This window comes from Hyla sarda, chromosome 6 (assembly GCF_029499605.1).
Source record: "Hyla sarda isolate aHylSar1 chromosome 6, aHylSar1.hap1, whole genome shotgun sequence".
Taxonomy (NCBI): Eukaryota; Metazoa; Chordata; class Amphibia; order Anura; family Hylidae; genus Hyla; species Hyla sarda.
The window spans coordinates 305009302-305153480 of NC_079194.1; the positions used below are offsets into that span (position 1 = coordinate 305009302).

General features: G+C 41.9%; 2 protein-coding genes across 2 annotated transcripts in view; both read right to left on the reverse strand.

The window, feature by feature from the left end:
- The window catches only part of LOC130277531 (vomeronasal type-2 receptor 26-like), a 29476-nt gene extending 22084 nt beyond the window's left edge, over positions 1-7392 (reverse strand). Inside the window, exons 1-3 of the mRNA XM_056528208.1 lie at positions 7142-7392; positions 3502-3793; positions 407-1198 (exon numbers count right to left, since the gene is read on the reverse strand). Of these exons, the coding sequence (XP_056384183.1) occupies positions 407-1198; positions 3502-3793; positions 7142-7392 (1335 nt within the window). The remainder of the gene's footprint in view (positions 1-406; positions 1199-3501; positions 3794-7141) is intronic.
- A 24957-nt stretch (positions 7393-32349) lies between these two features.
- On the reverse strand, positions 32350-73479 carry LOC130277532 (vomeronasal type-2 receptor 26-like). Its single transcript, XM_056528210.1, has 6 exons — positions 73142-73479; positions 67726-68014; positions 48800-49624; positions 44154-44384; positions 36269-36392; positions 32350-33269 (listed from the first exon to the last, which is right to left on the reverse strand). Exons 1-6 carry the CDS (start codon positions 73477-73479, stop codon positions 32350-32352), a joined length of 2727 nt encoding a protein of 908 aa, XP_056384185.1.
- Positions 73480-144179: the final 70700 nt, after the last annotated feature.

Below are 144179 nucleotides of genomic sequence, written 5' to 3' on the forward strand. Positions count from 1 at the left end.
ATAAGTAGGGGATCATTTTAATCGTATGGACCTACAAAATAAACATAAGGTGTCATTTTTACCGAAAAATGTACTTTGTAGAAATGGAAGCCCCCAAAAGTTACAAAATTGCATTTTTTCATCAATTTTGTTGCGTAATGATTTTTTTTCCCATTTCACCATAGATTTTGGGGTAAAATGATTAATGTCATTACAAAGTAGAATTGTTGGCGCAAAAAAAATAAACCATCATATGGATTTTTAGCTGCAAAATTGAAAGTGTTATCATTTTTGGAAGGTGATGAGGTAAAAATGAAAATGCAAAAACGGAAAAACCCTCCGTCACTCCAAGGGGTTAAAGGTTTAATGTAAAAAATGGGTCCATCCTTAAGGGGTTGAAAGAGTATAAGGTTGAACTTTCATTCACCTGGAATTGATAAGATGAATCGGTACTGGACCGATTCCTCTGCAAAAAGTGGATTTTGTGTAGGGCAATGACCATAATGTAGACGGCATTATACACTGGATCAGAAACCTCCTCATCCAAGTAATTCCACGCGTCCCTGATACGTTCCCTCCCTGTGCAGTTGTGAAGGGAAATTCCATAAAACATTTCGCACAATTTGTCCTTTTCTTCTTTTCCCGAGGCGCAGTGATGTATCGTCATCCACAGATTTTCCAGCAACAAGTCATCCGGATAATTTAAAGGATGGAAGCCATCGATGAAATGCTTTAGTTTTGTATCGTATCTCGAGAACGGATTCAGGGACAAGCTTCCATGGAAGATCTCCGGATACTTCTCAATGAGAACAATGTTTGGTCCCCACGAAGGGGTTAAGATCATCGTGACATTACGGAGCCATTTACCGATCGGGGGCTCAAATATCAGATCATGGTAGGTCCCACAGAGTATGATGACCTGGACCGGTATTGTTTTGATAAACTGATAAAGAGCACTTGTAGCATAAACATTTTTTACCACATTTTGGACTACAAAAGCGATGCAAATCTGATAGTACGTTAGAAATCGAGTTAGTAAACTGGATTCCTTCTCTCCGCTCTCATCGTAAGATGTGATGATTCCAATCCAATTCCATCCAAAGTGTCTCAAGAGTTTACATAAGTTATGATAGATTTCGAAATCTTTTTGAATTGTTCGGAAAAAATGTGGATAAAGATGTCTGTCACCCAAGAAGAAGTCTGTTGCTCCATAACTGATCTATAAAAGGGAAATGTGTCAATATGTTATGGATAAGAAACATAAAAGAATGAGGAGGAGCGCAGGTTCACATGGCGGAATTCTGCACGAACATTCCGCAGCAGCAGAGTTCCGCTGAAGTCAATGGGATTCTGCCGCACTGTTCACATGGTGGAATATCTGTGGCAGAAACAGGTTTCTGCCATGGAAATCCCGATTCCAGCGTCTGCAAAAAGAATAGGTATGTCTATTTTTTTTTTTTTGCGGTTTCATAGATGGCAATGCATTTTCAAGCGCTCCTGGTGCCTGTCGGATTCTTCAAATGTGTAGAATGTCTGCACATGTTACTGTTGCCGACATTATGCACAAATTTTTTCCTTTGTGATGACAATTAATTTTACCATAAAATGTATGGCAAAACAAAAAAAAATAATCTGTGTGGGGAAAGGGAAAAGGGTATGTATGTTTAAAATTGCCCTATTTTAACTACCCGTAACTTTCTCATTTTATCATATACAGGGGTGTAAATTTTTTTTAGGGGGGGGGGGGGGCATTTTCACATTTTTTTTTCAACTTTTTTTTATTTTTTTTTTACACTTTTCATGTTTCCATAGCAATCATTATATCTCTCATACTGTTCAGTGCTATGCATAGGCATAGCACTGATCAGTATTATCGGCAATTTTTTTCTCTAGTTTGCTAGAAGGCAGACCAGAAAAGAAGACCCGGGTGAGTGGCCATCTTGGATGATCGGATCCCCGCGGCCACATTCTGATCATCCATTTGCCGCATTTCTGCAGATGCCATGATCAGTATTGATCGTGGCATCTGAGGGGTTAATGGCAGACATTAACGTGATCGCTGAGGTCTACCATTACCGCCGGACCTGCCATTACCAGCCAGACCTGCCATGCATGATGCGAGCGCTGCTCCAGTGCTCCCTTCATGTATAGGATGTAAATGTACCAGGGCACCAGGACGAACATTTACATCCTATGTTGTTAAGGGGTTAAAATACTGTAATGAAATAATGGCTGGAGCAAGAATGTCACTCTTGGGGAAATGAGTTAAAAACTCTTTACTTCGCTCTAGCCCATAACAAAGCACTAATCCACGATTCTCTTCACTGAGTAGGATACTACTACTGGAAGTTAATGGGGTACTTCAGCCCTGAGACATCTTATCCCCTATCCAAAGGATCAGGGATAAAATGTCTCACCGCGGGGGTCCAGCCGCTGGGGACCCCCACAATCTTGTATTCGCCACCCACCTGTTTAAGCTGCACGCCGCGGTGCCAGCTCACAAACAGCCGGGTGGCAACCACGGGGCCAGAGTATCGTGACATCACGACTCCGCCCCCGTGTGATGTCACACTCCGCCCCCGCTATGCAAGTCTATGGGAGGGGGCATGACGGTCCTCAGGATGTGGGGTAAGAAATGTCCCCAGGATGTCTTAAGCTGTTTAACAAGAAGCAATACAGAATTTTAGGCCTAACTCTGTTCTAAGGAAGAAAGGACACTGTGTTTTCCTCAGTTTACTGAATATCCTCTCTCTTTTTGATGACAAATGAACACAACAAAAAACAATCAGTTATATATTAAAGTTTCACATAAAAATACAAAATTATTGAAGGGTTTTTGAAAGAGACCAAAGGGTTTATTTATACCCCCTTGTATTGTTTTGTCTTGAAAAACCTGTTAATAAAAAGATGAATTAATATAAAGGGACCAATGACTCTTTTGTTATAGGAGAATACAACAGGAAATTTAGCAAGTGACAATTTTTTGTTGACCTAAAAATTAGATGAAAAACAATGCAACAAGGCTGAAATTGTCACTTGAATTGTCACAACACAGTATAAATGCTTGCATGACATTTTTGCAAACACCAGCAGGATTTAAATTAACACTTGGACATAGGCTGAAGTATAATGGTGCTGTACAAATGCTGGATGTAGCGGCATGCTGTCAGTATTAGGATTTATATATTGGTGATTTACAAATTGTATGCACAGCTATTTAGGCACATCACTATAAGACACTCAATCACTCCTATAGTCTCTAATGAATGGGTGTGATCCAGGGAGGCAACTTACAATCCATTATGGAGCAGTTTGCCAGGCCACAACCCAAGGTCATTTAATCCTTCTTCTCCTTATCTGCAAAATTTTGGCTACAATATTGATCTATTTGAAATTAATCAGAAAATGTGAATATTTTGTGAAGCTATAAAGTAGACCTACAAAATAGGGCCAATCATGAACAAATGGAGTCGCCCTTTAAAATGATCCTTGTTAAATGTAAATCTAGGTCTCTTTACTCACCACCGGATATCTATAGACTGACAGCAATTGGGATATAGGTAAAGTTGTGGTTGAACTCTGGTCCCCAATAAACCCAGCTAATCTCCAGTTCTTTCTACAGGAGTAATTTGGGGCGGTCTCACCGGGTCCTGACAACATCTGTAATACATTTTTGATAGCTTTTTGTGGATTAAAACATGAGTCATAAATGTGATATCCCAGAGTCATGTTGGGTAACAGTGTTGGGTCTTTGTTCAGTTGATCAATGGCGAAAAGAAAAATTTGAAGGTTCCTGTAGAACTGATGCAGCGGCCTGTGAAAAGAATATGACCAGCTGTGTAAAATATTTTTATATGAATTATGTCTAATAACGTACAGTAGTCCTATTATCTAAATGGCATTTAGTCTGTATTAAAGTTGTAACTTATGTTACGTACATACCTTGCTCTGCTGCAGCATCTTCCTCTCAGCATGTCCGGTTGCAAAGCTGTTCATCAGTGATGGAAATTTTAGCCGGCCCACCAGCAGGTGAAAGCACCGTGTAAATCAGCTGTGGTGTTGGCACTCACACCTCCCTGCAGGGGAGATTTAAACTGACTTGTATCTCAGTACTATGCCTTTGATTGAGGTTTTCCCCATCACTAGCACTCCTAGTTCCCTGTTTTCCTTTATTTGTTCTGACCTCCTATGATTTGACCTTTTGCCATTACCCTGACTTTGCTCCTGCCTGCTGACTTTGTACTCCACTGCTCTCTAGGTTTCACTGTTGCCTGTGGTGACTTTGTTTTGTCTCTGATTTTGTACTACGCTGCCCTCTTGGTTCTGACCCACCGATTTGTTGCTGTTTGCTGCTTGTCTTCTGATTAAGTAAAATTTTTGCTCATGTGTCATTGACCTGGTCTGTGTGATGCTTCTTGATGCCCTGTTCAGTGTAGGGATAGTTGCGGGCCACCATTTAGGGCATACCATTCAAGTAGGTAGGGAGAATGGTTGGGTTTAGATCCAGTTCTGCACTGATCATGGCAACTTTTTAATTTTTTGGCTTCCAATGCAAAATCTCTCACTGGACACTTCACAGGTTAATAATATTGGTGTCTTTTTTTGTGCCAGAGGGACCTCCACAACCACTCTACCTATGCTTCCATTCATTACCATTATTGTTGCAGAGTGATAGCTGTAGTGGGTGGAGGAGTACAACTGTTTGTGGGTGGTCACATAATAAGGCAGATTTCATTTGTATAATATAGGAAGTAAAGTATCATGTAAAAATATATTATAAATACAGTCAGGTTATTTACTACGAGGACTCTCCATTGTGCTCCTAGATAGAGGCCGTGAGTGGAAAACAGCCCCTCTATAATAATCATTTCCTCAAAAAAAAAAAAAAATAAAATAAAAAAAACCTTGGTTTTCTGCTGGTAAAAAAAAATCTTAAAAAAAAATCAAGAAATTGGACTTTTTCTTGGAGTTTTTTTAAAAAGAGAAACTAATTAAAAGTTTGCATATAGAGTTTAGGTCAATGGGCTTACTAGATTATAGGGCATTAAATTTACCTTGTGTAAATTTACCTTAACACATGTCTCATGTACAATGACCTTAACCCCTTGGGGACAGAGGTGTACCAATACGCCCTCAGGCCACTCCCTTTCTAAAACATGTGGCCACGGCACCATAGTGGGTCGGGCCCAGCCTTTAACAATGGCCGGGACCCATGGCTAATAGCACGCAGCACTGATCGCGGTGCCGCACGCTATTAACCCTTTAGAGGCGGTTGAACGCCGTGTCTAAAGTGAAAGGAAAGCACTGCCGGTTAGCTCAGGGGGCTGTTCGGGATCGCTGCGATGAAATCGCGGCATCCCGAACAGCTGTAAAGACAGCAAGAGGGTCCCTGCCTTCCTCATGCTGTCCAATCGCCGAATGACTGCTCAGTTCCTGAGATCCAGGCAGGAGCAGTCAAGCGGCAGAATCATTGATCAATGGTTTCCTATGAGAAACCAGTGATTAATGTAAAAGATCAGTGTTTGCAGTGTTATAGCTCCCTATGGGATAACAATGATCAACAAAAAAATGAAAGTGTGTGCAGTGTTATAGCCCCCTATGGGAGCTATAAAATTGCAAAAAAAAGTGGGAAAAAAAATGTGAATAAAGATCATTTAACAGCTTCCCTAATAAAAGTTTGAATCATCCCCCTTTTCCCAATAAAAAAAATTAAAAAAAACTGTGTAAATACAAATAAACATATGTGATATTGCCGTGTGCGGAAATGTCCGAATTATAAAAATATATCGTTAATTAAACCGCACGGTCAATGGCGTACTTCAAACAAATTCCAAAGTCCAAAATAGCGTATTTTTGGTGACTTTTTATATCATGGAAAAATTTATAAAAAGTGATCAAAAAGTCCGATCAATACAAAAATGGTACTGTTAAAAACTTCAGATCACGTTGCAAAAAATGAGTCCTCGTGCAACCCCATACGCAGAAAAATAAAAAAGTTATAGGGGTCAGAAGATGACAATTTTAAACGCATAAATTTTCCTGCATGTAGTTAGGATTTTTTCCAGAAGTCTGACAAAATCAAACTTATATAAGTAGGGGATCATTTTAACCGTATGGACCTACAGAATAAAGAGAAGGTGTCATTTTTACCGAAATATGCACTGTGTAGAAACGGAAGCCCCCAAAAGTTACAAAATGGCATTTTTTCTTCAATTTTGTCACACAATGATTTTTTTTCTGTTTTGCCGTAGATTTTTGGGTAACATGACTGATGTCATCACAAAGTAGAATTGGTGGCGCAAACAATAACCCATCATATGGATTTTTAGCTGCAAAATTGAAAGGGTTATGATTTTTAAAAGGTAAGGAGGAAAAAACGAAAATGCAAAAACTGGAAAACCCTCCATCCACAAGGGGTTAAAGGGGAACTCCGGTGGAAACAAGTGGAAAACAAATGTTTTCAAATCAACTGATGCCAGCTAATTAAACAGATTAGTAAATGATTTCTATTTAAAAATCTGAAGCCTTCCGGTTCCAGCTGCTGTATATTCCAGAGAAAATTGTGAAGTTCTTTCCAGTCTGACAACACTGCTCTCTGCTGACACCTCTGTCCGTGTCAGGAACTATCCAGAGTAGAATTCAATCCCCAGAGACAACCTCTCCTGCTCCTGACAGTTCCTGACACGGACAGAGGTGTCAGGAGAGAGCAGTGTTGTCAGACTGGAAAGAACTTCACAAATTTCTCTGTAGTATACAGCAGCTGATATGTACTGGAAGTGTTAAGATTTTTAAATAGACTTATATTACAAATCTGTTTAACTTTCTGGCACCAGTTGATTTGAAAAAAAAAAAATTCTCCACCGGAGTTCCCCTTTAAGACTAGCAAGACTTATCTTGATCCCTGGTGCATTAGGATAACCTGCTCCAACTTGGGAAATGCAGTACACTCTCACAACACATTACACAAACCTGACTTTAACATGACTGCTGAATGACTGGCCTTATTCTGGTCCCTTATGAATTATGATATTGCAACACGACACATTACAGGCAAGGGTTAACCCATTCATCGGGACATTCGTATGCCTAACATACCTTTAGTGTTTTACAAACAAAAGAATGTTTCCCACATGCACCATTTTAAAAAACTTTTCGTACCTACCTAAAGCAAATCATAGACTTGACATATGGGTTTTCTGGTATTGATTTTTGACCAAACAAACAGTGGACCGAGAATAACCCTCCGAGGATAATATCCCCATCTTGCACATATTCGTAATCCTCGTAGGCTGGGACAATACGCAGGTTACAAGATGATGATGGTCTCTCGGTTGTGCAGCCACAAGGTGTCGCACACAGCAGCACGAGGAAAAGAATTTTCCGGGAAAGAAAAGGTTCCATAACGTTGAGCATCCTCTCAGCAGAGGAGAAGTGTCACAGGCTGTGTAGGATCTGAGGTGTGTGTCAGTATAAGGAGCCTCAATCGTGTCTTATATAGAGATCAGGAACAAAGAGATCCGAGTTTAGATTCTGCTGTCTACTCCCTGCTTTATCTATTCTTATGATTTGTAAATCTGGAGAAATAAAGACTCTTAAAGAACATATTTATTTTTTCCTTCTCATTCTATTTTTTAAGGAGAAGATAATGAAAAGAAATAGACCAAGTGTTTGCACTCGTAATGCAGCCTTAGCTTTGTAGATGGGGTTGTTGTTCATTGAATGGTTGTGATCACCAGCACCTCATTTGGCCAGCCTTGGTATTACAATTAATATCAGGAGCACAGTGTGTATTATAATTAATATCAGCGGCACAGTGTGTATTATAATTAATATCAGAGGCACTGGGTGTATTATTATAAATATCAGGGGCACAGTGTGTATTATAATTAATATCAGGAGCACAGTGTGTATTATAATTAATATCAGGAGCACAGTGTGTATTATAATTAATATCAGGAGCACAGTGTGTATTATAAATAATATCAGGAGCACAGTGTGTATTATAATTAATATCAGGAGCACAGTGTGTTTTATAATTAATATCAGGAGCACAGTGTGTATTATAATTAATATAAGGGGCACAGTGTGTATTATAATTAATATCAGGAGCGCAGTGTGTATTATAATTAATATCAGGAGCATAGTGTGTATTTATAATTAATATCAGGAGCACAGTGTGTATTATAAATAATATCAGGAGCACAGTGTGTATTATAATTAATATCAGGAGCACAGTGTGTTTTATAATTAATATCAGAGGCACTGGGTGTATTATTATAAATATCAGGGGCACAGTGTGTATTATAATTAATATCAGAGGCACTGGGTGTATTATTATAAATATCAGGGGCACAGTGTGTATTATAATTAATATCAGGAGCACAGTGTGTATTATAATTAATATCAGGAGCACAGTGTGTATTATAATTAATATCAGGAGCACAGTGTGTATTATAAATAATATCAGGAGCACAGTGTGTATTATAATTAATATCAGGAGCACAGTGTGTTTTATAATTAATATCAGGAGCACAGTGTGTATTATAATTAATATAAGGGGCACAGTGTGTATTATAATTAATATCAGGAGCGCAGTGTGTATTATAATTAATATCAGGAGCATAGTGTGTATTTATAATTAATATCAGGAGCACAGTGTGTATTATAAATAATATCAGGAGCACAGTGTGTATTATAATTAATATCAGGAGCACAGTGTGTTTTATAATTAATATCAGGAGCACAGTGTGTATTATAAATGATATCAGGAGCACAGTGTGTATTATAATTAATATCAGGAGCACAGTGTATATTATAATTAATATCGGGAGCACAGTGTGTATTATAATAAATATCAGGAGCACAGTGTGTATTATAATTAATATCAGGAGCACAGTGTATATTATAATTAATATCAGGAGCACAGTGTGTATTATAATTAATATCAGGAGCACAGTGTGTATTATAATTAATATAAGGGGCACAGTGTGTATTGTAATTAATATCAGGAGCACAGTGTGTATTATAATTAATATCAGGAGCATAGTGTGTATTTATAATTAATATCAGGAGCACAGTGTGTATTATAATTGATATCAGGAGCACAGTGTATATTATAATTAATATCAGGAGCACAGTGTGTACTATAATTAATATCAGGAGCACAGTGTGTATTATAATTAATATCAGGAGCACAGTGTGTATTATAATTAATATCAGGAGCACAATGTGTATTATAATTAATATCAGGAGCACAGTGTATATTACAATTAATATCAGGAGCACAGTGTGTATTATAAATAATATCAGGAGCACAGTGTGTATTATAAATAATATCAGGAGCACAGTGTGTATTATAATTAATATCAGAGGCACAGTGTATATTATACATTATATCAGGAGCACAGTGTGTATTATAATTAATATCAGGAGCACAGTGTGTATTATAATTAATATCAGGAGCACAGTGTGTATTATAATTAATATCAGGAGCACAGTGTGTTATAATTAATATCAGGAGCACAGTGTGTATTATAATTAATATCCGGAGCACAGTGTGTATTATAATTAATATCAGGAGCACAGTGTGTATTATAATTAATATCAGGAGCACAGTGTGTATTACAATTAATATCAGGAGCACAGTGTGTATTATAATTAATATCAGGAGCACAGTGTGTATTATAATTAATATCAGGAGCACAGTGTGTATTATAATTAATATCAGGAGCACAGTGTGTATTATAAATAATATCAGGAGCACAGTGTGTATTATAATTAATATCAGGAGCACAGTGTGTATTATAATTAATATCAGGAGCACAGTGTGTATTATACATAATATCAGGAGCCCACTGTGTATTATAATTAATATCAGGAGCACAGTGTGTATTATAATTAATATCAGGAGCACAGTGTGTATTATAATTAATATAAGGGGCACAGTGTATATTATAATTAATATCAGGAGCACAGTGTGTATTATAATTAATATCAGGAGAACAGTGTGTATTACAATTAATATCAGGAGCACAGTGTGTATTATAATTAATATCAGAGGCACAGTGTATATTATAATTAATATCAGGAGCACAGTGTATATTATAATTAATATCAGGAGAACAGTGTGTATTATAATTAATATCAGGAGCATAGTGTGTATTATAATTAATATCAGGAGCACAGTGTGTATTATAATTAATATCAGGAGCAGTGTGTATTATACATAATATCAGGAGCCCACTGTGTATTATAATTAATATCAGGAGCACAGTGTGTATTATAATTAATATCAGGAGCACAGTGTGTATTATAATTAATATCAGGAGCACAGTGTGTATTATACATAATATCAGGAGCCCACTGTGTATTATAATAAATATCAGGAGCACAGTGTGTATTATAATTAATATCAGGAGCACAGTGTGTATTATAACTAATATCAGGAGCACAGTGTGTAATATAAATAATATCAGGAGCACAGTGTGTATTATAAATAATATCAGGAGCACAGTGTGTATTATAATTAATATCAGGAGCACAGTGTGTATTATAATTAATATCAGGAGCACAGTGTGTATTATAATTAATATCAGGAGCACAGTGTGGATTATAAATAATATCAGGAGCACAGTGTGGATTATAATTAATATCAGGAGCACAGTGTGTACTATAATTAATATCAGGAGCACAGTGTGTATTATAATTAATATCAGGAGCACAGTGTGTACTATAATTAATATCAGGAGCACAGTGTGTATTATAATTAATATCAGGAGCACAGTGTGTATTATAAATAATATCAGGAGCACAGTGTGTATTATAATTAATATAAGGGGCACAGTGTGTATTATAATTAATATCAGGAGCACAGTGTGTATTATAATTAATATCAGGAGCACAGTGTGTATTATAATTAATATCAGGAGCACAGTGTGTATTATAATTAATATCAGGAGCACAGTGTGTATTATAATTAATATCAGGAGCACAGTGTGTATTATAATTAATATCAGGAGCACAGTGTATATTATAATTAATATCAGGAGCACAGTGTGTATTATAATTAATATCAGGAGCACAGTGTATATTATAATTAATATCAGGAGCACAGTGTGTATTATAATTAATATCAGGAGCACAGTGTGTACTATAATTAATATCAGGAGCACAGTGTGTATTATAATTAATATCAGGAGCACAGTGTGTATTATAATTAATATCAGGAGCACAGTGTGTATTATAAATAATATCAGGAGCACAGTGTGTATTATAATTAATATCAGGAGCACAGTGTGTATTATAATTAATATCAGGAGCACAGTGTGTATTATAATTAATATCAGGAGCACAGTGTGTATTATAAATAATATCAGGAGCACAGTGTGTATTATAATTAATATCAGGAGCACAGTGTGTATTATAATTAATATCAGGAGCACAGTGTGTATTATAATTAATATAAGGGGCACAGTGTGTATTGTAATTAATATCAGGAGCACAGTGTGTATTATAATTAATATCAGGAGCATAGTGTGTATTTATAATTAATATCAGGAGCACAGTGTGTATTATAATTGATATCAGGAGCACAGTGTATATTATAATTAATATCAGGAGCACAGTGTGTACTATAATTAATATCAGGAGCACAGTGTGTATTATAATTAATATCAGGAGCACAGTGTGTATTATAATTAATATCAGGAGCACAATGTGTATTATAATTAATATCAGGAGCACAGTGTATATTACAATTAATATCAGGAGCACAGTGTGTATTATAAATAATATCAGGAGCACAGTGTGTATTATAAATAATATCAGGAGCACAGTGTGTATTATAATTAATATCAGAGGCACAGTGTATATTATACATTATATCAGGAGCACAGTGTGTATTATAATTAATATCAGGAGCACAGTGTGTATTATAATTAATATCAGGAGCACAGTGTGTATTATAATTAATATCAGGAGCACAGTGTGTTATAATTAATATCAGGAGCACAGTGTGTATTATAATTAATATCCGGAGCACAGTGTGTATTATAATTAATATCAGGAGCACAGTGTGTATTATAATTAATATCAGGAGCACAGTGTGTATTACAATTAATATCAGGAGCACAGTGTGTATTATAATTAATATCAGGAGCACAGTGTGTATTATAATTAATATCAGGAGCACAGTGTGTATTATAATTAATATCAGGAGCACAGTGTGTATTATAAATAATATCAGGAGCACAGTGTGTATTATAATTAATATCAGGAGCACAGTGTGTATTATAATTAATATCAGGAGCACAGTGTGTATTATACATAATATCAGGAGCCCACTGTGTATTATAATTAATATCAGGAGCACAGTGTGTATTATAATTAATATCAGGAGCACAGTGTGTATTATAATTAATATAAGGGGCACAGTGTATATTATAATTAATATCAGGAGCACAGTGTGTATTATAATTAATATCAGGAGAACAGTGTGTATTACAATTAATATCAGGAGCACAGTGTGTATTATAATTAATATCAGAGGCACAGTGTATATTATAATTAATATCAGGAGCACAGTGTATATTATAATTAATATCAGGAGAACAGTGTGTATTATAATTAATATCAGGAGCATAGTGTGTATTATAATTAATATCAGGAGCACAGTGTGTATTATACATAATATCAGGAGCCCACTGTGTATTATAATAAATATCAGGAGCACAGTGTGTATTATAATTAATATCAGGAGCACAGTGTGTATTATAAATAATATCAGGAGCACAGTGTGTAATATAAATAATATCAGGAGCACAGTGTGTATTATAAATAATATCAGGAGCACAGTGTGTATTATAATTAATATCAGGAGCACAGTGTGTATTATAATTAATATCAGGAGCACAGTGTGTATTATAATTAATATCAGGAGCACAGTGTGTATTATAATTAATATCAGGAGCACAGTGTGTATTATAATTAATATCAGGAGCACAGTGTGTATTATAATTAATATCAGGAGCACAGTGTATATTATAATTAATATCAGGAGCACAGTGTGTATTATAATTAATATCAGGAGCACAGTGTATATTATAATTAATATCAGGAGCACAGTGTGTATTATAATTAATATCAGGAGCACAGTGTGTACTATAATTAATATCAGGAGCACAGTGTGTATTATAATTAATATCAGGAGCACAGTGTGTATTATAATTAATATCAGGAGCACAGTGTGTATTATAAATAATATCAGGAGCACAGTGTGTATTATAATTAATATCAGGAGCACAGTGTGTATTATAATTAATATCAGGAGCACAGTGTGTATTATAATTAATATCAGGAGCACAGTGTGTATTATAAATAATATCAGGAGCACAGTGTGTATTATAATTAATATCAGGAGCACAGTGTGTATTATAATTAATATCAGGAGCACAGTGTGTATTTTAATTAATATCAGGAGCACAGTGTGTATTATAAATAATATCAGGAGCACAGTGTGTATTATAATTAATATAAGGGGCACAGTGTGTATTATAATTAATATCAGGAGCACAGTGTGTATTATAATTAATATCAGGAGCACAGTGTGTATTATAATTAATATCAGGAGCACAGTGTGTATTCTAATTAATATCAGGAGCACAGTGTGTATTATAATTAATATCAGGAGCACAGTGTATATTATAATTAATATCAGGAGCACAGTGTGTATTATAATTAATATCAGGAGCACAGTGTATATTATAATTAATATCAGGAGCACAGTGTGTAATATAATTAATATCAGGAGCACAGTGTGTATTATAATTAATATCAGGAGCACAGTGTGTATTATAATTAATATCAGGAGCACAGTGTGTATTATAATTAATATCAGGAGCACAGTGTGTATTATAATTAATATAAGGGGCACAGTGTGTATTATAATTAATATCAGTAGCACAGTGTGTATTATAATTAATATCAGGAGCACAGTGTGTATTTATAATTAATATCAGGAGCACAGTGTGTATTATAAATAATATCAGGAGCACAGTGTGTATTATAATTAATATCAGGAGAACAGTGTGTATTATAATTAATATCAGGAGCATAGTGTGTATTATAATTAATATCAGGAGCACAGTGTGTATTATAATTAATATCAGGAGCACAGTGTGTATTATAATTAATATCAGGAGCACAGTGTGTATTATAAATAATATCAGGAGCACAGTGTGTATTATAATTAATATCAGGAGCACAGTGTGTATTATAATTAATATAAGGGGCACAGTGTGTATTATAATTAATATCAGGACCACAGTGTGTATTATAATTAATATCAGGAGCACAGTGTGTATTATAATTAATATCAGGAGCACAGTGTGTATTATAATTAATATCAGGAGCACAGTGTGAATTTTTATTAATATCAGGAGCACAGTGTGTATTATAAATAATATCAGGAGCACAGTGTGTATTATAATTAATATAAGGGGCACAGTGTGTATTATAATTAATATCAGGACCACAGTGTGTATTATAATTAATATCAGGAGCACAGTGTGTATTATAATTAATATCAGGAGCACAGTGTGTATTATAATTAATATCAGGAGCACAGTGTGTATTATAATTAATATCAGGAGCACAGTGTGTATTATAATTAATATCAGGAGCACAGTGTGTATTGTAATTAATATTAGGAGCACAGTGTGTATTATAATTAATATCAGGAGAACAGTGTGTATTATAATTAATATCAGGAGCATAGTGTGTATTATAATTAATATCAGGAGCACAGTGTGTATTATAATTAATATCAGGAGCACAGTGTGTATTATAATTAATATCAGGAGCACAGTGTGTATTATAATTAATATCAGGAGCACAGTGTATATTATAAATAATATCAGGAGCACAGTGTGTATTATAATTAATATCAGGAGCACAGTGTGTATTATAATTAATATCAGGAGCACAGTGTGTATTATAATTAATATCAGGAGCACAGTGTGTATTATAAATAATATCAGGAGCACAGTGTGTATTATAATTAATATCAGGAGCACAGTGTGTATTATAATTAATATCAGGAGCACAGTGTGTATTTTAATTAATATCAGGAGCACAGTGTGTATTATAAATAATATCAGGAGCACAGTGTGTATTATAATTAATGTAAGGGGCACAGTGTGTATTATAATTAATATCAGGAGCACAGTGTGTATTATAATTAATATCAGGAGCACAGTGTGTATTATAATTAATATAAGGGGCACAGTGTGTATTGTAATTAATATCAGGAGCACAGTGTGTATTATAATTAATATCAGGAGCATAGTGTGTATTTATAATTAATATCAGGAGCACAGTGTGTATTATAATTGATATCAGGAGCACAGTGTATATTATAATTAATATCAGGAGCACAGTGTGTACTATAATTAATATCAGGAGCACAGTGTGTATTATAATTAATATCAGGAGCACAGTGTGTATTATAATTAATATCAGGAGCACAATGTGTATTATAATTAATATCAGGAGCACAGTGTATATTACAATTAATATCAGGAGCACAGTGTGTATTATAAATAATATCAGGAGCACAGTGTGTATTATAAATAATATCAGGAGCACAGTGTGTATTATAATTAATATCAGAGGCACAGTGTATATTATACATTATATCAGGAGCACAGTGTGTATTATAATTAATATCAGGAGCACAGTGTGTATTATAATTAATATCAGGAGCACAGTGTGTATTATAATTAATATCAGGAGCACAGTGTGTTATAATTAATATCAGGAGCACAGTGTGTATTATAATTAATATCCGGAGCACAGTGTGTATTATAATTAATATCAGGAGCACAGTGTGTATTATAATTAATATCAGGAGCACAGTGTGTATTACAATTAATATCAGGAGCACAGTGTGTATTATAATTAATATCAGGAGCACAGTGTGTATTATAATTAATATCAGGAGCACAGTGTGTATTATAATTAATATCAGGAGCACAGTGTGTATTATAAATAATATCAGGAGCACAGTGTGTATTATAATTAATATCAGGAGCACAGTGTGTATTATAATTAATATCAGGAGCACAGTGTGTATTATACATAATATCAGGAGCCCACTGTGTATTATAATTAATATCAGGAGCACAGTGTGTATTATAATTAATATCAGGAGCACAGTGTGTATTATAATTAATATAAGGGGCACAGTGTATATTATAATTAATATCAGGAGCACAGTGTGTATTATAATTAATATCAGGAGAACAGTGTGTATTACAATTAATATCAGGAGCACAGTGTGTATTATAATTAATATCAGAGGCACAGTGTATATTATAATTAATATCAGGAGCAGAGTGTATATTATAATTAATATCAGGAGAACAGTGTGTATTATAATTAATATCAGGAGCATAGTGTGTATTATAATTAATATCAGGAGCACAGTGTGTATTATAATTAATATCAGGAGCAGTGTGTATTATACATAATATCAGGAGCCCACTGTGTATTATAATTAATATCAGGAGCACAGTGTGTATTATAATTAATATCAGGAGCACAGTGTGTATTATAATTAATATCAGGAGCACAGTGTGTATTATACATAATATCAGGAGCCCACTGTGTATTATAATAAATATCAGGAGCACAGTGTGTATTATAATTAATATCAGGAGCACAGTGTGTATTATAAATAATATCAGGAGCACAGTGTGTAATATAAATAATATCAGGAGCACAGTGTGTATTATAAATAATATCAGGAGCACAGTGTGTATTATAATTAATATCAGGAGCACAGTGTGTATTATAATTAATATCAGGAGCACAGTGTGTATTATAATTAATATCAGGAGCACAGTGTGTATTATAATTAATATCAGGAGCACAGTGTGTATTATAATTAATATCAGGAGCACAGTGTGTATTATAATTAATATCAGGAGCACAGTGTATATTATAATTAATATCAGGAGCACAGTGTGTATTATAATTAATATCAGGAGCACAGTGTATATTATAATTAATATCAGGAGCACAGTGTGTATTATAATTAATATCAGGAGCACAGTGTGTACTATAATTAATATCAGGAGCACAGTGTGTATTATAATTAATATCAGGAGCACAGTGTGTATTATAATTAATATCAGGAGCACAGTGTGTATTATAAATAATATCAGGAGCACAGTGTGTATTATAATTAATATCAGGAGCACAGTGTGTATTATAATTAATATCAGGAGCACAGTGTGTATTATAATTAATATCAGGAGCACAGTGTGTATTATAAATAATATCAGGAGCACAGTGTGTATTATAATTAATATCAGGAGCACAGTGTGTATTATAATTAATATCAGGAGCACAGTGTGTATTTTAATTAATATCAGGAGCACAGTGTGTATTATAAATAATATCAGGAGCACAGTGTGTATTATAATTAATATAAGGGGCACAGTGTGTATTATAATTAATATCAGGAGCACAGTGTGTATTATAATTAATATCAGGAGCACAGTGTGTATTATAATTAATATCAGGAGCACAGTGTGTATTATAATTAATATCAGGAGCACAGTGTGTATTATAATTAATATCAGGAGCACAGTGTATATTATAATTAATATCAGGAGCACAGTGTGTATTATAATTAATATCAGGAGCACAGTGTATATTATAATTAATATCAGGAGCACAGTGTGTAATATAATTAATATCAGGAGCACAGTGTGTATTATAATTAATATCAGGAGCACAGTGTGTATTATAATTAATATCAGGAGCACAGTGTGTATTATAATTAATATCAGGAGCACAGTGTGTATTATAATTAATATAAGGGGCACAGTGTGTATTATAATTAATATCAGTAGCACAGTGTGTATTATAATTAATATCAGGAGCACAGTGTGTATTTATAATTAATATCAGGAGCACAGTGTGTATTATAAATAATATCAGGAGCACAGTGTGTATTATAATTAATATCAGGAGAACAGTGTGTATTATAATTAATATCAGGAGCATAGTGTGTATTATAATTAATATCAGGAGCACAGTGTGTATTATAATTAATATCAGGAGCACAGTGTGTATTATAATTAATATCAGGAGCACAGTGTGTATTATAAATAATATCAGGAGCACAGTGTGTATTATAATTAATATCAGGAGCACAGTGTGTATTATAATTAATATAAGGGGCACAGTGTGTATTATAATTAATATCAGGACCACAGTGTGTATTATAATTAATATCAGGAGCACAGTGTGTATTATAATTAATATCAGGAGCACAGTGTGTATTATAATTAATATCAGGAGCACAGTGTGAATTTTTATTAATATCAGGAGCACAGTGTGTATTATAAATAATATCAGGAGCACAGTGTGTATTATAATTAATATAAGGGGCACAGTGTGTATTATAATTAATATCAGGACCACAGTGTGTATTATAATTAATATCAGGAGCACAGTGTGTATTATAATTAATATCAGGAGCACAGTGTGTATTATAATTAATATCAGGAGCACAGTGTGTATTATAATTAATATCAGGAGCACAGTGTGTATTATAATTAATATCAGGAGCACAGTGTGTATTGTAATTAATATTAGGAGCACAGTGTGTATTATAATTAATATCAGGAGAACAGTGTGTATTATAATTAATATCAGGAGCATAGTGTGTATTATAATTAATATCAGGAGCACAGTGTGTATTATAATTAATATCAGGAGCACAGTGTGTATTATAATTAATATCAGGAGCACAGTGTGTATTATAATTAATATCAGGAGCACAGTGTATATTATAAATAATATCAGGAGCACAGTGTGTATTATAATTAATATCAGGAGCACAGTGTGTATTATAATTAATATCAGGAGCACAGTGTGTATTATAATTAATATCAGGAGCACAGTGTGTATTATAAATAATATCAGGAGCACAGTGTGTATTATAATTAATATCAGGAGCACAGTGTGTATTATAATTAATATCAGGAGCACAGTGTGTATTTTAATTAATATCAGGAGCACAGTGTGTATTATAAATAATATCAGGAGCACAGTGTGTATTATAATTAATGTAAGGGGCACAGTGTGTATTATAATTAATATCAGGAGCACAGTGTGTATTATAATTAATATCAGGAGCACAGTGTGTATTATAATTAATATAAGGGGCACAGTGTGTATTGTAATTAATATCAGGAGCACAGTGTGTATTATAATTAATATCAGGAGCATAGTGTGTATTTATAATTAATATCAGGAGCACAGTGTGTATTATAATTGATATCAGGAGCACAGTGTATATTATAATTAATATCAGGAGCACAGTGTGTACTATAATTAATATCAGGAGCACAGTGTGTATTATAATTAATATCAGGAGCACAGTGTGTATTATAATTAATATCAGGAGCACAATGTGTATTATAATTAATATCAGGAGCACAGTGTATATTACAATTAATATCAGGAGCACAGTGTGTATTATAAATAATATCAGGAGCACAGTGTGTATTATAAATAATATCAGGAGCACAGTGTGTATTATAATTAATATCAGAGGCACAGTGTATATTATACATTATATCAGGAGCACAGTGTGTATTATAATTAATATCAGGAGCACAGTGTGTATTATAATTAATATCAGGAGCACAGTGTGTATTATAATTAATATCAGGAGCACAGTGTGTTATAATTAATATCAGGAGCACAGTGTGTATTATAATTAATATCCGGAGCACAGTGTGTATTATAATTAATATCAGGAGCACAGTGTGTATTATAATTAATATCAGGAGCACAGTGTGTATTACAATTAATATCAGGAGCACAGTGTGTATTATAATTAATATCAGGAGCACAGTGTGTATTATAATTAATATCAGGAGCACAGTGTGTATTATAATTAATATCAGGAGCACAGTGTGTATTATAAATAATATCAGGAGCACAGTGTGTATTATAATTAATATCAGGAGCACAGTGTGTATTATAATTAATATCAGGAGCACAGTGTGTATTATACATAATATCAGGAGCCCACTGTGTATTATAATTAATATCAGGAGCACAGTGTGTATTATAATTAATATCAGGAGCACAGTGTGTATTATAATTAATATAAGGGGCACAGTGTATATTATAATTAATATCAGGAGCACAGTGTGTATTATAATTAATATCAGGAGAACAGTGTGTATTACAATTAATATCAGGAGCACAGTGTGTATTATAATTAATATCAGAGGCACAGTGTATATTATAATTAATATCAGGAGCACAGTGTATATTATAATTAATATCAGGAGAACAGTGTGTATTATAATTAATATCAGGAGCATAGTGTGTATTATAATTAATATCAGGAGCACAGTGTGTATTATAATTAATATCAGGAGCAGTGTGTATTATACATAATATCAGGAGCCCACTGTGTATTATAATTAATATCAGGAGCACAGTGTGTATTATAATTAATATCAGGAGCACAGTGTGTATTATAATTAATATCAGGAGCACAGTGTGTATTATACATAATATCAGGAGCCCACTGTGTATTATAATAAATATCAGGAGCACAGTGTGTATTATAATTAATATCAGGAGCACAGTGTGTATTATAAATAATATCAGGAGCACAGTGTGTAATATAAATAATATCAGGAGCACAGTGTGTATTATAAATAATATCAGGAGCACAGTGTGTATTATAATTAATATCAGGAGCACAGTGTGTATTATAATTAATATCAGGAGCACAGTGTGTATTATAATTAATATCAGGAGCACAGTGTGGATTATAAATAATATCAGGAGCACAGTGTGGATTATAATTAATATCAGGAGCACAGTGTGTACTATAATTAATATCAGGAGCACAGTGTGTATTATAATTAATATCAGGAGCACAGTGTGTACTATAATTAATATCAGGAGCACAGTGTGTATTATAATTAATATCAGGAGCACAGTGTGTATTATAAATAATATCAGGAGCACAGTGTGTATTATAATTAATATAAGGGGCACAGTGTGTATTATAATTAATATCAGGAGCACAGTGTGTATTATAATTAATATCAGGAGCACAGTGTGTATTATAATTAATATCAGGAGCACAGTGTGTATTATAATTAATATCAGGAGCACAGTGTGTATTATAATTAATATCAGGAGCACAGTGTGTATTATAATTAATATCAGGAGCACAGTGTATATTACAATTAATATCAGGAGCACAGTGTGTATTATAATTAATATCAGGAGCACAGTGTATATTATAATTAATATCAGGAGCACAGTGTGTATTATAATTAATATCAGGAGCACAGTGTGTACTATAATTAATATCAGGAGCACAGTGTGTATTATAATTAATATCAGGAGCACAGTGTGTATTATAATTAATATCAGGAGCACAGTGTGTATTATAAATAATATCAGGAGCACAGTGTGTATTATAATTAATATCAGGAGCACAGTGTGTATTATAATTAATATCAGGAGCACAGTGTGTATTATAATTAATATCAGGAGCACAGTGTGTATTATAAATAATATCAGGAGCACAGTGTGTATTATAATTAATATCAGGAGCACAGTGTGTATTATAATTAATATCAGGAGCACAGTGTGTATTTTAATTAATATCAGGAGCACAGTGTGTATTATAAATAATATCAGGAGCACAGTGTGTATTATAATTAATATAAGGGGCACAGTGTGTATTATAATTAATATCAGGAGCACAGTGTGTATTATAATTAATATCAGGAGCACAGTGTGTATTATAATTAATATCAGGAGCACAGTGTGTATTATAATTAATATCAGGAGCACAGTGTGTATTATAATTAATATCAGGAGCACAGTGTATATTATAATTAATATCAGGAGCACAGTGTGTATTATAATTAATATCAGGAGCACAGTGTGTATTGTAATTAATATTAGGAGCACAGTGTGTATTATAATTAATATCAGGAGAACAGTGTGTATTATAATTAATATCAGGAGCATAGTGTGTATTATAATTAATATCAGGAGCACAGTGTGTATTATAATTAATATCAGGAGCACAGTGTGTATTATAATTAATATCAGGAGCACAGTGTGTATTATAATTAATATCAGGAGCACAGTGTATATTATAAATAATATCAGGAGCACAGTGTGTATTATAATTAATATCAGGAGCACAGTGTGTATTATAATTAATATCAGGAGCACAGTGTGTATTATAATTAATATCAGGAGCACAGTGTGTATTATAAATAATATCAGGAGCACAGTGTGTATTATAATTAATATCAGGAGCACAGTGTGTATTATAATTAATATCAGGAGCACAGTGTGTATTTTAATTAATATCAGGAGCACAGTGTGTATTATAAATAATATCAGGAGCACAGTGTGTATTATAATTAATGTAAGGGGCACAGTGTGTATTATAATTAATATCAGGAGCACAGTGTGTATTATAATTAATATCAGGAGCACAGTGTGTATTATAATTAATATCAGGAGCACAGTGTATATTATAATTAATATCAGGAGCACAGTGTGTAATATAATTAATATCAGGAGCACAGTGTATATTATAATTAATATCTGGAGCACAGTGTGTATTATAATTAATATCAGGAGCACAGTGTGTATTATAATTAATATCAGGAGCACAGTGTGTATTATAATTAATATCAGGAGCACAGTGTGTATTATAATTAATATCAGGAGCACAGTGTATATTATAATTAATATCAGGAGCACAGTGTGTAATATAATTAATATCAGGAGCACAGTGTATATTATAATTAATATCTGGAGCACAGTGTGTATTATAATTAATATCAGGAGCACAGTGTATATTATAATTAATATCAGGAGCACAGTGTGTATTATAATTAATATAAGGGGCACAGTGTGTATTATAATTAATATCAGGAGCACAGTGTATATTATAATTAATATCAGGAGCACAGTGTGTATTATAATTAATATCAGTAGCACAGTGTGTATTTATAATTAATATCAGGAGCACAGTGTGTATTATAAATAATATCAGGAGCACAGTGTGTATTATAATTAATATCAGGAGAACAGTGTGTATTATAATTAATATCAGGAGCATAGTGTGTATTATAATTAATATCAGGAGCACAGTGTGTATTATAATTAATATCAGGAGCACAGTGTATATTATAATTAATATCAGGAGCATAGTGTGTACTATAATTAATATCAGGAGCACAGTGTGTACTATAATTAATATCAGGGACACAGTGTGTATTATAATTAATATCAGGGGCACAGTGTGTATTATAATTATTATCAGGAGCACAGTGTGTATTATAATTAATATCAGGAGAACAGTGTGTATTATAATTAATATCAGGAGCATAGTGTGTATTATAATTAATATCAGGAGCACAGTGTATATTATAATTAATATCAGGAGCACAGTGTGTATTATAATTAATGTCAGAGGCACAGTGTGTATTATAATTAATTTCAGGAGCACAGTGTGTATTATAATAAATATCAGGGGCACAGTGTGTATTATAATTAATATCGGGAGCACAGTGTGTATTATAATAAATATCAGGAGCACAGTGTATATCATACATTATATCAGGAGCACAGTGTATATTATACATTATATCAGGAGCACAGTGTGTATTATAATTAATATCAGGAGCACAGTGTGTATTATAAATAATATCAGAGGCACAGTGTGTATTATAATTAATATCATTGGCACAGTGTGTATTATAATTAATATCAGAGGCACAGTGTGTATTACAATTTATATCAGGAGCCCACTGTGTATTATAAATAATATCAGGAGCACAGTGTGTATTATAATTAATATCAGGAGCACAGTGTGTATTATAATTAATATCAGGAGCACAGTGTGTATTACAATTAATATCAGGAGCACAGTTAATACTATATATAATATCAGGAGCACAGTGTGTATTATAAATAATATCAGGAGCACAGTGTGTATTATAATTAATATCAGGAGCACAGTTTATAATATAATTAATATCAGGAGCACAGTGTGTATTATAATTAATATCAGGGGCACAGTGTGTATTATAATTAATATCAGGAGCACAGTGTGTATTATAATTAATATCAGGAGCACAGTGTGTATTATAAATAATATCAGGAGCACAGTGTGTATTATAAATAATATCAGGAGCACAGTGTGTATTATAAATAATATCAGGAGTACAGTGTGTATTATAATTAATATCAGGAGCACAGTGTGTATTATAAATAATATCAGGAGCACAGTGTGCATTATACATAATATCAGGAGCACAGTGTGTATTATAAATAATATCAGGAGAACAGTGTGTATTATAATTAATATCAGGAGCACAGTGTATATTATAATTAATATCAGGAGCAAAGTGTGTATTATAATTAATATCAGAGGCACAGTGTGTATTATAATTAATATCAGAGGCACAGTGTGTTTTAGAATAAATATCAGAGGCACAGTGTGTTTTATAATAAATATCAGAGGCACAGTGTGTATTATAATTAATATCAATAGCATTGTGTGTATTATAAATGAATATCAAAGGCACAGTGTATATTATAATTAATATGAGGAACACAGTGTGTATTATAATTAATATCAGGGACACAGTGTGTATTATAATTAATATCAGAGGCACAGTGTATAATATAATTAATAACAGGAGCACAGTGTGTATAATAAATTTATATTGGAGGCCCAGTGTGTATTATTATTAATTTTAGAGGCACAATGTCTATTATAATTAATATCAGGGGCACAGTGTGTATTATAATTAATATCAGGAGCACAGTGTGTATTATAATTAATATCAGGAGCACAGTGTGTATTATAATTAATATCAGGGGCACAGTGTGTATTATAATTAATATCAGGAGCACAGTGTGTATTATAATTAATGTCAGGAGCACAGTGTATATTATAATTAGTATCAGGAGCACAGTGTGTATTATAATTAGTATCAGGAACACAATGTGTATTATAATTAATATCAGGGGCACAGTGTGTATTTTAACCCCTTAAGGACCAGGCAAATTTTTTTGCAAATCTGACCTCTGTCACATGGCACACTATTTGGGGAAGTACATCCCTCAAGGAACTTAACAAGGGGTTTAGTGAGCATTAATACTCTGCAGGTGTCTGACAATTTTTTTTGTTAAAGTTGGACATGAAAACCCAATGGAAATATCTCATATCTGGACATTAAGTACTCTGCGGGTGCACTACAGGGCTCCGAAGAGAAGGAGCCCCATTGGACTTTGGGAGAGAGGATTTGGCTGAAATTGCAGTCAGGAGCCATGTGCGTTTACAAAGCCCCCATGGTGCCAGAACATTGGACCCCCCCCCCCCCACATATGACTCTATCCCTCACAGAATGTAACTGAGCATTTAAACCACACAGTCGTGGGAACCAATGTTCCAAAAACCTGTCAGACACCTGAGGGGTTTAAATGCTCACTGCACCCCTTATTACATTCCTTGAGGGGTGTAGTTTCCAAAATGGGGGGTTTCTTTTTAGTGTTTATTTCAGGACCTCTGGTACAATCAGTCACTCCTGTGCAAATCACCAATTTAGACCTCAAACGTACATGGTGCACTCTCACTTCTGAGCCCTGTTGTGCGCCCGTAGAGCACTTTATGCCCACATATGGCAATTCTCCATACTTGGGAAAATTTGTGTTACAAATGTTTGGGGGCTTTTTTTCCTTTTACCTCTTGTGAAAAATAAAAATAAAGGAAAAACCCAGCATTTTAGTGTAAAAAAAAGATTTCTTTTTAAATGAACATGCTGGTGTAGCCTCAATATTTTCATTTTCAGAAGTGGTAAAAGGAGAAAAAGCACCTAAAAATTTGTAACACAATTTCTCCAGAATACGGAAATACCCCATATGTGGCCCTTAACTGTTGCCTTGAAATATGACGGGGCTCCAGAGTGGGAGAGCGCCCATGCGAATGCCCAATGCCTCCCCTACTGCACATCTGCTTCCTTACTTTTCCCCGGTAGAACTTCCAAAGGATCTTGTTCCATCACTCTCTCTCCTGTCAAAGCTGCTTTCTCATTTCCAAGAGCTAAATCACTAGTCCATCTGCTATGGCCGGGTACCTTGACAATAGCATACTGATAGTCTGCAGTGTGTCAACATGACTAAAAGGGGTACTGCACTACCCCAGCGTTTGCAACATACATCTAGTTCTGAATGCTGGGTGTGGGATTCGGGCTTCGGGAGTTGCCATGTTCCTCCCCCCCACGCCCCTCGTGATGTCCAAAATGGTGTGTTTTTGATCATTTGGTATACCCTAAAAAAAAAAATATTAAAAGTGATTAAAAGCGGCCGCCATGCCCCCTCACATAGACTTGCATTGAGGGGGTCGTTGTGGCCGCTTTTGATCACTATTTATACTTTTTTTTAGGGTATACAAAATGACCAAAAATACGCAATTTTGAACTTTTGTTTTTTTTACACATATGCCATTGACCGTGCGGTTTAAGTAATGTTATATTATCATAGTTCAGACATTTACACACACGGCGATACCACAATGTTTATTTTATTTTTGTTTACATGTTTTTTTTTCTAAATGGGAAAAGGGGGTGATTCAAACTTTTATTAGAGAAGGGGTTCATTCACATTCATTAACTTTTTTTTATTAATCTTTTTTACACACATTTATAGCCCCCATAGGAGGCTATTACATGCAATCCTTGGATTGCATACACTGTATAATGTTATGCCATAGCACAGCATTGATCAGTGTTATCTGTGCTCGATTACTCCAGGCTGCTGAGGTTTACTGGAGCATGGCAGAGAAGATGGACCCTCCCTCCATCCTCTCAGCTGTTGGGGACGACACGGTTTCACCCCGGGGATCCCGATCAGCCCGACTGAGCTGCTGGGTATGTTTTTTCTTCATTTTAAACACGACAATCAAATTTGATTGTGGCATTTAAGAGGTTAATGCCGGGCATCACCTGGCCATTGACAAGTTGATTAAAATGATTCTGACTGCTGATCAATATATATATATATATATATATATCTTTATATGCCATTTCTTATGCTGAAAAAAGATATTTGTTACCTACTCTTAACCTATACGTCATGTTTCTGATGTCATGTTCCTGATCTTGCTATCTGCTCGTGACTAAGATGGAAACCTTGGAATGATGCCAAGATGAGACGTTAGAAGGCAAAACATTTGAGGAAGATCATGATTGTATATAAGGGCAAAGATCTGGAATTTTCCAGTATGAGAGCGAGAGGGCCACATAAATAAACTTTGGCCAAGAAAGATATAAAATACTAAATGTGCCAATATATACAGAGATAAAGCTCAAATAACCAATCAAAATGTAACATGCTGATTTTGACGTCATAACTAAACCTCCTCTTTTGTCAAAATTTAAAAACTTAATGTACTTCCTGAATTAAACAGAACTCCTTGGGCAGCTCTTTAGGCAGTATGCTGAGAAGGAGATTTTATACCAACATTCTGTCTGGTGTGAATTCCTTGTGCCGGCCCTCAGCCACATGCACCAGTGGTCACTCACATTTTAATGCCTCACCTCAGGCCATCCTTGACAGTTGGCGATGAGGATGGGATTTTCTGTTCCCTGGACCACACTCGAGGGAAGAGCCAAGTCTGGTGGACCGACACCTTTCCAGCCGTCCAGGGCAACCCAGAACTGTCCAAACTAGGAGTCAAATCTCCACAAAAAACACGGTAAGTCTGTTGATTTCTTTCTGAAACTGTAGCTTATTTGTGTTCTTTGGGCAGGCCTGTGAGCCTGGAAAATGGCTTTGTCGACCCTCTATGACTAGCCCTAACGGCGGGGAATCTTCCCCCTGGGTGGTCTCAATTTTATAGAGGAGTTCTAGCCGCAGGGGACTGATTGCTGCTGTTTAAATCCTTTGTTCAGGAATGTTTGGTGCTGGGGAATGCGGAAGGTGTGCTATGTCTCTGGGAAAGCTGGGTGTATGTAGTCATGGGATGACGTTTGGAGAATGGTTTTTGTGAAAGTATGTTGTATATGTGTGATGTGTATTAATGAATCAGGAATGTATGGAATATGACCAGTGAATGTTTTCTCTGTGAAGCTGTTTGTGTTGATTGTGTTAATTGAACTTTTTTGATGATATTTCATTAATTTCCTTGTCTTCACAGTTGCACAGGATGGATGCCAAAAAATGAAATGTATCAGGAAATGCGATTAATTGTCTGATTATATTACAGGAGTAACAAGAGAAGAAGTTTGTCAAAGGAAAATAAAATAAGAGAAAAAAAGAAAAAAGTGATCACTATTCAATTGATAAATATTACCTAAATATTTAAAATCAGCTAATTCCCCCCCCCCTCAAAAGAGCTCTATAGATTTTTTATTCTTTGACATATTTTTTTGTGAGAATGTGGCCCATGTGTGTTGTATGTCGGTATTGTTACATGTTACATGTGTCTTGTATGTCTCTTGTTGTAAAGTAGCGCAGAAATCCAGTGAGATGGACATTCAAAGATTATTGAAGACTGACCTAGCTTGAGGGAAAGCAGAGGGCCAGGCTCAAAGGGGCGGTGACTGGTGACATAGAGGTTTGGGAGGAGTAAGGTGGGGCTTACAGGGAGAATGACAGCCTCCTCTTCTTAAATACAAAAATCACACTTGAAGGAAATGTATATATATATGTACTGTTTCAAACTGAGTATGTTTATAGGACCTGCATACACAATGTGATGTACCTATACATTTTACATTGCATTTATTTGAATAATATACATTTTTGGTGGATAATTTTATAATAATAATTTAGTGTAATCTAAAGATGCTGAAAAGAAGACTGTTTTTTTTCTCTTCTCCCTTCCTTGTCTTCTCCTTTTTATTCCCCACCCCCTGGTCTCCCCCTTTTGGTAGCTTTGCTACTCTCAGATTTTGATTAAAATAGTTTTGAACTTATGAGGTTAAGTTAATATTTTATTCATGATAAAATATAAGATAATCCATGGTTAATGCTGAGTTAGAAATGTAAGCTAATTCCAAGTAATGTAAAGATGTAATACATAAGAAAGGCTATATGGTGACCACACACAGAATGAAGTTCTACAGCAATAAACCACTCGCTCTGAGGTATTCACTGAGATGTGTAACATATCTAAAGGTATGACAAAATTAGTATGGGTACACTTTTATTACTGCCCACAAGTATAGGCCTCTTGAAATTAAAAAGGTGTTTTTTTTTAAAATCCTGGGGCGAACCAATCTGTAGTTGGCAATTCAAATGTTCAAATCTGAGAGTGGCCTTAGAAAGTGGCCATCGTAAAGGTCAGAGCCACATGAAGGTAACAGCCCCAGAAGCCAAGCGGACTGAATGGTGATGGAGGCTCCCAAGGCTGCAGTGCTCCTATCCCCCCCCCCCCCCCCCCCCACAAGTATGGTACAAAGTGTACAGGTGGATTTGTTGTTGAAGTCTCCTGCAGGAACCTGCAATGCATGCTGAGAGAGACCAATGGAAGAAGACAGTGGTGGTGCAGGGCAAAGACGGCATCTAAAAAGTTGGTAAGAAACTGTGTGTGCCAGCAGTCTTGTACCCCATATTAACATACGTGGCCTCATACGCTAAACAGAAGGGATGTGTGTAGTAATGTCCGTATATTGGGTGGCCTCAGTATTCAACAAGGCAAAAAGAGAGTTTATACAGACTTAATTATCTACATCTGTTATGACTTAGGCAAAACAATAAAGATACCCTACAAACACACTCCATAATCATCTTACCTGTTTCAGAGAATATGAGTAGACTTAATCTAACTGCTTAAGGTGGACAATATAAGTATGTCCTTGTCTGACTGTACTGAACTGTATTGTACCGTAGATACAATGGAAATGAGAGTGTGAGGCAAAAATAGAGGTACATTTTAATATATATATTCTTTCTGAATAATTCATGATAAAGTAAAAAATCTTCAAAAGCGGCAGAGCTGTATACTTTAACTAAAGAGCCCTTCATAATCTAGGAAGCAAAGGAGGGGGGCATAGCAGGGGAGACTTTTACCTGTCACAATCTTGCAGCTTCAAATAAATATTTTCTTTTTCAGCTCCTTGTGAACGTCTCTGATCAGTATCACATAGCAGTTTGCACCAATTCAAGGTCAAAATGTAATTCTAAGTAATTCGAATAATTAATTTGAATTCAAACTAAAGTAAAAATTAGAAGCTTAGTACATTACATCTGAGGTATCAGGTGCCGGACTAGCAGCTGAGTTTCTTAAATCAATAATCGAGGCATTTTTTCCTACCGTGGTCATCTAAATAATTGCGGCTATTATTAGTACATATTCACTAATGGTTTACAACTAATATTGACACTGTTACGAGGTCAAATTATCCTCTTGTTTTGCTTATATTCTGTTGAAGCAAAACTTAACCACTTAATGCCCATGTTGTTCGGGAGTCTTCATGCTCAGGGGCATCTTCTCTTTCCCATTACTTAAAGTTAAAGGCCACATATATGTATTTGGTAATGTACTTAATTTATTGTGATCATTTTTACAATATGGATGAAAATTATATCAATTAGTACGTATAGTGAAAAATCCTTTTAAACACCTAAATTATTGTGCATATCACACCCAGTCAGCAGGGTGTGTGAAGCTGGAAGAAAAATCAACATGGACACACGCCTTGCGTAGATTGCATTCCCTGACACGTAGTAGTGTTGGTGCTCATTAGTGGCTCCAGTAGAGTAGGGCTAATATAGGAGACTCAGGTGAAGGATCAGTCTGGGTACAAAAGGGGGTGGTTCATTAGGACCCACTCGTCGCAAACCAGTGAAGCATCCCATACATTTTTTTCTTTTTTCCCCATGAACCAGAGACTGTTAGGCGGAGTATATTCTAGGGAAAGATGTTGTGTACGCTTAACAAATATCTTTTTTAGGGGGAAATTGACAAGTTGATTAAAATGATTCCGACTGCCGATCTATATTTATATTAATACTTATATATTTATGTGTCATTTCTAATGCTGAAAAAAGATATTTGTTACCTACTCTTAAACTATACACCATCTTCCTGATGTCATGTTCCTTATCTTGCTATATGCTCGTGACTAAGATGGAACCTTGGAATGACGCCAAGATGAGACCTTAGAAGACAAAACATTTGAGGAAGATAAAGATTGTATAGAAGAGCAAAGATCTGGAATTTTCCAGTATGAGAGCGAGAGGGCCACATAAATGAACTTTGGCCAAGAAAGAAATAAAATACTAAACATGCTAATATACACAAAGATAAAGCTCAAATAACCTATCAAAATGTAACATGATGATTTTGATGTCATAACTAACCTCTTTTGTCAAATGTAAAAACTAAATGAATTCCGGAATTAAACAGAATTCCTTGAACAGTATGGCAGTATGTTGAGAAGGAGATTTTATACCAACATCCTGTCTGGTGTGAATTCCTTGTGCCAGCCCTCAGCCATATGCAGCAGCGGTCAATCACATTTTAGCAGCGGTCAATCACCTCAGGCCATCCTTGACACCGGGACCACCCCACTATGATGGTGGGGTCAGCTTGTGAGCCTGCATGATAGCAGGGGAGCAGGCGGAGGGCGTACAGGTACGCCCTGCCTCCTTAAGAGGTTAAAGGGGTACTTTCATGCCCCAGCATTGTGGACATCCTGTTTAAAAGCTTGGAGCGAGTGGCTGCACTCATGATGTCATGGCCATGCCCCCTGATGATGTCATGTCACGCCCCCTCCATTCATGTCTATGGGAGGGGCGTCACGCTTCCTCTGATAGACACGAATGGAGGGGGTGTGGCATGACAGCATGAGGGGGGCAGGAGTGCAATGCCACATCTGCGGCCGTCTGCTCCAGGCTTATGAACCGGAAGGATGTTCACAACGCTGGGGCATGGGAGTACACCTTTAATACATACTAAGAATATGAGGAGCATGTATCTTCTAAATACTGTAATTTCCCACTAATTCTCATTTTATATTCTCCAAATGTAAACCAGATCTTATGCTGCTAAAATCCTTCTATCATTGATAGTTAGATGTGTGATAAAGAAATCAAAAATTAAAAAAAGATTTAAAAAAATCTAAAAGACAAATAGACAATGATATACTGATGCAGTTTTTTAATGTCACTTGTAATATAACATACAGCTCACTAGCCTCATACGTGAACATGCAAAAGCAAATAGTTTCATGACCACCGAGGATTTGCTTTTGTTTGTCAGATTTCCATAAGCCATAATTAATTATGTAACTTAGTATTTTTAGTTTCCATTATGTATTTTCTTGTATTTAGTTCAGGCTTAAACAGAATGATATAACATTTAGGGAAAAATATACAACCCAACAGTCCAGTATTAGAGGCCAGGATGGCAAATATCTCAACAACCACCATGTATTTGCCTTTGGTGCTGAGATAAGCCGGGATCATGGCTATCCAGACACTGCAGAACACCAGCATGCTGAAGGTGATGTACTTAGCCTCATTGAAACTGTCCGGTAATGTCCTGGCTAAGAAAGCTGTAATAAAACTAACAGCGGCCAGAATCCCCATATAACCCAGGACAGAGTAGAACCAAAGATCTGACCCTTCATTACACTGAACGACCATCTTCTCCTTATAAGAGTGTGTGTCCAGCTCCTGGAAGGGGGGAGAGAGGGTCACCCAACTCATACAGATGACCCCCTGGATAGAGGAGCAGATCAGGAGCACACAGTTAGGGAGCTTTACTCCAGTCCATGTTCTCCACACACTTCCAGGCTTGGTGGCTTTGAACGCAATGTAAACCGTTATGGTCTTGGCCAACAATGAAGAGATGGATATTGAGAGTAGTATTCCAGTAAAGATCTGACGTATCATACAGGTTCTATCCACAGGACGACCAAGGAACAAGAAGACACAAAGGAAGCTGAGCATGATGGAGACCAGGAGGACAAAGCTCAGGTTCTTGTTATTCGCTCTCACAATTGGGGTGTCATGGTTTATAAAAATTATAGCAAAAATTAAAAATGTCAGAATACAGAAGAAAGAGGATAAATAGAAAAAAGCCATAGAAATGATGTCCTCAGTATAAGATAAATATTCCATCTCCTTCAGGACGCAGAATGTTCTGTTCTCATGTGACCACGAGTCTCCTGGACATTTCATGCAATCTTTACTATCTGTAAAACATAAATAAATATAAGAGCGGCTCATTCCTTGTTCTTACATGTTCTGGCTTGACTATTTAATTGCATTTACTTAAAGGGATTGTCTGGGTCAGAACATTTCGTATTTGACTGTGGGCTCATAAAAAAAAAAAAAAAAGACAGAAAACAATTGGGGTATAATCAACATTGAAAATTATACTGCAGTACCTGAATCTCCCACAGTGGTGACTTCTGTAATAGAACACAAATTACAATAATGTGCAACAAAGCAAAAGTTCAAAACAGATAATAGAAATTAAATATGTGAAAATATGATGTTTACCTAACTGGGATATACTGCAGGTTCCACCAATACGCCCCACCTCCATTTTTTGCTTTGAACTTTTGCTTTGTTGCACATTATTATAATTGGTGTTCCATTACAGCAGTTACCACCGTGGGAGATTCAGGTACTGCAGTCCCCTGTATGCTCCCCACCATTGCTTTTTGGGGTTGGTGTTGTTTTATTCTTTTATATTGTGCGCTAATAAATTTTGGTATATATGAATAATGAGTCGGTTTTGTATATTGTAGGTTTTGTATATTGGTTTTAGATTGGTGGTATACTATTGGATGCTGGTTTGTAGATATTTTGCATTTTGAACCTTTACTGGGGTCTTAATCAGGGATACAGTAGATCATACTAAATGGTATTTTATACTAGGGCTGCAGCTAATGATTATTTCTAAATCTAATCAGTTAGCTGATTATTTGTACAATTAATTGATTAATCAGATAAAAACTCAAAATGGGATTAGGCGACCAGGGAAGGGTTAACAGGAGGGTGGGAGGAAGTTGGACCACATTGTGAAGAGTTAACAGTGGGAAAGGAGGACATGTAGGGGCAGACCTAGGGGCCAAAAGGCAGGGAACATAGAAAAAATAGTAGATTTACTGAGTTATTAGACCCCTAACAACTGAGGCCACGCCCCTAACTTCCAATTAATCGATGGTTTAAATTGTCAACAACAATTTCCATTCTCTAAAAGTGTCGCTATCCAGTTCTCCTTTCTTTCCTTCATGCTCCCAATACGGCTGTTAGCACACAAGCAGCTGAGTATACAGCTCGTCATCCTTGATAAACGTAAAGACCTCTGGTCCTTAAGGGGTTAAGGACTCAGGTTTTTTTCTATTTTAGCACTTTTGTTTTTTCCTCCTCTTTTCCTAAAAAAAATCATAATGCTTTTAATTTTGCACCTAAAAATCTATATGATGGCTTATTTTTTGTGCCACCAATTCTACTTTGTAATGACATCAGTCATTTTACCTCAAAATCTATGGCGAAACGGAAAAAAAAAGTGTAAATTTTGGGGGCTTCCGTTTCTACTCAGTACATTTTTCGGTAAAAATGACACCTTATCTTTATTCTGTAGGTCCGTACGATTAAAATGATCCCCTACTTATATAGGTTTGATTTTGTCGTACTTCTGGAAAAAAATCATAACTACATGCAGGAAAATTTATATATTTAAAATTGTCATCTTCTGACCCCTATAACTTTTGTATTTTTCCGTGTACAGGGCGGTATGAGGGCTCTTTTTTTGCACTGTGATCTGAAGTTATTAGAGGTACCATTTTTGTATTGATCAGACTTTTTGATCTCTTTTTATTCGTTTTTTCATCATGTAAAAAGTGACCACAAATACGCTATTTTGGAATTTGTAATTTTTTTGCGTATACGCCATTGACCGTGCGGTTTAATTAACAATACATTTTCATAATTCGGACATTTCTGCACGTGGCGATACCACATATGTTTATTTAAATTTTTATTTACAAAGTTTTTTTTAATGGGAAAAGGAGGGTGATTCAAACTTTTATTAGGGAAGGGGTTAAAGGATATTTATTAACTTTTTCCCTCACTTTTCTTTTGCAATGTTATAGCTCCCATAGGAGACTATAACACTGCACACACTGATCATTGTTATCCCATAGGAGACTATAACACTGCACACACTGATCATTGTTATCCCATAGGAGACTATAACACTGAACACACTGATCATTGTTATCCCATAGGAGACTATAACACTACACACACTGATCATTGTTATCCCATAGGAGACTATAACACTGCACACACTGATCATTGTTATCCCATAGGAGACTATAACACTGCACACACTGATCATTGTTATCCCATAGGAGACTATAACACTGCACACACTTATCTTTGTTATCCCATAGGAGTCTATAACACTGTTCACACTGGTCATTGTTATCCCATAGGGGGCTATAACACTGCACACACTGATCTTTTACGTTGATCATTGTTATCCCACAGGATAACATTGATCAATGATTCTGACGCTTGACTGCTCATGCCTGGATCTCAGGCACTGAGCAGTCATTCGGCGATCAGACACGCAGGAGGCAGGTAGAGATGCCCTATATCTGCTGGGTCTAATAGGGTGTGAAACGGAGCCACCAGGGATTCAACTGGCTATTCTCCGTATACTGCACCAGACAAGAAAATGTAGAGCTCAATACTGGATACAGGCGAGTCCCCCTACGGTATTTAATGTAGTTATTGGGTTACACCTATTGTTCGTTTAGAGAGGGGTATTTATGAAAAGCGTAAATTCCATATAATCTGGGATCCCTAGGTGCGGGCTTATAGGTTTGGCACCAACAGTTCGTAAGGGACCTTTTTGTATGTTCTTGGATGTCTACTGTCTTTCCTGGTGTATGTTGTCCCTCTATTCATGGGGACCATTATTTCTTTTTTGGAATATATTATTTCTTCATTATTTCACATGTGATCTCACTACTTTCTCTTTCTCCAAGTCGTGCTCTGTATCTGGACCCGGACTTGTGGTGGACTTGGGACCGTTTTGTGGGGAGGGAGAGGTGATGGGGAGTTGTGTTTCATGTAAATTGTACTTGTTAAAAAAACTTCATAAAAAAGATCTGATAAAAAAAAAAGGTGGAGACAAACATCCTTATTTCTATAGAGAGATGACAGTACCTACCTGTTATATTGGAGATTTCTCCCTCTGAACATGGGGCGCAGTCATAGCAGCACAAGTGTATACTAGAAGTGGTCACTTTCCTGTGTCCTGGTGAACATCTCGGGGAACATTGGGATCTGGGGATCTGCAGGAAGCAGACAAGGCTTGTATTGTTATAAAATCATTTCTATATCCGGTAATCGGACTGTAGATGTAGAAATGTATCATCATCCAGTTTAAGTTTTCTGTTAACCTCTTAACCCCTTAAGGACAATGGACGTAAAAGTTCGTCCTGGTGCGGTGGTACTTAATGTCCCAGAGCTTACATTTACGTCCTGTACATGATGCGAGCACCAGATCAGTGCTTGTGCCATGCACGGTAGGTCCCGGCTGCTATCAGCAGCAGCTAGGGACCCGCCGGTAATGGCGGACATCAGCGATCACTCTGATTTCCACCATTATCCCTTCAGATTCTGTGGTCAATACAGATCACAGCATCAGTGGCAATGCAGCCATTTAAATGCTATATCGTATAGTGCTGCCGCGAGGATCCAATCATCTCCTGGGGTCTTCTGCTCTGGTCTGACATCCAGACCAGAGAAGTAGATTGCTGATAATACTGATCACTACCATGCCCTATGCATAGCATTGTTCAGTATTTGCAATCTTAGGATTGCTATAAATAGTCCCCTATGTGGACTTTAAGGCCCTTTTCACAATGTTAAAGTTTAAGCCGAAGTAAGTTTGCCCTTTGCATCCACTTCCAAGCAGTGCAGGAGAGAGGGTTTTTTGGTATCTTTAAAAACAAATACATTGAGCGATTGTTTGAGCGTGCGATTGTGTGTGTGATTTATACAAGTGGGTGTGAGTATTAAAGTGGGGGGGACTTAAAAGTAAGAGACTTTAAATTCAGGGAGTTTCATTGGAATATTTACTTCTGTTTTTGACTGTTTATCAGTGCAATCCCCAAAACTCAGATGTCCTGCATGTTGGAATATGCAGTCCAGTGTTCATCTTGCACAATGTATGCAATCCTTGAACAGCAGTCCTGGATGTAGAGGCAACTGGCAACACTGAGGAGCATTGACAACTTAGAGAGGAGACTCCTTCTCACTGAGCGGGCACTCTGTGGGGTAGAGGTGGAGAAAAGAGCAGGACGGAGGTGCAGGACAGTCAGGCAGCTAGCAAAATGGGCTAGAGGGAAAGTGTCAGGGAGGCTAGTCCTAATCTAGCACACCCCAATAGGTTTGCCCAGTTGGCAGATGAGGGGAATGCTATTTCATATCTAGAAGTACTGCAGCAAGACACTGCCTCTGACCACCAGGGGGGTGTCTGCTCCAGTAAGAAAGGAGGGAGGAGAGCAGGGCAGGCTAGACAGGTACTGGTAGTGGGGACTCTATTATTAGGGGGACTGACAGGGCGACCTGTCACAAAGACCGGGATCGTCAAACAGCGTGTTGTTCCAGGCACTCGAGTTCGGCACATCGCAAATCGGGTTGACAGGCTGCTGGGTGGGGCTGGAGATGACCCAGCAGTCATGGTACACATTGGCACCAATGACAAAGTAAGAGGTAGGGGGAGTGTCCTAAAAATTATTTCAAGGACTTAGGCCACAAGCTGAAGGCAAGGACCCCCATGGTAATATGTTATGAAATATTACCTGTACCACGAGCCACACCAGAGAGGCTGTGGGTGATCAGGGAGGCTCAGAAGCTGATGTAGAAGAACTGGGCCAAATCAGAATGAGGGGATAATAATGGGGGGCTCTGATTATCCTGACATAATCTGGGGGTCTTAGATCTTTGAATCTTATAAAGAAAACAGGTTTCTGACTATAGCTAAAGACAAATCTTTACACTACTAAAGAAGTGCCTAAAATCTATATTTTATTTGGATAAATTAAAATCCACTAAAGTAATAATGTGAGCCCATAAATGTGCTCTAAAATCAAAATTAATCACTAAAATGATGATAATCCGCCCCAATACAGATCACCGCTGAGCCACTCAATCCGCAAACTCAAATGACTAATATACAACTCTCAATGCGTTTCTACTGAAGGTAATATCAGTGTCCTCAGGAGAGAATCACAAATATATACAGAAAAGTATCACTAGGGGATTCAACCACACTGTCTCATAAGTAAATGCACATGCTCAGAATTCATAGGTCGCCTGTCTAACCCAGGAAGAAGTCCAGGTCACCTGTCTAACCCAGAAAGAAGTACAGGTCACTTGTCTAACCCAGGAAGAAGAACAGGTCACCTGTCTAACCCAGGAAGAAGTACAGGTAACCTGTCTTACCCAGGAAGAAGTACAGGTCACCTGTCTAACCCAGAAAGAAGTACAGGTTACCTGTCTAACGCAGGGAAAAGTACAGGCCACCTGTCTAACCCAGGAAGAAGTACAGGTCACCTGTCTAACCCAAAAAGCAGTACAGGTCACCTGTCTAACCAATGAAGAAGTACAGTGCCACCTGTCTAACCCAGGAAGAAGTTCAGGTCATCTGTATAACCAAGAAAGAAGTACAGGTCACTTGTCTAACCCAGGAAGAAGTAGAGGTCACCTGTCTAACCCAGAAAGAAGCACAGGTCACCTTTCCTACCCAGGAAGAAGTACAGGTCACCTGTCTAGCCCTGGAAGAAGTACAAGTCACCTGTCTAACCCAGAAAGAAGCACAGGTCACCTGTCTTACCCAGGAAGAAGTACAGGTCACCTGTCTAACGCAGGGAAAGGTACAGGCCACCTGTCTAACCCAGGAAGAAGTACAGGTCACCTGTCTAACCCAAAAAGCAGTACAGGTCACCTGTCTAACCAATGAAGAAGTACAGTGCCACCTGTCTAACCCAGGAAGAAGTACAGGTCATCTGTATAACCAAGAAAGAAGTACAGGTCACTGGTCTAACCCAGGAAGAAGTACAGGTCACCTACAAAAAAAATCTAAATAGACAAATCACATGGTCCAGATGGCATTCACCCCCGCGTTCTAAGGGAGTTAAGTAATTTTATGGACAGACCCCTATTTCTAATATTCAGGGACTCTATAGTGACAGGGACTGTTCCCCAGGACTGGCACATAGCAAATGTGGTGCCAATATTTAAAAAGGGGTCAAAAGGTGACCCTGGTAATTAGAGGCCTCTTAGTTTAACCTCCATTGTGTGTAAATTGTTTGTGGGTTTTCTAAGAGATGCTATTTTGGAGTATTGTGATGAAAAAAAATGAATTACTCCATATCATATCGGTTTTTGAGGGATCGGTCCTGTCACATGACCTGATCAGCTTCATGTTGAGTTGAGCTCCAGACTGGACCAGGGGGAATCGCTGAATGTTGTATATCTGGATTTTTCCAAAGCATTCGATACGGTGCCACATAAAAGATTGGTGCATAAAATCAGATGGATTGGGCTGGGGGAGAATGTTTGTAAGTGGGTAAACAACTGGCTCAGTCATAGGAAACAGAGGGTGGTTATTAATTAAACTGGTTATCAGCTTATTCTGATTGGGTGACTGTTACTAGTAGGGTACCACAGGGGTCAGTTGTGGGTCGAATTCTATTTAAAATATTTATTAATGACCTTTTAGAGAGGTTGAATAGTAAAGCAGCAATCTTTCAGTTGATACTAATCTCTGTAAAGTAGTTAACACAATAGAGGGCAGTGCACTGTGTATAGTAGATAACACAACAGAGGACAGTATACTGTATATAGTAGATAACACAATAGAGGACAGTGCACTAATGTATAGTAGATAACACAATAGAGGACAGTGCACTGTGTATAGTAGATAACACAATAGAGGATAGTGCACTGTATCAAGTAGATAACACAATAGAGGACAGTGCATTATTATGAATGTACAGTACAGGTCAGACCACACATAGAATAATGTGTACAGTACTGGTCAGACCTCACCTGGAATACTGTGTACAGTACTGGTCAGACCCACATAGAATACTGTGTACAGTACTGGGCACCAGTGTACAAGAAAGATATAGTGGAGCTGGAGAGGGTTCAAAGATGGGCAACCAGAGTAATATGGGGAATGGGAGGACTACAGTACCCAGAAAGATTATCAGAATTAGGGTTATTTAGTTTAGAATAAAGAAGGCTTAGGGGAGCCCTAATAACTATGTATAAATATATCAGGGGACAGTACAGAGATCTCTCCATGATCTATTTATATCCTGGAATGTATTTATAACAAGAGGGCATCCTCTACTTTTAGAGGAAAGAAGGTTTCTACACCAGCACAGAGGGGGGTTCTTTACTGTAAGAGCAGTGAGACTGCGGAATTCTCTGCCAGAGGAGGTGGTCATGGTGAACTCTGTAAAAGAGTTCAAAAGGGGTCTGGATGCATTTTTGGAGAGTAATAACATCGCTGGTTATGGATTCTAGATTTATAGGGACAGAATGTTGATCCAGAGATTTATTCGGATGCCATATTTGGAGTCAGGAAGGACTTTTTTTTACCTCTAAGATGAGGGTTTTTTGCCTCCTCTGTTTCAACTCAGTAGGGACACATTAGGGAACTCGATAAACTCTGGTCTTTTTTTTAACCTTATGAACTATGTTACTAAGTGTTCCCACAACTGCAGCCACTTTCTACACAAAGATACAGCAGTTGAAATAAGTATTGGACACCTCACCATTTTTCTCACTAAAATATATTTCTGAAGGTCCTATTGACTTGAAATTTTCACCCAGTAGGAGACCAGGTGTCCCCGGTCTCTTGCATCAGTCCCTGGCTGTGATCCTAAGCCAAGGATTAAAGCAGGGGATCAGAGGCCATGAGGGATCACTGGAGGAAAGTACAGGTTTATTTTTTTTATATGTAATATAGAATGGTCATTCTTTTAACCCCTTAAGGAATAGGCCAATTTTCATTTTTGCTATTTGTTTTTTTCCTCCTCCCCTTCTAAAAATCATAACACTTTCAATTTTGCACCTACAGACCCGTATAAGGGCTTGTTTTTTGTGTCACCAATTGTACTTGTAATAACATCACTCACATCTCATCAGTCATTTCACCACAAAATCTATAGCGAAACCAAAAAAACATATATATTTTTGGGACAAAATTTAAAATAAAACTGCAATTTTGTAATTTTTTGCAGCTTCCGTTTCTACACAGTGCAGTTTGCGGTAAAAAGGACACTTTATCTTTATTCTGTAGGTCCATATGGTAACAAAGACACCCAATTTATATAGATTTTATTTTACTACTTACAAAAATGTATGCTACATGCACCAAAATGAATATGTTTAAAATTGTCATCTTCTTACCCTATAACTTTTTTATTTTTCCATATACGGGGCTGTATGAGTCTCATTTTTTGCGATCGCCTCAGCTGATCAGGACCTGCAATTCTGCTGTGGATGTCCCGATCAGCTCTGCTGAGCTAACTGACATTGTTAACTCCCATATTTAGACCCCACAATCTACTTTGATTGCAGCATCTAAAGGGTTAATGCTGGGCATCGGGCCGGTCTGAGATGTCTGGCATTAACCATGGGGCCTGGCTGCTGATAGCAACTGGGACTCAGTAACAGCATCAGGGCGTACAGGTACCAGGACGTCCTTCATCCTTAAGTGGTTAATTCCCTTCCCCTCACACTGACGAAAAACCCCTTTAACTAATGTGTGAAATAACACAGGAAAACATATTGAACACACTCCCTGATATTTATTTAATACTTTGTACAAAAGACTTTGTTGGCAATGACGGCTTCAAAACACCTTCTGTTTGGGAAAACTAGTGGCATGGACTGGTGGTATTTTGACCTATTCATTCATACAAACCGTCTTCAAATCTTGAAGGTTCTGCGGGCCTCTTCTATGAATCATGATTTTCAATTCTTTCCATAGATTTTCAATGAGATAGAAGTCATGTTATTGGCTGGGCAGCTTTATTTTCTTCCTTTTTAACCATTTGAGAATTTTCTTGGCTGTGTGTTTTGGATCACTGTCCTGAAATGTCCGCCCTCGTGTCATCTCCATCATTCTGGTAGATGGCAGCAGATTTTTGCCACAATGTCTCTGTAAATTTGACATTTAATCCTTCCTTCAATTATGTGAAGTTTACCCGAACCATTTTGGTGAAAAGCCGCGGCACGCCATGATGTTGCCCCCTCCAATCTTAACTGTTGGTGTTTTTAGGGTGATGTGCGGGGCCATTTCTCCTCCATACATAGTGTGTATTAAGGCACCAAACAGTTCCATTCTGCCCTCATCTGACCACACTATATTCTCCCAGGATTTAACCAGCTTTTCAAAATGTTGTGCAGCAATGAGCTTCACCGTGCTTTATGTTCACAATGGAGTTTTGTGTGGTGAGCGTGCATACAGGCCATGGCGGCTGAGTGCATTACTTACTGTTTTCTTTGAGACAAGAGTACCTGCTAATTCCAGGTCATTTTGAAGCTCTTCACATATGTCCTCACCTCTTGGACAGCTCTTCTGATTACTCTTCTGACTCCTCACCTGGTCAAGGCAAATTTATGGTGAAATGATCATCTTTTCAGTGCTGACTCGAGCATTCAGAAGCTTAGAAATGTGCCTGTAACCAACGCGATTGTTATATTTTACTACAGTTGAGTTTTTAAGGTCTAGTGACAGCTCTTTGCTTTTACCCATCATAAGATGTGTCTTGTGTAACACCTTGGCAATGAGACCTTCTTGTAGTCATCAGTTGAGACTGAACGGCTGATAGTAATTTGCACAGACAAGGGGCTGCATTGCTTTTTAATTCCTGATAGATTTCAGCTATTGTCTTGGCTTTCCATGCCTTTTTTTGCACCTCCTGTTCTTCATGTGTTCAATATTTTTTTTTCCTGTGACATTTCATTTCTGAGCTTATTTGTTTTGGTGTGTATAGTATTGCTTTTTATGTATGGATTACTTACTAAAAATGTATTGTCAATAACACGTTTGTATATATTTAGTGAAAACAATGGTGACAAGTTCAATATTTATTACACCCACTATATATACCTAACTCTCATGGAATGTCCATAAACAAACTATTGTATATTATGGGACAATCCCACAAACATTACAATGGCTGACTGCAGAGATCATCAAATTTCCTGAAATAATTTCAGGTCAGATTCTTTAGAACAGCAAAACAACACGCTGTGAGAGTCCCTGCTGTGGGGAAAGGCTTCAAGGCTTCATGAAATCTGACTGTCAGGTTTGTTTTGGATTTGGGTACCAATTTAGTTTCACAACTGCCCTGATGGCTCTGTAATTGCTCATGCTAAGTATGAACAAGAGCAGGTACTCCTGTCAAAGAAAGGCATCCCTGCTTATGTGCAGTAGACTAAAGGCCTGGGCAGGCTTCAGAGCTCTCAGTGAAGGTACAGAGGAGAAACTGCCATAAAGCTATCAGTATGGCAACTTACGGTCAGCCTGCTCAGTACACAGGTACAATGGTGGAACAAATCCAAAATGAATGGCAATGTAAAAAAAATATATATATTTCATCCAAATGTAATTTGATTCACTCATTTCTTGGGGAAAAGGTCTAGAAATATTGACACAGTGTTACCATTGTATGACACCACTCTATGCCATAATGTGCATTCTGCACTAGAGAACCACAGATTGTATCATGCAGCAGCACAATTATGACAATTGGACATTATACAATTTGTAAAATTCTCCCCCAAACTGAAGGGTCTAAGAAGCTACTGAAGCTCTGTTGCTCCTCTAGAGTTTACCCGCACAGTAACACTCCAGACATCACTGTGTAGGAAATAATATGACATCCCCGTGTTCAAGAATTCAGACCTCCACCAGTCGTGATGTTATGGGATAACCTAAAGACATGTCATAATATTACAAGATGGGAATACCCCTTAAATATACATTATGTGAAACCAAACATGACAATGGTCCCAGAACTCACATTTGTTGTGTTCATTTTCCATAATATTTTTTCTGAGTCAATTTTTAAATCAATATCGCCCGTGGCGCTATGCCTGTAAGATCCCAACGTCTTGAAAGACATTTTATCATCCAAAGTAACGATATTATAAATAGCAAGGTTGGCTTCTTTATCTCCTTTTTCAGTAAAACATCTACTTTCTTTTCCAGATTCATCTGGACACATCAGACCTTTCACATAATAGCGCAACTTCTAGAAAGATATAATGAGTATGTCAAACATCGTAAATAACAATAATAACATAACATATGATAATGTCATTTGAGACGTACGACAATGAAATATAATTACTATAAACTAATAAAGGATCATTTGGATAATAGCATACACTGTTTCGGGGTCTGCTGCTTTCTGTTAGGGCTCATTGAACAGCAGGTCATTAGGTGTATGTGTCACGGCTAAGTGTAGAGGCGCAGGGAGTCCTGTCCTTTGAGTAGAGTCTCTGCTCTCAGTCGTCAGATTTGAATAGAGTTTGAAAGAATAACCCTGAAATGCCATATTTGCCGTGAATCAGGCTGACTTGCTTACTAGAGCAGCCACTACTGAAATGCAGATTAAAGTTCTTAGAGCCCAGTAGAAATGTGTTTATAGAGATCCAATAAAGTTGCTCTACTGTGTGAACTCACTTATCCTACCATAGTGAGAGGACAGTAAGAGAAGACTTCACTGGATCCTAGAGAAGACTTTACCAGATCCTAGAGAAGACTTTACCGGACCCTAGAGAAGGCTTTACCGGACCCTAGAGAAGACTTTACCGGATCCTAGAGGAGGCTTTACCGGATCCTAGAGAAGGCTTTACCGATTCCTAGAGAAGACTTTACCGGACCCTAGAGAAGACTTTACCAGATCGTAGAGAAGACTTTACAAGACCCTAGAGAAGAGTTTACCAGATCCTTGAGAAGACTTTACCAGATCCTAGAGAAGACTTTACCAGATCCTAGAGGAGACATTACCGGACCCTAGAGAAGACTTTACCGGATCCTAGAGAAGGCTTTAAAGGATCCTAGACAAGAATTTACCGGATCCTAGAGAAGACTTTACCACATCATAGAGAAGACTTTACTGGACCTTAGAGAAGACTTTACCAAATCCTAGAGAAGACTTTACCGGATCCTAGAGAAGACTGTACCACATCCTAGAGAAGACTTTACCAGATCCTAGAGAAGACTTTATCACATCCTAGAGAAGACTTTACTGGACCCTAGAGAAGACTTTACCAGATCCTTGAGAAGACTTTACCAGATCCTAGAGAAGACTTTACCAGATCCTAGATAAGACTTTACCAGATCCTAGAGAAGACTTTACCGGATCCTAGAGAAGACTTTACCACATCCTAGAGAAGACTTTACCACATTCTAGAGAAGTCTTTACCACATACTAGAGAAGATTTTACCAGACCCTAGAGAAGACTTTAGTGGATCCTAGAGAAGACTTTACCGGATCCTAGAGAAGACTTTACCAGACCCTAGAGAAGACTTTACCGGATCATAGAGAAAACTTTACCGGATCCTAGAGAAGACTTTACCGGATCCTAGAGAGAAGACTTTACCAGATCCTAGAGAAGACTTTACCACATCCTAGAGAAAACTTTACCACATCCTAGAGAAGACTTTACCACATCCTAGAGAAGATTTACCAGATACTAGAGAAGACTTTACCACATCCTAGAGAAGACTTTACCACATCCTAGAGAAGACTTTAGCATATCCCAGAGAAGACTTTACCACATTCTAGAGAAGACTTTACCACATTCTAGAGAAGACTTTAGCACATCCCAGAGAAGACTTTACCACATCCTAGAGAAGACTTTACCAAATCCTAGAGAAAACTTTACTACATCCTAGAGAAGATTTAACAGATACTAGAGAAGACTTTACCACATCCTAGAGAAGACTTTACCACATCCTAGAGAAAACGTTACTACATCCTAGAGAAGATTTACCACATCCTAGAAAAGACTTTACCACATCCTAGAGAAGACTTTACTACATCCTAGAGAAGATTTACCACATCCTAGAAAAGACTTTACCACATCCTAGAGAAGACTTTACCACATCCTAGAGAAGACTTTACCACATCCTAGGGAAGACTTTACCACATCCTAGAGAAGACTTTACCACATCCTAGAGAAGACTTTACCACATCCTAGAGAAGACTTTAGCACATCCCAGAGAAGACTTTACCATATCCTAGAGAAGACTTTACCACATCCTAGAGAAGACTTTACCACATTCTAGAGAAGACTGATTAGTCATAGTGTAATGTTCTCTCTATTCACATCCTGCACTGATATCTAGAATCTCTAAAGTTATCACTCAATATCACGGGGACCTAGCGAGAACCTGGAATTGTGAGTAACCCCCTGGACCCCAGGTATAAAACATTCACTGCCCTTCACTGCCCTAGACTACCAAAGATAAATAATATAGGCCCCTTCACTTCACTGGACAACCAGGTATGCTGCCATTTCTCTCTACTGGACCATCAGGTTTGCGACACTCACTCCTTCTTGGCCCCAGACCATGATGGATGCTGGCAATAAATAAGTATTGTTATCTCCTTTAAAGTGATAGAGTAACCCCCCTTGCTTCCCCTCAGTGTTTTCTCGCCTCAACCACTGATTGGCTACACGGGTACGCCCTTGTGCAACACAGACACAATGAAGTGAAGCTCAGTTGGGAACCAATACCAAGACATTGGTGGTGGAGGGGAAGTAAGGAGAGTAAGTATAGGTTTTCTTTCATTTGACTGCACCCTTAACACAGTTAAAAAAAAAAAAAAAAGCTCCAGAACACCACTTTAAATTATTGCATATCTTACTAACATACCTTTACTTAAAGTGGTATTCTGAAGATTTTTTTTCTATGTTCAGGGTCGAGCGCTTTCTCACCACTAAGCTGCACTTCAATGTGTCTGTGTCATACAAGGGCCTTCCCGTTTAGCCGATCAGTGGCGAGACTGCTCTGAGGAGGAGCAAGGAGGTTAACTATAAGTTTTTTTATTCTATTTAATTGTGCTTTGAGCACATTTTTCTGAAATACCCCTTTAAAGGGGTACTCCCCCCCTAGACATGTCTGATCGCGGGGGTCCCGACGCTGGGGACCCCCGCAATCTCCCTGCTGCACCCAGTGTTCGTTTAGAGCATCGGGTGCATCGCTGGAGACTTGTGATGTCATGGCCACGTCCCCTCAATTCAAGTCAATGGGAGGGGGCATGGCTATGACGTTATGAGCCTCTGCCCTGCATCACCAGTCATCTGGCATGGAGCAAAGTTCGCTTTGTGCACCGGATTTCTGTGGTGCTGCAGCCGAGATCGTGGGGGTCCCTAGTGGCAGAACCCCTGCAATCAGACATCTTATCCCCTATCCTTTGGATAGGGGATAAGATGTCTAGGGGCAGAGTACCCCTTTAAGGAGATAATAATACTTATCTAATGTCATCATCTTTCTAGTCTCTGGCAAAGCTTGTGGTTTCTGTGGCGACGCCCTGGTCTTTTTTTCTCTGGCCGATTAGCGGTCGCTTTTATGTCCACACCCTGCTGGTTCTGGCTATTTCAGTCTGCAGTGTCCTCGCAGTCTTTGCTGTAAAAGAGTCTGTACTCTGTAGCTAGCTTTACCCTGAATCTGATTCTGTGTTCTGTTTCTGTGACCTCTTGGCTTTTTGATCCGGCTTGCTGACAATCCTTTCTTCCAAAAATAATTCAAACTTCGGTAACCCACATATGCCTAACGTATAGAAACATATTAGCATCCAAATGGAAGTCTAAAGATTCTCACGTTAGAGAACTAATAAATATTTTATTAATCCACTACACTCATGAACTGGTTTTAGGAATATTCCTCATCTTGGGAAACATGGTTAACTCTCTACAAACCTCCATGACAGAGTGAAATGCTGTTCAACAGAAAGCTACAATTAAACTACAAACAGCATAGATGACGAAAGCCACACATCCCTATAGGGAGAAGATGAAGTCCGACTACTCGGACACACCCACGAGAATGAGATCTATAGAGTCATTAAACCTAAAGTAACAGTGCTAGTTGCACACAAGTCCTTTATTTTTATCTTTACTTGTTTTGTTTACTATGTCTCCATCGTTACTCTAGTCCTACCTTAGACTAAATAGTTCCTTGTTGTTCTACATAACTTACTATTGAAGGGTTGATCATCACATACGCGTAATCTTGCAATAATATCCTTGTAATATGCATGTATATTAAATTATGTGAAGGATCCCCCCCATGTAAGAGATGTCATGACTGTTTAACGCTATGTTATAAATGTCTTTTATGTTTATGTTTTGAAAACCTAATAAAAAGATTGTAAAACTGAGTAAAGGGTATGAATACTTATGTCACTGCAACATTTTTGTTTTATTTAATAAATCAGCAAATTAACATTCTGTTGTCACTTTGTCATTATGGGGTATTTAGAGTAGAATGATCTTAATATTTTTTTTCCATCATGGCACAAGGCAGCAGTATTACACGATTTTTGAAAGATCAAAGGGTCTGAAGACTTTCCAAATGAATTGTTCATATATTTATTTGTTATATATTTATTTTGTAGTGAAATCTCACATAATGCTATCTTTATATATTTACCTCATGTTTCTGTAACCAATGACCTGTAGATTCGTCACCATGAGAGACGTACATATGGTGTAGGGCAGCAGTCAGGGAATGAACAGCCTGATACACTTGGGTAGATTTTCCGTCCATTTCTTCCACTGACATATGAAAGAATATCCATTTAAGTAATACAACAGCTTTATCTTTTTTAGTACATTCATGGAAAGTTATTTTATATGTTTCCTCAAATACTTTCTCCTTTTGCCTATTTCCTGATAAGCACTTAAACCATATAACCCAGAGGTCAGCGAGGAGCGTGTCACTGTGGATGAATTGAGGACTGGAAGTTATGAAGTATTTTCTCATTTCTGGAATTTGTTTTGAGCTCAGGTCAAAAAATAAACTGAGATTGTATGTTCCTACATTATATTTAGAATTTGCGTTAAAAGTAGAAAAGTTGGGAGGAAGGATTAGGGTGATGCCGTGTGTCACAAGTTTAACTAGAAATCTGTCAATAAACAAAGAAAAAGTTCCGCAAAATATAATAAACCGGGCAGATGACTTCCTAATCTGCTTAATCTGTTGTTCTTCATAATTTTTCTTCCAATAATCCTGTTTTCCAAGTTTGCAGAGATAGTCCACACAGATTCCCCCACTGGCGAGAAGGTTTGTCAGCAGACGGGTTTCTCTATCTCCAGCATCATCATCAGAGGATATGATTCCAACCCAGGTCCACCCAAAGTGACTCAGAAAATGAGATATCGCAGAATAAATGGTGTAGTCATCAGGAACAGTCCGGAAAAAAGACGGGAACAGACGTCTGTCATTTAGAAATGTGTCTGTTGCTCCATAACTAATCTGTATTATCAAAAGAGTGAATTGGTCATTACTGTCATCTAAGAAATACAATGAATAAACATTCAATTCAAAGGGGAGTGGTCATTTTTTCTTGTACATTCTGATTTGCTTTTGTTTGAGACATTTTTGAGACAAGTTATAATGACAAGTTCCATGGTAAAATATAATTATACAAATATTTACACTATTACCTAAGGGCATAAGCTATGGAGGTGGTGAATGAAAGAGTTAAGGAGCCACTTTGAAAAGTGTTTAAAGGGGTAGTCCAGGATTGAAAAACATATTCCCTATCCTAAGGATAAGGGATAACTTTGCTGGAGCCACCCACGATCTCCCTAACGGGCCACGGCTCTCAATAACCCCGTAATACTGGGTGCTCCCGTACCCCAGCCAGACTCGGCCCCCTTCTCATTCATTTGAATGGGTCGACTGGAGTCAAACAGTAACTCAGGGCGGTCAATTTTGCTCCATATCTGGTTTTGTGACCTGACCTAAAACCGTAGCGCCCGGTTTTCCCATGCCCTAGCCGGATCCGGAAGCCATAGGCTACAATCATGATGTGAATGCAGCCTTCTATTGTTGCAAAATAGATTAATTTATTGTAAAAATATAGAGACTACTTGTTGGGAGTTAACTGATTTTATAACAAAGTAATGTATAGTTTATAAATAGGATAATAATAATAATTATAACAATAACAACATATAATAATAATAGTTAAAGTAATGGAATGGATTATATTCCTAAAAGTAGGTACTTTGCATGGAATAAAAAGTCTGATAGTTCATAAATTCTGTTGATCCCGTAGAGAGAACAGTCTTTTCCTGAAAGATAATCCATTGCGCTATCCCTGGTGCAGAGATTAGGTGTCACCTGGGAGGGGACTTAGGTCACACATTCAGCCGTTGTTCTTGTTCTTTCACTAATGCGGTTCTGGCCCCAGTGAGTGGAGACCATGAGCCAGAATCTGCTGGGGAGGAGACTAGCAAAGGTGAATTAAAGGGATACTCCATCCCTAGACATTTTATCCCCTATGCAAAGGATAGGGGATAAGATATCTGATTGCTGAGGTCCCACCTGCTGGGACCCCCCGCAATCTCTCTGCTGCACCCAGCATTCGTTTAGAACATCAGGTGCAGTGTTGGAGGCTTGTGATATCATGGCCACGCCCCCTCAATGCCTTCTCCACCGCATTGCCAGTCATCCGGCTCTGTGCACCAGATGACTGGGGTGCCGCAGCGTAGATGGCCGGGGTTCCCGGGGGCAGGACCTCTGCGGACAGACATCTTATGCTCTTTGGATAGGGGATAAGATGTCTAGTAGCAGAGTACAACTTTAACAGGTGGGTCAGAGGCAGGGCCACCATCATGAATTTTAGGGCCCCATAAAGCCACAATGTCACTTCTGGGGCTTCATGAGACTGGTAAAGCTGGGTGAGAGGCAGTACACAGTGCAGGGCTTACATCACTTCCACAGCTTTGTGTACTGCCCGTCATCCAGCTTTTCCAGTCTCCACTGCCTCAGAATTCAGAATATTTTGTTCCGAACGATGGGCTGTGTGGTCAAGTCTCGGCCACGCCCCTTGTGACGTCACACCCCACCCCCTCAATGCAAGTCTATGGAAAGGATGTGATGGCCGCCACGTCCCCTCCAATAGACTTGCATTGACGGGGCATGGCGTGACGTCACTAGGGGCATGGAGTGACGTCACAAACCCCACAGTCTGCACCCAGAAATCGGAACAAAATGTTCCAAATGCTGGGGCAGTGGAGTACCCCTTTAATGGAATATCTGTATAGTAAAGCAGCCATATTAGTGATATGAAGTGCCAGATGTCACACTAGTATTCTGCCATTCAGGAGTCCTATAAAGATGGGGAACTACTGTTGTATTGAATGACAGAGAACTAGTGTGAAGAAGACTGTAAAAGCTGGGTTACAGGCAGTACACACATATTTCACCAAGTCCTGGCCTCTGACTGCAGTACTGCTTTACTGCCCTGATAGCGGTCCTGGTCAGTGAGGAATTTATGTCTACGCAATTGACCGTGCAATTTAATTAATGTTATATTAATTCGGACATTTACACACGAGGTTAAACCGCATATGTCTATGTTTATTTTTATTTACATAATTTTATTTTTAACTGGGAAAATTGGGGTGATTGTTAAAGGAGCCCGGCCTCTTCCTGCCAGCACTGTGTCCCCTTTAAATCCTCTTCCTTTGTGCACTGTTACAGGACCTTTCAGGATCAGATGATGTCATCACAGGTCCAAAAACATCCTGTAACAGTGTTTGGGCTGCTCTATGGGCTTTGTACAGCACAAAGAGCTAAAGGAAAAAAAAATCATACTATTGCAGTCTGCCACATTTGCGCAAAATTGTGGTGTTTTAGCAGCAATTTTGGGCAGATCTTGGCAAAATGCAATAATATCCCTGTCAATAAGGTATCTAAGGGCAGGGGCCAAGAAGGGGCCGGAGCTCTAGCCCACTTTGATGCCTATGTGTGCATGTTACTGAACATTCCCATCATGAGTCTTATATATAGATAGATTCAAAAATAAAAAAATTTACTATATAGACCACTGTAAGGCATTTTGTTGCCATAAGCTCCTTGTGAAGACACTCCTGGTGGAGGGAAACATGTAGGTGAGGCAAAGCTCTATGTGTTTTAACAAACTGCGGTACACTAGGGATAGAAATAGGTAGACTGCAGGTAACCTATCATATCAAGGAGTGATTATTGTTCACCAGATTAAGGGCCCTAGGTCTATAATAACAGTTCTCTCCTCTATAATGACAGTTCTCTCCTCTATAATGACAGTTCTCTCCTCCATAATAACAGTTCTCTCCTCTATAATGACAGTTCTCTCCTCTATAATGACAGTTCTCTCCCCTATAATGACAGTTCTCTCCCCTATAATGACAGTCCTCTCCTCTATAATGACAGTTCTCTCCTCTATAATAACAGTTCTCTCCTCTATAATGACAGTTCTCTCCTCTATAATGACAGTTCTCTCCTCTATAATGACAGTTCTCTCCTTTCCTCTATGACAGTTCTCTCCTCTATAATGACAATTCTCTCCTCTGATCTATAATGACAGTTCTCTCCTCTATAATGACAATTCTCTCCTCTCCTCTATAATAACAGTTCTCTCCTCTCATTTATAATGACAGTTCTCTCCTCTATAATGACAGTTCTCTCCCCTATAATGACAGTTCTCTCTTCTATAATAGCAGTTCTCTCCTCTATAATGACAGTTCTCTCCTCTGATCTATAATGACAGTCCTCTCCTCTATAATGACAGTTCTCTCCTCTATAAGGACAGTTCTCTCCTATGATCTATAATGACAGTTCTCTCATCTATAAGGACAGTTCTCTCCTCTGATCTATAATGACAGTTCTCTCCTCTATAAGGACAGTTCTCTGCTCTGATCTATAATGACAGTTCTCTCCTCTATAATAACAGTTCTCTCCTCTATAATGACAGTTCTCTCCTTTCCTCTATGACAGTTCTCTCCTCTATAATGGCAATTCTCTCCTCTGATCTATAATGACAGTTCTCTCCTCTATAATGACAATTCTCACCTCTCCTCTATAATAACAGTTCTCTCCTCTCATCTATAATGACAGTTCTCTCCTCTATAATGACAGTTCTCTCCCATATAATGACAGTTCTCTCTTCTATAATAACAGTTCTCTCTTCTGATTTTTTAATGACTGGTCTCTCCTCTATAATGACAGTTCTTTTTTTTTCAAATAAATGTTTATTGGTTTTCCAACACAAACATCCACAAAATATCAGGATATCATAAGGAAGATACAAGAGATAAACTTTCCTTGCAATATAAACAAATAGTTTAACACTAAGCGCAGTCTGGGTGTGTGGGTATGGGGGGAGCTAAGGAGGGGGCTTGGGAGAAGCAACAAAGGGAGAGGGGGGGGAGAAGGGGGGAGAGAAGGGGGGAGAGAAGAGACAGGAGTGAAGAAGGGGGGGTGGAGAGGAAGGGGGTATCGTGCGCGGCTGCGCATATCCCTGGGGGGGTGGGTGGGTGGGAATCAGTGCGACAACGTCATTTGTGTGCAAATAATAAAACCCACAATTGAGTACAATTCCATATAAGCTTTGTTGCGATGTTTTCCTCTCTGCTGGCGACGTATAGCAGGTACCATATCTACCACGAGGTGTTGTCTCATAGACCCTTTTTGTATGACAGCCAGGGGGACCAGGTAACAAGGAAATTTTCATGTGTCCGATCGACCCTGCTCGTCATCTCCTCGAATCGGCAGATCTGGTGGACCTTCGACTCCCACTCAGAGATCTTAGGCGGTGTGGGGGAAAGCCACTTTAAGGGTATTAAGGATTTAGCAGCGGATATGAGGTGAGAGAGGAGTTTGGTTTTGTGGGGCTGGTAGGAGGGTGAAGGTTTGCCAATCAGCACCATCTCCGGTTGCAATTTAAGATCAGTGGAAAATATCTCATTTATCTTCGATTCTATCTCCGTCCAGAAAGGGGTCAGGGCTGGGCAGGTCCACCAGATGTGCGTGTGGGTGCCAGTGTGCGTGTTGCATCTCCAACACAGTTTACAAGGGGACAGACCATGCGCATGCAGGAACTCCGGAGTCCTGTACCATCTGGACAAAAGTTTAAAGTGCATCTCCCTCAGTCTTATGCATCTAGAAAACCCTTGTGAGTGCCTTAGGATATATTCTACATCACCGTCAGAGAGGACTACATTCAACTCCTTCGCCCATGAGGTGAGGTAGCCAGGGGTTGAGGTTGAGCCACTTGAGGCACACCACTTCCTTGAGTACGAGAGCCGAAACCATCCTCTCGGCGGTGACATTAATTCGATCTCAAAAGCAGTTAGCTCTCTCAGCTGAGTCACACCCCTCCAGAACGCCTCGAAACAAGATCTGAGATGTGACACCTGGAGAAAAGACAACCTCACCGCTGGCAGCAGCGAGGTGATCTCCCCCATGTCCGGAACCCTTCCGTTGTCGAAAATCTGGTTGATTGTGAAACCCTCCAATTTAGACCAGAGTGAGCCGTATGTGGGGGTCATGCGATCCAGGATCACCGGAATGAGAGAAGCAGGTAGCAGAGGGGAGAGCGAAGGGGACAGAATAGGAGCCAGAGAAGCCCAGACCATGAAGAGACCTAGGAAGAGAAGTTGGGGGTGGGAATGTGAAAACACTCGTCGTTTAGGAATCCAGAGATGATGAACAAAATCCGGGCCATACGCCCAATGAGACCACAACGCTTCCCTAAATTGTTGCGTAGTGTGAGAAGAGTGAGATGACCTATAACAGGAGATCCATCTTCTCAACTGTATGGCTCTATAGTGATCATGGATCTCTGGCATTCCCAGACCTCCCCTGTTAATAGGCCTAGCTAGCAGGGATCTCGCCAGGCGGGGTTTTTTGTTCTTCCATAAATATCGTGAGAACGTTCTGCGTAGGGAGAGGAAGAAAGATGTAGGGAGGGCTATGGGCAGCATGTTTAGCTTGTATGTTATTTTCGGTACTACGTATGTTTGCAAAACATTGCGTCTACCTATCCATGAGATTAAGGGATTGTCATATTCAGTCAAAAGCTGCTGGGTTTCTGTGAGGAGTGGTTCGAAGTTGGCTTTATAAAGTTGAGGGATAGTTGGTGTAATATGGACTCCCAGGTACTTTAAGGAGGAGCGGGCCCATGGGAAAGGGGTATTATTTTGCAGAGTGGCAACAATTCGGGGGGGGCAGCGTAATATTGAGAAGTTCTGATTTGTGAACATTAACTTTAAAATTTGATACAATGCCGAATTCTGAGAAAAGTGACACCAGGCAGGGAAGCCCGTTTAATGGGTCTGGCAGGAGGAAGAGCAAGTCGTCAGCGAATGCTAGCGTCTTGAGTTCCCCCTCAGGGGTTTCAAACCCCCTGATCTCTGGCGTTTGCCTGATTTTTTGGAGAAGGGTCTCCATCACCAGGATGAACAACGAGGGTGATAAGGGACATCCCTGCCTGGTGCCATTCGCTATCGAAAACGGGTGGGACAATGAATCATTTATGCGTAGGGAGGCATAAGGATCCGAATACAGAGAAAATATTGCGTCTATGAAAACGGGAGGTAGACCGAACTTGAGGAGGACTGCCTTCATGTAAGACCAGCTAACCCTATCGAAGGCCTTCTCGGCGTCTACACCGAGAAGGATTAAGGGGCGGTTGCGAGAGTGTGCGTAGTGCACACATGAAAGTAGCTTGATTGTGTTGGTTTTGCCCTCCCTCCCCGGGACGAAACCAGATTGTTCAGGCGCTATCAGATGAGGCAGCAATGGTTTGAGGCGCTGTGAGAGAAGTTTGGCCCATACCTTAAGATCAAAGTTCAGTAAGGAGATGGGCCTATAACTCCCACACTCCGTCGGATCCTTCCCCTCCTTGGCAATGAGGGTCACATAGGCCTCTAAGGCTTGTCGAGGTATAGTTCCCCCTTTCAGTAGATGATTAAGAGAGTTAGCAAGATGTGGGACCAGTAGGTCCATGAATTTAGTGTAGTAACGAAGGGGTAGACCGTCAGGTCCCGGGCTTTTCCCCTGGGGGAAGGATTGTATGACTTTAGCGACCTCTAGTTCCGTTATCGGGGAGAGTAGGGCAGAGGTCATGGTCGAGTCCAGCTGAGGGAGCTGTAGGTCTCCAAGAAAGGCTTCTTGGGCTGAGGGCAGAGTTGGGTGGGAGGTGCAGAGCTGGGGCGAAGGGAGATTGTAAAGGTCTGTGTAGAACTGATGGAAAGCTGTAGCTATGTGGGAGGTGTCCGTAAGCGTCTTACCAGTCCTATCCTTAATCTGATGTATTTTCTGTTTGGCTCTCCTTTTTTTTAAGAGAGAAGACATTAGTCTTCCTCCCTTGTTTCCATGTGCATATATTTTTTGCTGGTGATGCAGGTAAGCTTTGGAGGATCTATCGTGCAGATGGGAAAGCAATTGGTCCCTAAGTGCCTTGAGCTCCACCAAAGTAGCCTCCACCAAAGATCTCTTGTGCGCCCTCTCCAGATTTGAGATGGCGGTTAGCAGACGGTCAGTCTTCTCTCTGTAAGCTTTCTTTAACCTAGCTCCCCATGAAATGAAAATGCCTCTAATGTAGGCTTTATGGGCTTCCCAGATTAGAGGGGGGGAGGGGGAGGAGGGGTCAGGTGTGCAATTAGTGTCAAAGTACTGCTTGAGGTGAGACGTGAGGTCGGCTAGAGCATCGGGATTTTCTAGTATAGATTCATTCAGTTTCCATGTGAGAGCAGAGATGGGGGAAGGGGAGAGGGACAGAGACAGAGAGACAGGTGCATGATCCGAGATAGCAATCACCCCAATACGGGCATCACTCACCAGTGGTAGTAGGGAGGCGTGAATTAGGATGTAGTCAATCCTCTGGTAGGTTTTATGCTGTGACGAGAAGTAGGAGTAATCTTGAACGGAAGGGTTCCGAAACCGCCAGGAGTCTGTTAGGGAGAGATCAGCAAGTTTAGAGTGAAGTTTAGCAATTTGTTTCTGTGAGATGCCGACATGCATTGATGTGGAGTCTAGGCAGGGGTTTAAGGTTACATTCAAATCTGCGCCCAGGATAATGGGTCCCTCTGAGAAAGCTTTCAGGGCGGATAGTGTGTTGATGAGCCATGGCACCTGGGCGTGATTCGGGGCATAAATATTTGCCAATGTGTAGGTGGAGTTAAATAGGCGAACACGCAGAAATAAAGCCCTACCTTCGGAGTCCTCGTATTGTTTCAAAACTTCAACTGGTAGGGATGAGCTGAAGGCTATTGAAACCCCCTTCGACGCCGAGGAGCCATGGCATGAGTGAAACCACTGTGAAAAATGCTTAATCGGCAGTTTAGGTATCCTATCTCTCTTGAAATGCGTCTCTTGCATGAAAGCTACAGAGACTCCGAGACCCTTGAGATGGTCCACCACATGATGTCTTTTTTCAGGAGTATTAAGCCCTCTAACATTAAAAGAAGCGAAATGCACAACTGACATAGCCGGTTTGTAGCAGAGCTAATTAGAAGACCGGTAGAGGGGGGGGGGGGGGGGAAAGGGGATAGAGCAGGGAGAGAGGGGTCGAAGAGATAGTCTGGTGAGAGGGATAAAGTGGGGAAACGGAGTATCGGGTGGGGGAGGTAAGGGTGGGCGGGTGAATGGATAGTGATCGCTCAATAAAGGGTATATCTTACAGTGTACCAATTCGAGCGGGGGGGGGGGGGGGGGGTGTACAAAGTACAAATCCTAGTCTGAGTGCACCAGGGTACAGCACCCTACTAGTATATACATATACAGATCAACCTAATTATAACATAGCAAGGAGCATATATCAACACGTATAACAATAAGCAACCAGGCCTGGTCTGGCAGAAAACCAGAACAATCGAGGCAACCCAGGTCCGCAGCCAGGATAGTAGCAGACCGTCGAGGAAGGAAGGCAGCGCTGGAGAGAAGAAAGGATGGTTAACCAAGCGATAGTGGAAGGAGAGAAAGGAAAGGAGAGTTGAGGGAAGGATATAAGAGATGAGAGAAAGTTAGGGGACGGAAGGGGAACGGGAGGTAGGGGGGGGGGAGGGGGCAGGGTGCCAGTGCAAAAGGGAGAAGAAGAGAGGGAGAGACAGGGGTAGGGACGTGGAGGAACAAAAAGGGGGGGGGGGGTATGGTGAGGGAGGGGAGGGAAGGGAGGAGAAGGGAGGGGTAGGGAAGAATGGGAGTGGGATAGAGAGGGGGGGGAGAGGGGACAGTGGGACAGTAAGCTGCTTGGGGAAAGTTCAGGGAAGAGGGGGAGAAATGGAGGTAGAGGGAGCGCAGGGAAAAGGGGAGGAGAAGATGCTTCAAGTACATAAGATGTGAATACATGGAAGAGCGCTGCACACAATAACAGGAAACACAGGCGTGATGCAACACCCACAGAGAACCCCTGAGGTGGTTCCCCTCCTAGATCCTTCATGTAATAGCCATTTCTCATGGTTATTTTGAGATCGAGCCTAATGAGTTCAGTGGCAGGCGGCTCGTGTGTGGACCGGGGTCCATCAACTAACAGTCATGAGCATCAATCCTCCTAATGGATAGGGGGGGGGGGGGAGGGAGGGGTAGAGGGGGAGGTGAGTGAGACCTGCATCTTCCAGGGGACCGGGAGTGTATGAGTTCAGATACAAACGAGGAGTCAACTGTCAATTGTTGATATTGGAAGTTGCGAAAGAGAGGACCTAGGGTCGGGAGGATTGAGGTAGGATCAATGGGGTAAGCCCAGGTTCTGAGAGTCCATCTTGTTGCGTGTAGGGGACTGCAGTTATTGCGGGAAAGAGGCGAGGGCTTGGGGCGTTCATGGGTGTGCTGCAAGGCCAAGAAGATGGGAAGAAGACGGGCCACAACTAAGGCCAGGGAGGGAGAGGGAGGATGGGGACAGGGAGTTCGTACAGTACCTTCCCTCCAGGAGAGTCCGCTTGGGCATCAAGACATATCCAGGCTCTCATGAGCGCCTGGTCGCATCAGGTGAGAGTACAACTCAACTGTCAGCTTGCAGGTTCACCGTCTACAGCAGAGTGAGGACTCCATCACTCCCCACTTCAGCGCTGCGGGGGGTTTTCTTTACCAGCGGCCTTCTTGGTCTTGCCGGGCTTCGTGCGGGAGGCCACTCTCCAGTCGTCCATCCTCGGCAGCGGGGGGAGCGGGGCTAGGTCCGAGATCGGGAGCCATGAAGGGACCTCCATCGGGGGGAGATCTAGAGCTGACCAGGCCTTGTCGAGATCCGCGGGGGTTCTGATGGTGATTCTGCGCCCATTGCAGGTGACCGATAGGCCGAAAGGATATAGCCAAGCATACATTAGGCCTTTCTCCCTTAGCTTTTCTAGGAAGGGTTTCAGGAGGCGTCGTTTGGCCAAGGTAGAGGGAGCTATATCCTGATAGAGTGCGATTTGGGCATCCCCGTAGCGAATAGGTCTTTGCTCTCTTGCCGCCCGAAGGATCTCCGCTGTGTCAACAAAAGATAGCAGCCCACAAACGACATCTCTCGGTGGCTCGGTGGGCTTAGGCTTCGGTCTGAGGGCTCTGTGGATCCGTTCAACGACCACTTTAGAGGCTCGGTCTGTGCCCAGTAAGCCCGCGAAGATTTCAGCGGCTATTCCGGGCAGCGCTTCATTTGCCCAAGTCTCAGGGAGTCCTTTGAGACGAATGTTCTTGCGTCGGCTGCGGTTTTCTTGGTCCTCGATTTGCGCATACACAGAGTTCAGATGGGACTCCACTAGCGCAGCCCGGTCCACCATAGCAGAGGAATGTGTGGACAACGCCGCGCAGGCAGACTCCAGTGCTTCCGTGCGGAAGCCAATGGCCTGGACCTCCGACTTAATTTCCGCCAGCTCCGTTAGTACCGGCTTGATAGCTTGAGTCAGGGCTTTCTTCATGAAGGATTTCAAAAACTGCTGGGTGAGCTGCGTCGGAGCTCCTTCTTCAGTTTCGCTCTCCTGCTCGCCTTCATCTCCAGAGTCTCTTAGTGGGTGCGCGTCCTGCGCCATCTTGGGCAGGCGAGCAGGAGAGAGGCCTCCTTTCTTCTTGAAGAATTTCGCCATGTCAGCCTGGCTCCTCACAGGTCTTGGTGAATCCCCAGGATCTCCTGGAGCTGACTTGCCGTATTTGACCATGTTTCGTGTAAAACAAAGGAGTTAAGGGTGCTGAATCCCTGGTCAGACGGGAGAGCCGAGAGCTCACGCGTCCATCTCTTTCCGTGGCTAGGCTCCGCCCCCCTATAATGACAGTTCTCTCCTCTGATCTATAATGACAGTCCTCTCCTCTATAATGACAGTTCTCTCCTCTATAAGGACAGTTCTCTCCTCTGATCTATAATGACAGTCCTCTCCTCTATAATGACAGTTCTCTCCTCTATAAGGACAGTTCTCTCCTCTGATCTATAATGACAGTTCTCTCCTCTATAAGGACAGTTCTCTCCTCTGATCTATAATGACAGTTCTCTCCTCTATAAGGACAGTTCTCTGCTCTGATCTATAATGACAGTTCTCTCCTCTATAATAACAGTTCTCTCCTCTATAATGACAGTTCTCTCCTTTCCTCTATGACAGTTCTCTCCTCTATAATGGCAATTCTCTCCTCTGATCTATAATGACAGTTCTCTCCTCTATAATGACAATTCTCACCTCTCCTCTATAATAACAGTTCTCTCCTCTCATCTATAATGACAGTTCTCTCCTCTATAATGACAGTTCTCTCCCCTATAATGACAGTTCTCTCTTCTATAATAACAGTTCTCTCTTCTGATTTTTTAATGACTGGTCTCTCCTCTATAATGACAGTTCTCTCCTCTGATCTATAATGACAGTCCTCTCCTCTATAATGATTGTTCTCTCCTCTATAATGACAGCTTTCTCTTCTATAATGACCGTTCTCTCCTCTATAATGACAGTTCTCTCCTCTGATCTATAATGACAGTTCTCTCCTCTGATCTATAATGACAGTTCTCTCCTCTGATCTATAATGACGGTTCTCTCCTCTATAATGACAGTTCTCTCCTCTATATTGACAGTTCTCTCCGCTTTAATGACAGTTCTCATCTCTATAATGACACTTCTCTCCTCTATAATGACAGTTCTCTCATCTGATCTATAATGACGGTTCTCTCCTCTATAATGACAGTTCTCTTCTCTACAATGACAGTTCTCTCCTCTATAATAACAGTTCTCTCCTCTATAATGACAGTTCTCTCCTCTATAATGACAGTTCTCTCCTCTATAATGACAGTTCTCTCCTTTCCTCTATGACAGTTCTCTCCTCTATAATGACAATTCTCTCCTCTGATCTATAATGACAGTTCTCTCCTCTATAATGACAATTCTCTCCTCTCCTCTATAATAACAGTTCTCTCCTCTCATTTATAATGACAGTTCTCTCCTCTACAATGACAGTTCTCTCCCCTATAATGACAGTTCTCTCTTCTATAATAGCAGTTCTCTCCTCTATAATGACAGTTCTCTCCTCTGATCTATAATGACAGTCCTCTCCTCTATAATGACAGTTCTCTCCTCTATAAGGACAGTTCTCTCCTCTGATCTATAATGACAGTTCTCTCCTCTATAAGGACAGTTCTCTCCTCTGATCTATAATGACAGTTCTCTCCTCTATAATAACAGTTCTCTCCTCTATAATGACAGTTCTCTCCTTTCCTCTATGACAGTTCTCTCCTCTATAATGACAATTCTCTCCTCTGATCTATAATGACAGTTCTCTCCTCTATAATGACAATTCTCTCCTCTCCTCTATAATAACAATTCTCTCCTCTCATCTATAATGACAGTTCTCTCCTCTATAATGACAGTTCTCTCCCCTATAATGACAGTTCTCTCCTCTATAATGATAGTTCTCTCCTCTATAATGACAGTTCTCTCTTCTATAATGACAGTTCTCTCCTCTGATCTATAATGACAGGTCTCTGCTCTATAATGACAGTTCTCTCCTCTGATCTATAATGACATTTCTCTCCTCTATAATGATAGTTCTCTCTTCTATAATGACAGTTCTCTCTTCTATAATCACCGTTCTCTCCTCTATGATGACAGTTCTCTCCTCTGATCTATATGACAGGTCTCTCCTCTATAAGGACAGTTCTCTCCTCCTCTCTTTAATGACTGTTCTCTCCTCTATAATGACAGTTTTCTCCTCTGATCTATAATGACAGTTCTCTACTCTTGTCAGGATTCGGCAGGCTGGAGGTGGATCCTCTGTGTCAAAGAGGGATTGGCGTGGACCGTGCCGGTGGACTGGTTCTAAGTTGTTACTGGTATTCACTAGTGTTGAGCGGCATAGGCCATATTCGAATTCGCGAATATTCGCGAATATATGGACGAATATTCGTCATATATTCGCGAATATTCGCATATTCGTTACATTCTCGTTTTATTTTCGCGTATGCGAAAATACGCGCATGCGAAAATTAGCATATGTGGAAATTCGCATATGCGAAAATTAGCATATGGGAATTTTCGCATATGCGAATTTGCGCACGCCAGTCTCACACAGTAGTATTACAGCCTTCTTTACACCACACAAGCTGGAAGCAGAGAGGGGTGATCACTGTGATGTGTACTGTGAAGAAAAAAAAAAAAAAAAAAACGAATATTCGTAATTACGAATATATAGCGCTATATTCGCGAAATTCGCGAATTCGCGAATATGCGATATTCGCGAATAATATTCGAATTGCGAATATTCGCGAGCAACACTAGTATTCACCAGAGCCCGCCGCAAAGCGGGATGGTCTTGCAGCGGCCGTAGCAACCAGGTCGTATCCACCGGCAACGGCTCAACCTCTCTGACTGCTGAGATAGGCGCGGTACAAGGGATTAGGCAAGAGCAAGGTCGGACGTAGCAGAAGGTCAGGGCAGGCAGCAAGGATCGTAGTCAGGGGCAACGGCAAGAGGTCTGGGACACTGGCTTGGAACACACAAGGAACGCTTTCATTGGCACAATGGCAACAAGATCCGGCAAGGAAGTGAAGGGGAAGTGAGGTTATATAGGGAAGTGCACAGGTGAACATACTAATCAGAACCAGGCGCCAATCAGTGGCGCACCGGCCCTTTAAATCACAGAGAGCTGGCGCGCGCGCGCCCTAGGGAGCGGGGCCGCGCACCGGGACAGAACAGATGGAGAACGAGTCTGGTAAGCGGGCCAGGATGCGAATCGCGAGCGGGAGCATCCCGCATCGCGAATCGCATCCCGGCTGGGAACATTATCGCAGCGCTCCCGGTCAGCGGGTCTGACCGGGGCGCCGCGAACAGGAGAACACTGCGAGCGCTCCGGGGAGGAGCGGGGACCCGGAGCGCTCGGCGTAACAACTCTATAATGACAGTTCTCTCCTCTGATCTATAATGACAGTTCTCTCCTCTCTAAGGACAGTTCTCTCCTCTATAATGACAGTTCTCTCCTCTTTAATGACAGTTCTCTCCTCTGATCAATAATGACAGTTCACTCCTCTGATCTATAATGACAGTTCTCTCCTCTATAAGGACAGTTCTTTCCTCTATAATGACAGTTCTCTCCTCTGATCTAAAATGACAGTTCTCTCCTCTATAAGGACAGTTCTTTCCTCTATAATGAAAGTTCTCTCCTCTATAATGTCAGTTCTCTCTTCTATAATGACTGTTCTCTCCTCTACAATGACAGTTCTCTCCTCTGATCTATAATGACAGGTCTCTCCTCTATAATGACAGTTCTCTCCTCTATAAGGACAGTTCTCTTCTCTATAAGGACAGTTCTCTCCTCTATAATGACAGTTCTCTCCTCTGATCTATAATGACAGTTCTCTCCTCTATAATGACAGTTCTCTCCTCTGATCTATAATGGCAGTTCTGTCCACTATAATGACTATTCTCTCCTCTATAATGACAGTTCTCTCCTCTGATCTATAATGACAGGTCTCTCCTCTATAATGACAGTTCTCTCCTCTATAAGGACAGTTCTCTTCTCTATAAGGACAGTTCTCTCCTCTATAATGACAGTTTTCTCCTCTGATCTATAATGACAGTTCTCTCCTCTATAATGACAGTTCTCTCCTCTGATCTATAATGGCAGTTCTGTCCACTATAATGACTATTCTCTCCTCTATAATGACAGTTCTCTCCTCTGATCTATAATGACAGTTCTCTCCACTATAATGACAGTTCTCTACTCTATAATGACAGTTATCTCCTCTATAAGGACAGTTCTCTCCTCTGATCTATAATGACAGCTCTCTCCTCTCTAAGGACAGTTCTCTCCGCTATAATGACAGTTCTCTCCTCTATATTGACAGTTCTCTCCTCTATAATGACAGTTCTCTCCTCTGATCTATAATGACAGTTCTATCCTCTATAAGGACAGTTCTCTCCTCTGATCTATAATGACAGTTCTCTCCTCTATAATGACAGTTCTATCCTATATAAGGACAGTTCTCTCCTCTATAATGACAATTCTCTCCTCTGATCTATAATGACATTTCTCTCCTCTCATCTATAATGTTAGTTCTCTCCTCTATAATGACAGTTCTCTCCTTTCGTCTACAATGACAGTTCTCTCCTCTCGTCTATAATGACAGTTCTCTCCTCTCCTCTATAATGACAGTTCTCTCCTCTATGATGACAGTTCTCTCCTCTATAATGACAGTTCTCTCCTCTTGAATAACAGTTCTCTCCTCCATAAGGACAGTTCTCTCCTCTATAATGACAGTTCTCTCCTCTGTAATGACAGTTCTCTCCTCTATAAGGACAGTTCTCTCCTCTATAAGGACAGTTCTCTCCTCTGATCTATAGTGACAGTTCTCTCCTCTCTAAGGACAGTTCTCTCCTCTATAATGACAGTTCTCTCCTCTATAATGACAGTTCTCTCCTCTGATCAATAATGACAGTTCTCTCCTCTGATCTATAATGACAGTTCACTCCTCTGATCTATAATGACAGTTCTCTCCTCTATAAGGACAGTTCTTTCCTCTATAATGACAGTTCTCTCCTCTGATCTAAAATGACAGTTCTCTCCTCTATAAGGACAGTTCTTTCCTCTATAATGAAAGTTCTCTCCTCTATAATGTCAGTTCTCTCTTCTATAATGACTGTTCTCTCCTCTACAATGACAGTTCTCTCCTCTGATCTATAATGACAGGTCTCTCCTCTATAATGACAGTTCTCTCCTCTATAAGGACAGTTCTCTTCTTTATAAGGACAGTTCTCTCCTCTATAATGACAGTTCTCTCCTCTGATCTATAATGACAGTTCTCTCCTCTATAATGACAGTTCTCTCCTCTGATCTATAATGGCAGTTCTGTCCACTATAATGACTATTCTCTCCTCTATAATGACAGTTCTCTCCTCTGATCTATAATGACAGGTCTCTCCTCTATAATGACAGTTCTCTCCTCTATAATGACAGTTCTCTCCACTGATCTATAATGACAGTTCTCTCTTCCATAATGACAGTTCTCTCCTCTGATCTATAATGACAGTTCTCTCCACTATAATGACAGTTCTCTACTCTATAATGACAGTTATCTCCTCTATGAGGACAGTTCTCTCCTCTGATCTATAATGACAGCTCTCTCCTCTCTAAGGACAGTTCTCTCCACTATAATGACAGTTCTCTCCTCTATATTGACAGTTCTCTCCTCTATAATGACAGTTCTCTCCTCTGATCTATAATGACAGTTCTATCCTCTATAAGGACAGTTCTCTCCTCTGATCTATAATGACAGTTCTCTCCTCTATAATGACAGTTCTATCCTATATAAGGACAGTTCTCTCCTCTATAATGACAATTCTCTCCTCTGATCTATAATGACATTTCTCTCCTCTCATCTATAATGTTAGTTCTCTCCTCTATAATGACAGTTCTCTCCTCTCGTCTACAATGACAGTTCTCTCCTCTCGTCTATAATGACAGTTCTCTCCTCTCCTCTATAATGACAGTTCTCTCCTCTATGATGACAGTTCTCTCCTCTATAATGACAGTTCTCTCCTCTTGAATAACAGTTCTCTCCTCCATAAGGACAGTTCTCTCCTCTATAATGACAGTTCTCTCCTCTATAATGACAGTTCTCTCCTCTATAGTGACAGTTCTATCCTCTGATCTATAATGACAGTTCTCTCCTCCATGAGGACAGTTCTCTCCTCTATAATGACAGTTCTCTCCTCTTCTCTACAATGACAGTTCTCTCCTCTATAAGGACAGTTATCTCCTCTGATCTATAATGAAAGTTCTCTCATCTGATCTATAATGACAGTTCTCTCCTTTATAAGGACAGTTTTCTCCTCTATAATGACAGTTCTCTCCTCTATAATGACAGTTCTCTTCTCTGATCTATAATGACAATTTTCTCCTCTATAATGACAGTTCTCTCCTGTCCTCTATAATGACAGTTCTCTCCTCTGATCTATAATGACATTTCTCTCCTCTATAATGACAGTTCTCTCCTCTGATCTAAAATGACAGTTCTCTCCTCTATAATGACAGCTCTCTCCTCTGATCTATAATGACAGTTCTCTCCTCTGATCTATAATGACAGTTCTCTCCTCTGTATAGACAGTTCTCTCCTCTATAATGACAGTTCCCTCCTCGATAATGACAGTTCTCTTCTCTGATCTAGAATGTCATTTCTCTCCTCTATAATGAATATAATTGTATTATTTATGTGTACATTTTATTAGGTCTGTCTAAATTTTATTATGCATGTGTATGTTGTATTATTTATGTGTATATTGTATTATGTATGTGTATATTTTATTATGTATGTTCATATTGTATTATTTATGTGTATATTGTTGTTACGAGCAGCACTCTGTTCATTCATTCTAAATGTGAGCGCTCCCCTCCTCCTGTTACCGGCGGCTCCGGGACTCGCTGTGTGGGACGCGCCCGCATGCAAGCCCCGGACATCTCCTTACCCCATGCTGTCTCCGGCTCCTCTATGCCTATGCATCACCGGAGATACACATCCCCATCCCTTAGCGCGCACCAACACCATGCAATTTAAAGAGCCAGTATGCCCTGAATTGTAGTCACCTGTGCTGACTCTATAAGAGTCAACACTTCCCTTTCCCTGTGCCAGATCTTTTTTTGCCTAGTGTTATTGAGAAAGCATTTCCCTGTTTTGCCTACCAGTTTTCTGACTTCTGACCTTCTGTTCTGTGACCTGACCTTGCTCCTGTGCTGCCTGCCTATTGACCTCCTGCTACATTCCTTACCACTCACCTTTGCCGCCTGCCCTGACCATCTGCAATCCTGACTTTGAGTTACCAGATCCCTCTTGTGCCACGTATCTCCTCAGCAGCCTGTGTGAACGACCTTGGTGCCGCTTGCCCCAGCAAGTCCATCCCGCATTTCGGTGGGCTCTGGTGAAAACCAGCGGCACCTGACACTCCACTCCCTGACATAGCCATGTCATTATCCACACAGGTGCAGCAAATCTACTACCTCAGTTAGTGTTACAATTGTATTATGTGTGTGTATAATGTTATGTTGCCTTACAGCATTTTATTTTTTAATTGTTATTGTATTATTTTATATTGTGTTTTAAACAATCATAAAAATAAAAAAAATCCATATACGGCCATGTGACTTACCTGTGTATACGGATATATCCCCAGGAGTTGGGCTATAGGTAAAGTGGTGGATGAAAAATGATCTCCAATTAAACCAACAACCTTCTTCCGGGTGCAGGAGTAGTTAGGGACGATGGGTCCGGGCCCAGATAAAATCTGTAAAATGCTCTTTATCGCCTTCCTGGGATCTGAACAGGAGTCATATATGTGATATCCCAGAGTCATGTTTGGTAGAATAGAAGGATCATTATTGATTTCATCAACAGAATAATAGAAAGCCAATCGATGCTTGTAGTAAGAAGTGAGGGGTCTATGAAGTATATGAAATAAGGAGATTAGTTCACATTATGTATATGTGACGTTATATTATAAAACACTTCAGATCAAGTCTCACTATAATCGCAAAACATTTGGATTTTGTCTATGATTTTATTAAAAAAGCTTCAGATCTGCAAGTGACTAATTAGGGAAGTTGGGAATTGAAATTAAAATATAAATATATTTTCCTGTCATCAGCAAAGAGAATGTAAGAGCAAACTGTTGTTTAGATCAAGTTTAATATAAATATTTTGATCAGCTGTTGTTACGCCGAGCGCTCCGGGTCCCCGCTCCTCCCCGGAGCGCTCGCAACATCCTTGCTATGGCAGCGCCCCGGTCAGATCCACTGACCGGGTGCGCTGCGATACCGCCTCCAGCCGGGATGCGATTCGCGATGCGGGTGGCGCCCGCTTGCGATGCGCACCCCGGCTCCCGTACCTGACTCGCTCTCCGTCGGTCCTGTCCCGGCGCGCGCGGCCCCGCTCCCTAGGGCGCGTGCGCGCCGGGTCTCTGCGATTTAAAGGGCCACTGCGCCACTGATTGGCGCAGTGGTTCTAATTAGTGTGTTCACCTGTGCACTCCCTATGTATACCTCACTTCCCCTGCACTCCCTCGCCGGATCTTGTTGCCATCGTGCCAGTGAAAGCGTTTCCTTGTGTGTTCCTAGCCTGTGTTCCAGACCTCCTGCCGTTGCCCCTGACTACGATCCTTGCTGCCTGCCCCGACCTTCTGCTACGTCCGACCTTGCTCTTGTCTACTCCCTTGTACCGCGCCTATCTTCAGCAGTCAGAGAGGTTGAGCCGTTGCTAGTGGATACGACCTGGTTACTACCGCCGCTGCAAGACCATCCCGCTTTGCGGCGGGCTCTGGTGAATACCAGTAGTAACTTAGAACCGGTCCACTAGCACGGTCCACGCCAATCCCTCTCTGGCACAGAGGATCCACCTCCTGCCAGCCGAATCGTGACAGTATGATTGCTGAAGCTGTGGTAGTAGCTGGCGGGATCCATGGCCGGATCTAAGGTGGCGTTCGTAGTAAGCCTTCTTTCAGGAAAAGCCTTGTCTTGGGCCACACCGCTCTGGGACCGCAATGATCCTGCCACAGCCACAGTCCAGTCCTTCTTCGCTGAAGTCCGGAGTGTCTTCGAGGAGCCAGCCCGAGCTTCTTCTGCCGAGACTGCCCTGTTGAACCTGGTCCAGGGTAATTCTTCAGTGGGCGAGTACGCCATCCAATTTCGTACTCTTGCTTCCGAGTTATCATGGAATAACGAGGCTCTCTGCGCGACCTTTAAAAAAGGCCTATCCAGTCGCATCAAGGATGTGCTGGCCGCACGAGAGATTCCTGCCAACCTGCAAGAACTCATCCATTTGGCTACCCGCATTGACATGCGTTTTTCTGAGCGACACCAAGAGCTCCGCCAGGAAAAAGACTTAGATCTCTGGGCACCTCTCCCACAGCATCCTTTGCAGTCTACGCCTGGGCCTCCCGCCGAGGAGGCCATGCAAGTGGATCGGTCTCGCCTGACCCAGGAAGAGAGGAATCGCCGTAGGGAAGAAAATCTCTGTCTGTACTGTGCCAGTACCGAGCATTTCTTGGTGGATTGCCCTATCCGTCCTCCACGTCTGGGAAACGCACGCACGCACCCAGCTCACGTGGGTGTGGCGTCTCTTGGTTCTAAGTCTGCTTCTCCACGTCTCACGGTGCCCGTGCGGATTTCTCCTTCAGCCAACTTCTCCCTCTCAGCCGTGGCCTGCTTGGACTCTGGTGCCTCTGGGAATTTTATTTTGGAGTTGTTTGTGAATAAATTCCGCATCCCGGTGACCCGTCTCGTCAAGCCGCTCTACATTTCCGCGGTCAACGGAGTCAGATTGGATTGCACCGTGCGTTACCGCACAGAACCCCTCCTGATGTCTATTGGACCCCACCACGAAAGGATTGAGTTATTCGTCCTTCCCAACTGTACCTCTGAGGTCCTCCTCGGTCTGCCATGGCTCCAGCTTTATTCTCCCACCCTTGATTGGACCACAGGGGAGATCAAGAACTGGGACTCTGCCTGCCATAGGAAGTGCCTCTCCCCCCCTCCCAGTCCCGTCAGGCAAGCCTCAGTGCCTCCTCATGGCCCCCGTCCTGGTGTCACACTGCCCCGTGCCAGGCTTCGCCCTCTGCCCTCCCTCCCCATTCCCACTCCTGCTGTGCTGCCTGCCGTTGAGGAAACCCTCCATTCTTTCCCGGTGCCCTCATCCCAGGGGAGGCAGTTACCGGACAAAGAAAAGGGGAGACCTAAGGGGGGGGTACTGTTACGCCGAGCACTCCGGGTCCCCGCTCCTCCCCGGAGCGCTCGCAACATCCTCGCTACGGCAGCGCCCCGGTCAGATCCACTGACCGGGTGCGCTGCGATACCGCCTCCAGCCGGGATGCGATTCGCGATGCGGGTGGCGCCCGCTCGCGATGCGCACCCCGGCTCCCGTACCTGACTCGCTCTCCGTCGGTCCTGTCCCGGCGCGCGCGGCCCCGCTCCCTAGGGCGCGCGCGCGCCGGGTCTCTGCGATTTAAAGGGCCACTGCGCCACTGATTGGCGCAGTGGTTCTAATTAGTGTGTTCACCTGTGCACTCCCTATGTATACCTCACTTCCCCTGCACTCCCTCGCCGGATCTTGTTGCCATTGTGCCAGTGAAAGCGTTTCCTTGTGTGTTCCTAGCCTGTGTTCCAGACCTCCTGCCGTTGCCCCTGACTACGATCCTTGCTGCCTGCCCCGACCTTCTGCTACGTCCGACCTTGCTCTTGTCTACTCCCTTGTACCGCGCCTATCTTCAGCAGTCAGAGAGGTTGAGCCGTTGCTAGTGGATACGACCTGGTTACTACCGCCGCTGCAAGACCATCCCGCTTTGCGGCGGGCTCTGGTGAATAACAGTAGTAACTTAGAACCGGTCCACTAGCACGGTCCACGCCAATCCCTCTCTGGCACAGAGGATCCACCTCCTGCCAGCCGAATCGTGACACTGCTGAGGCTTCCTGGAACATTGAGCCACAGATCGGACCGCAAAGAGGCAGGCAAGGGCCCTTTCCCATCCTCTCAGCTGATCTGGACACCGTGGTGTAAAGGCAGTGCTCCCGATCAGCTCCACTGAGCTGATGGGATGGTTATTTTTTTAATTTGGATTCCGCAATTATCTTTTATCATGGCATCTAAGAGGTTAATGCCGTGAATTACATCCATCAGTGATGCTGGCATTAGACATGAGTTCCAGCGGTTGACCAAGCTATGATGCAATCTCAGCAAGTCATAGAAAGGGGAGCGAGCACAGGGCATACAGGTACGCCCTGCGTCCTTAAGAGGTTAAAATTCCAGTTCCAGATGCCACTAATTAGATAGTACTACCGCGACCTCTGCAATCCACTATCTAGTACAATTCCCACAAGTTCACCCCATCCTGTTGTCCGTCCTGTCCACTGGCTACTACAACTTCCACTAGTCACCACCCTTGCTGTCCTCTAGCTACAACTACCACCAGTCCACCATCCCTGCTGCTACACACTATTATTGGACTTACTAATGCACAGATCCCATTTCCTTGTCCTGTACTTTGTGTGCTACTGTACTGCTGCAGATACTTCTTCTACAACCCCTGCTATTCCCAGGCATACACATACACATCCCATCATCCTTAACATACTTTTTTTGCATTTTTATTTGTACAAATGTGATTTCTACTTAACTTCTCAGGACACCAATCTGGTTGCTACTCCCAAAAAGGTAGAATTTTTGGATCGCTTGTGGAAACCTCTGGGTTTATTTTTGGAAATATCCTGTAATTATATATAGTTTCAAGCAAATGGCGGACTGCACAAGCAAATTAACTGAGCAGTTTTGTGGACATGCTGGTAGCCATCTTGGATTTTCCAGTTCCAGCCGAGCTATAAAATAGAAAGGACACAGAGGAAGCAGCTTACCAGGATCTTGCCCTAAGAGGAATCTTCTTGCAAGTTGGAGAGATCCAGATCTGATTACATGAAAGCCTCTGTGAGCAGTAAAGAGAAAGTAACGCTGGACTGATCTGATTACAGCCTGTGTAAGGGCAAGCCTGAATTCCTTCTTTCCTGTCCTACAATAGGGCTAAATTCATTTACTGATTTGATTCATTTACTTTTGTGGTTATTTTGAGAGTTTCAGCCTACTCCAAATAACACTGTAGAGCAGGACTTTGTATAGACCTCATCTATTAAAGGTGTGCCAACTGAAGGTACCAAACAGCAGTTAGGGTGGAGATTAGGGTTTGCCACAGGTGTGCTTGTTAGTGGGTAAGAGAGACCTGTATACACATTGAATTTGTCTGATTTTGTGTTATTCTATACCATACTGCTCGTATTGTACATTAATCTCTCGGAGATGTTCCTAATGGGACCCCCATCCATACTCTGGATGACCTGTTGGGTGGGGGCACTGCTGCAAATATGTACCCAAGCTCGCAGAAAGTGGAGGCTGTAGAGAGTGCAAAGAGGTAACAAGGGTATGGGAACCACAGGGATATAGGTGGCCACACCCAAGATCATTGGGGGGAATTTACTAAGATGTCTGTGATTTAGTTCATTTTTTACTTCTTTTTTATTTTTTTTGTGTGACTCCGCCAAATTTATTAAATGGTCACAGGGCATTTGTAAAATTTTGTGGAGGATAAACATTTTCTGAAATGTCACTCTTCACATACACCAAAAAGCTATGATAGGTCTGGGCTGGTGTAGAATTCCGCCTTATTAGGGGTTTTCGGACTTTTTTGCTACAGTCACAGTAGATACATTTATTACCATTGCACAAGACTAACCCTTCACATCTGGCCTGTACGTTCTTTTAAAAAAAAAAAGTGTAAATCGAAAAGGCGCAAAAAATAGCCCAAGGTGCAGCGCGGCACCTAAATAGAGACAAATCAACACACAAAAATGGCTCTAAAGACAATGACAAATGCCCCCAATAGTTTTTTTTTTATTCCTCCTTATATGTTTGTGCAAAATCTGAAGCATCACATGGTTCCCGTTCTGCAGGTCAATAATTATGTAATATATATAACAGCCCCTCCAGCAGATCCAGCCATGGTACCTGACATCATAAGATCTGGAACTTACAGAAAACATATATTTTCTCTTGAAGTTTTTTTCCTTTTAACCACATGATCGTGGACAGTGACAACTCCTCCGATTATAATGTCTCCATCCTGGAAATATCCATAATCCTCAAACATTTGCAAAATCTGGAGCCTACAGGCCGGTGCTGGAGTCTGACTAGTCAGCATAGATAGAATACAAAGGACTAACACATAGAACAGAGTTTTCTGTGAAAAAGATTTTGTTGCAGCTAAAGATGATGTTATAAAGTATAAAGTAAGACATCCTACAATAAGGAGGAATAGCCCCGGGCTCACAGCGTTCAGTAATATAGTGACGGGCAGAATCTTCTTCAGCATCGTAGTGTAACTGCAGCCTGAGCAAATCCTCCACCTTTTATAGACCATCCTGGTTACTGTAATACATTGCGTTCTAGATTTACACACTGGTCTCATATCAGTGAGGTGACAATTGTATGTTTGAAAATTTTAGAAAAACAGATGATAAAAATACAAAGTAGAAACAATTGCTTCATTTTCTTAACACTTGACACTTCACATATTTTCTATGTAAATGTACGGATGTTTTGAAAAATTATTACTTTAAATTGTTATTTTATATTTAAGCTTAGAGTTGAGCAAACCAAACCTGTAGAATTCGATTTCATTCAGAACTTCGTAAAAAAATCATGTTTGGCAAACATCAGAATCCTCAAACATCAGAAGATTGCCCGGTTCATTTCAGCTGAATCTAGTAACAGCACCAGAATAGGAAAAGCGACAAGGAATATAAACACTTTGGTGCCATTTCAGCATAGGATTAGGAAGTGGGAACAGGAAAACCAGGATAGGCCAGAATACTTTGCAGCTAGCAAGATCACATGACCGCAGGTTAGTCAATAATTGCTTTTATAAGGCTCCTAGGCCAATTAGGACACAGTGTAGGGTGCAATCAAACAAAAAGCTTAGCATTCTAGCAACTAAATTATGTGGGCTGTACTTGCCATCCCAGTTTATGGTCCAGTCAGTCAATCAGTGTGTGCACTACAAAGACCAGCCACACTGTACTAGTGTTCCTGTGCTTTTGTGGGCCGCATTAACCTTCTCTTTTAGGAGCCGAGGCAAGTGCTCTCTATCACCCAAGTGCAAGAAAACGTTCAAACATGTCAAACATTAAAAAAAAATGTGCACAAGGATGTGGTCTATTGCAAGTCCTTCTCCTACAGGAGAGAGGCCCCTCAACAAACCTACCCTTTTCCTCTGGGCCAGAAGGTACCTGCAATCGTCCGGGTTCAATGGCACTTACCGCCGAAGCTGTTATGGATGGCAAATGCTCCGGCATAAACCTAGGCATTAACCAAGGTGTCAGCCAAGGAGCCGTATTGCATCCGAAGCTGAGATACCCGGGGTTGCAGGGAGGTGAGGAACCAGAAGGCCACACAGACCTCCCCTAGACTGCCAGGACGGACATCCAGAAGGGTAAACACATCCTGGCCATCTTGGTGAACATAGAAACAACAAACGTGTCATAGTGAGAAAGGACATAAAAATAAATAGGTGGATGATGCAGTGAAATACGGCCCGGTCATCCGGCCTGATCTATAAAAAATTATCTGATCCTAGCCAGAAGGCTGGGATACCAAGGGTGAGTGCCAAGGTGAAGAGTTAATGGTGTAGTGCTTCAACTCAGTGCAGGCATCAATCCAGTGAGTTTAGGCACCTAAAGGTCACCACTCCCCGAGGCACAAGAGTACCTCGGCTCTACACCCGCTGGCCCAATGACCAGACTTGGAGGAAACAGGTCACATTAGGGCAGCCGTTGAGCTGGTTTGCTCACCAGCCCTGCAATGCCCCGGGTACACAGCCATCCATTCTTACCAGTGGACTGCCTGATAAGAACAGATACTACATTTGATTATTTTTTTGGTTTAGGGTTAGTAGAATAAATCTGTCAGGGTCAGGATGGCAAACACATTATTTTTTACTGTGAGAGTGAAATTTGACGAGCAATTTCCCGGCAACTTGAAGTTGGTGACAAATAACCCCAAACAACTCGTGTTTTGTGAGTTCAGGGAAAACATAGTGTATCTGTTGCTGTCTGACTGAAATGTGACTGCCACATTATGCGATAGTTGATGAAAAAAAGTACAAAAAAAATTAAATTTAAAAATCACAAGGCTGCATGGGACAATAGAAACGCCCTACTATGTGAACAAAACCCTGTCATGCCCCCTCCCATAGACTTGCATTGAGGGGGCGGGGAGTGATGTAGGGTGGAGATGTGACATGATGATACTCCGGCTCCCATAGTCGTCACGCTGCCCACTCAGAGCCTCCAGCGCTGCGGAGAGTTTGCAAAGTTGGGTGGTGAATCACAGATTGAGGGGTTCCCAGCAGCGGGACCCCCCGTGATCATACATCTTATCTCCATCCTTTGGATAGGGGATTAGATGTATTAGGGCCGGAGTACCCCTTTAAATCAAAAGAATCTCTACTAGTCACAGCATACCATCTTTGGTGTGGGGTTGGAGGGTTTTTCTACTTTTGATTTTTCCTCCTTATCTTTTAAAAATCATAACTCTTTCAATTTTGCACCTAAAAATCCATATGATGGCTCATTATTTGTGCCACCAATTCTACTTTGTACTGACATCAGTAATTTTACCCAAAAATCTAAATTGAAGAAAAAACACAATTTTGTAACTTTTGGGTCTTCCTTTTCTACATAGTACCGTTGTTAGAGGCCGGGAACAACCCGCTATGACGCGGGGCCATGGTGTGGCCCCACGTTATAGAAAGGGAGTGGCCGAAGGGCGTACAGGTATGCCCTTCGTCCCCAATAGGTTAATGGGGATTTTGTACCAAACCAAACTAAAGATGAGTGAACTTTTGAAAATGTGAGTTTGGTGTCAAACAAGTTGTCCACAAATTGGCAATAAAATAAATCTCAAAACATGTACAGTTGCAAGAAAAGGTATGTGAACCCTTTGGAATTATATGGATTTATGCACAAATTGGTCATAAAATGTGATCTGATCTTCATTTAAGTCACAACAATAGACAATCACAGTCTGCTTAAACTAATAACACACAAATAATTAAATGTTACCATGTTTTTATTGAACACACCATGTAAACATTCACAGTTCAGGTGGAAAAAGTATGTGAACCTCTAGAATAATGACATCATTAAGAGCTAATTGGAGTGCGGTGTCATCCAACTGGAGTCGAATCAATGAGATGAGATTGGACGTGTTGGTTACAGCTGCCCTGCCCTATAAAAAACACCTACCAGTTCTGCATTTGCTTTTCACAAGAAGCATTGCCTGATGTGAGTGAAGCCTCGCACAAAAGAGCTCTCAGAAGACCTACATTTAAGAATTGTTGAGTTGCATAAAGCTGGAAAGCGTTATAAAAGTATCTCCAAAAGCCTTGCTGTTCATCAGTCCACGGTAAGACAAATTGTCTATAAATGGAGAAAGTTCAGCACTGCTGCTACTCTCCGTAGGAGTGACCGTCCTGTAAAGATGACTGCAAGAGCACAGCGCAGACTGCTCAATGAGGGGAAGAAGAATCCTAGAATGTCTGCTAAAGACTTACAAAAGTCTCTGGCATATGCTAACATCCCTGTTAGCGAATCTACGATACGTAAAACACTAAACAAGAATGGATTTCATGGGAGGATACCACAGAGGAAGCCACTGCTGTCCAAAAAAAACATTGCTGCACATTTACAGTTTGCACAAGAGCACATGGATGTTTCACAGCAGTACTGGCAAAATATTCTGTGGACAAATGAAACCAAAGTTGAGTTGTTTGGAAGAAACACACAACACAATGTGTGGAGAAAAAGAGGCACAGCACACCAACATCAAAACCTCATTCCAACTGTGAAGTATGGTGGTGGGGACATCATGGTTTGGGGCTGTTTTGCTATATCAGGGCCTGGACGGATTTCTATCATCAAAGGAAAAATTAATTCACAAGTTTATCAAGACATTTTGCAGGAGAACTTAAGGCCATCTGTCCACCAGCTGAAGCTCAACAGAAGATGGATGTTGCAACAGGACAATGACTCAAAGCATAGAAGTAAATCAACAACAGAATGGCTTAAACAGAAGAAAATACACCTTCTGGATTGGCCCCGTCAGAGTCCTGACCTTAACCCGATTGAGATGCTGTGGCATGACCTCAAGAAAGCGATTCACACCAGACATCCCAAGAATATTGCTGAACTGAAACTGTTCTGTAAAGAGGAATGGTCAAGAATTACTCCTGACCTTTGTGCACGTCTGAACTGCAACTACAGGAAATTATTGGTTTAAGTCATTGCTGCCAAAGGATGTTCAACCAGTTATTAAATCCAAGGGTTCACATACTTTTTCCACCTGCACTGTGAATGTTTACATGGTTTGTTCAATAAAAACATTTTAACATTTAATTCTTTGTGTGTTATTAGTTTAAGCAGACTGTGATTGTCTATTGTTGTGAAAATCAGATTACATTTTATGACCAATTTGTGCAGAAATCCATATAATTCCCAAGGGTTCACATACTCTTTCTTGCAACTGTATAACACTGCTTTAACCCCTTAACAATGCAGGACCTTAACAATGCAGGACGGTGGTACTTAACTCACCAGGACGTATATTTACGTCCTGTACATGACTGCAAGCATCGGAGCGATGCTCAGGCCATGCATGGCAGTTCCTGGCTGCTGATGGCAGCCAGGGACCCACTGGTAATAGCCGACATCCGCGATCGCGCGGATGTCTGCCATTAACCCCTCAGATGCCATGATCAATACAGATCACGGCATCTGCAGGAGTATTGTCAGAAAAATGCATGATCGGATCGCCCACAGTGCTGCCGCAGCGATCAGATCATCTGTAATGGCGGATGGAGTTCCCCTCACCTGCCTCCATCTGTCTCCCGGTGTCTTCTGTTCTGGTCTGAGATTGAGCAGAAGATAGCCGATAACACTGATCAGTGCTATGCCCTGTGCATAGCACTGAACAGTATTAGCAATCAAATGATTGCTATAAATAGTCCCCTATGGGGACTATTAAAGTGTAAAAATAAAGTTAAAAAGTTCAAAATAAAAGTATAAAAACATTAAAAATCCCCTCCCCCAATAAAATGTAAATTGTCCCTTTTTCCCCATTTCAACCCCAAATAGTGTAAAATATTTTTAAAATAAACATATTTGGTATTGCCGCGTGCATAAATATCCAAACTATTAAAATATAATGTTAATTACCCCGTATGGTGAACGTGCTTTTTTATAACATTTTATTTCCCAAAAAAATTGTTAAAAAATGGATTAAAAGTTTTACATATGCAAATGTAGTATCAAAAAAAAAAGTACAGATCATGGCGCAAAAAATGAGCTCACATACCGCCACTTATATGAAAAAATGAAAAAGTAATAGGTCAGCAAATAGAGGGATTTTAAAAGCACTAATTTGGTTAAAAATTTTGAATTTTTTTTTAAGTGGTACAACAATAGAAAAGTATGTAATCATGGGTATCATTTTAATCATATTGAACCACAGAATAAAGAAAACATGTCTATTTTTCCGTAAAGTGTACATAATGAAAACGAAACCTTCCAAAATTTACAAAATTGCAGTTTTCTTATCAATTTCCCCACACAAATAGTATTTTTATGGTTGTGCCGTACATTTTATGGTAAAAGGAGTTATGCCATTACAAAGGACAACTGGTCGCGTGAAAAACAAGCCCTCATACTAGTCGGTGGATGAAAATATAAAATAGTTAAGAGTTTTAGGAGGCGAGGAGGAAAATACGAAAACATAAAAATAAAATTGTCTCAGTCCTTAAGGCCCAAATGGGCTGAGTACTTAAGGGGTTAAGCCCTGTATGACACTGCTAGGGTCATCTAGGAATGTAACATAATAACATAGTAACATGGTTTGTAAAGTCAAAAAAAGACAAGAGTCCATTGAGTTCAACCTAAGACACTACTATGTTGATCCAGAGGAAGGAAAAAAAAAAAAAAAGAAACCACGAGGCTAATGCCAATTGCCCCATGACATGAGGAAAAATTCCTTCCCGACCCCAATATGGCGATCAGAATAAATCCCTAGATCAACGTTCTATCCCCATAAATCTACTATCCATGACCTGTAATATTATTACTCTCTAGAAAAATATCCAGGATGCCTTGAACTTGTTGATTGAGTCAGACATCACAACATGGGGAGAGAGTTCCATAGTCTCTTTGCTCGTACAGTAAAGAATCTCTGTCTGTGCTGATGGTGAAACCTTCTTTCCTCTAGACATAGAGGATGCCCCCTTGTCATGGTTACCAACCTAGGTATAAAAAGATCCCTAAAAAGATCTCTGTATTGTCCATTCACATATTTGTACATTGTGATCAGATCCCCCTAAGACATCTTTTCTCTCTGCACCCTCTCCAGTTCGGCCATGTCCTTTTTATATACAGGTGCCCAGAATTGGACACAATACTTCATATGTGTGTCTCTTGATACATCCCGTGACTTTGTTAGCCTTGGCAGCCACTGCCTTGCTCTGATTACTAATGTCAAGTCTTTTTCTGTAGAAGTTTGACCTAATGTCATATTATTTAGCACATAATTGTCCATTTTTTATGACCTAAGTGCATAACCTTACATTATCCACATTAAACTTTATTTGCCATGTCTGTGCCCAAGCCTTCAGATTCCCCAGATCCCTCTGTAGTATTATTTTATCATCCTCTGTGTATTCAAGTCGTTTTGAATACTCTACATTCGATGAATAATAAAGTTTCTAATTAAAAGTTGATTAGGATTGAATCCTTTATAATATAGCGTCACCTGGTGGATTAAGTACATGGCTATTAAGTTAGAAGGATGTCCATATATGGCCAGTGATGACACTACATGCTCATTTCCATATGAACAGAGACAGTATAAATACATTGGGTAATTTCAATTCAGGGGGGCGTGCTTAACAAATAAGAAAGTCTGTTTAAGTCACATGTGAGACTGACAAAGGATCTATCCATCTCTCTTAGATCTGCGCCATATCTTAGACAATGTAAGCATATATAGGCTTCTACATGATTTTTGGTATTGGACTCTAATGTTTAAGAAGATATGCAGAAGATCTTCTTAAAGGGGTACTCCGGTGCTTAAACATCTTATCCCCTATCCAAAGCAGCTGGGGACCCCCGGGATCATGCACGCGGCACCCCGTTTGTAATCAGACCCGGAGCGTGTTCGCTCCAGGTCTGATTATGGTCGACCGCAGGGCGAGCGGCGTGTGACGTCACGCTCCGCCCCTCAATGCAAGCCTATGGGAGGGGGCATGATAGCTGTCACGCCCCCTCCCGTAGGCTTGCATTGAGGGGCGGAGCGTGACATCACACGCCGCCGGCCCTGCGGTCGCCGGTAATCAGTCCCGGAGCGAACACGCTCCGGGCACTGATTACAAACGGGGTGCCGCGTGCATGATCCTGGGGGTCCCCAGCGGCGGGACTCAGGCATCTTATCCCCTATCGTTTGGATAGGGGATAAGATGTTTAAGCACCGGAGTACCCCTTTAAACATTAGAGTCCAATACTTAAAAAAAGGGGAACTTATATACTCTCCTAGAAGCTAACTGATGAACTGCAATGATGAAGAACCATGGTGAGACATTTCACTAGGCTATGACAAGGCCCAATCCAGGACCACAAGCTACAGAATAATAGTAATTCTGATGACAACCCAACTTTCCCAGGTACAGAAGGCAGATATCACATTATCTTGGTAAGACACAATTTTTTATTTGATTAATACAAATTTTATAAAGTCGATGAAATCATGTCAATTAAGTTTGGCGAACATCTTCTCAGTATAGAGATTGTGGTCTTAGGATATTTTGGATCTTTTAGTCTACCTGCGGAAGAATATGGATTCACAATCTATATAAAATTATTGCTTATAGATTTATAGACCTTTATCACTTCGCCGAAGATAACTGATATCCAATCTATATCCAAAGGGGGGCTTATTCTAAGCTTTCCACCAAATTTAATAGTACAATAGATCATATATCTTGTGCTGTGTCTTTAGGGGCCATTACCAAAATCATGCACGGTAGTAGTAAGAAATGGGCAGAGTATTATATATCACTTCCATGTTATACAACTTTAAATTAAAGATTAAGCCCATTATGGATATCAAGAGGTTCTTCCTCCCAGAGTAATAAACCTACTGTATGTATGATATCTGAACTAACTTTGTAACTGATGTTATATCTGTGATATATGTAATCACTTATGTGAACGTGTAGTTCCACTGTAGGATCTAACATGAGCCTATAATAATTTATTAATACTCTTTATATATTCATATCTTATTTGATATTCATTTATTTATACCATTGTATTTCATTAAAGAAGGATGCAGCAGCACCTTGCTGTGCAACTTTCTTTTTTGTATACTTTGTATTTACCACAGCAGCATGCACCCGTGTATTAGGTAGTTGTGTTGGCAATTTTTCTTTTTGTTTTTACTGTATTTTATTATATACTATTTAATGTTTATTACTTAAAACCAGTAAATATTTTTAAAATACCTGTCTGTGATTTATGTGAATTGCATCGATTATATTTGTCTGAAATTTACATGGTCATAATATTGATAATTTTCATAATTTCGGATCTTTAATTATTTTTGGCGACAGTAGGTCATAAGGTCAAAATGGTGTTATGTCCTGCCGCTAATGAACCCGATAGGAACAAAGTAGAACCTAACTATAGTGGAGGCACAAAGGGGGGCCTATAGTGTTGGGCAAAAAGATAGGGCTGAACTACAAAATAAATGGATAAAGGGGGTTAGACTGTGGAGGCATGAATGGTGGATAACTATAGTTTGAGGGTGTGAAATCACAGCCACACCACTTGTGACATCACAACACACCCCCTCAATGCAAGTCTGTGGGAAGGGCGTGGCGGCCGTCATGCCCCCTCGGATTGACTTGCACACGATTGGGAAACACAGACAATGTTTCCCAACCAGTGTGCCTCCAATTGTTGCAAAACTACAACTCCCAATATGCCCAGACAGCCGAAGGGCATGTTGGGAGTTGTAGTTATGCAACAACTGGGGGAGAACAATTTGGAGACCACTGTGTAGTGGTCTCCGAACTGTAGCCCTACAGATGTTGCAAAACGTCAACTCCAAGCATGCCCAGACTAGCCAAAGCATGCTGCGAGTTGTAGTTCGGCAACATTTGAAGTGCCAGATGTTGCCAAACTACAACTCCCAGCATGCCTTGACATCTACAACTCCCAGCATGAATTGACATCTGGAGCGCTACAGTTTGGACACCACTATAAAGTGGTCTCCAAACAGTACCCATCCAGATGTTACAAAACTACAACTCCCAGCATGCTGAGACTGTCCAGGCATGCTGGGGGTTGTAGTTATGCAACATCTGAAGGGCCAGATGTTACAGAACTACAACTCTGAGCATGCCTGGACTGTCTGGGTATGCTGAGAGTTGTAGTTTTGCAACATCTGGAAGGACACAGTTTGGAGACCACTGAACAGTGGTCTCAAAACTGTGGCCCTCCAGATGTTGCAAAACTACAACTCCCAGCATGCCCAGACAGCCAAAGGCTGAAGCAGCAGTGAAGATCACTTTACAGCGTTCCTCACTGCAGCCTCTGACACTGCTGCTGCCTCCACTTGAATGCCAGTCCTCCCCTGCTCCACTCTCTGGTCCTCGGTTCCCGACTGCTGCCGGTCCCTGCCTGACACCGTCCCAAGGTACCTGCCGCCAACTTCTACCGCTCTGTACCAGCTTCTAGGGCCAGGAAGAGCGGGGGAAATTAACTTTAACCCCCCGCCCCCAACTGCCATTGGTCTGTGAGTCCAATGGTGGGGGTAGGAGGAGGTGGCACCCCTGCCACCTCGCTCCTATCCTTTAGGATGATCGGGGCTGTCACTGTTCTGGCACCCCCCAGGCATTGTCATGGGATGCCTGCTGAATGATTTCAGCAGGCATTCCGCTCCAGTCCCCGCACGGTGCGTGGCAGGGACCGAAATTCCCATGGGCGTACAGGTAAGCCATTGGTCCTTAGCACCAGGGCGCAAGGGTGTACCCATACGCCCTTGGTCCCCAAGAGGTTAAGACTGACAGTTCCTTTAACATATATCATCCAACTTTTATGATAATTCCCATAATTATCTGTGCAATTTAGTCATCTAATTCTTGATATTGTAGAGAAAATGCTTCTATGTTGTGGTGAAAAATTCTTCATTTTGGGGAACACATTGCCTCAGGCGCGCTGCTGTAAGGGGCGCATTGGCCAGAGATGTCCAACACACATTACACTGGGCAGTGATTCAATCAGGGTGCCCCAGTAGGGGTGCCAGGACACTCTAGTGATTGAAGATGACACACCATTTTCTACCACACCAGGTGACACTAACCCTAGCTCCGCCACTGCTCATACTCCACTGTAAGCAATGCCTTATTTTCGGCAAAATTCTCTGATATTTTGCCCCTCCCGATACTAGGATCCGCCACTGGCTTCAGGTACTGCACCCCCACCCTTCTGTCTCCCTTCTACATTCCTTGTTACCCCTCTGTCAGCCCTGTAAACCCCTCTACACCCCTCATTAGTCCTCTGTCACCCCTGTACACCCCTCTGTGATCCCTCTGTCACCTCTCATTATCCTTAGGTCACCCCTTTAGACCCCGCTGTCACCCCTGTATACCCCTCCACACCCATGTCTCTCATGTACACCTGTATGTCACCTCTCTACAACCCTGTCACCCAAGTACACCCCTCTGTCACCCATGTACACCTATACACCCCTGTACTCCTCTACAAAAGAAAGGCTGGAGGTATTTTGTGTGGGTGAGACTGGAGGCATTGTATGTGATGAAGGCTTGAGGCATTTGGGTAAGGCAGGAGTCATTATGTGTTTGTGTGAGGTGGGGCTGGAGGCATTGTGTGGGGGTCACGAGGCATTTGAGTGAGACTGGAAACATTGTGTGTTGTAGGGAGGCTGGTGGCATTTGTTTGGGGGAGACTGGATGCATTTGTGCAGAAAAGGGGAGGATAATGCTGGAAAAGTGCAGAGCCTAATGTGTTTGAGTTGCAGGTTGTGTGCTGAAGAGCTTTGGATGAAAGTAAACATCATGATGTCCTGGGCCAGATGGGGAAGAAAGGAACAGAGAAGACGTCATTTGTCGTTGCATTATATAGCAGTACTACAATCGACATAGCCAGCATATTAAAAAAATATTCGGTATGGTTGCCCTGCAAAAATATAATTTCTGAGGGGTGTCCTGGAGCCGAATTCTTCTGTTCTCGCCTTGGGCGCAAAAGGAGCTAGCTACTGCTCTGCTCTAAATACTGTCATTTCCCATTTTACTGTATATTTTTAAAATAATCAAGGTTAGAAGATGTTATGCTTCTAAAAAAGTATTTTAAATATAAGGATTTCCCTATTTTATTTGAGAAACAAACACCTGCAGCAGTATATCATAGTGTATTTGTATTTTAGACATTTTTTTTTAATCTTTGCTAAGTTATAATGTAACCTGCAGCTCACTAGTCCCAAACGTGAACATAGAAAAGCAAATATTTTCATGACCACCATGAATTTGATTTTATTTGTCAGATTTCTCATGATGAAATTTATATTTGGTTTCCATTATCTGTTTACTTGTATTAAGTTCAGGTTTCAACAGAATTACGTAACATTTAGGGAGAAATATACAACCCAACAGTCCAGTATTAGATGCCAGGATGGCAAAAATCTCCACGACCACCATGTATTTCCCTTTGGTGCTGAGATAAGCCGGGATCATGGCTATCCAGACACTGCAGAACACCAGCATGCTGAAGGTGATGTACTTAGCCTCATTGAAACTGTCCGGTAATGTCCTGGCTAAGAAAGCTGTAATAAAACTAATAGCAGCCAGAATCCCCAAATAACCCAGGACAGAGTAGAACCAAAGATCTGACCCTTCATTACACTGAACAACCATCTTCTCCCTATAAGAGTGTGTGTCCAGCTCCTGGAAGGGGGGAGAGAGGGTCACCCAACTCATACAGATGACCCCCTGGACAGAGGAGCAGATCAGGAGCACACAGTTAGGGAGCTTTACTCCAGTCCATGTTCCCCACACACTTCCAGGCTTGGTGGCTTCGAACGCAATGTAAACCATTATGGTCTTGGCCAACAATGAAGAGATGGATATTGAGAGTAGTATTCCAGTAAAGATCTGACGTATCATACAGGTTCTATCCACAGGACGACCGAGGAACAAGAAGACACAGAGGAAGCTGAGCATGATGGATACCAGGAGCACAAAGCTCAGGTTCTTGTTATTCGCTTTCACAATTGGGGTGTAGTGTTTTGAAACAATAATTGCAAAAATTAGAAATGTCAGAATACAGAAGAAAGTGGATAACCAGAAAAAAACGCTAGCAATGATGTCCTCAGTATAAGATAAATATTCTATCTCTTTCAGGACACAGAATGTTCTGTTCTCACTTGAAAACGAGTCTTCTGGACACTTCATGCAGTTTTCACTATCTGTAATACAAAGTGAATGTGAGTCCAAACAAATAGAAAAGATGAAGACGGCCACTCACCGTAACATGAAGATAGGGAATCCTTGAGTGATCAGGCATAAAGACAAGAACCTCCGGTGGGGTAGTTCACAGATGTAGGGGCATCCCATCTACATGCCTCTACATCTGTGAACTACCCCACTGGAGGTTCTTGTCTTTGTGCCTTATCACTCAAGGATTCCCTATCTTCTTGTTAGGGTGAGTGACCGTCTTCATCTTTTCTATTTTATTAGACTGTGTTACCTGTGTGACTGAGCACCACCTTTCGAAGAAAAACAGTGTGGGGTACTGATATAACGACTCACCTCCCATCATGGACTGTGAATGGGACTTTTGGTGAGCAGTGCTAGATTAGAGGGGTACTCCGCTGCTCAGCATTTGGAATAAACAGTTTGTTCCAAATGCTGAGCAGCAGAGTACCCCTTTAACTCTCTATTCACATAGGGGGATACTTATCAATGTTGGTGTGAAGTAGTAGAGATTTTACCTGGTTGCTTGGTGTATTTTCTCAAAATTTATCAAAATGGTGCAAATGATAGAAATCAGTGATCTGCAGAGATTGGTTAAGCTTTGTGCTCTGGCATCTGACACATTTGTATATACCCTGCTTGCTGTTGTACACTTGCACATAAGAATAAAATAAACACTACTAAATTTATTTTGTGCAAATAATAAACTTTGAAAGCTGTTCTACCAAAAATTGAGCAAAAAATAAAAAATAAAAACATTAAAGTGGTCTAAAGTCAATGATAAATGTCCCCCATAAAGTCTATATGAGAGCTGCTCATTCCTTGTGGTTACATATGCTGATTGTTTTGTGTTTTTTAATTGTATTGTGCTTTTTTTGTGCTGCCTTTAAGGGATTGTCCGGGATACAAAATATTCACATATGAGTGGGTGCTCTTACTTATCTCCCTGATCCCCCATTGGAAGACTATTGCCTACAAATATATGTTATAACCTTTCATTGCCCCAAAAACATGTTTGTTTCTAGTAGTCGCCATCCTGACTTGCATGGAAACCTACCATGATACAAGCTGTGAGAGAATATAATCACAAAAGGGTAACAAAAGAGGTACCGGAAGACCAGTGGGTACTAGGGGGGAGATTTATCAAAACCTGTCCAGAGGTAAAGTTGCCCAATTGCCCATAGCAACCAATCAGCTAGTTTCTTTCATTTGCAGAGGCCTTATTAAAAATGAAAGAAGCGATCTGATTGGTTGCTATGGCCAACTGAGCAACTTTTCCTCTGCGCAGGTTTTGATAAATCTCCCCCTAGGGGTCTATTATTGAATATTCCTAATTCCAAAACCTGATGGAAAGTTCAGAACTGTTATCTACCTGAGGTACCTTAATGCCATCATTGAGAATAAAGACAAGCCAATCAGTGAAAAACCTTGTAGAGATGGGTTATTTTTCCAGTTCCCTAAGCCCATTGAGAATTCCAAATTCCTAAGACTATCTATAAGACAGAGGTCCATTATTTCAAAAAATTTTAGGTGGCAAATCTCCACACCGATTGCAGGTAATAAATGCCGGACCCTCAAAAGCCACCAATGAGTTAATTGAGGAAAGTTAAGTCAGAACTCCAAATGTCACGCCCCCTCACATAGGCTTGCATTGACGGGGCGGAGCGTGTCATCACACGGGACGGGGCCGTGACCTCACAATGCACCGGCTCCCGTGATTGCCAGTAATCAGACCCGGAGCGAACGTGCTCCGGGGACTGATTCTAAAGGGGTGCTGCATGCAAGATCACGGGGGTCCCTTTGGATTGGGGATAAGATGTCTTAGCACCGGAGTACCCCTTTAAGTTATCAGCCACCCCTTTCCGATGTTGGTACAGACGGTCCAACATATGTAAGGTTGTTAAGGACCATGTAGAGGAAGAACATCTGCTAAGAGGCATGAAAATGGCTAAAGCGAATGCAAATTCTCCTGGACATGGCGAAGACATAATTAAGAACCTACATTTTTAAGAACTATCTTACTACCAGATTTAGCACATGTGCCATACACGGAGAATGTGTCATATCCCCTAGACACCGTGCAGCCACAAAGTTCTTCCTGTTATCAGCGACCATGTTGCCCAATCTCAGACAATAAGGAAACAGCCAGCAAGACACTTTCTCCTGCAGTCAGGGCAGCAACTCCTCCGCTGTGTGGCTTTTCTCGTTCAGGCTTAGCAGATGTATTTGCCACCTGGCCTGGGCAAACCCCATTAGTTTCCTAAAGGCGGTGGATTCAAGCAGATAGTACGGCTGTGACTGCACCCCCAACTTGGCCAAGTGTGAATTCAGCTGCACGACAACTGGATGACTGGGTGCATACTTTTGTTTGCAGGATATATATAGACAGATTTGATTAAACAGACATCTAGAGATGCTTCTCTTACTGCACCACATGACTGTAGAGGAGCAGAAATATACTGCCACATGACATCATAGCGAAGACTCCTCCTCCTGAGATAACTGAGAACAAGCCAACCGGTCCACAATGACCATATTATCCTCTGAAACAACACATCCATGGCTTGCTGCTACTACCACCAGGCACATGGCTGCTGCTTCTACTTCTAGTGGGCCTGATAATGCCACTAGAGATGAGCAAATCGAAGCTGACAAAACTAAATTTGTTACGAATTTCATAAAAAATTTGATTCGTAATGAATGCAAATATCGTCTCTATTCTATCGCGCAAATCGCTTCATTAAACTCCATTTAGTGCTGTCCAGGCTCCAGGGCATCTAAAATGGCGGATCTACATGTCAGTGTGGTACGCCTCGGGGGTTATAGGGTAGTTGGGGTGTTGCTGTTCTGAATAATAAAGGGTGCTGTTAACCCTTGTCACTCGTGACGCCAGGGTGAGGGTTAAATACTGTAATGGTGCTGGGCCTATTGCCACCCTTCCCAAGAGCGATAGGTGAGTGCGTAATAAATGGATTGTCCACAACCACTGTTTAACTGAAAACTTGCAAGAACTTTTAATGAAGATTTTCTGTAGCAGGCAATATCAATAACAGTCCAGATAACAGAGTCTATTTACAGTTGAGCGGCAATTGTCAGTTGGTTGGGATCAGATAAGCTCAATTTATCTTTTAGAAGATTCCATAGCATAAATCCGCTGGATTTAGGGATGCATTTAGGTCCAGTGATCTTGCAGAGAGTAGCGGGGAATTGTAGATGTGCAACAGCTTTGGTATCGGCCGAGGCCTCCAGGCTCTGGCCTAGTAAACGTACTTGAAAGTTGCGGAGGTCCTACCTCGTTCAGTGACAGCAACCCAAGAGATTGAATAATGGCCGCAGCTCCCTTACACGGCATTGTGGGTGAACACGTGACACAAGAACCACCTAAGGTCCTTCAACATACCATACAGTTCTGAGTAACGGGTCACATGACCAAAGGCCCTGCGACGCCAAACAAGTGAGTAACACAATATACATATTTACAATGATAATTTTTATAAATATTAACTTACTAAGGGGTGACTAGGGGCTAACTAGGGAAGCGGACCCCCACAGTCCTAGGGACTATGACTTTGGGGGTCCGCTTCCCCCCCCCCACTAAGGCACAGTATGAAATACGGTGTCAGGACACCACATCAGTACATGGGGCAAGGAATGCTGGGAAGGCACGAAGGCAAGGCGGGAAGGCAGGTAGGTAGGATGACCCTGAATCACATGCAGGATGCAGCCTATCAGCAGCCAGTCACCCCTGTGATGTCACAGCCCTATATGATCGGCAGCCATATTGAGGATCCTCACTTCATTCATTACACTGCAGAGAGATATGATGGACAGCCTGTGTGTGTTACACAGAAAAGCTTATTACAGCAGCGTTTCACCTCCTAGTCACATCAGTGTTCTGGTGGAAAGAGAGAAGTGCTTTTTTGTTCACTGAAAAGGATTTTTACTGCAGCCATTAACCTGCCATTCACTTTGTACAGCATAGTATTACAGAGAGGGGCACATAGCTGTGTGTTGCCTCACACATTTCAACAAGCTGCCTCAACTTCATAAACCTTAGCAGAGGAGGCAGGAATTCCACAACAAATCTGTTGGTTATATTTAGTCTGTCGACGGTATAATACCCAGTAGTCCATTCCTAATAGTCTTTGAGAGAGAGCAATTTTAGGTTTAGTACACAGCTTTTGTGTGCTGCAGCAATGTTGTGTACTGCTGGTGTTGTGTTTTTCAGCGTTCTGTAGCGCATTTTTCTGCCCTCTTTGTTCCACAACAAATGGTCTGCTGGTTATACTAGTCTGTAGACGGTATACTACCGAGCAGTACTTTCCTAATAGTCTTTGAGAGAGTGCAATTTTGGGTTTAGCACACAGCGACTATATACTGCTAGTGTTGGGCAAAATCCGTATTTTTAAGCATACTGTAGCAAATTTTTCTGCCCTCATTAGTGCATACCACATACCTACATCTAAGTAGTGTACTATTTTGTACCTGTTAATCTGTCAATGGCCTTTGATACTGTGAAATTCCAGGCAAAAGTAATCACTGGCTGGTGTTTTACTCCAATATGTTTTTTTAAGCGTACTGTAGCACATTTTTCTGCCCTCTTTGTTCCACAACAAATCATCTGCTGGTTATACTAGTCTGTAGACGGTATAATACATACCCATCAGTCAATTCCTTATAGTCTGTGAGAGAGTGCAAATTTGGACTTAGTACACAGCAACTGTGTACTGCTGGTGTTTTACTAAAACATTTTTTTAAGCATTTGTAGCGCATTTTTCTGCCCTCATAAGTACAGGCCACATACCTACATCTAAGTAATGTACTATTTTGTACCTGTTAATCTTATAAGGGCCTAGATACTGTGAAAGTCCAGGCAAAAGTACTCACCGACTGATGTTGTACTCAGATACTTTAGAAAGTGTACTGTAGCGCATTTTTCTGTCCTCATAAGTGCATACCACATACCTACATCTAAGTAGTGTACTATTTTGTACCTGTTAATCAGTCAAGGGCCTAGATACTGTGAAAGTCTGGGCAAAAGTAATCACCGACTGGTGTTTTACTAAAATACCTACTGTAGCGCATTTTTCTGCCCTCATAAGTGCATATCACATACCTACATCTAAGTAGTATACTGTTTTGTACCTGTTAATCTGTCAAGCCCCTGAATACTGTGAAAGGCCAGCCAAAAGTACACACCTGCTGCTGTTCTAGACAAATAGTGTTTTAAGCTTAGTGAAGCGTATTGTACCCCCCTCATATACGCACTAAGTGTGTCAGGCAGAGAAGTGCCATGATGTACACAGAGGAGTGGCAGAGGCCTAAATTCATCAGGCAGAGGTTGCAGCAGACTAGAGGCGAGTGGCAGAAGGAGTCGCAGTGAGAGGCCTGATCTCCCGGTATCAACTAGCGGTCGTGTCTTGACCAGCAACCCAACTGCCGTCATCGATTGGTTAACAACACTATCATCCACTTCATCACAAGTGACATCTGATACCCCCAGTCAACAGTTGGTGGGTTCCTCAGACACAACCCTCAGTTGGCATAGCCCGGGAGCAGTCCCTGTCCTCCCATTGCCTCTGTCCTATGGTGTTCCCTTCCATAAAGAAGTATCTTATGCTGTGGGTTGAGATCCACTGTTCACTGAGGATGATCTAATAGAGGACAGTCAGCAACTACTTCCCAGCCAAGAAGTGGAGGAGACATCCGCAGCTTACCCCGCTAGGCTCACAAGTAGTGATGAGGAGAGTGACATGGGAGGTGGTGTTGTCAGCGTTCAGGGACCTGAAGGAAACACTGTTGAGGAACCTGACGAGGACATCAGTGACGTGCAGAAACTTGTTGATGATGATGAAGCCGATTGCAATTGGGAGCCAGGTGCAGAAGGGGCTTCATCATCATCAGGAGAAGAGGGTTGCAGGTTGCCCGTGAGACAGCAGCTGAGCCATCAAGGTAATAGCATGGTTGGCAGTCAGAATGGTGGCAGAAGTGGAAATTCTGGAACAAAATGTTCCCAGGAGAGACCACCTGCTTCACGGCAGCCTACCTTCCCAGGAGGTAGGGAACAGGGGTTCCTGGAGATGGGGGCAGTAGCAGTCAATTAGTGTGGACTGTTGGTGGGAAAATCAGCTACTCGGCGGTGTGGCAGTTTTTCATCAAGCATTCAGAGGAGGTTAACATAGCCACATGCAAGATATGTTGGCAGAAGGTGAAGCGTGGCCAGGGTCCTAATGTTGGCACCATGGCCCTGCGCCACCATAAAGCGGCCTGCGAGAACTGTGGCTCAGATGTAGTGGTACAGCCTGCTGCATTACCCAGTGGCACGCAGCTCCCTCTTTCAACCAGCCAAGGCTCCACCACCTCAGCCAAAGGGAGTTGTGTGTCATATCCTCCTTTTTTTGCTTCAGATGCTCCTGCTCTTCCTACTTTTAGTCAGTCATTCCGCCAACAAGTGGTGTACTCTGCATCTGTCAGAGAACTGATGGCTTGTGCCGAGCTGAGGTGGAGAGTGCCAAGCTGTTGTTTCTTTCTGAAGAAGGCAGTACCAGCCCTGCACAATTTTGTGGAAGAGAAGGTGTGTACTAACGTGCATGGTAGCGCCGACATCTGGAGCTGTAACTATGGTCAGGGACAATACATATCCTTTACGGCTCACTTGGTGAATGTGGTTCCTGCACAGCCACAACACCAACTTGGACAGGTCACACCGCTTCCTCCTCCATGCTCTCAGGCTGTTGGTCCTGTGACAGTGTGCGACTCCACCATGTCCTCAGCCTCTACTGCCCAGACAAGTCTCAGTGCCCCTTCAGCCCTGTGTATGCAGGGCACGGCGGTGTCACACTGTTCTTCACATGGTTTGCCTTGGCGAACTGAGTCACACAGGGGAGGAACTGCTAAAAGTCAGTCGTAAAGAAATAGGAGCATGGCTTACTCCATGAAAACTTGAAATGGAAACCATGGTGACTGACATCGGGAAGAACATCTTTCATGCGCTGCAACTGGGAAGGCGGAGCCATGCGCCCTGCATGGCACACGTGTTCAATCTGGTTGTGAAGCGGTTCCTGAAGTGTTCCCCCCATTTCCAAGACATCCTAACAATGGGAAGGAAACTTTGCATGCACTTCAGCCACTCGTACATTGCAAAGCACACCCTCCTTGAGCTGCAGCGTCAGAACGGTATCCCCCAACATAGTCTGATTTGTGACGTTGCCACATGTTGGAATTCCACCCTCCACATGATGGACCGACTATATGAACAGAGAAAAGCCATCACCGATTTCTTGAGGATCCTAGCGGCTGGGGGTTTTCTCCTATGTAACTTCAATGTCAACCAGTGGCAGCTCATACGTGACACCTGCCATTTGCTCAAGCCTTTTGAGGAAGCCACATTATTAGTAAGTCACTAGGATTACTGGATGAACGACGTCATTCCACTGCTTCATTTCTTACAACACGTGTTGGAAACAATGGTTGGTCAGGGATCTGGAGACATGGCGCCTACATCTCATGGCCACATGAGCCCTGTGAGGGCTCAACTGGAGGAGGAGGAGGAGGGGGAGGGGCACAGTGGAGCACAGTTTAGGTTTCACCAAATGGGCAGTTTTTGTAGTAATCTGACAGGAGAGGAGGAGCAAGAGCAGCCAGAGGAGCTATAGGGTTATAAGGGCGGTGAGACAAAGGACCCAGACACATTTTCCCCTGCTGGAGACAGTTTCTTCTTCGTAGAAAAGAAAGACGGGTCTCTGCGACCCTGCATTGACTATCGCGGACTGAATAAAATCCCTGTCAAGAACCGCTACCCACTTCCCTTGATCTTAGAGTTATTTGACCATCTGCATGGGGCGAGGATCTTCTCCAAACTTGACCTTCGAGGTGTCTATAACTTGATTCACATAAGAGAAGGTGACGAATGGAAGACTTCATTTAATACTCGGGTTGGACATTTTGAGTATCTTGTGATGCCGTTCGAACTCTGTAATGCTCCAGCAGTCTTCCAGGAGTTTGTTAATGATATCTTTTGGGACCTCTTATACACCTTTGTTGTGGTCTATTTGGACAATATTCTCCACTACTCACCAAATGTTCAGACTCATCATTCCCACATCTGCCAGGTCTTACAATGTCTCCGAGACAACCATCTTTACGCTAAACTGGAGAAGTGTGTTTTTGAAAAATTCAGTCTTCCTTTCCTGGGTTACATCGTTACTAGTCAAGGCCTACAGATGGATACTAACAAGTTGTCTGCTGTACTGGACTATCCCTGACCCACCGGCTTAAAAGCTATTCAGCACTTTCTTTGTTTTGCCAATTACTATCGGCAATTTATTCCTCATTACTCCATCTTGGTGGCTCTCATTATCTTTCTCACCAAGAAGACTTCTAATCAAAAGGTTTAGACTCCAAAGGTTGAAGATGCTTTTAAACAGTTAAAGACCGCCTTGCTTCAACTCTGATCCTGTCTAGTCCTGACTCTGGCAAGCCTTTTCTTTTGGAGGTGGATGCTTCTTTAGCTGGAGCAGGTGCTGTCCTAACACAAAAGTCATCTAAGGGAAGAATTGTAACCTGTGTTTGTTTTCTCTAAAACCTTCTCTCCCGCAGAGAAAAACTATACTATAGGAGACTATAAAGTTGGCCTTGGAAGAATGGCGTAATCTCTTGGAGGGTTCTGTATATCCTGTTACTATACATATTACATATATATGATTTCTACATCCACTTCCATCCTGCAGAGAAGAACTTGCGTGCTGACGCTATTTCCAGGTCTTCTGATGTGCATGACCGAGAATATCCTCCTCACCATATTACAGTGGTCCCTCAACATACAATGGTAATTTGTTCCAAACGACCCATCGTTTGTCGAATCCATCGTATGTTGAGGGATTCGTGCAATGTAAAGTATAGGAAGTTATACTCACCTGTCCCCGCCCCTCCGGACCGCGTCCTCTCCGCTCCCGATGCTGACCAAGGGGCTCCCGATGCGGTCCCGTTGCTCCGGGTCCACTTCGGGATCCTCCGGCTTCTTCCGCATCTTCTGCAGGGTCCGGGCCTCACTTTCTGGTGACGTTATTACGCTGCTGCGCCGGCACAGCATACGTAGCGACGTATAACGTAATATGACGTAATAACGACGCCGGAAAGCGAGGCCCAGACCCTGGAGAAGATACAGAAGACACCGGATGAACGCAAAGTGGACCCGGAGCAGTGGGGACAGTTAAGCGAACCTGTCCGGGATGCTTAAACTGCTATCCGACAGAAGCTTAAGCATTTTGTGCTGTCGGATAGCAGTTAATGCAATGGCCCCGACATAAAAAAGCATCGTATGTCGATGCTGACATCGACATGCGATGGCCTCTGAGAGGCCATCGTATGTCAATTTGATCATATGTCGGGGCCATCACATGTCGGGGGATTACTGTATTCCTCCTTAGCAACTCATCTCTGCAGCACCAGCAAATTTTCAGCACCTGCCTCCATTAAAGACTTACGTATCTCCCCATTTAAGACTCAGAGTCTTGAAATGGGGCCATTCCTCTCTTCTGGCCGGTCATTACGGAATTAGTAAGTCCTTGCAGCTCATCTCCAGACAGTATTGGTGGCTTAGTTTAAAGCAGGATATCCTTGATTTTGTCCATTCCTGTTCGGTCTGTTCCCGGGATAAGACCCCTCATTCTAAACCTACAGGTCTTCTACAGCCTTTGCCTGTTCCAGAGCTTCCCTGGACTGATATTGCTATGGACTTCATTGCTGACCTTCCGTATTCCGGAGGCAATACAGTCATCTTGGTGGTAGTGGACCGTTTTTCTAAAATGGTTATTTTGTGCCACTGCCTGGACTTCCATCTGCAGCGCAGCTTGCTAAACTGTTCCTTTGCCACATCTTCCATTTACACGGTTTTCTTTCACATATTGTATCTGACCGCGGAGTCCAGTTCGTCTCTAAGTTCTGACGGACCCCCTGCTCACATCTCCAAGTCAAGCTGGATTTTTCCTCAGCCTACCACCCTCAATCCAATGGACAGGTTGAGAGGGTGAATCAGGTCTTAGGAGGCTATCTTCGTCGTTTCATTTCTGCTCGTCAAGACAACTGGGTCGATTTACTTCCTTGGGCAGAGTTCTCATACAACCACAAGGATTCTGAATCCACTGGAACTTAGCCCTTCTTCATAGTTTATAGACTTCATCCTCGTCCGCTTCTTCCCTTATCCTCTTCTTCTGTGGTTGATGAGCAAATGCAGAACTTTTCCACTATCTGGCAGAAAACACGTTCCTCTCTTTTGCATGCTACGTCTCGTATGAAGTCTCAAGTGGACAAGAAAAGATGTTCTCCTCCCTAGTTCTCTCCTGGTGACAAAGTCTGGTTGTCAGCCAACTATATCCGCTTCAAAGTAGCCAGTTATAAACTGGACCCTCACTATCTTGGTCTCTATAAAATCAAGATACGTTTAAATCCTGTGGCCTTCTCTTTTCATCTGCCGTCTTCTCTCCGGATCCTGAATTCCTTCCATGTCTCCCTCTTGAAACCTGTCATCCATAACCGCTTTTCTAAAAAAGACATCTCACCTACTCCCATCTCTGGTACCTCTGATGTTTATGTTGTTAAACAGATTTTGGACTCCAAGTTTATCAGAGGAAAACGCTCATTCTTGTGGCTTGGGAAGGATTCTGTCTGGAGGATAGACCTTGGGAGCCAGAAGAAAATATCCTGGACTGTGACCTTCTCAGTAAATTTCTGAACCACAAAAAGAGGGGGAGACCAAAGGGGGTGTACTGTGCTGGCCGTGAGCACATTGTCCCGCTCTCCCCTGCTGCCGGCGGGGCTGGGATTCGCATCGCGGGACGCGCCCGCATGCAAATCCCAGCCTGTCACCTACCACGGTCCTCTGCTGCCTCTTCCTCTGCCCCTCAGCTCTGGCAAGCGTTCCTAGGGAGCGCGCGCCAGAGCTCTGAAATTTAAAGGGCCAGTACACCCATAATTATGTGCAACACCTGACACTATTCTATAACTCCCTGCACCTCCCACTCTTGCCTACTGGATCTTCAGTGCCATTTGCCGAAAATCAAGCATACCTTTTGTCTGTGTGCCTAGTTCATGTTCTGACCCATCCTCTACGTTATTGACTACCCACCTTTGCCACCTGCCTTGACCTTCTGCTAAGTCCGACTTCTTCTCGGCCTCATCCTACTGTACTTCGCCTCACCCAGCTACCTGTGTGGTCTAGTCATGTTGGGGGGTATCGACCTGGGTGCTGCCTGCCGCAGAAAGCCCATCCTGCCTTGCGGTGGGCTCTGGTGAAGACCAGTGGCACCTTAGACTCCGCTTCCCGATACGGCCCGTGTCATCAGCCACACAGGTCAGTGGATGCACATCCAGCAGCGTTACATATGGTAACACTAGCTACGAAAAATCTTCAATCAAAATTTAAAAATTCTTCTTTTAATCTTAGGGATTGTGAAGCCCTATTGTCTACTCATGCTGCCTCCAAGCTGTTCCATTCCGCAACTGTATGGTTTACTGATGCTGCAGGGCCTGGTAGATTACCTAAAAATATTTTATGGTAGCACTAGCTACCATAAATCTTCAATTTAAAATTTAAAAAATATCTTTAAACTTCTCTATTGTGAGGCCTATGGTCTTGTCAGGCTGTTGCCACCTCCAGACTGGGTTGTTCTGCCACTATATGGTCTCCTCATGCTGCCGCCAATTCCAGGCTGTGTCATTCTGCCAGATTTTCCTATCCTCATGCGGCTGCCACCTCTAGGCTTTGTCATTGTGCCGCCATGTGACTCCTTGTTAGATTGGGTTTTGTTGTCATACAGTATTAGTTCAAAGTAAACACCGGGACATTAAACTTGGGAATCTAATATAAATCTTAAATTTAAATTTTAAAAAATCGATGTAATCTTTTCAAGACTGAGGCCCCATGGTCGTCGCCATCATATTACCTGTGGAATTATCACAAGAATCCAATGAAACAGCTTGGAGTAATAACAATGAACCATAATTGATTAAATGAAACATTTGCACTTTCATAGTCAGTGGGGCGCAGAGATGCAGGGGCTGGAACAGGTGGTATCTTTTGGGTACTCCAAAAATGTAAATACATTCAAATTAAATTAAATTAAATCTCTTTATTCTCTTCAATTATTACAGCATATGGTCTCCCTGCTACCACATCGACGCTCTGCGGCAGTGATTCTAATAGCAATGCCTGTAATCTGCATATTATACTGAATAACAGTATTATTTCAGTAACAAAGCACACTCCATATGTGTGTTAGAACAAAGCAAAGTGTTCTACACCCCTATTGAGGCTCTCTGTAGGCCAGAAATAGCCGTTTTTAATGCAGATTCGCCACGAATAGATGTGGACTGAAACAAATTTTTTCGGAAATTCAACGAATCAGCCGAATCAAATTTTCCAAAAGTTCGCTCATCTCTAAATGCCACCAATAGGCTTACTGGCAGATGACGTGGCAGGGGTGTTTTTCCCTCTAATCTGCCCTTGCCTGCAACATTTACACAATGGTGGAGAGTTATCATGACCTGTGCAGAGGTACAGTGGAGCAGGTTCCCACAGCAACAAATCATAATTAAAGCAGGAATCTGATTGGTTGATTTGGGAAACTGCCCCACTATTCCGCTGAACAGGTTTGATACATTTCCACCATTGTGTTTTCTTAACACGCACAATTCTTTGGCTTTTTATAAAAAAAATTTAACAAATCTGCCCAAAAAGTGCCTTAAATAGTTAACAATTAGACATTGGTCCTGATTTACTTAGGGTGTTGTGTAGGTTTCTTTGTGGGTTTTAATTCCCTACAGTTTTTTCCCCACCGTATTTACTAAGGTTTCCCTACATTTTGATTTTATTTTTTTACACGTGCTCTGATCTGTCAAGTTTTCCTCAGCTGAAATCTACCACATTTTCTGTGGAAACCTTAGTAAATATGTTTTTTTTTGTGAAAATGTTGAGAACATGGCCCTTTTCTGTGACCACACCCCTTTCCCCAACAAACATGCCCCTTTTTTGGGTTTGCTCAGTAAAATGAAGAGTTGCAAACACTAAGGCAATGTTCACATGGTAGAGTGGTTAGGTACCACTGTAGTAATATTAGGACTCCCTGCAGCAATATATGCCCCTGTATTATTATTAGCCCATCCCCCTATAGTATTTGGCCCATACAGAAAAAAAACAGGAAAAAACCTAACACACCTCTCCCTTGTAGCTCTGCTATATCCTCCTGGCTTTCTGTCCTCTCTGTCCCACCCCTATACTGCTTCCTAATTAGCTGGGAGCTGTATGCAAGCCATTTTTTGGCTAACCTGAGGTCATGTGATGTTGCTAGTTGCAAGGTATTCTGGACTACCCTCATGTCCCCTACTGCTGCTATGCAAAAATAGTGTTTCTTATCCCTTCTTCTTTTCTCCCATGGTGTTGGCATCGTGTTACCAGCTTTGGCAGAAGAGAATCCTGCAGTATTCAACTTTGGGACAAATAGAATATTTCCCAAACCTCGACCCAAACCAAACTTCTACGGGTTTTGTTCACTCTGCACTATTCAAGATCATCGCAGCTCAATTAATGGACACCAAGTGCTATAAAAGAGAGTACACCGCCCCTAGACATCTTATCCTCTATCTAAAGAATAGGGGATAAAAAGTCTGATCGCGGGGGCTCCCGCTGCTGGGCGATCTCTGCTGTGGCACCCCAGTCATCTGGTGCATTGGGGTGAATTTTGCTCCTTGTCGGATGACTGGTGATGCAGCGCTGGAGGCTTGTGACGTCACTGCCATGCCCCCTCAATGCAAGTCTATGGGAGGGGGCGTCACATCCCCTCCCATAGATTTGCTTTGAGGGGGTGTGGCCATGCTGTCACAAGCCTCCGGCACTGGACCCAACGTTCTTAATGAACACCGGGTGCAGCGGGAGATTTGGGGGTCCCAGCAGCTGGACCCCCATGATCAGATATCTTATCCCCTTTGGATAGAGGATAAGATATCCAGGGGCAGAGTACCCCTTTAAGCTCAATCAACCAAAGGCAACAGCTGCTTTGTGGGGAGAGAGATCTAAAATAGCAACTAAAAGTACCAGCTGAGGAATCTTGTGGAGCAAACTACTTTCATTCATCACCACAGATTGTGTACCACTTAAAAAGGGAGGACTTATCTTTTGAAGATTAAAATATTTATTTTGGGTCCTATACTATCTGGGCCAGTTGAATTATAGATGGAGTGTACCACATGGGCCATACAGTAAATAGCAGGGTATAGCACCTCTCTGTTTACTCTGTCCTGTCAGACCCTGCACTCTATATAGTTTCCATGGTGGTTTATGCTAGGGGGCGCCAAAGATGGTTTGTATTGAGCAGGAGGAACACATTGTAGGCCTCCTGCTCAATACAAAGCGTCTTTGGCGCCCCCTAGCATGAGCCACCAGGGAGACTTAATAAAGTGCAGTGTCTGTCAGAATAGAGTAAACAGAGATGTGTTATGCCCTGCTATATACTGTATGGCCCACAAGGTACATTCCGTGGAACACTCAGTGAACCCAATTGACATCATTGCACTGTGGAGAAGAAGGATGTCCTTTCAAAATGACAGGAGAACCTGCTCCTCCCCCTTTAAGGTGCTGTGAATGTACTCACCACTCCCCAACTCCTCTCAGGCCTTGTCTGCCCTCTAGTGACTATTTAGTGATCAATAAAGACAGCAGAGGAAAATCCTGCAGAGCTCTAGTGATAAGGTCAGTAGAGGCCACTCAGGTAGACACTAGGCCACAGACAGGAGCGGTGTAAAGAACGTATATTCACAATAGGTCTTCATCTGCCGTACAGCCAAACTGAAGAGAAACCCTAAAAAAAGTTATTACACTTAGATGCGATTTGTTCTGATTTGATTCGCTCCTCACTAACGTTCAATGTCATCCTCGATATGTTCCACCCTCAAGGGATCATTCTACATCCCATACAGTGGGGAGGAGAAGTATTTGATACGCTGCCGATTTTCCAGGTTTTCCTACTTACAAAACATGTAGAGCTCTGTGATTTTTATCATATTTACTCTTCAACTGTGAGAGATGGAATCTAAAACAAAAATCCAGAAAATCCCATTGTATAATTTAAAAAAATGATTTTGCATTTTATTGCATGACATACAGTAAGTATTCGATCACCTACAAACCAGTAAAAATTCCATCTCTCACAGACCTGTTATTTTATAAGAAGCCTCCTGTTCTCCACTCATGTATGACCTCATTACCTGTATAATAGACAATTGTCCACACACTTCATCACACACACTCCAACCTCTCCACAATGGCCAAGACCCGAGAGCTGTGTAAGGACATCCGGGATAACATTGTGGACCTGCACAAGGCTGGGATGGGCAACAGGACAAAAGACAAGCAGCTTGGTGAGAAGGCAACAACTATTGGGGCAATTATTAGAAAATGGAAGAAGTTCAGTAAATCTCCCTGGATCTGGGGCTCCATGCAAGATCTCAGGGGCATCAATGATCATGAGGAAGGTGAGGGATCAGCCCAGAACTACACGGCCGGACCTGGTCAATGACCTGAAGAGAGCTGGGACCACAGTCTCCAAGAAACCATTAGTAACACACTACACCATCATGTATTAAAATCCTGCAGAGTGTGCAAGGTCCCCCTTCTCAATCCAGCGCATGTCCAGGCCCGTCTGAAGTTTGCCAATGACCATATGGATGATCCAGAGGAGGAATGGGAGAAGGTCATGTGGTCTGATGAGGCAAAAATAGAGCTTTTTTGTCTAAACTCCACTTCCCGAGTTTGTAGGGAGAAGAAGAAGGATGAATACAACCCCAAGAACACCATCCCAACCGTGAAGCGTGGAGGTGGAAACATCATTCTTTGAGGCTGCTTTTCTGCAAAAGGGACAGGACAACTGCACCTTATTCAGGGGAGGATGGATGGGGCCATGTATCGCAAGATCTTGGCCAAAACCTCCTTCCCTTGGTAAGAGCATTGAAGATGGGTCATGGTTGGGTCTTCCAGCATAATGACGACCTGAAATACACAGCCAGGGCACATAAGGCGTGGCTCTTTAAGAAGCATCTCAAGGTCCTGGAGTGGCATAGTCAGTCTCCAGACCTGAACCCAATAGAAAATCTTTAGAGGAAGCTGAAAAACCGTATTGTCCAGTGACAATGCAAATCTATGCATAGATTTACATTGAGGGGGCGTGATGTGATGGCACGGGGGGGGGGGGGGGCTATGGCTTTGACATCACAACCCCCGCAGCCCACAACCAGCATTCACAACTAAATGTTCCAAACACTGGGCTAGTGGAGTACCCCTTTAACATAACAAAATGCACAAAATAGTGAAAGGGTCTGAAAAGTTTCTGAATGAATGGTATAGCCATATTTAAGTTGGCATATTCAGGGGAAAGATCATCTATAAGAATGAAAAACTGGTATCATTATTTATATAGACACATGCTACATAAAATTTACCTGTCATATTGGAGATTTCTCCCTCTGAACATGGGGCGCAGTCATAGTAGCACAAGCATATACTGGAAGTGGTCACTTTCCTGTTACCTGGTGAACATCTCGGGGAGCATTGGGATCTGGGGATCTGCAGGAAGCAGACAAGGTTTGTATTGTTATAAAATCATTTCTATGTCTGGTAATCTGACTGTAGATGTAGAAATGTGTCATGATACAGGGAGGATTATGTTTTCTTGTTAAAAGGGTATTCCAGATTTTTACATCTTATCCTTTGGATAGGGGATAAGATGTATGATCGCAGGGGTCCCACCGCTGGGGACCCCCGCAAACTCGGTGCAAGCTCGGTGCTGCCCCCAGCATTCTGTGCTGGACGCTGCTTCCTAGACGGGGACGTGACGTCACAGTCACACCCCCTGGTGACGTCATGCCATGCCCGCTCCCATAGACATGAATGGAGGGGGCGTGGTGTGGCCATGATGTCACGTCCCCGTCTCGGAAGCAGCGCCGGTATAGAATGCCGAGGCTGCACTTAGATCGCGAGGGCCCCCAGCAGCGGGACCCATGTGATCATACCTCTTATCCCCTATACTTGGGTTAGGGGAAAAGATGTATAAACCCGAAATACCCCTTTAAATAAGAGCATTTATTTATAGTAAACATATTGATAGTGACGGCTGTGTCTTTGCACTGTCCTAAATATTTTTTTTACACTAGTAAACTAAATGCTAATACAGTTAAAGGGGTACTCCGGGGAAAACAAATTATTTTTAAAATCAACTGGTGCCATAAAGTTAAACAGATTTGTAAATTACTTCTATTTAAAAATCTTAATCCTTCCAGTACTAATCAGCTACTGTATACTACAGAAAAAGTTGTATTTCTTTCTGGAATTCTTTTCAGTCTGACCACAGCGCTCTCTGCTGACACCTCTGTCTGTGTCGGAGTACCCCTTTAAGGCTAAGTTCACACCAGCGTTCAGCTCCGTTCAGGGCCACAAAGCGAAGATGGACGGGTCAGTTACACAACAGACACCAACAGGTCCCGATAGTCCCAGTGACTTTGAATGGGGTCCGTCAGGTTTCTGTCTGATGTCGCTTTGACCTGTTTGCAGGATCCTTTCAAATGAAGGGAGGTACGAGAAGTATAAAAATAACTCTTCATTTCCAAAAATTCTGTGAACGGAGCTCCGAAAACAGATCTGACCGAGCCATAAAGCAGAAGTATGCAGAAGAGGGAGAAAAAAATTCTCCTAAAGGGGTGTTCTCAGCGGCGCTCTCCTCTGGATGCTCAGGGGCTAAATGGCTTAAAGGGGTACTCCGGCCCTGAGACATCTTATCCCCTATCCAAAGGATAGGGGATAAGATGTCTCACCGCAGGGGTCCCACCGCAAGGGACCCCCACAATCTTGTATTTGCCACCCACCTGTTTGAGCTGCATGCCGCGGTTCCAGCTCACAAACAGCCGGGTGGCGACCACGGGGCCGGAGTATGGTGATGTCACAACTCCGCCCCTGTGTGATGTCACCCCACGCTATGCAAGTCTATGGAAGGGGGCATGACGGCCATCACGCCCCCTCCCATAGAATTACATAGTGGGGGTGACATCACACGGGGGTGGAGCCTTGACGTCGCCACCCAGCTGTTTGTGAGCTGGAACCGCGGCATGCAGCTCAAACAGGTGGGTGGCAAATACAAGACTGTGGGGGTCCCCAGCGGCGGGACCCCTACGGTGAGACATCTTATCCCCTATCCCCTATCCTGAGCCATCCTCTCAGCTGATCCCATTCAGCATCCCTGAGATAACCGGCAGTGTCTTCAGGACTTTTAGATGGTGGTGATGTCCAGCAGTAAGGCCGGGCATCACCTCGATTGGTGATGTTTGACAGGTCCCGGCTATGAGCGAGCTGCAAAGTTCGGTAGGATGCACAGGGCACCGCTGTCAGGTATCGGATTAGGTATCGGGGACATTTGCACAAGTAATATCCAAAACAGAGGGAATTCAGACCACAAGTTGTAAACGTATTACTTTTACACCGGCGGCGTCCTCGTGTGGCAGTTGGACGCTTTCAAGCGAGTAGTAAACCTTGCAGTGGTTTCCAGATGCAGGGACTCCAGAGCTATATGCAATAGCGATTTAGTGGCAGTACTGGACTGTGTGCGGTGATGGGGAGGCCAGACGCATTTTGGGGGGGGGGGGGTTACCCTTTCTCAATGGCTTGTAATGACAAGTACTGGTGCAAATGCCTAGTATTAATCCCAACTTTGATTGTAGCATCTAGAGTTAAAGGGGTACTCCAGTGAAAAACTATTTTTTACATATTAACTGTCTCAAAAAAGTTAAACAGATTTGTAAATAACTTCTCTTAAAATTTTTTAATCCTTCCAGTACTTATCAGCTGCTGTATACTACAGAGGTAGTTGAGTTGTTCTTTTCTGTTTGACCACAGTGCTCTCTGCTGACACCTCTGTCCATGTCAGGGACTGTCCAGAGTAGGAGCAAATCCCCATAGCAAACCTCTCCTGCTCTGGACAGTTCCTGACATGGACAGAGGTGTCAGCAGAGAGCACTGTGGTCAGACAGAAAATAACAACTCAACTTCCTCTGTATTATACAGCAGCTGATACTGTAAGGATTAAGATTTTTTTAATAGAAGTAATTTACAATTCTGTTTAACTTTCTTGAGGCAGTTGATATGAAAAAAAAATAGTTTTTCACTGGCGTACCCCTTTAATGCTGGACATCACCACAATCGGTGATGTTCGGCATTAGCTACAGGTCCTGGCTATGATGCGCGCTCAGCTGCTGAGCACACTGCATAGTTCGGTAGTATGCACAGAGCACCTTTGTGATACCCACCGGCGGGTACCAATATCGGCATCGGGACATCACTAGTTAACAGTTGGTAGGAGCAAATTTCATGAAATTAGCTTCAGGTCAGATTGTATAGAACATCAACAACACACGATGAGAGTCCCTGCTGTGGGAAAAGGCTTTAGCATGTCATAAAATCTGACAGCTTTGTTTTGGATTCATATATCGATTCCTGTGACCTGATCTTCCTTTCATTATCCATGCAAAACAGAACACAAGCAGAGACTCCAGTCAAAAAAAGGAGTCCCTGCTCCTGCACAATACATTGAATGTACAGGAATGTGAATTTTTAGTGAAATGTGGGCCAAATCTAATTTGATTTGCTCATCTTTAGTGGATAGGACAAGGAATAGTGAACCCCATAGTTACAGTCACCCTGTATGATACAACCCTGAACCATAATGTGTGAGAAGCACAAATTGTATCATACAGCAGGACAACCATGAAAATGGGACATTAAAAGAGCTGCAAAACTCTCCCCCATAATCCTCAGAATGAAGGGTCTAGAAAGAGAGTGAAGCTCTGTTGCCCCTCCAGAGTCTACCCACACAGTCACACTCCAGTCTACCCACACAGTCACACTCCAGTCTACCCCCACAGTCACACTCCAGTCTACCCCCACAGTCACACTCCAGTCTACCCACACAGTCACACTCCAGTCTACCCACACAGTCACACTCCAGTCTACCCACACAGTCACACTCCAGTCTACCCACACAGTCACACTCCAGTCTACCCACACAGTCACACTCCAGTCCACACACACAGTCACACTCCAGTCTACTACACAGTCACACTCCAGTCCACCCACACAGTCACACTCCAGTCCACCCACACAGTCACACTCCAGTCTACCCACACAGTCACACTCCAGTCTACCCACACAGTCACACTCCAGTCCACCCACACAGTCACACTCCAGTCTACCCACACAGTCACACTCCAGTCTACCCACACAGTCACACTCCATAGTCTGCCCACACAGTCACACTCCAGTCTACCCACACAGTCACACTCCAGAGTCTACTCACACAGTCACACTCCAGTCTACCCACACAGTCACACTCCATAGTCTACCCACACAGTCACACTCCAGTCTACCCACACTGTCACACTCCAGTCTACCCACACAGTCACACTCCAGTCTACCCACACAGTCACACTCCAGTCCCCCCACACAATCACACTCCAGTCTACCCATGCAGTCACGCTCCAGTCTACCCACACAGTCACACTCCAGTCTACCCACACAGTCACACTCCAGTCTACCCACACAGTCACACTCCAGTCTACCCACACAGTCACACTCCATAGTCTGCCCACACAGTCACACTCCAGTCTACCCACACAGTCACACTCCAGAGTCTACACACACAGTCACACTCCAGTCTACCCACACAGTCACACTCCAGTCTACCCACACAGTCACACTCCAGTCTACCCACACAGTCACACTCCAGTCTACCCCCACAGTCACACTCCAGTCTACCCCCACAGTCACACTCCAGTCTACCCCCACAGTCACACTCCAGTCTACCCACACAGTCACACTCCAGTCTACCCCCACAGTCACACTCCAGTCTACCCACACAGTCACACTCCAGTCTACCCACACAGTCACACTCCAGTCTACCCACACAGTCACACTCCAGTCTACCCACACAGTCACCCTCCAGTCTACCCACACAGTCACACTCCAGTCTACCCACACAGTCACACTCCAGTCCACACACACAGTCACACTCCAGTCTACTACACAGTCACACTCCAGTCCACCCACACAGTCACACTCCAGTCCACCCACACAGTCACACTCCAGTCTACCCACACAGTCACACTCCAGTCTACCCACACAGTCACACTCCAGTCCACCCACACAGTCACACTCCAGTCTACCCACACAGTCACACTCCAGTCTACCCACACAGTCACACTCCATAGTCTGCCCACACAGTCACACTCCAGTCTACCCACACAGTCACACTCCAGAGTCTACTCACACAGTCACACTCCAGTCTACCCACACAGTCACACTCCATAGTCTACCCACACAGTCACACTCCAGTCTACCCACACTGTCACACTCCAGTCTACCCACACAGTCACACTCCAGTCTACCCACACAGTCACACTCCAGTCCCCCCACACAATCACACTCCAGTCTACCCATGCAGTCACGCTCCAGTCTACCCACACAGTCACACTCCAGTCTACCCACACAGTCACACTCCAGTCTACCCACACAGTCACACTCCAGTCTACCCACACAGTCACACTCCATAGTCTGCCCACACAGTCACACTCCAGTCTACCCACACAGTCACACTCCAGAGTCTACTCACACAGTCACACTCCAGTCTACCCACACAGTCACACTCCATAGTCTACCCACACAGTCACACTCCAGTCTACCCACACTGTCACACTCCAGTCTACCCACACAGTCACACTCCAGTCTACCCACACAGTCACACTCCAGTCCCCCCACACAATCACACTCCAGTCTACCCATGCAGTCACGCTCCAGTCTACCCACACAGTCACACTCCAGTCTACCCACACAGTCACACTCCAGTCTACCCACACAATCACACACCAGTCTACTCACGCAGTCACACTCCAGTCTACCCACACAGTCACACTCCAGTCTACCCACACAGTCACACTCCAGTCTACCCACACAGTCACACTCCAGTCCACCCACTGTGCAGGAAATATTATGACCGGGACATTTTTCATTTTTGCACTTTTGATTTTTCCTCCTCTCCTTCTAATAATCATAACGCTTTCAATTTTCCACCTACAGACCCATATGAGGGGTGTTTTTTGTGCCACCATTTTTACTTTGCAATGACATCAATCATTTTACAACAAATTCTATGGTGAAAGCAAAAATGTAAAATTATTTGTGGGGCAAAATTGAAAAAACAAAAACACAATTTTGTAACTTTAAATTCCACCCAGTGAACATTTTGGTAAAAATGACACCTTACAAATGATCCCCAACTTATATAGGTTTGATTTTTGCTTCCTTTAGAAAAATGTTAACTTTTTGTACAAAAATTATTATGTTTAAAATTGTCCTCTTCTGAACACTATAACTTTTTTATTTTTCCACATTTGGGGCTTCATGAAGGCTAATTTTCTGCACAGTATCAGTACCATTTTTGTTTCGATGGAAGTTTCTGATCACTTTTTATACGTTTACCAGGGTATACTAAGTGATCAAAAATGCGTAATTCTGGACTTTGGTATTTCTTTACCTATACGCCATCGGCCATACAATTAAAGTAACATTGCATTTTGTTATAGTTCAGATATTTAGGCAAAGGAAAAGAAGGCGTCCAACACTCGGCATGCGGTAAAAATGACTGCTTTATTCTTTGTCAATGGGACACAAGCACTGCGGCATGGACAATAGTGACGCGTTTCTGCGGAACATGTCCGCCTTAGTCATACAAAGATACAGCTGCTTTACTCTGTCCTTATACCTGTTGGAGGCCACACCCACACAGGTGAACAGAATTCAACCAGTGGGCGTCTCCCCCTAAGCAAAGGAAACAGAGTTTAACATAGGTATAGATTCACACTTACACAATACACATCATGTAAAATATGTTCAGATATTTATGCACGTGGCGATACTACATATGTTTATGTTTTTTTTTTTGTTTAGACACACACATATATATATATATATATATATATATATATATATATTATTTTTTTATGGGAAAAGGGAGAGTGATTAAAATTTTTATAAGAGAAGGGGTTAATTCACATTTATTTACTTGTTTTTTATTTTTTTTACACAAATTTGTAGTCCGCATAAGGGACTATTACATACAATCCATGGATTACTTACAATGTATAATGTTATGCCATAGCATAGCATTGATCATTGTTATCGGTGCTCGGCTGCTGAGACAGCGAGGAGACAGATAAGGGACCTCCTGCTATCCTATCAGCTGATCGGGACACCATGGTTTCCCGCCGGTGGTCCCGATCACCAGCGCTGAGCTGCTGGGACGGTTCTCTCTTTATTTTAGATACCGCAATCAACTTTGAGCTCACGTCATAGAAGGGGAGCGGGACAAGGAGTACAAGTCCGACCTTTGTCCCCAAGAGGTTAAAGGAAAACTGTCAGCCTGTTCACCTACACTAATCCCAATACACTGGGTAATAATGTGGGTGAGCAGGAGTCAGACGATGGGTCACTTACCAAAATCAATTCTGTAGGTCCCCTTTAAGATACCCTGAATTGCGCACAGGAGGCGGGGCCCACCTGGTTGAATTTACATATGCATGTTCTGTGTCTCCACATCCTTGTAACGTGAGGGCCCAGTCGGTGCATGTGCTTACAGGATCAGCACTCACATGACCAGCGACAGGAGTCACTAGGATGTGGAGACACAGAACATGCATATGTTAATTCAGCCAGTGGGGCCCCGCCTCCTGTGTGCTATTCAGGGAATTATGGAGATGATCTTATAGGACAAATCTCCGGACCTACAGAATGGATTTTGATAAGCGAGGTAAGTGACCCATCGTCTGACTCCTGTTCACCCACATTATTACCCAGTGATTCGGGTTTAGTGTGGGTGAACAGGCTGACAGTTTCCCTTTACCCTCTTGGGGACAAAGGGTGGACCTGTACTCCTTGTCCCGCTCCCCTTCTATGATGTGTGCTCAGTGAGACCCATGTCGTCTATTGCCGGACATCACCGATGCCTGGCATTAACCCCTTAGACGCTTGACAGTTTTCCTTAAACATACATTCTATTAAACCAAACATGACAATGGTCCCAGAACTCACTTCTGTTGTGTTAGTTTTCCATAATATTTTTTTTGCGTCAACCCTAAAATCCACACCGTCCTTGGCACTTAGCTTGTAGGATCCCACATAAGATAATAGAGACCACTTAAAATTGTATATGATATTAGAAATGACAAGGCTGGATTCTTTATCTCCTTTATCAGTAAAACATTTACGTTTTATTTCCGTTTCATCTGGACACATCAGAGCGTCTACATAATGGTGCAACTTCTAGAAAGAGATGAAGAGAATGTCAACCATGGTAAATATGATAGAATAAAAATAAAGATAAAACGTGATAACAGATCATAATAATAAAGATAATACATGATAATAGATAATAAAAATAAAGATAATACATAATAACAGATCATAATAATAAAGATAATACATAATTATAGATCATAATAATAAAGATAATACATGATAATAGATCATAATAATAAAGATAATACATGATAATAGATCATAAGAATAAATATAATACATAATTATAGATCATAAGAATAAAGATAATACATAATTATAGATCATAATAATAAAGATGATACATGATAATAGATCATAATAATAAAGATAATACATGATAATAGATCATAATAATAAAGATAATACATAATAACAGATCATAATAATAAAGATGATACATGATAATAGATCATAAGAATAAAGATAATACATGATAATAGATCATAATAATAAAGATAATACATAATTATAGATCATAATAATAACGATAATACATAATTACAGATCATAATAATAAAGATAATACATAATTACAGATCATAATAATAAAGATAATACATCATTAAAGATCATAATAATAAAGATAATACATAATAACAGATCATAATAATAAAGATAATACATAATTACAGATCATAATAATAAAGATAATACATAATTAAAGATCATAATAATAAAGATAATACATAATTATAGATCATAATAATAAAGATAATACATAATTATAGATAATAATAATAATAAAAAAGATAATAGATCATAATAATTAAGATAATACATAATAACAGATCATAATCATAAATATAATACGTAATAATAGATCATAATAATAAAGATAATACATAATTATAGATCATAATAATAAAGATAATACATAATAACAGATCATAATTTAGGATTTTCCTAGTATATTGACGGAAAATATAGATTTTATAAAGACAGGAGGCGAGTATCAATTGCATATTCTTTCTTTAATATGCCCAATAGCAGAAAAAACAAATGTAACATGAATGTAAAATGGAAGAAAAAAGATGCAGGTCACCTAGCAACCTGACCGCACCCCTTCCAACATCTCCACCAATCCCATCCGGGCTTGCTCCATAAAAGACAGTGTTGCCTCCGCCTCCTCCTCTTTCTTGATGCCGAAAAACCCCGGACTGTAACCATCATTCTAACGCAGCCGAGCACCGAAGTCGTCTCCGAACAGTGAAGACACAACTACACATCACTTGTTCCAACTTGACCGCGATCTCCAAAAGAACATCGGATCATTCAACCGAAGAAACTGAAGGTGATGACCCACATCGCGCAGGTCCGCCAGACAATCCTCTCAGTATCCTAGAAAAGAAAAAACACACACCATAACAGGGAGAGCACCAAACATCGGGTGGGATGATACTCGCCTCCTGTCTTTATAAAATCTATATTTTCCGTCAATATACTAGGAAAATCCTAAATTTTATGGCAGACAGGAGGCTCGTATCAATTGCAAGTTCAAAGCAAGGAATAATATAAAACATGGCAAACATTATAGTACTGACATAGCTATATGAGATTCAGGTCTAAAATAATAATTGCGGAAAGTCTCCTCCGAAGACCAATCCGCCGCTTTCAAAATATCAGACAAAGAACCTCCTGCCTGAGCTACTTTAGTAGCCATGGCCCCCCTGGTAGAATGTGCCCGAAATAGAGACACATCCACTCCTGCCATAGCCATCGTCAGTTTCACCCAACGCGCCAAAGTCGGGGAAGAAACCGGAAAATATGGTGCACAAAATGAAATCAACAACTGAGAGAAACGCGGAGAACGAAATGACGCCGTTCTAATCTCATATTCCTTCAAACACCGCACTACACATAGTTTGGGGTGAGAAGGAAACAGCGGATAGAACACAGTGCGCAAATTCGTCTTAGTACGCCTAGTAATAGAAAAATTCACCCCATGAGGGGTAAACTGCCTCCTGGATACGTCTAAAGCACGTACATCAGAAACACGCTTAATAGACACCAGGCACAACAGCATAGTCATTTTATATGACAGTAGCTTGAGTGACAACGAACCGTTATCCTCCCAAGAGGAAAACATTCGAAGCACCATCGACACATCCCACGTGGCTAAATAACGTGGAGTCGGAGGACGTTTAAACCTAATTCCCTTCAGAAGACGGCAAACCATTGGGTGTTGCCCCACCGGCACACCATCCATTGGGATGTGTTGTGCTGATATCGCAGACCTATAGACATTAATGGTTCTATAAGCCTTCCCAGCATCGAACGCTTCCGACAAAAAATTTAACACTCCGTACACAGGGGCTTGAACGGGATCCATTTGCCGTTGTGAGCACCAATGAACCCATAGTCCCCAGGCCGATCGGTAAGCCGATCTGGTACCCGGAGCCCAAGCCTCGCACATGAGGTCTCTAGTTGACCGTGATAATCGTCTATCAACTCCTGGCGACCCGAAATCAGCCAGGCCACTAAAGGCAACTGACCCGACAAAACCAGTGGATGCAATTCCCCTGTTGGATTGCGAAGCAATTCGGGGAACAGGGGACAAATCCTCGGACAATCTATGGTCATCCCCAATATCTGAGGAAACCACGATTGGGTCGGCCACCATGGAGTGATCAACACCAACGTCGCCCTCTGTGCTTCCGCATGCCATAATACTCTGGGTATCATGGCAAACGGCGGAAACGCATACAGCGTGTCCTGAGGCCAAACCTGTCTGAACGCATCCGTCGCCAGCGCCTCCGGATCTGGCCTCCAACTGAAGAACCTGGGAATCCGGTAGTTGAGTCGGGACGCAAATAAATCCAGACTCAAAGGACCCCATAATTCCCGGAGGGCACGAAAAACTGTGAGATGCAGTGTCCAATCGCTGCCATCCACCAAATGCCTGGAGTTCCAATCCGCCACAGAGTTGGACACTCCTGGCAGATACTCTGCTTGAAGAACTATATTCCTCCCCAGGCAAAACAGCCAGAGTTTCTTCGCAATGTCCGTCAACCTCTGGGATTTCGTGCCCCCTAAACGGTTGACGTACTGCACCGCTGTGATGCTGTCCATGCGTAACAATACGCAACAATCTGCCCTGTGAGACACAAAGCTTTTGAGAGCAAATGAACCCGCGAGTAGTTCCAAGCAGTTGATGTGCAACTGAGATTCTGCTGGGGACCATTTGCCCCCTGTAGCCGAGGACCCGCACCGGGCACCCCATCCGCTCATGCTGGCGTCCGATTCCAAGATAATGTCCGGTTTGGAATTGAAGATCGTTCTTCCATTCCAGTCCTGGACGTGTCGGAGCCACCATAACAGTTCCTCGCGAGCTTCCTGCGACAGTGGAACCTGATCTGCGTACGTCAGGCCACCCGCCAAGTGACTGATCTTCAGTCTCTGCAGCGCCCTGTAATGTAGGGGAGCCGGAAAAATCGCTTGAACTGAGGAGGACAACAGGCCCACAATGCGGGCCACCGCCCGAAGAGACACCAATTGTTTGCGGAGCAACAATCTGATCTCCCTGCGCAGCACCACAAGTTTCTTGTTCGGCAAACTCAAAGTTGCCGATCGGGTATCCACTTGAAATCCCAGAAACTCCATGATTTGTGCTGGTCTGAACACCGACTTCTTTTCGTTGACCAGGAATCCCAGCTCTGTAAGAAGAGTGATTGTCCACTCTACATGTAACAGGGTCTGATGCATTGACCTGGCCATAATCAATATATCGTCTAGATATATGATCAGTCGGACCCCCCGGCTTCTTAACGCCGACACCACCGGTCTCATGAGCTTGGTGAAGCACCAAGGGGCCGACGACAGACCGAACGGAAGGCAGGTAAACGCCCATTTCTGACCTTCCCACAGAAATTGGAGAAAGTGTCGGGAAGAAGGATGGACTGGTACCGTAAGGTACGCGTCCTTCAAATCTATCTTTGCCAACCAATCGTTCTGGAGCAACAGGTCCCTTAGGAGATGAATGCCCTCCATTTTGAAATGGCGATACAAAACGCACTCGTTTAAGCCTTTCAGGTTTATAACTGGTCTGTATCCTCCATCCTTCTTTTTTACGAGAAAAATGTTGCTGAGGAAACCCGGGTCGTCCATCGTTACCGGACGAATAGCGTTTTTGGCATAGAGATCTGTGATCTCCTTGCGAATTAAGGTTCTGTCTGAGTTTGAGAAAACAATACGTCTTGGTCGACGTGGTTGAAGCGGGGGCGTTACGAATTCTATAACATATCCCCTCACCGTCTGCAGAACCCACGGGTCTGATGTAATCAGGGACCAAGCGTGGGAAAAATATCTCAGTCTGCCCCCCACAGGAATATTCATTAACGGCATGTCGCTTCGGCCTACCTGTGGATCTTCCTCTAGGGAAACCTCGAGAACCTCCTCGAGCCCTCCAGGGCCGACCTCTGGATGGAAAGAAAGGAGTAGCGGGAACTGTGGCGGCGACCGCCTGCACCTGTGGCCTCTCTTGTACATAATGTACTGGACCCCTATTGTGGGGTCTGAAATAGGATCCTCGGCCGGAAGGGCGACCCCTACCCCTTCCAGCCTTCCCGAAAACCTTTGCGGATTTCTTTAAAGAGGATTGTGCCTTATCCAGGCTAGAAAAGAGACCCACGAACTTATTAATTTTCTTGATGAGCGAATCTCCGAAGAGAAGGCCCTCCGCAGATGGGCCTGGTTCCTCTGTCGCAAGATGGGTCAACTGAGGATCCAATCTCATCAAGACAGAGCGGCGTCTCTCAGATGACATGGCCGTGTTGGCATTACCAAGCAGGCATGTGGCTCTGAGAGCCCAACCTCTCAATACTTCCGCGTCCACTTGCGTACCCGCGGCCACCGCCTGTTCCGCCATGTTCAGGATCTTTGTTAACGGACCTAATAAATCAAGCAGTTTATCCTGCACCGATTTGAAGGACCTATCCAACCCCTTACTAGGGTTTTTGCCCGATTTCAGCAGGTATTTTACCAAGATCGGGTCGAGCTCTGGGGTCACCGCCACCTTATTGGCGACCGAAGGACGGGGACACTCAGACCTGAGCTTGTTCCTGTTACCCCTGTCCAGGGGTTTTCTCAACCATGCCTCAATGTATTTAGCGACCTGAGGAATCAGTGTCCATTCACCTGACCGCGGATGCTTGATAGCCTCCGGGTCGAAGAAGGGGACTCCCTGAGAGTCCAAAACGGCGTTGACGGAAACATCTTCAGTGTGAGAAGAACCAGAGGGTTGAACCTCATCCCCATCACAACCGTCATCCTCCCCGCTATCAAAAACGGAATGTTCAGAATCATCTGAAACAGTTTCGGACTCTGAATCCGACCTATCCACATAGGAATCAGGCTTAATCCGCTTAGCGGATCGTTTAACCCGGTTAGTATCAACTTCCTCCCGGGCGGAGGGTCTTTTGCCCGTAAACGGGTTGCTGCCCTCAGGCAAAGGGTCAGCTGCAAGAGATTGGCCACCTCCCAATGGGGTTGGCAACATAGCAGAGGTCGCTGCGTCGGTACAATGGTGACTCTTCCGGGCCGACTTCCCGGGTCTCAATGAGCCAGAAGGGTGAGTCTGCTCTGAGGGACCTGCCAGCACTAAAGCTGGTAGGATAGACGCGTCTTGGCGCGATTGAGATATGGCCATAGATACAGATCGGGTAATGGTATCATTAACCGTTGTCATAGCGGCTGCAAGGGCAGTATGTACCGACCTGTGGACCAGTTGCTGAATTTGTTCAGCGGACATGCGATCCTGGTCATGCGAGCCGTTGAGGCCCTCCCCCATGGTCAAATCCAGTTTCCCGTCTGTCATAGTAGCTAGTGAACGTAGGGAAAACTACAGCAAAAACTCGGGGCTGTGGAGACAAAATATATATATGTATAGAATAAATATAAACTTTAATATGGTATAGGGAATAGAAGCATAAATATATACACATTAGTAAAATATACACATATATATGTACACATAAATATATATATATATATATATATATATACATATATAAATATGTATATCTCCCTATATATTCATGTGGCGTGATGCAGGCCACAAGTAAAGAAGAGGGGAATCTGTGTAGATGCCTATCCAGGAGAGGGAAGGGGGGGGGGGGGGGGGACGCAGAAACTAAATGTGACCAGCGGAGTGCAGGAGACCAGAGTGAGGGAAATCACTAGTCCTCCGGTCCCCTGCGAATCCGGCACCTATACCGATCTGCAGCAGGGGAACAGGAAGGAGACAAACCGACGCGAGCGCCGCACTCTAGGGGTGGGGTGGGCGTGGCGTTCGTCCGCCCGAGATCTCGCGATATCAGCCGCGCTCCTGAGAAGTGGAAGCGCGGGCTGGTAGCGGAGAAGAGGGGCGGCGCAACAACTGGAGAAGAAGGTGACGTCACCGGAGATGGCGGCCGCTCGCCAGAGAGTGGAAACAGTAGAACAGGACTAGTAATGGGGAAAAACAGTGAAGCGGGGCAGCGCCCCGAATTACCAGGTAACGAAACAGGGGGTGCGGGCGTATGCAGTATCTACGCCAGCACCCAGAAGAAATATATATATATATAGAATGGACTAAAGAAAAAATACAGAAAAAATACAGAAACAACAGGTAATGGGAATAAGGGAGTGGGGATAAGACTCCCAGATGTTCCCAAGAAAAGAATTATATATAGAAAATAGCGAACAATGAATAAACTTAACATACAGTTATCACAATGGTACTTATCTGTCTATTGAGCAGAAAGAAAGAGGAGGAGGCGGAGGCAACACTGTCTTTTATGGAGCAAGCCCGGATGGGATTGGTGGAGATGTTGGAAGGGGTGCGGTCAGGTTGCTAGGTGACCTGCATCTTTTTTCTTCCATTTTACATTCATGTTACATTTGTTTTTTCTGCTATTGGGCATATTAAAGAAAGAATATGCAATTGATACGAGCCTCCTGTCTGCCATAAAATTACAGATCACATCACATTTTCATATATTTATTCCTTTGGTGCTAATAAGGGACATCACAAAGACAGTAGAGAGGATTGAATCAATTCATTTAATATCAATTTCATTTAGAATTTCCAAATACATTTTTGGGGATTTGTTTCAGGAATCTCTTATCTTTTAAACTGAACAGCGAGACATCAGTGTATGTGTCACAGCGAAAAGGAGCAAGGAGCCTTCATATCCAAAGAATAGGGGATAAGTGTCTTATTGCGCGGGGTCCGACCGCTAGGACCCTCCCCAATCTCCTGTCTGGCTCGACGGCTCTCCTATGCACGGAGCTGTTGTGACCCCTGCACGAAATGGAGGCCAACACGCCCCCTCCATGCATCTCGTTTGTGTATCTCCGGCTCTCCCATAGACATACATGGAGAGGATGAGTTGACTAACACATCTTGCCGAGGTCGACAGTCTCCTTGCACAGAGCCGAGATTGCTCTGTGGACTAGGAGAGCGGGGTGCAGTGCGGGGGTTCAGGTGGTCAGACCCCCGCAGTCAGACACATCCATTGGATAGGGAATAAGTTGTTTAAAGCTGCAGTACTCCTTTAGAAAAAAAAAAAAAAAGGAAACTATACTTACTCCCTCTGCTGTCTTGGTATCGGTCCTCTGCTGCCCTTTTTTGTTTACGCGTTGTACAAGGACGTTCCCACTAAATGGCCCCAGCTCTGTCCCTCCTCAGTTACTGATTGGCTGAGCAGGAATGTACTTGTAGTACACACACACAATAAAGAGCAATTCAGCAGGGAACTGATAAAAATACAGCTGGGGGTGAGGAGGGTAAATAAACTTTTATTATTATTTAAAGGGGTACTCCACTGCCCCAGTGTTCAGAACATTTAGTTCAGAATGCTTGGTGAGGACTTCTGGGGTGACCACACCCCTCGTGATATCACGTCGCCCCCCCCTCAATGCAAGTCTATGGAAGGGGGCATGGGGGTATGGCCGCTCCCACAGACTTACATTGAGGGGGGCATGACGTGACATCACGAGGAGAGTAGCGACCCCTGAAGCCTGCACCCAGCGCTCTGAACTAAATGTTTTGAATGCTGGGGCAGTAGAGTACCCCTTCAACTGTGGTCTAAGCATTTTCCTGATGCATTGTATATAGTTACTGGGGGTGAAGACTTTCTGGATACATTGTATATAGTGATGGGGGGGTGAAGACTTTCTGGATACATTGTATATAGTGATCGGCGGGTGAAGACTTTCTTGATACAGTGTATATAGGGATCGGGGGTGAAGACTTTCTGGATACATTGTATATATAGTGATCTGGGATAAGACTTTCTGGATACATCATATGTATGGTGATCGGGGGTGAAGACTTTCTGGATACATCGTATATATAGTGATTGGGGGGGTGAAGACTTTCTGGATACATCGTATATATAGTGATCGGGGGTGAAGACTTTCTGGATACATCCTATATATAGTGATTGGGGGGTGAAGACTTTCTGGATACATCATATGTATGGTGATCGGGGGTGAAGACTTTCTGGATACATCGTATATATAGTGATTGGGAGGGGGTGAAGACTTTCTGGATACATCGTATATATAGTGATCGGGGGTGAAGACTTTCTGGATACATCGTATATATAGTGATTGGGGGGGGGTGAAGACTTTCTGGATACATTGTATATATAGTGATCGGGGGGTGAAGACTTGCTGAATACATTGTAAATATCTCTATTGATATACTATTCTCATCTATTAAAGGGGTTGTGCAGCAAAAACTAACGTATTCTCTATCTACAAGATATGTGATAAGTAGCTGAATGGGGGGTGGCCGACCACTGGGACCACCCCTACCCCCACAATCTCCTGCTCTGCGCTCTTACCCCTGGTATATGGTATAGCCGGAAATACACAAACGTACGTATCCCCAGCTTTCCCATAGAGATGCATGAAGCAGCGTTTCAGCCTCCACTTCGGGGGTCGACACAGCTCTGTGCATAGGAGAGCCGGTCGTCAGGAAGGAGATTGCGAGGGGTTTCAATAGTCAGACCCCCCCCCATGATCAGCTACTTATCTCCTATGCTGTGGATAGGGGAAAAGTTAGTTTTTCACTGCACAACCCTTTGTTTTGTACAAAAATCTCCTATAACGCTACCTCTATAGACTTACCTCATGTGTATGTCCCTGTAACCACTGATCTGTAGACTGATCCCCATGAGAGACGTACATATTGTTTAATGCGTCAGCCAGGGAATGAACAGACGGATACATTTGGGAGACATTTACATGAGACTGTATCATTGTAATGAATATCATCCAAAGGATCAGATTTCTCTGTTCTTCTTGTTCATCACAAGTATGTAGAGATATGTCGTACACCTGTTCAATCACTTCATCCTTCAGCCAATTTCCTGACGAGCAACCAAACTTTGTAACCAAGAGGTCAGAGAGGAGCGTGTCGTTGGGGATCAGAGAAAGATTGAGACTTTGTAAGTAACTTTCCATTAAGGGAATTTTTCCTGAGCTGACGTAAAAATATAAACTGAGATTATATGTCTGTCCATGATCCAAAACATATAAAAAATCGGGAGAAAAGGCGGGAGAAAGGATTAGGATTCTGTCTTGTGTCACATGTTTAAGCGCATTTAAAAAAGTTTGAAAAAAGTGAGAAAAAAATCCACAAGTTATAATAACCTGGGCAGAAGACTTCTTTATCACATCAATGCTTCTTTGAAGTACATTTGTTTCCTCAAAGTCCTGAATGTTTTCTTTTAAGACGAAGGACACACAGATGCCACGACTGGTGAGAAGGTTTGTCAGCAAACGGGTTTCTCTATCTCCAGCTTCATCATCAGAGGATATGATTCCAACCCAGGTCCAGTTAAAGTGGCTCAGAAAATTAGATATAGCAGAATAAATGGTGAAGTCATCAGGAAAAGTCCGGAATAAAGACGGGAACAGACGTCTGTCACTTAGCAATGTGTCTGTCGCTCCATAACTAATCTGTATTATTAAAAAAGGGCATTGGTCATTACTGTCATCTAGGAAACACAATGAGGCAATATTCAATTCAAAGGAGGAGTGGTCATTTTTTTCCCAAACATTTTGATTTGCTTCTCTTTAAGACATTTTTGAGTGGTTAAAGTGGAGAATGTCGGTGGAGAAGTGATTAAAGGGATTGTCAGGGGAAAAGTGATTAAAATGATTGTCGGGGGAGAAGTGATTAAAGAAATTGTTGGGGGAGAAGTGATTAAAGGGATTGTCGGGGGAGAAGTGATTGAAGGGATTGTCATTATCACTTCTGTTCCCTGACACTCCACCTGCCCATTCTTGGTTGCATACTTTTCGAGACAAGAAGGGGCAGGTACCAAATTGCAAACATTACGTGAGGATGAAGTCACGCCCATATGTGATGTCCAATAGCCATTTGATGTTGCTGTAACATCATACATCTTTGGACATCGCACACGTGTTTGGTGTTTCGTAATAAAACTTCTCATTTTACAAGATATACTTCCAAGACATGGGCAGAGTAGAAGTGGACTGCTGGACCACAGAAGCCACGTCACAGTCAAGGCCCTCGTGTGTCACGGTCATGCTCCCTACTATAGACTTGCATTGAGGGGCCTTGGCCGAGACATCACAAGGGGTGTGGGCATGATTTGCATTAAGGGGGCATGGCCGTGACATCACAATGGTTGTGGTCGTGACGTCATGAGCCTCCGGCGTTGCACCCAATATCAGACATCTTATCCCCTATCCTTTGGATCTGTTGATTGTTTATAGTGGTGGCTCTTGGTAACTGCATAGCAGATCCCATCGAAGAGTCAGAATGCTTCTCTGCATCTACCCTGCACCACCACTACACACCATGTGCGGATGGAAGGCTTCTGGCTCGCATACAATGTTTATTTCTGGCAGCGATGTGGTGCTGCACAGATGATTGGTGGGGATATTAGGTGTCGGCACTCTGTCAATCAACTTATGATGGCCTATAACGTGGATTGGCAATGAATGGTTTTAACCAGAAAACCCCTTTAGCGTAAAGAGTCACACCTATTGCATCCACAGTGTATTTAACGCTGCGGATGTGCCCGATGGCAGTCACAAGCGTGAGTGTGTCCGCTCGTAGCAGCAGATTTCCTGGTGTAGACACAGTGCGTGCCAGTAACAGATGCGCAGTGGGAAAACCGCCGCCACGAGCAAACACAAAGAGCTACCTGGCCGCAGCAGGGAGCCCGCTCCTATGACTGCCGTTGGCACATCTGCAGTGTGAACTATGTTGCGGATGTGCAATGTGTGACCCTACCCTTGAAGGGGTATTCCACTGCCCCAGCATAAGGAACATTTAGTTCCAAACGCTGGATACAGACTGTGGGGGTCATGGACATGCCCCTCGTGACATCAAGTCATGCCCCATAAATGCAAGTCTGTGGGAGGGGGTATGGTGGCCCGTAGCCCACACTCAGCGTTCCCAAATGTTCCGTATGATGGGCAATGGAGTACCCCTTTAAAGGGGTTTTTCAGGAGCAGAAAACCAGAGCTGATTTCTTCCAAAAACAGCATCACACCTATCCTCAGGTTAGGTGTAGATTTGCAGATCAGTTCCATTGAAATGAATGGAGCCAAGTTGTTAAACAACACATAACCTGAGGGCACACATGGTGCTGTTTTTAATAGAATTAAGCTCTTTTTTTCTATTCCTGTACAACCCCTTTTAACCGCAGCTTTGCTAAATTTGGACTATAAAAAAACCTTTTATAAAACATCTATAGGAAATTTGGAATTGTGATTGAAGCACAATGTGTAATGGATGTATATGTGTATACTTTTATAGACCTAAAATGTCCATTTTGGGATGGGGACTCCATGCTTCTATGCTCCTTCCTGTTTGGCCCCCACCATCAAATAGAGGAACTTGCTGGCCAACACCTAAAAGGACTTGAAGCTCCCTGAAGTTTAACAAAGGACAAGGCCCATTCTCCATTCTACGCTCTGCTATTTACTCACCCCCTCCCATCGAGTAGAGTTCCTGGAAGAAGACTTCAGGAAAAGCATACTTTATATGATATGCTAGGACTAAGAACATCCCCTAGTGAGGGTGGGAACTTATGTTAATTACAAAGGTGATATAAGGTTGAACGGTTTGAAATAAAACTCAGAAGAGCACACAGAACTTTGAAGTATCAAACAAACTGACATGGCTCTGATTGATTTACTTTGGTATATTTCGGTATATAAATTCTGTATACGGATTTGGCCAGGAGTAAGATAGTTACAAGGTATCTGATAAAATCTATATCAGTTGGCACCCAATGTGGGGCATCATTTTGAACCAAAAGAGATGACACAGATGAACAGCGGGCAGTGGATCATCTCCGGAAGTACGGTAAGAACACCTTCTAGTACCTAGCCACAGTGCCCCTGTCTCTCCTTTTGGTTTATCTTGATGCCTTAAGTTGACTGGTTTGTGACGATCCAGAGACAGGTAAACATCTCGCCCAGTGTAATTAACCTTGGACCTGTCATAAAGTGACTATCTACTGCCCGAGTGTGTATGAAATGTGAGTGCGTACTTAGGATTCTGGCAAGAGGGACTGGGTCATAATTGGGGAATGAATTGCAAAGTAAATTGTCATAAGTAGCCAATTGTCTAGGATGAGTAGACATGGCATGGCTAGGACAAGGTGTATTCAGAGTCTGTCATAAGTAGGCGGCAGGTCTAGAACAGAGTGGCACAGGACACCAGTTATGCTGTTATAAATAGACGCCAGAGGTGAGCCTAGGACAGGGTGTATACACGGGACTTTCTCCAATGTTCCTTGGACCTGTCCCATTGCAACTGATGGTATATGTGTCATGTCCTGTTCCCATGGATTATTGTTAAATTAGCTAATTCAGATGAAGAGAGGGAGTAGATCTACCCTTTCTAATACTAGACCTAGTTAAAAAGAGCTGCATTTAAATGTATTAGTGTTTTAAAGATATCTCCTAGGGGTTGAGAGGGTTTTAGTTGTGCAACAGCTGGAGACCCATGAATAGGTCCCAACAGGAAGGGGGGCTGTGGGCTCTAGATGAGACACTGGGAGAAACAGGGAGCAGAGGTCACACAGCTGCAAGACTAAGACTGTGACTTAGACTGTCTTCACAGGCCTCGCTGTGTTGAAAGGAGGGGGAGGTGTACTAGGTTAAAGGGGTACTACGGTGGAAAACGTTTTTTTTTTTTTATCAACTGGTGCCAGAAAGTTAAACAGATTTGTAAATTACTTCTATTAAAAAATCTTAATCCTTCCAGTACTTATTAGCTGCTGAATACTACAGAGGAAATTATTTTCTTTTTGGAACACAGAGCTCTCTGCTGACATCATGACCACAGTGCTTTCTGTTGACATCTCTGTCCATTTTAAGAACTGTCCAGAGTAGGAGAAAATCCCCATAGAAAACATATGCTGCTCTGGACAGTTCCTGAAATGGATAGAGATGTCAGCAGAGAGCACTGTTGTCACGATGCCGGCTGGCAGGAGGTCTGGAACACAGGCTAGGAACACACAAGGAAACGCTTTCACTGGCACAATGGCAACAAGATCCGGCCAGGGAGTGCAAGGGAGGAGATCAGATATAGCCAGGCAGCAGGTGGGAGCCAATTAAGCTAATTGGGCCAGGCACCAATCATTGGTGCACTGGCCCTTTAAGTCTCAGAGAGCTGGCGCGCGCGCGCCCTAGAGAGCGGAGCCGCGCGCGCCAGCACATGACAGCAGGGGACCGGGACGGGTAAGTGACCTGGGATGCGATTCGCGAGCGGGCGCGTCCCGCTGTGCGAATCGCATCCCCAATGGCCATGACAGTGCAGCGCTCCCGGTCAGCGGGACTGACCGGGGCGCTGCAGGGAGAGAGACGCCATGAGCGCTCCGGGGAGGAGCGGGGACCTGGAGCGCTAGGCGTAACAGTACCCCCCCCCTTAGGTCTCCCCTTTTTTTTGTCCGGTAACTGCCTCCCCTGGGATGAGGACACCGGGAAAGAATGGAGGGTTTCCTCAACGGCAGGCAGTACAGCAGGAGTTGGAGTGGGGAGGGAGGGCAGAGGGTGAAGCTTGGCACGGGGCAGGGTGACACAAGGACGGGAGCCATGAGGAGGCACAGAGGCTTGCCTGACGGGACTGGGAGGGGGGGAGAGGCACTTCCGATGGCAAGCAGAGTCCCAGTTCTTGATCTCCCCGGTGGTCCAATCAAGGGTGGGAGAATGAAGCCGGAGCCATGGCAGACCGAGGAGGACCTCAGAGGTACAATTGGGGAGAACGAAGAGCTCAATCCTTTCGTGGTGGGGTCCAATAGACATCAGGAGGGGTTCTGTGCGGTAACGCACGGTGCAATCCAATCTGACTCCGTTGACCGCGGAGATGTAGAGCGGCTTGACGAGACGGGTCACCGGGATGCTGAATTTATTCACAAAGGACTCCAAAATAAAATTCCCGGAGGCACCAGAGTCCAAGCAGGCCACGGCTGAGAGGGAGGAGTTGGCTGTAGGAGAAATCTGCACGGGCACCGTGAGACGTGGAGAAGAAGACTTAGAACCAAGAGATGCCACACCCACGTGAGCTGGGTGCGTGCGTGCGTTTCCCAGACGTGGAGGACGGATAGGGCAATCCACCAAGAAATGCTCGGTACTGGCACAGTACAGACAGAGATTTTCTTCTCTACGGCGATTCCTCTCTTCCTGGGTCAGGCGAGACCGATCCACTTGCATGGCCTCCTCGGCGGGAGGCCCAGGCGTAGACTGCAAAGGATGCTGTGGGAGAGGTGCCCAGAGATCTAAGTCTTTTTCTTGGCGGAGCTCTTGGTGTCGCTCAGAAAAACGCATGTCAATGCGGGTAGCCAAATGGATGAGTTCTTGGAGGTTGGCAGGAATCTCTCGTGCGGCCAGCACATCCTTGATGCGACTGGATAGGCCTTTTTTAAAGGTCGCGCAGAGAGCCTCGTTATTCCATGATAACTCGGAAGCAAGAGTACGAAATTGGATGGCGTACTCGCCCACAGAAGAATCACCCTGGACCAGGTTCAACAGGGCAGTCTCGGCAGAAGAAGCTCGGGCTGGCTCCTCGAAGACACTCCGGACTTCAGCGAAGAAGGACTGGACTGTGGCTGTGACAGGATCATTGCGGTCCCAGAGCGGTGTGGCCCAAGACAAGGCCTTTCCTGAAAGAAGGCTCACTACGAACGCCACCTTAGACCGTTCTGTAGGAAACAAGTCCGACAACATCTCCATATGCAGGGAACACTGAGACAAAAATCCACGGCAGAGTTTAGAGTCCCCATCAAATTTGTCCGGCAGGGACAAGTGTAGGTTAGGAGCGGCCACTCGCTGCGGAGGAGGTGCAGGAGCTGGCGGAGGAGATGGTTGCTGCTGTAGCAGAGGCAGAAGTTGCTGTAACATGGCGGTCAACTGCGACAGCTGCTGTCCTTGTTGGGCAATCTGCTGCGATTGCTGAGCGACCACCGTGGGAAGATCAGCGAGACTTGGCAGCGGCACCTCAGCGGGATCCATGGCCGGATCTACTGTCACGATGCCGGCTGGCAGGAGGTCTGGAACACAGGCTAGGAACACACAAGGAAACGCTTTCACTGGCACAATGGCAACAAGATCCGGCCAGGGAGTGCAAGGGAGGAGATCAGATATAGCCAGGGAGCAGGTGGGAGCCAATTAAGCTAATTGGGCCAGGCACCAATCATTGGTGCACTGGCCCTTTAAGTCTCAGAGAGCTGGCGCGCGCGCGCCCTAGAGAGCGGAGCCGCGCGCGCCAGCACATGACAGCAGGGGACCGGGACGGGTAAGTGACCTGGGATGCGATTCGCGAGCGGGCGCGTCCCGCTGTGCGAATCGCATCCCCAACGGCCATGACAGTGCAGCGCTCCCGGTCAGCGGGACTGACCGGGGCGCTGCAGGGAGAGAGACGCCGTGAGCGCTCCGGGGAGGAGCGGGGACCCGGAGCGCTAGGCGTAACAACTGTGGTCATGATGTCAGCAGAGAGCTCTGTGTTCCAAAAAGAAAAGAATTTCCTCTGTAGTATTCAGTAGCTAATAAGTACTAGAAGGATTGAGATTTTTTTAATAGAAGTAATTTACAAATCTGTTTAACTTTCTGTCACCAGTTAATTAAAAAAAAAAAAAAAGTTTTCCACCAGAGTACTCCCTTAAGGAAAAAAAAATGAAGTTATGATGGAAAACATGTGGTGAGTTCAGAATGGAATGGATGGTGATATTAAGGCAGTTGAAAGTTGATGGTTGATGGACAAAAGTATTCATATATAGCAGTGTTATTTATATACAGCCATATAAAGCAGTGTGATTCTTGAGAACAATTGTGATTTGACTTAGTTATACTGTATTGTAGTCATCTGAATGGGTAATGATAGGTCAGAAGTTGTTGTTGGCAGAAAGTATGATGAAAATATTTAGGTAATTAAATTAACACCAACGTACAGACATACATTTTTGTAATCTGTTGATAAGATGGTGAGCCGCGCGCGCCAGCACATGACAGCAGGGGACCAGGACGGGTAAGTGACCTGGGATGCGATTCGCGAGCGGGCGCGTCCCGCTGTGCGAATCGCATCCCCAACGGCCATGACAGTGCAGCGCTCCCGGTCAGCGGGACTGACCGGGGCGCTGCAGGGAGAGAGACGCCGTGAGCGCTCCGGGGAGGAGCGGGGACCCGGAGCGCTAGGCGTAACAACTGTGGTCATGATGTCAGCAGAGAGCTCTGTGTTCCAAAAAGAAAAGAATTTCCTCTGTAGTATTCAGTAGCTAATAAGTACTAGAAGGATTGAGATTTTTTTAATAGAAGTAATTTACAAATCTGTTTAACTTTCTGTCACCAGTTAATTAAAAAAAAAAAAAAAAGTTTTCCACCAGAGTACTCCCTTAAGGAAAAAAAAATGAAGTTATGATGGAAAACATGTGGTGAGTTCAGAATGGAATGGATGGTGATATTAAGGCAGTTGAAAGTTGATGGTTGATGGACAAAAGTATTCATATATAGCAGTGTTATTTATATACAGCCATATAAAGCAGTGTGATTCTTGAGAACAATTGTGATTTGACTTAGTTATACTGTATTGTAGTCATCTGAATGGGTAATGATAGGTCAGAAGTTGTTGTTGGCAGAAAGTATGATGAAAATATTTAGGTAATTAAATTAACACCAACGTACAGACATACATTTTTGTAATCTGTTGATAAGATGGTGAGCAAGAGAAATATCATATATTCAATGAAGAAAGACTTCATTTTAGGGTGTGAGATACCATAAAGGGAAAATGGAGATTGAGTGAGGGAAGCAAAGGAATGTGGGGGGGGGGGGGGGGAGGAAGGTAATGTGAAAATTGAATCATTATGGAGCTAAGAATCCCTTATGGAGGGATACTTGTTACAGCTGTGGCGCACATTAACTGCACCCTAAAATCACAACCCCAGATAATGTTAGAATTTTACCTTTTATTCATCCCATGCTCCTACCCAGTCTCTGCCCCCATGCTGTACCTGGAGGTGGTGGCCATGTTGCCTCTCCCGGAGGTGAAGTATTTCCACTTCCCCCCACCCGGCAGCCATTGTAGCTCACCCATTATTCCCACTTCCGCCCCAACAACCATTTTAGCTCACCCATTATTCCCACCTCCACCCCGGGCAGCCATCTTAGCACACCTAGTGTAGTGGAGTGTGTTTGATGTAGATTAATGAATTAGGAATACATGGAGTATGAACAGTGAATGTTTTCTGGTGAAGTTGTTTATGTAAGTGTTTATGTTGTATAGTGTTGAGCGGCATAGGCCATATTCGAATTTGCGATATTTCGCAAATATATGGACGAATATTCATCATATATTTGCTAAATTTGCATATTCCTAATATTCGCGCTTTATTTTCGCGTATGCGAAAATTAGCATATACAAAAATTTGCATAAGTGAAAATTCGTATATGCGAATATTAGCATATGCTAATTTTTGCATATGGGAAAATTCGCATGCCAGTCTCACACAGCAGTATTATAGCCTTCTTTACACCACACGAGCTTGAAGCAGAGAGGGATGATCACTGTGATGTGTACTGTGAAAAAAAAAAAAACTAATATTCGTAATTACGAATATATAGTGCTATATTCGCGAATATTTGCGAATTCGCGAATAAAATTTGCACTGCGAATATTCGTGAGCAACACTAATGTTGTAATGTATCCTTTTGTATTGGTAAAGAACAAAAGACAATCCATGTGATATTCATTGAACCTATCTGATGATATTTTAAGTTCCTAATAAGTTTTGTTTTCACAGAAGCACAGAATGGATGAAAAAAATGAAATGTATAAGGAAATGCAATTAATGGTCTGATTATATTATAGGAGTAACCAGAGAAGAAGTTTGGACAAGGAAAATAAAATAAAATGTAAAATAAATTGAAAAGTGATCACTATTTAATTAATCAAAATTATCTTAAATGGGCATTCCAGGAATTTTTTTTATTTGACTATGCTACAGGGGCTGCAAAGTTAGTGTAGTTCATAATACAGTGTCTGTACCTGTGTGTGATGGTTTTCTCACAATTATTGTGTGATTTTCCCTCCAATATTTATTTTTACCAGCATAAAAAATTACTGTTGTCTCTGATTTTTCCCAGCTTGCAATGTGGCCGAGACCTGACTCACCAGTCAGCTGATGACAGGGAACCTATCTGCTTCAATGGGTGGAGGGAACAATCTGCAACCAATGCAACAGCTATAGGCACCCTGATTGAAAACCACACTGATTTGAATGGATGCAGCCCATTTATGTTTCAATGGGTGGGGTGACTGATGTGTGGGAGGGAGGAAGATGGAATTGTGGGATTTGTAGTCAAAAAAAGAAAAAGTCAAACAGGAAATACTAGTTCACAAACAGCTAGCCACAGTGTTAAGGTAATCTCCCAACATAGCCATTTAGCCCCAAGACAAGCGCAGATCCTTCCTAAGCATTTACATTACTGTCTGCCAGGTACATACTAAAATCACCTTATGCTGGATAACCCCTTTAAGCATTTAAAATCAGCTAATAGTTTATTGATTATAAATAATGCACATTGAAGGTGATTTTTCCCAATTTTTGAAAGAGTTCTGTATATTTTTTATTCTTTAAAAACATTTTTTATGAGAATGGGGGCCCTGTGTGTTGTACATTGAGTATTTGTAAATGTTGGTATTGTTACATGCTACATGTGTATCGTATGTCTCCTTGTAAAGTAACACAGGAATCCAAGCAGATACCTAGATTTTCGAGTGTGATTGAGGACTGACCAAACCTGAGGGAGAACAAAAAGCCAGACTCAAAGTGGCGGTGACCAGTGACATAGAGGAGTGGGGGAGAAAGGTGGGGCTTATAGGAAGATTGACAGAACAGCCTTGGTCTACTGAAACACAATAACATTAAATTAAAGAAACTACATATCTACTGTTTAAACTTGAGTGTGTTTATAGTACCTGCATACACAATGTGATATACCTATACATTCTACATTGCATTTATTTGAATAACATCAATCTTTAGTGGATAACTTTATTGTGATAATTTAGTGTAACACAAAGATGCTGATTGTCTTAAACTTATAAGTTTAAAAATTCAAGAGCCATGATAGGATATCAGAGAATCCATGGTTGATGCTGGGTTGTAAATGTAAGCTTGTTCCAAGTTAAGTAAAGATGTAATACATAAGACAGGATATATGGTGACCACACTCAGAATGAACTTCTACTGCAATAAACCACTCGATCTGAGCTGGTGGTTCAGGAAAGTAGAGTTGATGAGATGTGTAAGATATCTGAAGGTAAGACATAATGAGTACGGGTACACTTTTATTACTGCCCACAAGTATGGGCCTATTGGATTTAAGGTTTTCTTGAATCCCGGGGTGAACCAATCTGTAGTTGGCTATTCAAGTAAAGATCAGAGCCACATGAAGGAAACAGCTCCAGAAGCCAAGGGGACTGAATGGCGAAGGAGGCTGCCAAGGCTGCAGTACTCCTGTCCTCCCACAATGATGGTACAGAGTGTACAGGTAGATGGGGAGTGTGGATCTGTCTGGTTAGGTCTCTTGCAGGAACCAGAAATGCATGCTGAGAGAGACCAATGGAAGAAGAAAGAGGTGGTACAGGGCAAAGACGGCATGGGGAGAGTTGGTAAGAAACTGTGTGTGCCAACAGTCTTTTACCCAATGGTAACATATATGACCCCATACACTAAGCAGAAGGGAGCTATGTGTGTAGTAATGTCTGTATGCAGAAACAATGTTTGTACAGACTTCATTATTTACATCTCTTATTACCTAGGTAAAACAATAAAGGTACCTAACCAACACACTCCATAATCATCTTACCTGTTTCAGAGACTATGAGTAGACTTCCTCTAACTGCCTAAGGTGGGCCAATATAAGTATGTCCTTGTCTGACTGTACTGATTCCCTAACCATAGATACAGTAAAGAATACAATTAAGAACCTTTTGTAAAGTTGTGCCTAGTTCAGATTCTGTAATTGTTACCCATTTCCTTAAAACCTATGAGTGTCAGGAAATAAGTGAGGAAAGAGACGCTTACATATGATGATCCCGTATAGATGTATCTAAGATATATTCTCTGATAACTGTTAAATCTATGTCTGTACATAACCATGGTTGTTCCAAAGGGAAAGATAATCACAACAGATTGTTAGGATGTGACGTTGTGTGAGGAGAATCAGTGGGTGAACATGTACAAATAACGAGATGAAGTAAGCATTTTAGTGGGTGATAAATTAAAAAAGAAAAGGAATACTTGGTGTAAGATTATAGAAAGGATAAGCCTAGCTAGTGGGATAAGTAAATTGTAACTATCGTAAAGTATGGGACACATGGGGATATGAAGCTTAGATTCCATTTAGAAGGGAATTGAACTGGAGAATACACATTAGCCAAGACTCTTCTGCCCATACATATTTTCACTAACGATCCTACAAAGGAACCCAAACCCCACTCTAGAAGTAAACGTGCACCCCCTGTGTGTATATTAATGTTATAGGAGTCTCAAGGGGGGTCCCAGATGAGTTTAGAGCTATAGGTCAAGTAAAAGCCATATTTGAGTCAATAATATCCCAGATTTCCATGAACAAGATTAATTATATATATTATAACCAACAGAGAGTCATGCATATCTTAGTAAATGCTCTTAAAGGTCAGGCCGAACAACTAAGAGCCACATCCGCTATAACATTACAAAATGGTACGGCATTAGATATGGTGTATGGTGTAAGCGGAAAAAAGGGGGGTATGTAAACTGTTTGGGGAGACCTGTTGCATATATATATATATATATATATATATATATATATATATATCAGCGAATACAGGACCTAAATGGTAAAATAACCATACTTATAATTCTGATAATCTTGCTTTGTTGTGTGTTGTGTTTTGCCTTGCCTAAAGAAGAAGTGTGAGACGACCGTTGAGAATGCCACGCCAGTGATGACGAATGTGGACTTCGAGATTACAGAAGAAGCCTGTACCCCATTACAGAGCTTCAATGCCATTGATAACACCAGTGAATCATAGGGACAGCATCTGACTTCATATGTGTAAAGTCTGAGGCTAAGGGGGTCCATGGACATGCCATGGGTCATCTAAAGTACAGTGAAGAGTTTGAGAAAACACATTGGGGCAGATGAGCTAGGATGATGGAAGTTAGGGAAAGGTAAAATGGTCATTTTAAGGGGGGATTGTAATGGATGTATATGTGTATACTTATATATACCTAAAATGTATATACCTAAAATGCCCATTTTGGGATGGGGACTCCATGCTCCTCTGCTACTTGCTCACCCCTCCCCTATCTGCTCCTTCTAGTTTGGCCCCCACCATCGAATAGAGGAACTTGCTGGCCAACACCTAAAAGGACTCGAAGCCCCCTGAAGTTTAACAAAGGACAAGGCCCATCCCCCATTCTACTCTCTGCTATTTCCCCCCCCCCCCCCTCCCATCGAGTAGAGTTCCTGGAAGAAGACTTCCGGAAAAACATACCTTATATGATATGCTAGGACTAAGACCATCCCCCTAGTGAGGGTGGGAACTTATGTTAATAACAAAGGTGATATAACATTGAACTGGTTGAAATAAAGCTCAGAAGAGCACACAGAACTTCGAAGTATCAAACAAACTGGCATGGTTCCATTTGATTTGCTTTGTTACACACGGATTTGGCCGGGAGTAAGATAGTTACAAGGTATATGGTAACATCTATATCAAATGTATGTACACAGTGACCTCACCAGCAGAATAGTGAGTAGAGCTCTGTAGTATAATACAGGATATAACTCAGGATCAGTACAGGATAAGTAATGTATGTACACGATGACCCCACCAGCAGAATATTGAGTGCAGCCCTGGAGTATAATACAGAATAAAGCTCAGGATCAGTACAGGATAAGTAATGTAATGTATGTATACAGTGACCTCACCAGCAGAATAGTGAGTACAACTCTGGGGTATAATACAGGATATAACTCAGGATCAGTACATGTATGTACACAGTGACCTCACCAGCAGAATAGTGAGTACAGCTCTGGGGTATAATGCAGGATATAACTAAGGATCAGTACAGGATAAGTAATGTAATGTATGTACACAGTGACCTCACCAGCAGAATAGTGAGTACAGCTCTGCAGTATAATACAAGATATAACTCAGGATCAGTACAGGATAAGTAATGTAATGTATGTACACAGTGACCCCACCAGCAGAATAGTGAGTACAGCTCTGGGGTATAATGCAGGATATAACTAAGGATCAGTACAGGATAAGTAATGTAATGTATGTACACAGTGACCCCACCAGCAGAATAGTGAGTACAGCTCTGGGGTATAATACAGGATATAACTCAGGATCAGTACAGAATAAGTAATGTAATGTATGTACACAGTGACCTCACCAGCAGAATAGTGAGTGCAGCTCTGGTGTATAATACAGAATATAACTCAGGATCAGTACAGGATAAGTAATGTAATGTATGTACACAGTTACGCCACCTTAAGAATCACTGTAAATAAAAATGAATATAGGATAAATAATTTGTGAAAACACAGAGTAAATTTTCCTTTAACACACTTAATGTGACTTACCTGTGTATATGGATATATCCCCAGGAGTTGGGCTATAGGTAAAGTGGTGGATGAGAAATGATCTCCAATAAAACCAACAACCTTCTTCCGGGTGCAGGAGTAGTTAGGGACGATGGGTCCGGGCCCAGATAAAATCTGTAAAATGCTCTTTATCGCCTTCGTGGGGTCTGTACAGGAGTCATATATGTGATATCCCAGAGTCATGTTCGGTAGAATAGAAGGATCTTTATTAATTTCATCAACAGAATAAAAGAAAGTCAATAGATCCAAGTAGTAAAAATAGTTTGGCCTGTAAAATAAGGAGATTGGTTCACATCATGTGACATAAAATATTTCAGATCAAGTGTCACTGAATGAAAGTTAGTATTTTGTCCATTATTTTATTAACCATCTTAACCCCTTAAAGGGAACATTTACTTCCGAATGCTGGTTGCGCGCTGTAAGGGGTTTTGATGTCACGCCCACGACCCTTGTGACGTCACATCACGCCCCCCTTAATGTAAGTCTATGGGAGGGGACGTGACGGCTAGGGAATAAGATGTCTGATCGCGCAGCACCCGGTGTTTTAAAGGGGTACTCCGGTGGAAAACTTTTTTTTTTTATTAGCTGGTGCCAGAAAGTTAAACAGATTTGTAAATTACTTCAATTAAAAAATCTTAATCCTTCCAGTATTTATTAGCTGCTGAATACTACAGCGGAAATGCTTTTCTTTTTGAAACAAAGTGCTCTCTGCTGACATCATGGGCACAGTGCTCTCTGCTGACATCTCTGTCCATTTTAGGAACTGTCCAGAACAGCATATGTTTGCTATGGGGATTTTCTCCTACTCTGGACAGTTCCTAAAATGGACAGAGATGTCAGCAGAGAGCACTGTGCTCATGATGTCAGCAAACAGCTCTGTGTTTCAAACGGAAAATTATTTCCACTGTAGTATTCAGCAGCTAATAAGTACTGGAAAGATTAAGATTTTTTAATAGAAGTAATTTACAAATCTGTTTAACTTTCTGGCACCAGTTGATTAAAAAATAAAAGTTTTTCACTGGAGTACCCCTTTAAGCAGTATTCTTTGAACACTGGGCTCCCATGGCGGTGGCTGTGACATACTGTTTAGAATGCCGGGAGCTGCACGGAGATCGCGGGGGTTCTAGCGGTGGGACATCTTATCCCCTATCTTTTGGATAGATAATAAGATGTCTAGGGGCGGAGTACCCCTTTAATGACCAAGCACATTTGAAAAAGACGATTTTCAAATCTGGCATGTGTCTCTTTAATGCTTTTACTTTAGCGGCTGACGGCACATTGAACTTTGACTCACGTGTTTGAGCGTGCGCAGTGTGAGGCCTGCCAGATCACCAGCATAGATCGGTATTCACCATCTTCACAAATCTGACAGGTATCTTTGTAATTTATTGGATATATAAGACACAGTACTTCTGTACACCTCTTCACCCCTGAGGAAGTCACACTTAGTGACGAAACGTGTGAGATTCCTGTATGGAGATGGGCTGACCAGGGTTACTGTTCCTCCCTTCCTTCCTCTGTCTGTGTCGCCTATAGGACACGGTTCTACATCAGCAACTTCTGTGTTCCTATTATTGTTGAGTGTGATTTTTATTGGCCATATGATATACTGTTTAGCCGGTCATATTGTATCTATAAATTCTCTCTCTCATACAGTTGTTCCCTATTATAGTATCAGAGTATTATTGTACTATATTGTATTGTTTGTACAGTAATATGCCATTTATATAATTATTCGATATATGAAACAAATAGAAACACAAGAATAGCGCAACAATGTGCCGTAAATGTGGTTTGCAGATAGAATGCTTGAGTGGTTTGAGGTGTTATGCATAACACCATATAGCGATTGGATCCCGGTGAATCGAGAATCACTGGATTGGGGAGGTGCGGCTTACACCGTGGCATCCTGTGGGTCCTGGACGTCTGGTAACTGCGATTGGTAGAGGTCTCCGAGACACTAGTTCTCAGGGGAAAAAAATTTGGTGTACCAAAGTGCTCTCTCCTCACTAGTTGGAGGTTCCGATCGTGGTCAGATGAAGAAATAGCCAGGCTCGATGGAGTTGGTTAAATAACTGTGGATTTTATTTGGAGAAATCAGGATAACGCGTTTCGAGGGGTGGGACCCCCTCATCGTCAGATCCAATGATGTGGCAGATGTACAGAGGCCATTAATTTATACTCAAAAAGCCCACGAAAACTCAACACGAGTTATCGGGTTAGATTAAAACATGGTTTTCTTTTAATACAAACATAATGCACATATAGATTATGCAGTGTCAGCGCTGATTGCGGACACCTGGCAGGAGTAAAACTGAAAATGCACAAAATCCTATGATCCATCTATTGTTCAGAATCCTATACTGTGGATTCATATAATTATCATAATTGTTTAGTATATAGGGCTTGTACAATTTTTCAGGTGTTTAAAGAGTACCTATCATGAACTAAACTGTCCCTTGCAGAATCCATCCCTTTTTACTTCTTGCGGCTTGCTGCAGGACCATTGTGCCCTAGTTGCTAAGAGAAAGCGTATTTTGTGTCTAGTCTTGCCATGTATCTGATCTCCTGCTATGTATACTGACCTTGCTCCTGTGCCACCTGCCTTCTGACCTCCTGCTTCGCAACCTGACCTGGCTCCTGTGCTTGCTGCCGGCCTTCTGACCTCCTGCTTAGTGACCTGACCTTGCTGCATTGCACCTGTCCTGACCTCCTGCATATCCTGACTATGTCTGAGTCTCATCCTACCTGTGCCACTTTATACCTCAGCTGCCTGTGGGGACGAGTCGTATCAGGGGCAGTGACCTGGGTGCCGCCTGCGGCAGCAAGTCTGTACCATTTTGGTGAAAACCAGCGGCACCTTAGACTCTGCTATCTGGTATGGCCCAAGCTATCTTCCTCAACAGGTCAGTGAATCCCCCTACCACAGCTGTTACAGAAGTAACCCCATTTTAGAATCTACACCCCTCAAGAAAATGTAGGGAAATAGCAAGCATTTGGACCCCACAGGTGTTTGAGGTACGTTTTTAGAATAAGGCCATAAAAATTACATTTCAAATTTTTCCCTACTAGATTCACTTTTAGCTCAAAATGACAAATTTTTTATGAGTGTTGTGGTAATTATATCCAATAAATCACTAGGCCTGATTATGCTGATCATGGCATCCATGTTGTGAGTGGCCATCTTCGATGTTGTCTACGCTCAAAATTTCTAGTTTTAATTTCTCCATAATGGCCTTCATTTACTAGGCTAAAACCGACTATTTTTGTAGTTTTTGTAGTGTCTGCGACATGTCTGCGACAGTGAGCACCAGGAAAATCCAACAAACCCGACATTGCATTTTAAAAAGCTGAAAAAGGGGTGTGGTCTTTTGCAAAGGTTGCCTGGTTGGGCCAAAAGGTGCCTGGTTTCACAACCCGACCTATTTACTATTGAATTCACAGAAAATCTTGTGAATAAATGGCTTGAAATTTTCACCTAGAAAACTTTCCCGACTTGTAAATTTGTGAATCCTCATAATAAATAAAGTGGAATCCTGCAAGTCGGAAACAACATTCCCACTAGTAAAAACCAGACACTCTTAGTAAATGAGGCCCAGTGTGTCCAACTCAAGGAGAAAGGAATGCGCCTTGTCAGTCGGTATTGGTCCTCCTGCCCCCTCCCATAGACATGAATGGAGGCAACTGGTGTGACCGCGACATCATGTACCCGTCTCAGAAGCAGCACCCGACACAGAATGCCCTCTATTGAGACTAAAAAACAAAGTAAAAAGAGTAAAAAAAATTAAGAAAAGTTAATAAATGTGAATAAGCCCCTCCCCTAGTAAAAGTTTGAATCACCCCCAGTTCCCATTTTTTAAACAAAATAATGTAGTCAAAAATAAATATATGTGGTACTGCCTCGTGCATAAATGTCCGAACTATTAACCCCTTAAGGACCACAGATTTTTCTGTTTTTGCACTTTAGTTTTTTCCTTATCACCTACTAAAAATCATAACGCTTTCAATGTTGCACCTACAGACTCATATGAGTGCTTATTTTTTGCGCCACCAATTGTACTTCATAATGATATCAATCATTTCACCACAAAGCTTATGGTGAACCCATAAAAAACTATACTCGTGGGGCAAAATTGGGGAAAAAAAGTCATTTTGTAACTTTTGGGGTCTTACGATTCTACACAGTGCACTTCTCGGTAAAGATGACACCATATATCATTACAAAATTAGTATGTTTAAAATTGCCGTATTCTGACCCCTATAACTTTTTTATTTTTCCATATATGGTGAAGTATGAGGGCTAATTTTTTGCACTATGATCTGAAGTTTTTATAGGTACCATTTTTGTTTTGATGTGACTCTTATTCCTTTTTTTTTTTAGTATACAAAGTGACCAAAAAGACACAATTTTGGACTTTGGTATTTTTTTACGTATACGCCATTAACCGTGCGGTTTAATTAACATTAAATTTTTATAGTTCAGACATGTACTCACACCGCGATACCACATGTTTATTTTTTTATGTTTTTATATTTTTCATATGGAATTTGGGAAAAGGGGGTGATTTGAACTTTTAATAAGGAAGGGTTAATGTGTGTTTTTTTTTTCTTCTATTAAACTTTTTTTTTTTACACTTTATTTTTCCCCTTAGGGGACTTTTAGGAGGAATCATTAGAATCCTCATACAGATCAATGTGGTTCATAGAACCACATTGATCTGTGTGATCTGTGCTCCATTGATAAAGCCTGGTCCTACCAGGCATTTTCAATGGGAGAGCTGGGACAGCCACAGCAGCAGAGGTAAGCCCTCTGGCTACCTCCACAATGGATCGCCCCCCTGCGATCGCACTGCTGGGAGGCGATCTACCTCACTGGACCACCAGAGAGTGTTCACAGCTTCCTTTAGATGCCACTGCCAACTTTGACAGCGGTGATCTAAAGGGTTAATAGCCGGCCGTAGCGATTTCTGCATGTCAGCTATTGATGCCTGCCCTCAGCTACAAGAATCAGCTGAGGGCCAGACGGTATGACGTGGGCTCAAGTCAGGAGCCCGCATCATACAATGGTTAACCGCACATGGATGAGTATACACGTCCAGGGTCGTTAACCAGTTAAAATATAATGTTAGTTCAACCGCATGGTGAATGGCGTACATGTAAAAAAATACGAAAGTGCTAAATTGTGCATTTTATATTATAATTTTTTTTATAAAAAGCAATCAAAAAGTCCCATCAAAACAAATATGGTACCAATAAAGACTATATATCATGGCGCAAAAAATGAGCCATCATACAGGCCCATATGCAGAAAAATAAAAAAGCCCTGCCCCCTCCCATAGACTTGAATTAAGGGGCGGGGCATCACGAGGGGGCAGGGACGTGATGTCACGAGCCGCCATCCACTGCATCGCCAGTAACCAGAGCATGGAGCAACATCGCTCTGTGCCCTGATCACTGGGGTGCTACATAAAGAGATTGCGGGGGTTCCAAGTGGCGGGACCCCCCGATCAGATATCTTATCCCGTATCCTTTGGATACGGGATAAGATATCTAGGAGCGGACTCATCAAATTTTCATTTTTGGACTTTCCTTCCCCCCCCCCCCCCCTTCTAAAAATCATAACGCGTTCAATTTTGCACCTACAGACCCATATATGGCTTGTTTGTTGTGTCATCAATTGTACTTTGTAATGACATAATTTATTTTATAACTAAATCTGCCGCGAAACAAATAAAATATGTATTTGTGGGGTGAAATTAAAAAAAACACCATTTAGCAATTTTTGGGGGTTTCCGTTCCTACGCAGTGCACTTTTCGGTAAAAATGACACGTTATCTTATTCTGTAGGTCCATACGGTTACAGGGATACCCAATTGATTTGGTTTTATTTTATTTTACTACTTTAATAAAATCCTAAATACATGCACCAAAATTAGTATGTTTAATATTGTCATTGTCTGATGCCTATAACTTTTTTATTTTTCCCCATACGGGGCTATATGAGGGCCAAGTTTTTGCGCTGTGGTCGGTACTTTTTAATCTGTGCCATTTTTGTTTTGATGGGACTTTTTTAACACTTTTATTACGTTTTTTAAGGTATATGAAGTGACCAAAAATACACAATTTTGGACGTTGGTATTTTTTTACGTGTGCGCCATCGAAGGTACGGTTTTGCTAACCTTATATTTTCATAGTTTGGACATTTACGAATGCAGCGGTGCCTCATATGATAATTTTTTGTTTTTATTAAATTATTATTATTATTTTTTTTAATTGGGAAATGGGGGAATTCAAACTTTTATTAGGGGAGGGGCTTATTCACATTTATGAACCTTTTTTTTAAACACTTTTTACTTTCTTGTATTAGCCCCCATAGGGGGCTATAACATGCAAACATTGATCAGTGATATCAGTGCTTGCTGCTCCAGCCTGCTGAGCAGGCATGGAGCAGCTGAACACAGATCGTACAGCATGGAGGCAGGTGAGCCCCCTCCTGTTGTTTTGTCATGATAGTCCTATTCAGCCGGGTTACTTTCTTTTACGTTTTAGATGCCGTGATCAACTTTGATCACGGCATCTAAAGGACAACCGGTAACCCATGGTACTTAACAGCTTGTCTAAAAACACACTGCGCTAGCAGATTTTGTATGCTTTTTATAAAGCTGCATAAAGTATCCCTGGTTGTTGGCAGATGTCTGCTGGTGTTAAAATGCATTCAGAGGTATTAAAAAATGCAATGGATTTTTCAAAAAAATGATCCCTTTTGGTAGCAGCAACAGGTTTTTAGTCTGGCAAATAAAGACCCCATGGCTGTTGCCAAGTGGACCAACAATTCTCCCTTTTAGGAAGTTGTGAAAGGATATTGAAGATCCTGTACACAGTAAAGAAATTGCTATTGTATGTAATTAATTATCCCTTTTTTGGGGATCATGGGTTGTGTATGTGTAGGCTTGGCTAGTAGTAGTGGTAGCAGCAAGGTTGATGGACTGGTGAAAGTTCGCAGCATCCAGCGGACAACAGGAAGTGACAGACTGGTGGTAGTTGTAGTAGCCAGCGGACAGGACAGCAGGCAGTGGTGAACTGGTGGGAGTTCTGGTAGCCAGTTGAAAACAGGCAGTGGCTGAATGATGGGAGCTGTAGCAGTCAGCAGACAGAACAGTAGGCAGTGGTAGCAGGCAAAGAGCCTGCCACCGCCTCTACTGAGGATCCAGGACACTCATCCTGGATCCCCAAGAAGACAGCACTACCTTCTTCTGTATGTGAGGCATACGCAGAGTGGAGACGTGACCTCTGCCCCCACACACTGCAGATGCAGAGGACGTCACTCATCAGCACCTGAACTGTGGAGGAAGAAGAATGCGGGCCCTTGCGGCGCTCGGGAGGAGATCGCTGCATGGGCCATATTTAGGTGAGCATCATTTTTTTTTCAACCTGGGGAGGGGGAAAACTCTGCTGCCTACACATACTGTGGGGAAACTCTGCTGCCTACACCTTCTGTGGGGGGACCCTGCTACCTACACTTTCTACCCCATGCCCACCACTGTGTCCTCTCCAGTGTTGCAGTGATTTGGGTGGCACATCCTATTCATGCTAGAGGGTATACTGTGTTATCTTTAGTGATGGATGGTGCTTATAGGGTGGGAACATGTCATCCTAATCATTGTATATCCTGTGCCACTGTGGTGGAAGTCCTGGTGCACAACAACTAAACTGAGTACCTGCACCAGACTTCAGGTTTTGATAGACATAATGTTCCATACATGGTGAGGTGTTTTTTGCTATATACCTTGGCTTGGCACAGTGAAAATGGTAGGTAGTCAATGCACACAGAATTTTTTTTCTGGCACCAATCTGTATTGAGTTTGTCCAACCACCACTGCTAAAAATGATACATTTTCATACGCTTACCCTATCACAATTCTATGGCAGCTCAGCTCTACAGGTCACTCTGGTTTCCTTCCACACTTTAAGCTGTGAGCAGCAGATTTCATATCCTGGGCCATGTAATACGCAGTTGTTATCATTATGGACACCACAAAAAAACAGTGCTAAGCCTGTTCCCTGCTCTGGTGCCCTGTAGTCTATTGCTACCAACTTGACTTTCCCTCTTTTCCCTACTAGTGTTGAGCACGAATATTCAAAATGCTAATTTTTACTGTGAATATCAGCACTTTGCGATTTCACAAATATTTAGAACATAGTGATATATATTCGTAATGACGAATATTTTTTTTGGTGAATATGCAAATATCAGCACTTCCAGTCAGAGGACACTGATCCCTCCCCTTTTTTAGGTGAAAGATATAATCGCGCATGCGCACTATGCGAATTTAAGCATTGGAAAAAAAAGAGAACGTACATAACGAATATGAGAATTTCACGAATATAGGACGCAAATTTGAATATGGCACCTTCTGCTCATCACCATTCCCTACTGCTTTCTGTTTGCTGGGTTCTTGTCTCCTACCTGTCATGCAATAATCTTCTTTTCTATACTTTCTGTACTTTGCTTTGTGTTCTGTTATTTTAGCTGTAAATGTTTTGATGCCATGCAGATGGCATACACTGCCTATAGCACTCACCATACGATAAGCTGCTGACAACCTACCTGGAAACCATGGACTGTACCCACTGCCCGTTTTTCCTGTTACTTTTGGCCCCCTGTGTATCACCCAAGTCTGGTAGGTCTATCAACAGAAAATGTCAGGAAAACTGATCAAGTTCTGTCTATCTATTTAACCGTCTCATATCTATCAATCTATGTCATTTCTATCTATCTAATATCTATCTATCTATCTATCTATCTCATATCTATTTATTTCATATCTATCTATCTCATATCTATCTATCCATCTCATATCTATCCATCTCATATCTATCTATCTATCTCATATCTATCTATCTATTGGTGCGTTTAATGCTCCATTATGTGGCTACTTATTAACAAACATTTGAAATAAGTATTTGCAGTTAGCAGGGGGTTCAGGGAGCTCGGGAAGATAGGAAGAGGAGCAGAGTGCCTGGGGAGATAGGGCGAGGAGCAGGGGGCCTGGGGAGATAGGGAGAGGAGCAGGAGGCCTGGGGAGATAGGGAGAAGAGCAGGGGGCCTGGGGAGAAAGGGAGAGGAGCAGGGGGCTGGGGAGATAGGGAGAGGAGCAGGAGGCCTGGGGAGATAGGGAAGGAGCAGGGGGCCTGGGGAGATAGGGTGAGGAGCAAGGGGCTCAGGGATATAGGAAGAGAAGCAGGGTGCCTGGGGATTTAAGGAAAGGAGCAGGGGGCCCGAGGAAATAGGGAGAGAAACAGAGGGACTAGGGAGTTATGGAGAGGAGCAGGAGGCCTGGGGAGATAGGGAGAGGAGCAGGATGTCTGGGGAGATAGGGAGAGGAGCAGGGGGTCTGGGGAGATAGGGAGAGGAGGACTCAAGAGAGTATCAGTGGTGCACAAATAGGGTCCTACCACTTTCTTTGGTAAAAGGATGAACTCAGCATTCTGAAATCATTTCATTAAGTATTTATTAATAAGCAATCCGTAAACATAGATGAGGTTTCGGTCAATACATAGACCTTCTTAACATTATCATTTAAGAATACAGTCACATATCAGAAACAATATAAATGATAAACAGTAAAAAAAATTATTGAGAAAAATAAATATACATAGAGAGTATATAAATGACAACCTGGAGACTATGGGTATATACATATAACCAGGACACTCCTATCTATAAGGAGAAGAAGGGATCATCTCTGAGAATATAACAGTGGACACTGGTGTAATGAGGACAGAATAATCGAGATTTTATATCAGGACAGGAGGGCTTCACGTTATGCAAAGTCCTTCTTTACTGTACTCCATAGCAGCAATATATATAATACAATAACAAAAAGCGGGTGCCCTGGTGTCTCTTTCTATTACTACACCTTCTTATATTTATTATTTCTTTTCCCCTTACAGGTTATCTTTTTCCTCACAATTTTATTATTACCCTATTGTGACCCCTATAATTGGTCCTTATTAATTATTTAATATTTATTATATGTTATTAATATATGTTATTTCCTTTCTGTTATTTTAGACATTGATTCACTACGTTTGTGTTTTAGTTTTTAATGGTCCGTCTTTTCTCCCTTAACAAGTTATACTTTCTCAGACACCCCGTGCTTCACCCCATGTAATGGAATATGCTTAATTTAAACATTATTAAGACACCCATTGAAAGGGCCTGCGTTTAACTAGAGATCTTACACCAGTTTAATTACCGTGCTCCGCCTCTGAACCCCCAATTTAAACAGTATCCTAGATCTATGATATCATATTACCAATACAGACTACTACTCCTCCACCTTTTATAACAAAATGGAAAAATGAACTAGGGCTCAGTTTCACTCCTGGAGACGGGAACAAATCTGTGACTTTCTGTCATAAGTTCTCCCTCTTTGGCAGGATCCAGGAGAGGAATTATAAAATTATGACACGATCGTTTTTCAATGATATTACATAGAATTTATCCTGCAGTCCCTGACTTCTGCTGGGGATGTAGTAGAGAACCTGAATCTATGCTACGCTACACTATTGGTGGAGCTGCCCTTTTGGTCAAAAGTAGTCAATGTAATTTACAGCATTATAGGTATTGCTATCTATCTTACCGAGCTCTGTACATTCCATTCTTAAAGGGGTTATCTAGGAATCGAAAAACAGATCTATTTTCTTTTAAAGAGAGCTCTCTGTCTGTCTCCACTTTGGGTGTGGTATTACAACTTGGCTACATTCCCTTCAATGGAACTGAGCTGCAGAACCGCACCCAACCTGGAGATAGACAAGGAACAGTTCTGGAAAGAAATTACCACTGTTTTTTGATTCCAGGAATACCCCTCTAAGTCGCTATATCTCTTGCTTCTATTGGCAGCAAGGCAGGAGATACTGTGGC

What these genes read in the sequence shown, in the direction of transcription:
- LOC130277532 (XM_056528210.1), bottom strand. Translation starts at nt 73,479, where the DNA reads ATGCTGAAGAAGATTCTGCCCGTCACTATATTACTGAACGCTGTGAGC. An exon ending in AGAGAAAATATATGTTTTCT is followed by an intron (nt 68,015 to 73,141) that starts GTAAGTTCCAGA and finishes TATACTTCATAG; the next exon opens with ACCCCTCACTTCTTACTACA. An exon ending in GGATATATCCGTATACACAG is followed by an intron (nt 49,625 to 67,725) that starts GTAAGTCACATG and finishes TTGATAATACAG; the next exon opens with ATTAGTTATGGAGCAACAGA.